The following is a 144,179-nucleotide window of genomic DNA, read 5'->3' as shown; positions in this document are numbered from 1 at the left end:
AACTCTGTTTTGGACGGCCAATAGGGCATTATGAACTGGTCTTGATCAAGTTCTGTTAGATCTACATCGTAATTTTATAGGGTGGTGCCACTTCAGAGCCCATATCTGGATTCTGAATTAGACTCTTTTGTTGAAAGCTGATTTGAACCTAGTTTTATGTACAAATCCCGTTGAAGACACAGCAGTACAAAAAGCTTAGAAAAGATTATTTTTGACATAATTAAAAAAAACCTGTGTTTTTACTATGTGGGCTGCTGCAGGGTTTGGTGCTCTCTCCTCTCCTCTTTAACATCTACATAAGGCTGCTGGGTGAGCTCATCTATCACCATGGGGTGAGGCATCATCAGTATGCTGATGATACCCAGTTATATATCTCTGGTGAATTAAGCGATGCTGTGACCGTCTTATCCTGGTGCCGGGAGGCTGTGAGTGTCTGGATGGGAAACAACAGCCTTCAGCAAGCCCCTGGCAAGACTGAGTGCCTTTGGGTTTTGGGGCCTTCCAGTTCTAGGACTATGCTGGAAGGGATGGCACTGGCCCAGACAGACCCGGTACACAATCTGGGGGTCCTCCTGGACTCATGACTCTGCTCGAAGAGCAGGTGGCAGTCATGACTAGGAGGGCCTTTGCACAGCTTTGTATGCACCAGTTGTGTCCATTCCTAGATCAGGGGGCTTTGCTCTCAGTCACTCATGCCCTAGTCACCTCCAGATTGAACTACTGTAATGCACTCTACATGGGGCTGCCTTTGAAGAGTATCTGGAAACTTCAACTGGTAAAGAATGCAGCAGCGCAGGCAGTTATGTGTGCTTCTAGAACAGCACATGCCACACCTCTGCTCCATGACCTGCATTGGTTGCCAGTTTGTTTCTGGGTCCAATTCAAAGTTCTGGTTTTAACCTTTAAAGCCCTTCATGGCATGGGGCTGGGTTATCTGAGGGACCACCTCTCCCCGATTACATATGCCTGTCCCTTTACATCTGGCAGAGAAGGCATGCTGCAGGTCTCATCTGCCAGGGACTTACACTTGGCAGGTCCCAGGAGGCGGGCCTTCTCTGCCGTGGCACTCACCTTATGAAACATTATGTTCCCCAAAGTGAGATTCGCTCCATTCCTGCTAATGGGAAGTCCCTCAAGACCTGGCTATGTCAGGCCTGGGGGTCCCAGGGGACCAGTGACCTTCTAAGATGGCTCCATCACTGTAGTTAATATTCACTCTCTCCTGTGCCTTTTTTATTTTTAATAATGACAGTTTTATATTTTTAATAATGATGTTTGATATATTTGTTATTTTACTTAATTTATATATATTGTTTTACTTATTTGGTGACTGATGGACCTGGCAGGGTTCTAAAGGGAGCTGGGGACTATAGCCAATGATCTGCTGCACGGTCCAGCAGAGGCCTTGGCTGCTGCCTGGAATAAGGAGGTGGCTGGAGCTTTGGACAGGATTGCGGCTGTGTGACCTCTCTTGTCCCATTGAACCCGACACTCCCCATAGTTTATGGAGGAGCTGAGGGCTCTGAAGAGGGTTAAGAGACGTCTAGAGTGCTGCTGGAGGAAGACAAGGTCCGAACCCAACTGAACACAAGCTAGAGCTGCTATTAAGGCCTACCTTGTGGTGGTAAGAGCAGCAAAATGCCAGTATTTCTTCATTCTTATTGCATCTGCAAAATGCTGCCCAGTGGCCCTGTTTAAGATCACTCAATCCCTTTTGGGAAAGGTGGGCCCCAACTGCAGGGCCATGCAGCAGAGTTTTCCAGGCATCTGGAGGATAGAATCGCTTGGATCTGTTCCAATTGGATTCCAAGCATGTGGCATGGCCTGTGGAGATGCCTGGGGAACGTACTTACCTGGTTATCTGGGAACAGTTTGATCCTCTTGGGTCCGAGGTAGTGGACAGGGTCCTCCAGTCTGTAAATGCCACTGCTTTTCAACTAGATCCATGCCCCTACTGGCTGGTGAAGGCAGCCTGGGAGGTGATGTGTGGTTGGGTCCAGACAATAGTGAATTCATCCTTGAGGGAGGGAGTGTTCCTGGCTGCCTTTAAAGAGGCGCTGGTATACCCCCTCCTCAAGAAACTGTCACTGGACCCAACCATGCTGAACAATTTTCATCCATGGATATTACAAAGCTTTCTTCAGTCTTAGAAAACTCCAGGCTAATGTTGGAGCATCCAGCTGGAATGGGGCTTCAAAAATTCTTGACTAAAGGTTTAGTACCAAATTATTTGTGCCAGAAAAATGTAATAATTCACCACAAAACCCCTCAGTATGCTGCCCATATCCTGCCTGTCTATTATAGCCCTTCCCATTTGAAAACCTACTTAAAGGTTAGCTGATTACACCTATGCATACTTGATCCTCTATCTGCCAGCGAACATGTCAGTTCTCCCAGTTATTAGTCTCAAACAGTAAAATGTTTTATGTTTTAAATATAGTATATCAACTGTTAATGGAATAAATTAACATTGCTGAACCAAGAATATTGGCATGGAATACAATGTGACAAAAACTATTATTTTCTGTAAACATATTGTCTGGTAATAAATTGCTCCTTATTTTTGTATGTGGCAGGATATGATAAAAGTAAATGAGAACCAACATGTCAGAAATTCTTATCGAATTGAAAATGGCAGATGAGAACTAAAGAAAAAAAACACAATAGATTATACTGCCCATTCTGTATTTCTCAGGTCACCCCTTTTTTTGTTCAGTAGGTATGTGTTCTTTGAAAAGCATATCACAAAAGAAGAGAGAAAGAAAGAAGGAAAGAAAGAAAGAAAGAATACTCTGTAGGTAAAAGGTCTCCAGCAATTGCTAACAAGACTGAATAGATGAAATTCATAAAGTTCAGTAGAAAACAGCAAGCAGATATAAGTAAAAGGAAATAAAGTGGACCACCTGCCCATCTTATTTTATGTGATATCAATGATGCTTTCTCAGTATATTTATATCTCTGAAGACTGTGTTTGCTTATATATTTGTTTCTTCGTTTGCCCTGACCTGTGGTCCTTAAATCTTTAAAATGTTCAGCTTCTCATTGTTTAGCTAACATGGTGATAAATTGTGATCAATAGACCAAAAGTATCAGGAAGATTAGATAGGAAAACTTATTTTATGGATAGAAAAATTAGCTGATAGGATATTGGATAAAAGGTTTCAATAACATAAATTATTAATTTGGATTATTTCTGTGCTTGGTGCAGAATATTGTATATTTGGTAGAGAAGTGTCCTATACAATATATATTAGAATACATATATCCTATACAGTATATAATAGAATATGTTTGACTATGTTTTCTAGAAACAATTCTTAATTATCTTAATAAATTCACTAATGCACACATTCAGTTTCATATCTATCAAAAGATTGCCCTGCCTTCAAGCCAGATGCTATTTCTCTAGTATGCTTCATTGTCAAATACATTTTGTTATGTAAAGTTCCTATATACTATGTATATAGTAATTTTAAATAGTTTTCAGTTTTAATAATATCCCATAGTACTTCAGTTTTATTATGGCAGTAGTATTCAGGCTCTTTTTATTGTGAATGATAGGCTATTTTATTAATTTGTTCTACATAACTTTCTTTAATTCAAGATTTTTTTTTATTAGCGTCCTTTTAAAATACGGTTCTAATATAGTTCTAAGAAACTTAAAATTTCAATTGACATATACTTTGTAGATGTCAACTGTCACTACTACTACTGCTACTACTACTACTTGTTTTTTGTTTTGCTGAAAATGTGATCCCTGTTAAGAAATTGGTTCTGAAAATGCTCATAGTTTCATTTATTTGCTGAAGATACCAGTAACGGGTTCGACCGGGATTTAATCAAACTTAACATAATAATGAATACTATGAAACTTGGTGTATATAAAAACTGTTACTAAAATCTGATGTTAGCTACTGTGAATGGACAGTTGTTCTGTGTCCAGCTGTTTTAAGTTGTTTCTTTGCAGTTAATAAATCCTGAGTGTGTCGGTATACTGCATGATCCTCATAGTTGGTAAGACATGAGCAACAGTATGTTGGCTTGCAAAGTAATTCCTCTGTAGACAATTCTAGTTTAATTGGAATATTGTGGGCATGCTTGGAGGAGAACTGGGCTTTGAGTGCACATGTAGCATACTGACCAAATGTGCCAAAATCTTAATAGTTTACAGGGAATGCTGCATTTTGCATGGTATATAGCTGGTAGCTTTTCTTTGCCTTACTAAAACATATTATATGAGTGGTTTGATTGGTTAAAGCCCAGATGGATGGTGGAAATCAATATTCTGGGCCATCTGTTCATGAACATGTCATATGGAAGACTGCAACTTGTAGTGTAAAAGGAGTTGATGCCATGTATAAAGAAAGAAAGAAAAATAGGTATGTTGTGTGTTTGTTAAACTAAAAGAAAAGGTAAGAATATACTAGAACTGTATGAAAATGGTCTGATCTTCTGGAATGGAGTTGATGAAAGCATGTATAGAAATGAGGGTGTTGGTTTAATTATGAATAAAAGGGGTAAAATGCATATATAAAATATGAATGATGTCATCTAGTTTGTTGAATGTGCGTATAAAATGCTTTTTGGAAAAAAATGGTGCAATATTCTGAAAGAATGTGTTTCAGGGGAAAAATTAGTAGGTGACATGAATGGATGGATGAGATGGAGAGTAAACAAAAAGTGATGGGACCATTTGGAGACTCAAGAATGAATGAAAATGACGACGTGACTATCTGCTTCAAAAAAAAAATGAGGACCACTATGAATGAAACATTTTGTGGAAATTAGGTCACCCACAGAGAAAGAATAAGGATTGAATCATAAAAGAAATCTGTGAATGAAGAATGAATAGCTTGAGAAAAAGAGAAAGATTTAGAAGGTTTTGGTTGGATGGAGGTCCTCAAAAAAGAGATGTAGGAAGATGTTTGCTGCTGTTTGCTTGAGGAAATAGACTTATTTTCTTACGTGCTTTTGCTCTGCCTTTTAAAATATGATTTGGTGATCTGACCTAATACTACTAACTCATGGCTATGGTAGCTAAAGAAGGAGAAAATATACCATTTCTTAGGCGACAGATCATCTGAGATCTCCAGAAGGTTTCCAAGTTTTATTTACTTGCCATCATTGTTTGATTTTTAATAGAGAAGCTTTGTTAGTTTAATTAATACATTTGAGTTTTTTTGTATTTCATTTTTGTATTTATTATTAATTTTTCAAGATATAATTAAGACACATAATGCAGAATATAAGACCAATAGAATACAAGTCTAAAAAAGAAACAGGAAAGGCTAAAATGGTGCAGGAATAAACAAAAAATCGTATCAGACCATTGGCTTCTGACCTATTCCAGCACAGCTATTTTTTGTTGTTTATTCGTTCAGTCACTTCCGACTCTTCGTGACTTCATGGACCAGCCCATGCCAGAGCTTCCTGTCGATCGTCAACACCCCCAGCTCCCCCAGGGACGAGTCCATCACCTCTAGAATATCATCCATCCACCTTGCCCTTGGTCGGCCCCTCTTCTTTTTGCCCTCCACTCTCCCTAGCATCAACATCTTCTCCAGGGTGTCCTGTCTTCTCATTATGTGGCCAAAGTATTTCAGTTTTGCCTTTAATATCATTTCCTCAAGTGAGCAGTCTGGCTTAATTTCCTGGAGGATGGACTGGTTTGATCTTCTTGCAGTCCAAGGCACTCTCAGAATTTTCCTCCAACACCACAGTTCCAAAGCATCGATCTTCCTTCTCTCAGCCTTCCTTATGGTCCAGCTCTCGCAGCCATATGTTACTATGGGGAACACCATTGCTTTAACTATGCGGGCCTTTGTTGTCAGTGTGATGTCTCTGCTCTTAACTATTTTATCGAGATTTGTCATTGCTCTTCTCCCAAGGATTACACATCTTCTGATTTCCTGACTGCAGTCAGCATCTGCAGTAATCTTCGCACCTAAAAATACAAAGTCTTTCACTGCTTCTACATTTTCTCCCTCTATTTGCCAGTTCTCAATCAAGCTGGTTGCCATAATCTTGGTTTTTTTGAGGTTTAGCTGCAAGCCAGCTTTTGCACTTTCTTCTTTCACCTTCATCATAAGGCTCCTCAGTTCCTCTTCGCTTTCAGCCATCAAAATGGTATCATCTGCATATCTGAGATTGTTAATGTTTCTTCCAGCGATTTTAACTCCAGCCTTGGATTCCTCAAGCCCAGTATGTCGCATTATGTGTTCTGCATACAAGTTGAATAGGTAGGGTGAGAGTATACAGCCCTGCCGCACTCCTTTCCCAATCTTAAACCAGTCCGTTGTTCCGTGATCTGTTCTTACTGTTGCTGCTTGGTCGTTATACAGATTCTTCAGGAGGCAGACAAGATGACTTGGTATCCCCATACCACTAAGAACTTGCCACAATTTGTTATGGTCCACACAGTCAAAGGCTTTAGAATAGTCAATAAAACAGAAATAGATGTTTTTCTGAAACTCCCTGGCCTTTTCCATTATCCAGCGGATATTGGCAATTTGGTCCCTAGTTCCTCTGCCTTCTCTAAACCCAGCTTGTACATCTGGCAATTCTTGCTCCATGAATTGCTGAAGTTTACCTTGCAGGATCTTGAGCATTACCTTACTGGCATGTGAAATGAGTGCTACTGTTCAATAGTTTGAACATTCTTTAGTGTTTCCCTTTTTTGGTATGGGGATATAAGTTGATTTTTTCCAATCTGATGGCCATTCTTGTGTTTTCCAAATTTGCTGGCATATAGCATGCATTACCCTGACCGAATCATCTCACAAGATTTTGAACAGTTCAGCTGGGATGCCGTTGTCTCCTGCTGCCTTGTTATTAGAAATGCTTCTTAAGGCCCATTCAACCTCACTCTTCAGAATGTCTGGCTCTAGCTCACTGACCATGCCATCAAAGCTATCCCCGATATTGTTATCCTTCCTATACAGGTCTTCTGTATATTCTTGCCACCTTTTCTTGATCTCTTCTTCTTCTGTTAGGTCCTTGCCATCTTTGTTTTTGATCATGAACAGTTTTGCCTGGAATTTACCTCCGATGTTTCTAATTTTCTGGAAGAGGTCTCTTGTCCTTCCTATTCTATTGTCTTCTTCCACTTACGCACATTGCTTGTTTAAAAATAATTCCTTATCTCTTCTAGCTAACCTCTGGAATTTTGCATTAATTGGGCATATCTCCCCCTATCACTGTTGCCTTTTGCTTTCCTTCTTTCTTGGGGTACTTCTAGTGTCTCAGCAGACAGCCATTTTGCCTTCTTGGTTTTCTCTTTCTTTGGGATGTATTTTGTTGCCGCCTCCTGAACAATGCTGCCAACTTCTGTCCAGAGTACTTCCGGGACCCTGTCTACTAAGTCCAGTCCCTTAAATCTATTCTTCACCTCCACTGCATATTCCTTAGGAATATTAGTGAGCTCATATCTAGCTGATCTGTGGGTCTTCCCTAAGCTCTTTAGTCTGATCCTAAATTGTGCAAGAAGAAGTTCGTGATCGGAACTACAGTCAGCTCCAGGTCTTGTTTTTACCGACTGTATAGATGTCCGCCACCTTTGGCTGCAAAGGATGTAGTCAGTCTGGTTTCGGTGTTGTCCATCTGGTGAAGTCCATGTATAAAGCCGTCTCTTAGGTTGCTGGAAGAGAGCGTTTGTTATGCACATTGAGTTGTCTTGGCAAAAGACAACTATCAACCTGTGTCCTGCTTCGGTTTGTTCTCCCAGGCCATGCTTACCTGTAATTCCAGGTGTCATTTGACTGCCCACCTTAGCATTCCCATCTCCCATGATGAAAATAACATCTCTTTTAGGCGTGTCGTCCAGTAGGTGCTGCAGATCCTCATAGAACTGCTCTACTTCAGCTTCTTCAGCATCTGTGGTTGGGACGTATATTTGGATCACTGTGATGTTAGATGGCTTGCCCTGAATTCGAATTGAGATCATTCTATCGTTTTTTTGGATTGTATCCAAGCACTGCTTTAGCCACTTTCCTATTAATTATGAAGGCTACTCCATTTCTTCTGTGGTCCTCTTGTCCACAGTAGTAGATCTGGTGGTCATTTGATGTGAAGTGGTCCATTCCAGTCCATTTCAGTTCATTGACGCCCAAAATGTCTATCTTTAATCTTGACATCTCACCAATAACCACATCCAATTTGCCCTGGCTCATAGATCTTACATTCCAGGTTCCAATGGTGTGTTGATCCTTAGAACATCGGATTCGCCGTTCACCACCAGCACCGTCGGCTGCTAGCCGTCCTTTTGGCTTTGAGCTAGCTGCGTCATCACGTCTGGGGCTAGTTGAACTCCTCCTCTGTTCCCCCCCAGTAGCATTTTGACCATCTTCCGACCTGGGGGTCTCATCTTCCGATGGTATACCGACATATCTCTGGTTGTACTGATCCATTTAGTTTTCACGGCAAGAATACTGGGGTGGGTTGCCATTACCTTCCCCAGGGATCGCATTTAGTCTGACCTCTCTGTCATGACCTTCCCGTCTTGGGTGTCCCTTCACGGTTTAGCTCATGGCATCATTGAGGTGCTCAAGCTCCAGCACCACGACAAGGTAACGATCCTTTGCTGAAGAGCACAGCTATAAAAGTACATAAAAGTTAATCTCTTACTATTAATTAAACATTTAGTAACATTGTATCTCTAAAATCAAACCATTCAATCATCAAAGCCTAAAATCAAGACTTCATTCTTTTGCGTTACAAGCAAATAGTCCAAGAGCGCCTTTCAGATGGAAACGAATCTAGTTACAGTGTTTTCTCTTATCAATGCTGTCAGTTTAGCCATTTGCACTAATTCCACCAACTTAATCATCCATGAGCATATAAGAGTCTTGTTGCTGTTATCATATATAAGAACAGAGTTCCATGTTGCTTCTCAAGCTGTTGGTTCATCAGACCCAAGAGAAACAGCTCTGGTTTCAATTGTAAGTCCACTTTAAGAAGCTTTTGAATAGCACTACATATTTGGTTCCAGAATTTCTTAGCTTTTCCACAAGTCCACCATAAATGATAGAAAGTTCCTTCACCCTGTAAACATTTCCAACAAACATTTGATACCCTATTATACATTTTGGACAGCTTATCAGGAGTTAAACACCAATGGTACATCATTTTATAAAAAATCTCATTCAAATTATAGTTCAAAGTAAATTTGAACTACAGTATACGTGGACCTTTGTTCCACCTATTCTCCCATTGTTCTCCCATAATATTGTACCCAAAATTCTTAGCCCCCTTAATCATACAATCTTTAACATATTCATCTTTTAAGTTCAATTGCAACAACATTCTGTACATTTTCTTAATAAAATGCTCATTGTTTATACAAAGTTCTATTTCAAGTTATGTTTTTTCATGAACAAAATTATGTACTTTCTTTTCCAGACTGAACCATTCTGACAATTGTGCATAATTAAACCAGTGACAGGTATAACCTTCCAATTCTAGTTGTTCCCTTGTTTTAAGTTTAGGTATCCCTTCTTCAAAGTTCAGTAGATCTTCATATCTCAACCAGTGTGGTTTACCTGTCATCTCTCTTCTGAAAAAAGCTTCTTGAGGTGACAACCTCCTAGGGACATTAGGAAACCATATTGGTTTATATTTATTCCAAACCCTCAGTATGGCACACCTAACAAAATGATTTTTAAAGTCTTTATTAGCTTTAACTTTATCATACCACAAGTAGGCATGCCATCCAAAGCGGAGGTTGTGTCCTTCTAATTCCAATAATTTAGTGTCCTTCACGGTCACCCAATCCTTCATCCATAGCAAACAAAAGGCAGCAAAATACAATATCGAATCAGGCAAACCTAGACCTCCTTGTTCTTTGGCGTCTTGTAACACTTTATACTTGATTCTTGGTTTCTTCCCTTGCCAAATGAACTTAGAGACATCTTTCTGCAGTTGTTTAAACCGTAGATCTCTTGTCAAAATCGGTATTGTCTGGAACAAAAACAACATTCTGGGCAAAACATTCATCTTAATCACAGATATCCAATCCATCATTGATAGTTGTACTTTTTCCCACCTTAACAAGTATTTCTTAACTTTGCCCCACAATTTAACATAATTATTCTGCAACAACATATTATTCGTGTTTGTTAATGTCATCCCAAAATATCTTTTTTTTTTCAGTTATAAAACCAGTCTTACCCATCAACATTTCTTGATTGTGTGTAGTCATATTCTTGATCAACATCTTTGTATTTTGTTTGTCTTTAAGGCCAGCTAATGACTCAAATTCCTTTAATTTCTTCATTAAATGTTCAACATTCAAAGGGTCTTGTAATATTAAAACTAAATCATCAGCAAAGGCCCTCAGTTGAAGACCTCTTTCTTTATCTTCAAACCCTTTATTTGATCATCTTGTCTAATGTCCCTATTCAGGACTTCCAAAACTAGGATAAAAAGTAAAGGTGACAAAGGACATCCTTGCCTTGTTTCTTTCTGTATATGACAAAACTCAGTTAAAATGCCATTTACGATAATACGCACTTTTTGAGGCACATAAATTGATTTAATTCCTTGAATAAAATTATCTCCAAAGTCCATATTTTCCTTGAATAAAATTCAAGGAAATTTATGTCTTGACATAATTATTTGTAATTATGTCAAGACATAAATTTCATGTCTTGACATAATTATTTTGTCCATATTTTCCTTGAATAAAATTATCTCCGAAGTCCATATTTTCCAAAACTTTGAACATAAAAGTCCAGTTCAAATTGTCAAAGGCCTTCTCTGCATCCAAAAATAAGACCTGCTTGCTGTTCATTGTGGTGTTGTAAATATTCTATAATGTCCAAAACTATTCTCACATTGTCTCTTAATTGCCTTTTGGGTAGAAACCCACATCTTTTTGCCACTGTTTAAATGGTACATCAGTTGCCAAAACAGGTATTGTCTGAAACAAAATCATCATTCTAGGCAAGACATTCATCTTTATCACAGAAATTGTCCCCAACAATGACAATTGTAGTTTCTCCCATCTGAACATACCTTTTTTAACTTCATTTCATGTCTTGACATAATTATTTTGAAATAACATACAATTCATATTTGTCATGGTGATATCCAAGTATTTTACCTCTCTCTCTCTCTATATATATATGTGTGTGTGTGTGTGTATAAAAAAGAGTTTTACAAAGATAAAAGATAAACATGAAAATATATAATGAAAAGTTATAAAAAAGGAAAAGATAAAAGAAAAAGTGCAATAAATAGAAAACAAAGAAAAAAAGACAATTAAAGAAGTGACTTCTTTGCAGCAGTTACAAAGTTATTATCCCCCCTCCCTCCTTAATATTGTATTACAGAGATCCTTTCTTCCCATATTCAACCCTTTTTTCTGTCAACAAATCCAAAAATCACCATCACAATTCACTTTTTTTCATTTTCAGCAAAAAGTCCATAAAAGGTTTCCAGTCGTTTATAGAAGTACTTATTGTTTTATCCCTGACCAAACAGATCCTGCCATCTTTACAATCCATTCCTCCATTGTGGGTATTTCAGTATTTCTCCATTGTTGTGCATACAAATAATCTTGCTGCAATTACCATATATAAAATCAATCTTCCATAAGTCTTTTCTAATCGATTATACGTAAGTTTCAATTAAAAAGGTTCTGGTCTCATCTTGATACTAATTTTCAAAATTCTTTGCATCCTCAAGCATACAGTATTACTGATACCACACCCCATGCTGCCAAATGACTTCCCCTTTCTGCTTCATGCAGGTATTAAATAGCAAGGATGAAAGTTCTGAGCCCTGTGGTATCCCATAATAGCGTAACTGAGGACTTGACCTCTCTCCACCAACTGGAACTGACTCTGAGGAAGGAAGAGAACCACCGCAAAATGCTGCTCCCCACATGCAGCCAGTTCAGAAGGATGCTGTAACTGATGGTATTGAAGGCTACTGACAGATTAAAAGCAGATTTTATAGCATCCTGTCTTACCAGAGTCCTGGTGAAAGGCATGTCTATGTTCATTCTTACCCTCTTTTGTTCTATAATAGGAAAGATAAAGTAACATCTAACATGCCACTCACATCTTCCTCATGGCCACTTTAATGTACTTTCCTCTAGTTCTTGACCCAACAGAAAACAATGCTGGTGTAATTTGCATTACCCCAGTGGCTGAGTTACAATTTGTCCTCCTAACTGTTCTTGGAGCTTTACTGCAGGACAACTTAAGGGAAGCAATTACTGTATTATCCTAGGTTTGTTTTCCCTGCCATCTTGTGTTACCAGCTGGTGCGAAAAACACTCTCCTTAAACTGGTAAGGATGCTGCTGCTACTGATGTTCCATGTGGCACATCCCACTATCCTGCCTACTCCCTGATCTTTCTAGTTCCTTCCTTCCTTTGTCCCTGCCTCCCTTTCAGCGTCACTGCCACCAGTGTCCCAGAGCAACATATCCTACCAACCTGCCCACCCTGATCTTTTCATCTTTTCAATACCAGAGCTGCCACCACTCATACCTCAACCCTGCCTCCAAGAAAACCCCTCAGCCTTGCATTTTCCTGCTCTTATTCCCTGTGCCATATTTGCAACGGAACAGAACAGAACAGAACAGTCCTGTTCCATTCCATTAATTACCTTCCTGCTTAATTTTTGCTGAGCTCATCTTTGCTTGAACAAGGTTATATAAGTATGATGATTAACTTTGAATCACGAATAAGGAATAACAGTATTTCAACATCCTGCATTTCTGTCTAAAACTTTAATCTTCTGCATGTGATGAGAAAGAGCAGATCTTATCTTCTTACAATTTTCTCAGAGCTAACTCTTATTTGATCAGATTGCAGAGGGTAGAGTCTGTTAGCTCTCTGTTAAAGAGTAATCTTTTTATTGCACTTTTCTTTTTTTTAATCTAATAGTTTTGTGGCTCTTTGTCCTCTAATCCTCTAACATGAAAAGCGTTTGTGCCAAGTAGTGCTTGTTAGAACATTGGAAACGAATAGCTTGATATTCAGACTGGAAGCCTCCTTTCTGCTAGCTAAATCAGTGCACTGCACTTGATGGTTAATCGAGAAGAAAGCAGCTGACATTTCTTCCTGACAGCTAGAAGTGGAAGGACCCAAATTTACAGAGCTTCCTCCCCCAAGAGTTTGTTAGACCATTCCTTTATAATGGCTCATTTGGGCTCTCTGTCATCACCAGGATGCTGCCACTGAATGTGTGTCATGGTTACAGTAGAATGTGCTAACGTAACAGCCATGAAAGCCCAACGGGAAAGGCTGCAAATTCCAGGGCTGACCTTGGAGTAAGTATTGTCTGCCTTTTAATATTTTAATGCTTTCTGCATGGCACTAGCTTATTTAACATGTGTGTATGCTGACAGGCTAAAAGCACTGCAGCTTTAGGTCGCAGGAACATTTTCAAAATGTACTGCAGTTGCTTTAGCTTCAAATGTGTGACTCTAAAGCAGTGATATTGCGGGATGTTTTAAATTATACTGCATATTTCAGTCTGCTGTATCTGAACGCATGAAGCATATGGGCATCATAAATGCATTAAGAGACACCATGCTTCTGTAGGCCATGGTCTTCCTTTTCTGTCTGTCATCCCCCCCCCCCACCTCCCGTTACTATTTGTTTATCCAAGTGCTGCATTTTTTGAAAGGCCTTTTTTCTGGTGAATAATGGAGAGCTCTGCAAGAAATTAGAGCAGAAGAGGAATGCTATTTGTGAAAATTCATTGAATATGATCTGTATTTTACAGAGCAGCAGAATATTCTTGAACTGTATTGTATTGTGACATTTTTGTTTGGTATTAGAGACTTTGAACTAAATATATTTGGCTGGGTGAAGGCTTTGTTTACTATATTCTAGAAATGATGGATTCATGTAAGTGATTCTGGTTTCCAATTATAAAATAATTGCATAAATATATACACATTAGATTATAGAACATGATGGCCATAACTGTCAGAAGTATAAGCATATTTCTACTAATTAAACAGCCAAAGCTGAAATACATTTAATTCTGTGTCTCAAAATTTGCTGCGTGGGTATATAACTAGGTGTATGTGTGCGTATGTACACACATGAAATATTCTCTCAAGATTTCATTTTGGTAGGGATTGAATACCGTACATTTTAAACATCAGTTGTGCTATTGTGCAAAAAGAACAGGTTAATTGTAGATCAAGCTATTTAACCATAGGCTACTGAATGAATTTTATGTATCTAGAGACTATTATGTAAATTATTTGATATGTTCCTGTCATTATACGCAGTATCAATTTCTTTGAGTTATAACTAACAAAAAGTAGTACTGCTTTAAAGAAGAGATTCTGCTGGCTTCTGTATTTCAGATAACTATATTATAAAACATTGATTTTCAATGTTTCAACTAGCTGTAATTTTATCCAGTTTACTGAAGAGTAAGTCTTCAGTACTTCTGTGTATAGATTAATAGGATAGCATTAATTGTAAATAATATTTTGAAAGAACTTTGTAAATGTTCTTGTAAAGCTTTCTTGCAATGTGGGTTATAAGTTGTTAAAATAATAAGAACTACTTTTCTCTGGGCATTTAGAATTTCTTTTAATTCGAGTGCTACAACAGAGCAAGAACTTTTTTTTTTTTAATACAATACCTGGGGCGGGGGGCTTTAAATTGTCTTCTTTCTGACCCTAATATTTAATAGCTGCTGTATATTAAAAAATACCAGCTGCTTTTCATTCTGATTTTTCAAAGATTAAATAATGCCCACTAGGGTATTGCACAGAGAATAAAAGTATCTTTTGGTTATGTTTTATTTTAATTTTAGAGACTCAGTGCTTGGGACAAACTTGAAATTTCTTGGGAGGGGCAGGTGTTTGTTCCTAACTTCATTTTCTGTCCCAAAATTTATAAGAAAACCAGTTTATTAATAGACATTTTTCTAAGCATCTAGTCTCAAATTTCAGTATAGACTTTTACTTAGTAGACTTCAGAATTTTAAACAAAAAATGGACCTCAATCCCCTTGTACATTTTTCATTATTAGCTAATGTTGATCAGTCCTGTAAGAATTGATGTTCTCTTACATACTTCCGTTTCCTGTTACTTTAAGTCTACTTCTGATAATCAACATTGTTCATTCTAGATTTCAATAATATTTTCTTTTTCTATTGGTTGTTAATTTGGTATAATTTCTCTTACCATTGGTATCATGGCTAGCAAAACAAATCTTGGAGAAAATTGTAAAACATTAAGAAAATCCTCACTAAAAAGTATTTTTGCCAAATATAGAAGTTAAATGAAATGATCATAGTTTATAATTTAATAATCAGATATGCTTAAGTTCAGTGATTCTTACCCAAGCAGTAAATGATTGTAGTTGGTAACTTTATAAGACACTTTGAAAAGCAGTTAAAATATTGTCAATAATGCTTTCCTGAAAACCTAAGTATTAAGTATGCATACTAAATTAAATATGCCTGTATAAGTGATGATACTGTGGTTGTTGCTGTTGGACCATATTTTTCACAAATGGCATTCTCAAAAGCTGAAAAGAGCTTTTTTTAAAAAAAATTACTACTTATTTTTAAAATTTTATTTGCAAAGTTTTGGTTATTTGCAATTTCTTATTCAATAGATATAATTATAAATACTTAATTAACAGTTTGTGCAGTGCAGCATGCTACTTAAGGTGATTAAAGCTGAGGCATGATATTTCTAACAGAGAACATCTCTTAGGTTCTCTTAGGTATGAAAATTCAGAATCAGAGCTGCTTGAGTGGAAATTAATACATTTATAAATCATTTTTTTAAAAAAAACCATGTGTTTGAACTTTTTATAATGAAAATATTTGCATGCTTAACACAGTTCTCTGTGCAAAGCATGGGATCATCAGAAATTAGAAATGTTGAAAATACTGTAGACATTGCAATATTTATTTTAGCATGCTTTTTAAAATCAAAAGAAGAGAAAATAGATGCCTATTGTTGATTGCCCTAAGGCCCATACTTCTTTAGCATGCTGCTGCCTCTTTTTTTTATTCAGAGAAGACACCAGGCCTAATTCTCTCAATTCAGCCAAACTAGAGCTTTTAATGGTTTTCTATTACTGGAGATGACATTATTTTAACTTTCAGTCTCACCCCAAGAAGCCTGAGCCCAACCCCAACCAGCCCTTGCAGTCCATGCAGTCCTCTGTTCGCTTTTCATTTTTGGAGGTAAGCTACTATACTTCCATTGTTGCAGTTTTCTTCCTTCGACATTGTAGAGAAGGGGAAAGTAAACAATTGAAATATTTATATTCGCATACATAATCTAGAGTAAACTATTCTAACGAATGCCTAAAGTATAAGGGTAGAATCAGAAATATTAGCAATGTGCCCGGGCCTGGGGCCCTCTATAGCAATAATTTTACTTGGCGACCATATATATTGGTTTTGTATTGCTGTAATTGTTTTTAATTGTTTTATGTTTTTATGATTGTATGCTGCCCAGAGTCACTTGTTGAGATGGGTGGCTATAGAAATCAATAAGTCAATCAATAAGTCAATCAATCAAATAAATAAATGTGCTTCAATTAGGAAAATACAATGCATACAGATTGCCTTCTTAAGAACTGATAATAATCCAGTTTACATATCACAGCAAAGAGCAGTGATCATGTTTATTACTCACTGCAGTAATCTCAATGCCAAAGGTTCATTTTACAGCCAGTACATTTAGAATACCATGAATCACTTTTTGGTCCAGAAAATACGGTTCCAGAAATGAAAATTATGTACACGGTATTTATGGTACCCTGAAATCTTGACATAAGACACAATTCTAGTAATAGCAGCATAGTTGTTTAGGAATTACTTTTCTGGAAATACTTTGTAAGTTGTGCATGATATGTGATGTCATTAGCCATCTTGTACTAGAGCGTAAGAATTGCCTCTGATGCATTATAAAAAGTTTGGGGAAAAGAGCATTTTGATGCAGTATGCAAAATGTATTGTGTATAGGCTCACATCCCCTTGTGGTAAGATGGAATTCTAAATTACTGAAACTAATTTGTATCGGTGTGTCTATCCAGTATTCTGAAGGCCTATGGAGACCCAGCAATCTCTATAAGTGTAGAAAGGGGATCTCTTAAACGAGTTGATGCATCATTGTGCAACTAATTAGGTATGAATGTATGAATGAGATCATGGAAAACCACATAAGATATTATATAAATATTAGAAATACTTATACTTAAAAAAAAGAAAATATTTGGTAATGAAATGTCAAGCTGGCCACTCAACTGATTCACATAACTAACTGTGTGAAAGATATGATGCATTCACTTTGGAAAGAATGTGTAATACTTTTGTAATCAGTTCACTCTGAAGCCTGATTTTGGGGGATAATTAATTTTCCTAAGCAGTTGACCCAGGTTAACCCATTACGTTCTGAATTAAAACTTTTCCTGAAACAGCAAACCCAAATGTGTTTCTCTGTTTCTCTAGTGCTCTGGTACACTGCAGATGAGTATGTGGCAAACCCCCCTGAAAGCTGTGGGGTGGGTGGGAGCTTTTACTTCAGAGCTACACATGCACTTCTATTACAAAGTAGATTAGACAGTCTCTATATGTCCCTAACATCCATAGCCTCTAGATAGCACCAGATTGTTGCAAAAAATTGGAAGTGTCGGTGAAGGGCCGGTTGTGGGGAGGGGAACTACTGTTGACATACAGAATTTCATATGTGGCTGTGTGGGTCTGAGTTGTTGCTGCCATTTACTTATGATTTAAAATTCAGAGCCTTTGATTATAGCTTTAAAAAGGATTCTGCTTAAAATATTTGGTGATACAAAAGCTATTCACCAATTCCAGGAGATCTAAGTGAATACTTTCTCCAATGTCTATAAAGAATCCCACAACAACATAGAGTAATGGATTAAGTGAAATTAATTTTATAATTTATGTCTATGAGTAAAAATACCTGAAGAAAACATTCAGCACTGAGACAAGAAATGCAAGGAAGGCAAATGTTTACTACATAACAAAATAAACTAAGGATACTGAGTGGTTTTTCAGCTCTGTTTTTTGCAAGCAATGATTACTGATACTAGTTTGGAGCAAAATCTTTTAGCTGTATATAAGGTTATCTCATACAGCAGATACTGTATTATCATTGTCCACTTAATTTTTGTATTCCCACTTTTCTGATTTAGGTTGGGTAGCTATCTTTGTTTCATCGGTCTTAATTTAAAAGGACAGCTGTCTCTTTGATTAAGATGCCCACCATGAAGAGGTGTCTTTGCTCTGGAAAGAGGCACCCCCACCCAAAAAAAGACAAGCAAACACTAAAAAAAACACTAAAAAACGCTATTAAGAAGAATCCAATGTATCCAAAATTTGAGGTGAGGGCAAATGCACTTTTTGATCGGGCTTCAGGATTCTGTGCCTTCTTTTCTGGCCAGGCCTCTTTTTTTTTTCTTTTTGGTTCTATAGCAATGTGAAACATGAGCAGTGTGTCCAAAATATGCTCTCAAAGGCTAGAGGACCATGTGGACTGTTTTTAGATGATTTCTAGCTCTTTAAATTATACTAGAAAATGTCCTGGCAACCTGTATTGTTGATGTAGAGTATGTTTTCATAAGCTTACAATTTAGCAAGCAGTTGCATTCTGCATCCGCTGTAGCTCCTGCACAGTATTCAAAGGCAATTCCACTTAAAAACACATTGGATGGATAACCACAAAATCTACTTTCTTCACATATGATTGGAATTGTTGACTTGACAAAAAATATTTTTGCAACTGGTGTCATTTGCACCTCCTTAGGCAGTATTGGAAGACCTGCCTGACCCTCACTTCTGAAGGCAGTATTTATTTATTTGCTGCTGCTGGATACTGAACCTACAAATGACACAAAGCTAGGATTACAAAGGTTACCAATTTTATTGGCTTTTTGTATATTAAATGGTTCATAAACTGGTTAAATGGTTCATATTTCAAATTTGCAAACAAATAGATTTTTTATCTACATATCAAGATCAGTGAATACGAAAGAAGTCTCTGGCAACTTGCCACACTATGCCGAACGAAGGAACCACCAGCACAAATGGTTCTTCCCAGAAGTGCTGGGGTCAAATGAGGCTGAAGCTCAGTAAGGGGATACATTGGTGTGTGGGAGAATGTAGCCCCAGGGCACCAGGAGTTGTTATTGTAGTTGCTTATTTTTTACTTTTTTTGTCTTGTGAGCTGTCCAGGGTTATGGTTCACAATATGGTGGCTATAAAAGACTTTAAAATACATACATACATACATACATACATACATACATACATACAGTGCCCTGACAGGTACTTTATAAAATATTATTTCAGTTTTGGGACTTTTGTGACAAATATCACAAAAGGTTTTTGGAGCGCTTGTGGGCCGCCTGTTTTGTAGGCCTATTTTGGTTTTCTTATTACAGGCTGAAATGTACCAATAGCTCCCATAGGGTGACCCTAAATGTGTTTTGCTTTGGTCTATTTTTTTGGAGGGGGGTGCCTTTGAGTCAGTGTTGACTTCTAGCAACTGCCTGGACCAGTCCCTGCAGTTGGCAAGATTTCAGGAGTGGCTTGCCCTTGCCTTCTTCCTAGGACTCAGAGAGAGTCACTAGCCCAAGGTCACCCAGCTCGCTTTTTACCCAAGGCGGGACTAGAACTCACAGTCCCCCAGTTTGTAGGCTGGTGACTTAACCACTACATCAACCTGGCTCTCCCTCTAATGTTTAGAATGTGGATTATGAATTAAATCTAAGAAATAAATAATCATATTTGTTCATTAAATATTATATAATTTATAAGACGTATTCATTTATTACAGCAGTTTCAGTGCTACCTATTCACTTAACTTCATTGGCTTATTCTTATAAACATGTAAAAATACAATTCTTATAATAGAATCAATAATATCTAATTGATCCTCCATTACTGTTCATTCTACATTTACATTCATTTGCAACCATAGGTTTTAGCAAAATTCATGTGAAAGTACAACAATCCATATCAGTTAAATACATCCCCTCTAGTATTAACAGCACTATTTGTCAACATCTGCTTTCATATCTCCCTTGCGGCCTTTTCAAACAATGCAACTGAATGCAATATGAATTTTGCTAAAACCGTTACTGTTGGCTATTGAGAACCTTCCATTCTAAAGACCTTATGAAAAAGATGTCCTAAATTACAGAAAGATGAACCCACCTGCAGGTGGCAATATATTCTACAGTGACAGGGCTACTACTTTGAAAGACATCCAGTGGTTCCTTTCTTCTTGATTTTTTTGGGGTAGGCACCAGAGTGCCACTTCCCAGATAGTCTGGGTTAGGTGGGCAGATTCCAGTTGGAACAGATGATCAAGTGGTTGTGAGAGCACAAGCTATGTAGAATTAACAACTGAAGTCAGGATGGCCAAGCTTTACAGAGTTAAATAAAGCTGTTCCTAAAATATGGTCATAAATATAGTAACATTTGAAACATGTTTTTTTAACTTGTTTGTTCTTAAGTGAGTTTTATTGTTGATTTTGAGTATTTCACAGAATGTTAGCTATGTTTTTAAAACATTCTGCCATACGTTTTTCCATATTAGCTCATTTTATTAGTTTTTTCCTAATGTTTAGTTTGCATAAATAATACAGGCACTCATAGTTTACCTATTTTTGTGTTTATTTCTTAAAATACTATATTCTTTGTTAATGCACGCATACATACAGATGCAGCTCACTTAATTTGAACCAAAGCAAGTTAGTTTGCCTTCCACTCTAGATGGCAGCCTGAGTACACTATTGTTCGGTTGGTGTGGAACATTAAAAAAAGGGTATGTAGCCTGAAATACCTGGTCACCCGTAGGGAAGTTGCAACTGGCTGCAGTTCTGTTTTCATTGGATACTGTACATTATCTTGTCACATTTTCTTTTGACTATAGGAAATATGGGGATTATTATGTCTGAATTCTTGTATAAAATATTTAGCACAGAAATGTGTGTGTGTGTCTGTATACACACACATGCACACACACACACACACGAAATTAAATAGTACGTTACCTCTATTGCTAAGGTTTGTGATCACAAATTGTTCCTATAATCTGGTTTATTCAAACCAGAATAAATAAATAAAGTTGTTTATAGTATATTGTCTTAGAGGAATGCTTGTCAAAGTTTATATAAAAGCAATAAATTGCAGAATTACTACCATAAACAAATTCTGATTCTTAACATGAAGTACTGTGCTTCATTTCAGTTGTAGAATCTAATCACTTTGAGCAAATATATCAGGATGATTGCATTGTTTTATGCTGATTTCTAAATCAAGAATTGTTTTTGGCATAGTTAAGGAAGTTGGATTGGAAGGAGATGAGAATGGTTTTAAAATTGGAGGAAGAAATATCAATAACCTCCACTACCCAAAAACACAAAGGATCTGAAGCTCTAATAATGAATGTCAAGGAGCACAGTGAAAAAAATGGGACTAAAATTAAATATAAAGAAGATTAAGCTAATCACAACAGGTACAACAATGAGCCTTAGAACTGACAATGAAGATATCAAAGTTGTGGATAGCTTCTGCCTTTTAGGGTCAACTATCAACAGTGGAAGAACAAGCAGTCAAAGAATACACCGCAGCTAGCACTTGTTAGAGCAGCCATGAAGGACTTGGAAAAGATATTCAAATTCTGTGATGTGTCTATACCTACAAAGATCAGAATCGTGCAAGCAATGGTATCCTCTGTGATACTCTACAGAAGCAAAAGTTGGACTTTGAAGAAGCAGGAAAGGAAGAGTACTGATGCATTTGATCTTTGGTGTTGAAGAAAACTCCTGAGAATACCATGGACAGCCAAGAAAACAAACAAATGGATCATCGAACAAATCAACCCAGAGTTCTTAATTGAGGCACAAATGACCAATTTCAAATTGTCTACTTTGAATGTATTATGCAAAGACTTAGCTCTCTGGAAAAGGCTCTAATACTGGTAAAGGTGGAAGGAAAGAGAAGAAGAGGATGACCAGGAACAAGGTGGATGGACTCAGTTACAGAGGTGATGAGTGCACCATTGGAAGACCTGAAAAACCAGGTTAGGGACAGATTGTCACTCAGAGATGACAATAACTTGATGGCACATAATAACTAAGGAATATATTTCATCATTTAAATTATATTTCACTAGTCACTTTTTTTTTTGTTATACTGTATAATCCCCTAAAATGTATTGGCAATATGTAGGGCTATCACTTTATTCGATGCTCTGAAAATTCTTTTTGAGAGACTTTTCTGGAAAGTTAAATATTTAATAAATAATGAAAAATATATATTCCCTTATAAAATTAATGTCTTTGCCAAGAATAAAATATGCAGCATTTATTCAGCTTTAGGGTCTCTGTAAAGTCTCTGCTGAGCTTTTTTCAGAATGTTGGGAATACTGTTTTAGTCTGAGTGGTCATGTTCTTTTAGTAATCTTTTTAAAAAACTTATATACAGTATTGGATATATTGTAAGCTGCATAGACTCTTGGAGTTGGGTAGTCTTAGCAAATCTAAATAACAACAAGCAAACAACAACTGGTTCCAGTGTCAGTGGCCAGGAGCCTTAGGGTTCTACTAAATGATCTTTTTTACCTTCAGCCATTTATAGTGACAGCTGTGACAGTGTGTCATCTTCATTTACTAAACATCTGAATTTGTCAGTTCCTGTCCACTGACACTGCACAGATACTAGTTTTGGCTCTAATGGTCTCTTACCTAGACTACTGCAGCTGTCTGTGAATGGGTCTTCCTTTGTCTTCTTTTTAACCACTGACCTTGGTCCCAAACTTGACTGTACCTATTCTTCTGCACCTACCTTGTTTTTCCTATGTTTCCTCATCACAAATAAGTTCAACCTCTTGATGCTAATATTTAAAGCCCTGCAGTTAGCTGTTCCCTGTTACCTGCCCAGCTCCTCTCCTGGAATGATTGCATTTATATAACAGGATAAGAGCTTCTTTCTATTCCCTTTTTGTATATTACTCTATCTTATTTGTGTGGATTTCAGGATCTGGGTCCTCAGTTATGGAATTCTTTCTCCACCTCCCAGCACCGCAGATCCTTGGATGCACATAAAAAAGATTTGAAAACCTTTTTATTTAATAAAGCAGACTGTTTGGTAGAAGTGTTTGTGAGCAGATGGTGAGAATAGCAGTAAGGCTGTTTTACTGTAAGCCTTGGTAGAGGTTTAACTTTTTATAATTGTACAGCATTATTTTCATTGTAATTGTAAATATATCATTGTACGTATCATTATTTTTGTGTGTGTGGGTGTCATATTGACTTCTTATTTATTATTATTTTACCTTATTTGGACCTCCCTGCCCCAGTTTGTAGGGGTACATCACACAAACCTTTGTTTGTTTTTGTTTTTGCTCCGAAGCGTTTCTACATTGATTGGATTAAAACATGTAAAAGTAAGCAGTTACCTTTGTTCTTTGTAGCTACCTATAGTAGTAGCATTAGTTTGCAAAGCATATCTCCAGTTTTTAGGATTAGATATAGGAATAATTCTTTTGCAGATTTTATAAAATATCTTTATTTCACTATAAGATTTGTGGTGACAGTGTGACCAGGCGTTCTATTTCTTTTTTTAAAAACCACAGAATACTTCTCATAACTCTTCTTTTTAATCTGTCCAATCGTGTCTGATTCTTGGAGACTGCCTGGGCAAGTCCCTGCAGTTTTCTAATAACTAACAACTAAGCATTATTATACTTCAATGTATTTTTTATAACAGTAAGTGTAGTTTACAAACCAAAGTATTTTGTACCCAGCTTAGTTACTCTTTTAATTTGCATGCTTTTTGGTGTCGCACTAGAATTTAAAATGAAATTAGTTTTTACATTAATTTTAATTGTTCATGTTGTGCATTTATTTATTTAAACTATTTTTTCCTGTTCTGGTCCTAGAGATCCTCAGAGTTTTTCAGAATTTTCATTTTTAGATGATGCATAACAGCTGTTTTTTTCTTGCTAAACCCTGTCAAGTTTGCCTGCAGTTCAATGATAAAGAATAAGATCAGCATTCATACAATATGCTACTTTTTGTTTGTTGTTTATTTGTTTAGTCGCTTCCGACTCTTCGTGACTTCATGGACCAGGCCACACCAGAGCTTCCTGTCGGTCGTCAACACCCCCAGCTTCCCCAGGGACGAATCCATCACCTCTAGAATATCATCCATCCACCTTGCCCTTGGTCGGCCCCTCTTCCTTTTGCCTTCCACTCTCCCTAGCATCAGCATCTTCTCCAGGGTGTCCTGTCTTCTCATTATGTGGCCAAAGTATTTCAGTTTTGCCTTTAATATCATTCCCTCAAGTGAGCAGTCTGGCTTAATTTCCTGGAGGATGGACTGGTTTGATCTTCTTGCAGTCCAAGGCACTCTCAGAATTTTCCTCCAACACCACAGTTCCAAAGCATCGATCTTCCTTCTCTTAGCCTTCCTTATGGTCCAGCTCTCACAGCCATACGTTACTACGGGGACCACCATTGCTTTAACTATGCGGGCCTTTGTTGTCAGAGTGATGTCTCTGCTCTTAACTATTTTATCGAGATTTGTCATTGCTCTTCTCCCAAGGATTAAGCGTCTTCTGATTTCCTGACTGCAGTCAGCATCTGCAGTAATCTTCGCACCTAGAAATACAAAGTCTTTCACTGCCTCTACGTTTTCTCCCTCTATTTGCCAGTTCTCAATCAAGCTGGTTGCCATAATCTTGGTTTTTTTGAGGTTCAGCTGCAAGCCAGCTTTTGCACTTTCTTCTTTCACCTTCATCATAAGGCTCCTCAGTTCCTCTTCGCTTTCAGCCATCAAAGTGGTATCATCTGCATATCTGAGATTGTTAATGTTTCCTCCAGCGATTTTAACTCCAGCCTTGGATTCCTCAAGCCCAGCATGTCGCATGATGTGTTCTGCATACAAGTTGAATAGGTAGGATGAGAGTATACAGCCCTGCCGCACTCCTTTCCCAATCTTAAACCAGTCCGTTGTTCCGTGATCTGTTCTTACTGTTGCTACTTGGTCGTTATACAGCTTCTTCAGGAGGCATACAAGATGACTTCCCCATACCACTAAGACCTTGCCTCAATTTGTTATGGTCCACACAGTCAAAAACTTTAGAATAGTCTAATAGATGTTTTTCTGAAACTCCCTGGCTTTTTCCATTATCCAGCGGATATTGGCAATTTGGTCCCTAGTTCCTCTGCCTTTTCTAAACCCAGCTTGTACATCTGGCAATTCTCGCTCCATGAATTACTGAAGTCTACCTTGCAGGATCTTGAGCATTACCTTACTGGCATGTGAAATGAGTGCCACTGTTCGATAGTTTGAACATTCTTTGGGGATATAAATTGATTTTTTCCAATCTGATGGCCATTCTTGTGTTTTCCAAATTTGCTGGCATATAGCATGCATTACCTTGACAGCATCATCTTGCATGATTTTGAACAGTTCAGCTGGGATGCCGTCATCTCCTGCTGCCTTGTTATTAGCAATGCTTCTTAAGGCCCATTCAACCTCACTCTTCAGGATGTCTGGCTCTAGCTCACTGACCACACTGTCAAAGCTATCCCCGATATGCTACTAGCCTTCCATTAATATAGCTTTTCTCAACCTTTTGACCCTGGAGGAACCCTTGAAATATTTTTCAGGCCTCAGGGAACCCCTGAACATTCTGGCTCAAATATAGGCCAGAAGTTACAAAATTATTATATTCATTTCATGTGTAGGCCTGTATATATGCATTAACAGTGTTCTTAAACTAAAAATAAAGAATGAAAGTTACCTCCTTAATGTGAAGTTGCCTGAATTTGAAATAATTTTTTAAATAGATCATGGTCTCCCACTAGGGAACCCCTAGTGACCTCTTATGGAACCTTAGGGTTCCATGGAACCCTGGTTAAAAAACCCAGGGTTTCTTCTTAATGTATATTGTATATTTAACCTACCAGGTGAGAAGAGAAAGTGTAAGTTATTTCAAAAATTATTCCTTATTTTGATAATAAGCTTTTTAAACTATTAAACCACAAAAAGAGTAGAGGACAGCAAGTTGCAGGAATTTAAAGGACCCCTAGAGATACTTTTATACCAGTGGATTTTGGGCCCATGTAGGATATAATTTTTAATACTTAACCCTTACCTTGCTTCCAAAAAAAATAATACTAAATATAATCTAAGTATAATACTAATACTAATAAATGAAAGTTGAATACTTTATCTTAGAAAACCATTCTGAAAATAGGGTCAAATGAGAAAGATCAGTTACTGCAATCAGGGTAAAAGCAAAAAAAGATTATTCATGAATTTAATTGATTATATTTAGTCTTTTATAGTGGGATTGACTTGAGTGATATATTCTGAATTATGGTTCCCTATTTTCATAACACGCTTTTAAATTAATTGAGTGACAGCAAGTTCCCTGGGTACTAATGAACTCAGAATTATTGTTAGTCAACGTATTTTGGATCTGAATATTGCAAATTCTGTCCTAGTTACATAGGCAATGATGAACTTCTAAAATAAATATATATACAAACAGTAAAAGTTGTAATGATTTTTTTTAAAAAAAATGCTTATTCCTCACATGCTTCAGATTTTTGGATTAGGTTTCTGTTTTCAACAATTCTGGGAGTAGTTTAGAGTAAGTGAATAAGCCAATCCCATGAAAATTTCTCAGTTTAGCATTTATTTTTATGTGGTTCATCCTAGCTTCTTCACTAATATTATCTTTCAAAATTTAATCCAAAAGCCAATACAAATTGTACAGTGCCAGTGAACAATCACTGAGATACCAGCTGTGCAGAGAACTTGATTCAAAGGTGAAGAATATTAAGAGCATGCAGAGGTGTTCTTGTGCTCCTATCTGAAACTCCTTAAAGCATTTGATTTAAGGAGATGCCAATGGGTGTAACACAAATGCCTATTCATACCCTGAATCAACATTTCTCCCTCAAATCTGAGTCTCCACACAGCTCTAGTTATTATCTTATTTCTGATCTCTGTGATTCAAAATTGTGTCGCTACCCCAAAATTAGTTTCCTATTCCATCTTCAATTTACATTCGCAACTGTTCAGCTCAGTGTTTCTCAACCTCAGCAACTTTAAGCTGAGGTGGACTTCAACTCAACACAACTCAACTAAGACTTGGTTCTGCCGTCTCGCCTGGGGCAGGAAAGTGAATAACCATTCTTGGGGTTGGCTCACACCCTAGAGTCCCTCCCAGCAGCTTGGATTTTATACCTTCTTGGGTTTTATATTTATTTATTGTATTTTATAATAATTGTGATGTTGCTGCTTTTATGAGATTTTAATGTTTATGTTTGGAGCTTGATTTTATTGTAAACTGCCCAGAGTCCCTCTTTTGAGGAGATGGGTGGTAATTAAATTTGAATAATAAATAAATAAAAACTCCCAGAATTCCCCAGCCAGCATTCTGGCTGGGGAATTCTGGATGTTGAAGTCCACACAGCTTAAAGTTGCTGACGTTGAGAAACACGGGTCTAGCTGTTCAAAGCTGGGGTCTGAGCTATTACCAGCTTTTCTATATGATTTGGTTAAAACATTTAGGAATTTGCTGTATCAGTGAGGGCACTGCTGATTTTTAAATTTGGCGGAATAGTTTTTAGTTCAGTTTGTAAGGTCACCAGGACATGAACTCAACTCAGAGGAGTGTATGCCTTTGTGAAAGGGCATGGGGAAGGGAGCAGTGAATGTGTGATATATTAGCCCTGTAGAGTAAAACACAACAGAAGTTTTTAAGGTAATATTTTATATGTTTATTTGCACATGCTGCTAAGATGTGCTTACAACTGCCCAATTATGATCTAATAATAGTAGATCAAAGTAAATAATAAAGGCTCAAGGGCAAAACACTGTTGTTGTCTTATCAGTATAAGCATACATGTGCATGTTTGTGTTTCAACAAGCAGAGTGTTTGAATGAACGGGTTATCTTTACTATAGAGATAATTTAGACCTTTACTATAGGTCACAGGTTCCAGACAACACAAACATAAAAACGCAATATAACGTATGTGGTAAAAAGGTCTGTGATCGTGCTTAGTCTACTTGCTGTAAAGAAGATTTCTACAGGCTACTTAACTGTTGCAAACTTAGCAATGGCAAGAGCTATTTTAAGAACTTTATTTGCCCAAAGAAGTTGACATAAATTCTTCTGTCCATCCAGGAAATGGACGAAAAATGGTGTTAGTAGTTTATTACAAATAGTTTGATAAAAATCAAACTATTCTGATTTTGTGATTCATTGATACTATATTCAGAAGCGGATTTTCTGGAATTTCAGTTCAGGGGATTTTCTGGAATTTACCCTACAGCTCTGCTGACAGCAATATACTGAACTGCAGTAATGTGAATGCCCCAATGTATTGTTTGTAAGTTGGTCAAAATACACTGCTGGTTTAAAGTAAAATTTAAAATTTACTGTGATCCAAATGTAGCCTGGGTGACATAAAAACTTAGGTTAACTGATATGTAGTTCAGGTCATCAGAACTAACAAAACTGCACTATGTTCAACAATGTTGGATGCTTGTTTAATTTTAATTCAGCATTATATAATTAAAAATTACTTTTGTGATGGGTAAATTATAGATGGTAATTAAGTATTGTTTGGCTCTTTCAGAACAGGTTACTTGTCTTGGCGGCATTATAGTTTGTGAGAAAGTTGGCAGCCAATAGTGACAGTTTGGTGGGCATTTAGAGTAGATTCTTCTGGTACCAGCTTTTTCTCATTATATTTCTCCTCACTTCATCATTGCTTGGTTATGAAATCTAAGTCAAACGTGTTGAAACTGATCACAAAATGTGTGTGTGTGGGGAATTCAGTTGTGCTCCAGAAAGTCTTTATCACAGGGTTATCGTAGAAATATATTTATAGTAAATTTGGCTTTGCACATTAGAAACTGACCCTTTCACAAAATGTTCATTTAGTGAATTCTTTTTAATATATTTTACCCTCAATCACAGAAGTTGGGAAACATAAGACAAACTTTCAGAGTAATATTTGAAGCTGCCCTTAAATGTAAACAGATACAAATGCTTTCTATATTAATGCAAAAGTTGCTGTTCATAGTTGTTGAACAGCAACACTTTTTTGCAAGGATGTTCATTTGTATTGGATTTAAAGTATTTCAGGGCATAGGGAGAGATGTTGGTGTTCTAAGACCTGATGTCAACTGCAGATCAGTATAATTAACATTAGTAAAATCATAAAGTGAACTTAATGTTTTGAAAACAAAAAGTGAACCAAGGACTAGGGATTTATTTATTTGACTTATATAGCTGCCCAAATTATGAACCATAACCTGGGGCAGCTCACAAAACAGTAAAAACATAACCCCCCCAACAATTAGACAAACACAATAAAAACTGCCAGCACCCCAGGGCAGCACTCTCCCACACTTCAGCACTGCATGTTGCTGGGTTGTGCAGAGATCTGGTTTCAGAATAGAAAGGTGATTTGGAGCATAACTGGTGTGCACATTGCATTTCTTAGCATTCTTAAACATGTTCCTTTTCCAGGAAACACAGCTTACTTCTTTAAGGAGCTGCTGACAGGTGTGACATGCACATTCACAAATAATCTGTTTTGCCTTTCCCCCCTTAAATTTAGATTTCTGCACAGCCTTGTTGAGTTTACTGAATTCAAACATGGTACAGTAGTAAAATAGATGGACTAGAAAACCGGAATACTGTATTTTTAATCACACTAGTGAGTGAGTAATGTATGAAGGTGCTTCAAAGTGAAATAAACTCTGGGGTGTGTACTTTTAGTCATTAAATAGTTTCTCCTACCCCACCCAAAATTCTGGATTGTTTGTGAGAATATAGGACAGTAAGAGAGAGAGGGATTATGCTCATCTTGGAGTGGGTGGTTAAGTCCAGGTTGTGGAAAGTTTGACAGGAAACTACTGAGGCAGTTTCCTTCTAATACTCTGTTTACACCATCTGTAAAATGTTTTAGTTTTTCCAGTTCCAGTTTTAGTCTTGGCAGTGAGAATAAGATCAGATACATTAAATTAAAATTTACAAATGCAAGAATATGAACATAACATTCCCTGTTGTACCTTTCCTTAGTTTTTAAAAAATTATTTATTTTTTGGCTTTCATATAGTACTAAGCACCCTTCCTAAATTGCCTGTAATTTGATAAGTAGTTTCATAAAAATAATATTTTTGAGCGAGTAAATAATGAAAAGTGTTTTGCTTTGAATATAGGTGATTATCACAGGATGAATAGACTTCAGTGAACCATCTTTCATCTGGAGAAAAATATTAATATTTATAAGTTCCTCTGATTTGGATGAAATGGTTTATTTAAGCTTCCTTATGTACCTCTTACTAAATCCTCTCTTTTAATAAATGACTCCTAGAATGCTGTAGGAATATCTGCAGTGGGCAGTTTAAAGGAGGAAGACCTTCCTCCTTTCCATAGTAAAATACTGTTTTCATTTTCAATATTTTATTAATCAGAAATACAAGTTCAGTGATGATAGATTGAAATACTGGAAAAATCCCGGAGAGAGAAGTTCATTTCTAAAAATTGCTTGGGGGATTACTTGTGTGGTCTTTAGCTTTGCTGGTATTAAAGAAGGCTGAAGAATAAACGTTTTGTTTATGGATCGAGATTTTTTAAAGCAGAATTGTTTGTTAAACCTACAATAACCAGAAAATTCTAAAAAGAAACAAAAACTATAGCTCCCCCTCTTGCTGGCTCAGAATGGTATCTTCCAAACAGATGACAGAGTACCTTGGCTGAATCACACGTACAGGAACAGAGTTTCAGCAGAACTGGAGTCTAAAAACTATTGAAATGCTTAGGAACACAGAAGTGTAGAGAGAAAAGGAAAGACTTCTTTGAATCTGTGAGAAGAGGATTTTTAAGATTATTATTATCATTATTATTATAGAAGCCTAGAGAGCCCAGCTGTTTTGTTCTACATTAATATTGTTCTGAGTGGACTTAATGTTTACATTTTCAGTGGTGAGAGGGAATCACACTGGGATTATTTTCTTTTTTACCTCTTCTTTCCATTCTCCCCTTTTTTAAATAATTAATGTGTTAGAAGAGTATAAGGATATGTCTGATCCGGCAGTTTGGACTGTCCTCTCAAACTTTACATTGCCTCATTTGAGAAGTGGAAACAGGCTCCGTCGAACACAAAGGTAAAAACAGAGTCCAAAAAGCTCTTGTACTGACTTGTCTACTACCTATGTTATAAAGTTTTTAAAATATGTACACAATTCTTGATGAAATATCATTGCCAAATAGGTTGTAATGCAGGTAAATACTACTTCAGTACTTCCTGCTTCTTTGTTTGAAGTTTCATGCTACTTTTAACACTTGGTATGTTATAATTAGCTTTTGGACTTTGGGCTGCTTTAAATGTAGGTAATGGGATGAAAGCTTCTGTATTTGATTTCAATAACCACTATAAATTTTATTGTTTCAAGTAGTCTGAAAAAATATTTTTTGTTAAGGAAGTTGAAGCATAAATTCAAGTTTGATCAAATTCATATCTTTAGAAAATAAAACCTGATGAGCTGCTGCTTTATTCATACTACAATTATTTTTTCTTAGAAGTTAATGTGTGGAGACAGTTAAAAATAGTTACAGAATACCTATTTAGAAGTGTGATTAGAGCTACCTAAATCTAACTTAACGACAGTCTGGCACTGTTGCTTATTTAGGAATGTGATAATAGGATCTGCTGAATAATATTGATACTATTAAGGACATATTATTAATAATTATTTCAATGTTATATTCTAATTTGTATGCATTTGTATATACAGTAAGATATTTTTCAAATTACTTTCCTCATTTCTGTTGGAAGCAATATAGTAGCAGATGCAACAAAGTAGTAACAAAGCAGAAGGAAATATATAACTTTAAAATAGTAGTAAAAAAGAATTGTTTCAAGAACAAAATACTGTTCTGAAATGAGCATGTATTTTATCATATTAGTATTTGGTTCAAGTAATATGTTTTTATTCGTATTTTTGGGTACAGTTTGCATCCACTTACCCTTGAACAAACACATTGAAAAAATTGAGATGCACGAGGAAGGCACAGGACTGCCTGTACTGCATTGTAATTTAATATTGCTCACTGATGTCTCTGTGAACTGGGATAGAAGTTCTAAGAAAACTATTCAATTGTTCCTTGTTTCAGACATCGTGCTTTTTGGGGAGCAGTTAAGGAAACATAAGAAAATTATTAGATATTTTAGGTAAAACTAAGAACTCTTCATCAAGACCACTTAGAAGCCTTATGCTAGTAGTTAGGAGTGTGATCACTGAAATCACTTGGCTTCTTTTTCTGTTCATTGTCTCTATAAATGTGATGTTTATGTAATCAATAGTCTAGCTTTCAATTTATATGTTATTTAAGATTTTAAGTTTCAGGTTTATGTAGAGAGTTTGTAGATAAGACATTGTTTGCTAAATCATGAAGTGATACTAAAACTCCTGATAAGACAAGTTTGTATTACTATGGTTGGCTTGTGATCTCTAAAGATAATGTTCAGCTATACAGGCCTGAAGAATGTTCCAAGCAGCTTGTTGTTCTCTTTCTTTTAATATGTATTTTATGATGAAATAAGGAGGCTTACAAGCACCCCCCCCCCTTATCATCAGTATGTCTACCTTCACGTTCCTATACTGATACAAGGCAGTTTGAGTAGCATATGCAGCACTCTAGAATGAAATGGTAGATAGCAAGTGTAGGTCTACAAATATAACACAGAAGATATGTGTCGGAATAAGAAGATAGGTCTAGTGCTGATGTCATATTCCAAGTCTTCAAAATGTGAGGCTTTTTATGTATAAAAAAATGCCATCCTAGGCTTTAAGTCTATTTTTTGATAAGCAGTAGCTGTGATTAAAAATTAATCAGAATAGCCTGCTTTGAAAATGAATTTTAACTTACAGCTTTAAAGCAAACAACCAAAGTTTAGTAGATGTATAAACTATGGTGAAAATGGGCAATGAAAGAGAAGAAATTTATTCATGACAAGCTAAACAGAGAATAATCAAACCAGGTGGCATGTTCCAGAATCTGGTACTTCACTATAGAATTAGAAGATACCGAAGATAGTTAGCATTTAAAAGTTGGAGTGGACTTTAAGTAACTACTTATAGAATGGTGTGAAGTTCAGAGAAAGAGCTGTAGCTGAGTGCTAAATTGTTGCATATGGGTTTATTCTTTGGCTTCTGGTATCAAGAGAGGCTCTAGACATAGAAGGCCAGTTGAGATTGAAATAGACCAGTGGTCTGACTCAGTATGACTGAGTTTCCCAAGCTATACCAGTTCTTTTAGTGATTAACAGCTATCAGTGAGACATAAATTAAAATAAGAACAAATGGTAATGTTCTGAACATTCTGCTGGCATCAAATGCCTTTCTCTAATTGGTTGGAAAGATTAGTTTTATTCCTCTTGGGTTAGTCTCATCAATTCTATCCCTTTTTGATTATTATTTTTAAGTTAGGAGTCAGAAGAAATGATATTAGTAAACTTTCTCTTTAGAAATACCCTGTAATCAAATCAGATCTTTACTACGGTCATAGACCAGCATAAACCCTGTAAGTTTTTAGTCCATATAAAAATTTAAATAAAAGTGCAAGCATTAAAGTAAATATTTATTTATATTTATTTATTGTCACCACCCATCTCCTCCCACCAGAGGGACTCTTTATAGAGATATCTAATCTTAACTCTTAATCTTTATAGAGCTAACTAATCTTAACATGAGAATCCTTATCTCATTTGCTTTAGATCTGCCTTTCCCAAATTATAGACCCTCTCTCTCTATAAACTTCAGGGATTCTGAAGAATAACCAGTTGGGTGGGAATTCTGGAAACTGCAGTCCACATATGACAAGGTCACGCAAATTAGGGATGGCTGCTATACACCAATAGAACTGTGGTATTATTTCTAAGTAATGGTTGGATTGTATTTATGAGATACATATTAGAAAAGATTCTCCCTTTCCTCTTCCCTTTAGCATCAGTGAAATTACAGAATGCAAGTCTGGATATAACCGAATGGATATGATTGTAATACGTACAGAAAACATGCAGATTGCTGCCTATGTTTGAGGCCTTATCAAATATCACTTTATAGCAATAGATAGCGTGTTGAAAGAATTCTGTAATTCCCCCTTCCTATTGGTCTGCATAAGATACATGGTATAAATAACACTTTTAGCATTCAATTCAGCAAATAGTACTGACCAATGGTATTTTGTTTATTTCCTTTTTCCTGATAACAGGAAATGTCAACTCTCTGATTTTTGTATCTTCCTTAATATGAACAACCAGTTTTATTTCTCATAGTCTGGAAAAAATAGAATTTTGTGGCTGATTATACCAAAACTTTATTTTGTAATTGAATGCTTTAGATATAGCAATTTTGAATATGCATTAGACCAAATTACAAATGATTTTGTATTAAATAGTAGATCAAGAGCACCTTCTTGGAGAAATACTTAGTGCACCATCTTGGTGACTACAGTGTATGCCCTCTACATGTATACTGAAAGCCTGTTTTCTTATGCTAGACAAACATTTGACTGTTTGTTCAGAATAGGACTAACTGTACTGCTTGGAAACACAAAGTTAGAACTGTTAAATGGTAACTATGCAAGCTATTAATAACTTGTTTTAATGTCATATCAGACCTCGAATAATGCTGTCAGCAAAGAATTTTTTTTCTTTTGTGTTCCCTAATGCAGTATTATTTGCCTTAGTGTATGGGATATGGTTGCCCATTTTCTATGTTAGTAGTCTGTGCTTTTCTCTCTTGGACAACTCTGTGCTCTCATCTTCTGCTAAACTATGAACTTTTAAATTTAGTGCAATAACAGTTTGTCCTTTGAGGGTACAAGCAAAAAGGAAGTCTGCCCTTTGGATCTACTTCTGGATCTGATTACATCCCTATCAGTTTTTGACATCAGAAGAGACAGCATCATATTCAGTTTCTATGGCATAGCCTGTATTATTGATGGAATAGTCCCTTCTGACCATTAACAGATTTTAGTATTAAAGGAAGTGTGTGAACTGTGTGCATTGATTCTCTCAGCTATGGATAGGGTGAGACTTTCTCCATGTCTGCGTTCATTTAGCAGGGCTGAATGAATACTATGTTAAAAGTTCAACAGTATTAATTCTGTTCTGGATTACTATGTTCATTTCTTGCCTATAGCTTAGCCAAAATACAAAGGATTCTTGAGCTCCTTTGTTTCCTAGATGAGTTGCAACATAAGGTTATTATGCATTTCAGGGACGTGCTCCAGTTGGCCTATGTCTTGACTTGAACAGTAATGTAAAGGGAGAACTCTGACCTCTTTGTTCGTTTAGGATTTGGGAGGATATAAAGAGTAACACTTATAGGAGAAAAATTGGGATTGTAAATGAAATGGAAGAGGGAGTTGGGGTTTGGAGTGAAATTGAGCCCCTGGAACATCAGCCACACAAAACTGGTGACTATGCTCAGATGAAGGAACTTCTTTTCTTAACATTTTTAGATAAAATGTTAATGAAAGAGTAATTGCTCCATGGGGAATTCATGTGTTCATTACAAAGTAAATCAACATAGCACCATGTTCATATGTAACAATCTCAAAGTGGTAAGTCTGAATGTTAATAAACAGTCAGATGTTTTTTATTTGTATAGTGTGATTCATAAACCACAGTTTGCCTGTTTGGTTGTAAAGGAAATATACACTACAATATTGGTGCAGAAGCCTTTTACTGGACAAGGGAAGTAGAAGAAATAGCCTGAGACAATTGCATCTTAATTGGACGTAAGCTCTTTTAGTCTCCAGAAGAATAATTTTGCTAATTTCATTTTCATGAGCTGCTTTTTAACCTCAACACAATATGAAAAGCAAGTCTTCTCACTTACCTTCCATGTTTCTGGGCAGATTCTTAGGACTGGAAAATGCCATATCTGCAAATATTTTATGAACTAGTTGCTAGCTATATGGAAATTGATTTTGTATGTCAACATAATCCTCAAGTTTTAAACATATCTTGGGCTATTTGAACATAGACACATATACCTTCCATGTGGCAGTGTATCTCCTTTGTTTGGAATATGATTGGTTCTCTTTTCTTCCAATCCTTTTCTCCAGTTTTGCTGTTAAATTTAGCTGTTTATCCTAAATGTATGGTGTGTGATCAAAACAAGAAGTTTTGATTTACTGTAGCATACAAGGGCCTTTCAATATTTCTTCCAGTACCAGTGCATGTGCTCTATAAGCTTGGGGACCTTCCCCAAATGGTATTCATGACACTGAAGTGGCTGCCGTTGAGAGGAGAAATTGGCAGCTTTCCCATGTGCTTGTCTCTCTGGTGGGAAAGCTGCTTTGCTCACAAGCATAATACTTATGTATATTTTTATTTATTAAATATTTCTAGCCCTCCAGTGTCAGCATATCTCATGGTGGATTAATTCAGTAAAAATAGGAAAAGCAATCAAGAACAGTAGAGTGCTAAAAGTGATTTTGTAACAGATGGCCCTCTAACAAGGCTGACTTCCAGAGATCTCTCTTAGATCAAAATGTGGGCACAATTCATCTGTATCCATCCCTTATGTTTCTCATAAGGAAGTCTATAAGGGCCAGTTAAACGAATCCCTAGCAAACCCAAGCTTCCTTGCATTAAACAATGAGGAAAGAATTTACTAGAGGCTTTCATTTTTTAAATCTTCTTGGTAGTTGTGTAGTTGTGTGGAAGAAAAGTTTTGCAGGTAGTTGTGTGGAAGAAAAGTTTTAAGCCCACTCTAGGATATTTTCAAACATTTCACTCTAGTGACATCTTTAAAGACTTGGAAAGGAATTCAGTGCTTTCAGACTTAAAAATGCTGAAGGTAATCACACATCGTGCATGAGTTTTAATTTTATTTTGGATGTGCTCAATCCTTACACAGTTTGTTTAAAACTATCAAGTCCTATGCTTTTCTGTAAGCATAATGTCCATCCATGCTTTCTTTGCTGTTGTCTGTTTCTAATAAACGATATATTATTTTAAATAGATATTTTCATCACCAATTTGTACTGGCCTGTAATCTGGTAACATTGACTACCATTGACTACTGATTTTAACTGATTTAAGCTGCCCTGATATTTCCCAGGTAACTGAAAGGGGAAGGTAATTTGGCCTTGCTTGTATAACCATGGTTGAGGGGAGGAAAAAAAAAAGACGGTGACAGTGAATACCAGTTAAAGGCAATAACTGCTGCATCACCCTGGATTATCCTGGTCGGTGGAGACAGGGAGATAGTAAGAAAGATCCTTATGAACCAATTTGTAGCTTTTTTATTTTTGTGCATATTTTCTGTCAAAGTGCAAGATATACAGTATATGTCTTCTGAAGAATGCTGAGCAAATGGTGTTAATGTAGGGCCAATTCAAGCTTTATCCCAAAACTTAAGAATTGTCCAAATACCGCCATAATATTGTTCTAAACAAGTTCTCCCAAGTTATTTTTAATCCAACTATGAGGTAGTGAGTCTTTTTTTTTTTTTTGTAATCAGTCCAAGCCATATAAATGTTTATTTTACACTTTTTAGAGTTTTGTTCTGTTTTGATTTTAAAGATTGTTTTATCATTCAAAAGTTGGTATTTTTTACCTAAGAAATGTCTGAAAATCCCTTTTTGCTCTACAGGGTACAATGAAATTGAGGTCAGGTGTTTGTATGTGTTATTGGCAATGACTCTTGTTAACAGCTTGAATGTTGTAGGCAGACAAGTGATTAGATGAAAGTTGCTGGGTGTTGTTTCTTTTTTTTTTCACATGTTCAGAAGTATTTTGCCTGTAGTGAGCCAGTCATTTATTAATATTCCTGCAGCATTTGATTGAAATTATTTGCAAGATGAGAATATAAAATGGGTTGCCAAAATCCACAAAGCGTATCTTTTTTTAGTATGCTCTAATTTTCCACCTTCTTAGCCTGTTGCTTTACAATTTCAGCTTGCTACTATATTTTCATTTTGTTCATGTTTTGCTTGTTTTCTATGGCAGCTATGGTAGCTATCTGGTCATTTCACTGTGTTTTATTTGGTTATACTACATGTTTTTCCAAAATTCCAAAATGTCACCAACCTCAAAGGCAGACTAATATTATGTAGCCTAGTTAATTAGCCCTAGCATGACTATTCATCTCTACCAGCAAAGAAAGCAGTGGAAATAAAGAGTTAATGCTCTTTTAGAATAACAGATAATTACAGTTCTGGAAAGAACCTTTTCATTGCAGAATTTCTACAAAACGTTCTGTTCTTTCATATTTCTTTAAAGTATATCATATCCTAATAGAAAAGGAGACATATTTGATTCAGTAGCTCATCCCTCACTGCTGTTATCATGAAGCATATTATTTAACCTTCTGTTGTATAAAATATATTGTTTACTACTACAGGGTTGTAAATGCTAATTTAATAATTCATACTCCCACTTGGAATAGACATCCAATAATAACATGCCATTGTTGCCTAATCAAAGTTTTAGATATTCAAGGTTGCAGACTGAATGGGCTGAATGTCAGAAAATCAGGAATACCAGAGGCCTTTTAAAAATACACAAGATCTATATTTCATATACATAAAATATTTAGTAAATATTTTCTGAATGGATTTTGGTAATAATTGGTTTATTTAACATAAGCATAGAATCCAGTGTTAATCAGAAACTTCACAGCAACACTTTTGTCTACCCTTGTATGCCTTCAGAGCAGATTTTGTGTTTGCATGTGTGTTGTGGGAGGGAGGAACTTGTACTGTCTTCTGTCAATAGAATTAGACTTTTGGAATATCCAGAGATCTTAAATTCTATAATTCAGGAGCCAGCAGCTTCTTTCAGGCAAGAAGGAGGATGAAATTTTTTGTTCCCTTTTTTGTTGCTTTCTGGTGGTGGTGGTGCTAATGCTGGGAGCTAATGCTGAAAAATTGAAGTACTAACCATTGTGATTTTACAAAACAAATTAAAATGCAGTGGAAGACCATACTGTATTAAAAGCACATTGAAGGACAGCCTAAGCACATGGAAAGCAAAATTAGGAAGAAAACAATTTCACTTCCATAGGAGGAAGTCTCACAACTGAGATAATTGTTACTAAAAAGGCCCTATCTTCTTTTACTTATAACGTGGTCTGTGATAATGACAATAAATTACAGGCAGGTGCATGTAAGTCCTGTAGATGATCTGACCTCAAATCATTTAGGATGTTGTTCAGGAAATAAAACTGGAAGCTGATGAAGCTGTTTCAGGACTGGTATAAGGTGATGTGTGAAACAGACTCAGGCAAAAGTAGTTTTTGAATAACCTGCAGTCCCCAAGCACTTTTTAATGACATCCGTTCCCATGCTTGGTACATTACAGTAATATAAACGGAAAGTTTGAATCACAGTGTCCACACCTTCTTCCAAAAGATAGGATGCAGTTAGGACACCAAGTGAAGCAAGTCCTGGTAATGGGATTACTGCCATCATTTCCACTTGATCTTTCAGAACAGTGTGGTATAAAAGTATCCAGAACTGTATTGTTCCTTCTTTGGAAGTATTGGTACCACATCAAAAATAGTTAGGTTTGGTTGTCTAATAATCAACAGAGTGACTCTTTAGACAGAAGTGAGTATCATTTTGTGTACCCCAATGAATAACAAGAATGGGGTTAAAGAAGTTGGAGAACAAATATATCTATTTAGATTATAAAAAATAAGCTGTTCTCTGTTCATAACTTCTGAAAAATTTACTCATTAACTTTTATTGCTGGTTTGAAGTCAGAGATGGAAAAGTGTATTGTTGAAAAATCTCCTGCCAGCTGTAACAATGTACTATGATTATATAGCTAACTAGCTACATCTGGATACAAATTGGTTATCCTTGCTTTACACAATATAGGAGAAATCTGGAATTCAGTGATCCAGCAGAATCATAAATTTGATCATACACACGTTATCTAATTATTTCAAAATAGTATAATATTTTTATGCAATATACTTTTTTTGAAGTTCTGATTTACTTTGTTTAATTGCATACATAGTATAAAGTTATCTTAGGGGACATGTGTTTTAGACTCTTCGAGGAACTTTTTCAACTAAAGTAATTGTATAACCTATAAATACAGTGTAAGATAAACTTTTCCGTGTGCAAAAGGCATAGTGTATTGCCAGATGGACCCATAATGTGAGATGCAATATTTTTTATGTCACTAGGAGCTTTCATAAACTTATTCTGACTGAAACAGAAGGAAAAGCAGTTAAACGAGTTTTGTGGCTGTCTGGTTTTCTTTTTATTTAGATGGCATACGTGAAATCATATGACTAATGCTGTGCCACCCAAAGATTATTAACAAATAGGTCATGCCTTACTTTACCTGGAATGCAAGAAGAGACATGTAGAAAGCCAGAGACAGTTTTTTAAGCTTCATTCTCACCTTAGGTATGATGACTCTTCTCTTCCACTTCCTTATACTAAAAGGAACCTTAGATGATATAATGCTTTTCTCATAAATCTGTAAAGTAATTTCAGATCTGAGCAAAGAAATATTTGTATCTACACAGGCTTCTATTTCCTTCTTGAACAGTCAGCAGAGGACTTACGAGACTTCACCATTTGAATGAGATGTCTGCAGCAGAATAGAAAACAGGAAGTGATTTGCATTACAATATACCTGCTTACCATTATTTCCCCCCCACCCCCCACCCCCGACAAAGATTCCTGCATGACAAGCACAAATCTCAGATGTGAGGCTTCTCGTGTAGTTGAACAGTCTCATCATTCATCAGGAGGGCTATTAAAAAGGTGTATCTACACTAAAGCAGTTGAACGCTTACCTGCCTCCATAGAAAAAGTAGCAAGTCTTCATTTGGGGTATATTACAAGCTCAGTGTGCTAAACCAAGGATTTCCAAACTTTTAGGCTGTGGAACCTGTTAGTTTAAAAGAAATCCCAGAACTCCTGATCTTGAGGCAAACCTCTAGTGATAGAAAATTGGCTATGTACGAGTGAGCCTTCTCTCTCTCTCTCTCAAATGCTCACAGAATCCCATCAAGGGTTCTACAGAATATAGTTTGAAAAACACTGTGAACACTGATGAGAATGCATTTGTGCATTGATGCTTCCTGTTATAAGTGATGGAGAACTTAAGATATTTAATTTATTTACAACATTTATATATTGGAACTGTTACCCATGTCCTTATTATCTCACATCTAGATAATTGCAATTCATTCTATGTTAGCCATTCGAGGTAGTCCAGACAAGAAGCACAACCAAGCACACTCAATCTTTATTATAAGGCTACATTAACAGAATCTTGCAAGACTGAAAGTATCCCTTCCTCTCCTTCTACTCTCTGGGAAACTTCCAGAGAGGGTCCCTTCTGAAACACTTCCCATGCTCCCCCCCACCTTCTGTGGTCTGAGATATCTTTTACATGACAGTTGTCCAGTCTGTGGCTCTTCCTCCTGTCTCCCAAGGTCATTCCCACATACCATTACACTCTACATGGGGTTGGCCTTAAAAGATCATCTGGAAGCTACAGCTGATACTAAGTGCAGTTGCTTCTATGCTGACCAGTCAGACTGGAATAGCAGATAACAGTGATGTGGGAGCTGTAATGGCTGCAAGTTTACTTCTGAGTCTAATTTAAGGTTTTGTTTATTACTTATAAAGTCCTGTACACCTCACATCCTTGTTACTTCCTGGACCATCTGATCCAGGGAGAATCTGCCCATCCACTACATCCTGGTTGAGAGGATAGGATGACAGCCCTACCAGCCTGTATGGTGAACAGGGAGGGGCCCAGAAGCAAGGCTTCTCAAGTGCAGCTTTCCAACTCTGAAATAGCCTGACCCTAGAGTTAGAATGACCCATTCCCACCTCAGTTCCTCATGCTAGAATGAGTTATGTAACGTTACGCCATTTGCACATTTTCCATTGTACGGGAAAAGAAGAAGTATTCTTCTGGGAGACATACAGTCAGGGTTTAAATTGATCTGTGTTTCCATGAAAGTAATTAATATTTAGAAGATATAATATTACCAGCAGAACCTTCCCCAACTAAGTATGTCACATTATTTGTGTAAAAGGAAGATCAACCAGTTAAATTGCATTTTTATGTGATGGGATATTTGTGATGATTACAACATCAAAAGACTGCATCTCAATCTATTTATAGTTTTTGAACTATTATTTGACCTACAATTGTATTCTTGGCATGGAGGTTTCTCATTCACAGACTATGTCGCATATGACTTTTAGTAAAGTCAGGAGTAGGTGATGGCCTGGGGTGGTGCTGCAGAATGAACAGAGCTACATCTTCTGCACGGATGACCTTGTGATTTTTATTTCCCTTTACGCATGGGATTTGGGATGGAGTTAGTGTTATTTTATGATTTATACAATAGTTTCATATGCTTCCTGTCTCCAAATGATGGAAAACTCTGTTGTTAGTTTTTTGCAGTTGCACTCCAAAATGCCTGATTTTGTGAAATTTGTGAATTTTGGACTCAAGTGTGCAAAATGTCCACTGCTATTTTAAATGGTGCATTAAATAAATGCAATTAAGGTTTTAGGTGAAATATTCTAGATTGTAAAGAGAAAATATTTTAAAATTTTGTTTAAGTATTATGAAACAGTTAACATGAAATGAATTGTTTATCAAATTTTCCAGGGTTAATAATCCATAAATTAATTATTCTGTTCTTTCAGAGCTTGGAATTAGTCTGGAAAGAAATCTTGGCAAGAATAAGAAACTTTAACTCTTTTTTTTTTTTTTTGAGACATAAGGTATGAGAAGAAAACAAAAAGTTTATTCTTTGAATGTCAATACTTTGCATATATGAATTCTGTACCTGCATAATCACTTGGTTGGTATATGTTAGATCTATGCTTTTGGCTGGGAATCATCTTCAGAGTTTGTGCTTTTAAAGATCATTGTTGTTGTTTATTCGTTTAGTCGCTTCCGACTCTTCGTGACTTCATGGACCAGCCCACGCCAGAGCTTCCTGTTGGTCGTCAACACCCCCAGCTCCCCCAGGGACGAGTCCGTCACCTCTAGAATATCATCCATCCATCTTGCCCTTGGTCGGCCCCTCTTCCTTTTGCCCTCCACTCTCCCTAGCATCAGCATCTTCTCCAGGGTGTCCTGTCTTCTCATTATGTGGCCAAAGTATTTCAGTTATGCCTTTAATATCATTCCCTCAAGTGAGCAGTCTGGCTTTATTTCCTGGAGGATGGACTGGTTTGATCTTCTTGCAGTCCAAGGCACTCTCAGAATTTTCCTCCAACACCACAGTTCAAAAGCATCGATCTTCCTTCACTCAGCCTTCCTTATGGTCCAGCTCTCGCAGCCATATGTCACTACAGGGAACACCATTGCTTTAACTATGCGGGCCTTTGTTGTCAGTGTGATGTCTCTGCTCTTAACTATTTTATCGAGATTTGTCATTGCTCTTCTTCCAAGGATTAAGCGTCTTCTGATTTCCTGACTGCAGTCAGCATCTGCAGTAATCTTTGCACCTAGGAATACAAAGTCTTTCACTGCTTCTACATTTTCTCCCTCTATTTGCCAGTTATCAATCAAGCTGGTTGCCATAATCTTGGTTTTTTTGAGGTTTAGCTGCAAACCAGCTTTTGCACTTTCTTCTTTCACCTTCATCATAAGGCTCCTCAGTTCCTCTTCGCTTTCAGCCATCAAAGTGGTATCATCTGCATATCTGAGATTGTTAATGTTTCTTCCAGCGATTTTAACTCCAGCCTTGGATTCCTCAAGGCCAGCTTGTCGCATGATGTGTTCTGCATACAAGTTGAATAGGTAGGGTGAGAGTATACAGCCCTGCCGCACTCCTTTCCCAATCTTAAACCAGTCTGTTGTTCCGTGGTCTGTTCTTACTGTTGCTACTTGGTCGTTATACAGATTCTTCAGGAGGCATACAAGATGACTTGGTATCCCCATACCACTAAGAACTTGCCACAATTTGTTATGGTCCACACAGTCAAAGGCTTTAGAATAGTCTAATAGATGTTTTTCTGAAACTCCCTGGCTTTTTCCATTATCCAGTGGATATTGGCAATTTGGTCCCTAGTTCCTCTGCCTTTTCTAAACCCAGCTTGTACATCTGGCAATTCTCGCTCCATGAACTGCTGAAGTCTACCTTGCAGGATCTTGAGCATTACCTTACTGGCATGTGAAATGAGTGCCACTGTTCGATAGTTTGAACATTCTTTAGTGTTTCCCTTTTTTGGTATGGGGATATAAGTTGATTTTTTCCAGTCTGATGGCCATTCTTGTGTTTTCCAAATTTGCTGGCATATAGCATGCATTACCTTGACAGCATCATCTTGCAAGATTTTGAACAGTTCAGCTGGGATGCCGTCATCTCCTGTTGCCTTGTTATTAGCAATGCTTCTTAAGGCCCACTCAACCTCACTCTTCAGGATGTCTGGCTCTAGCTCACTGACCACACTGTCAAAGCTATCCCCGATATTGTTATCCTTCCTATACAGGTCTTCTGTATATTCTTGCCACCTTTTCTTGATCTCTTCTTCTTCTGTTAGGTCCTTGCCATCTTTGTTTTTGATCATACCCATTTTGGCCTGGAATTTACCTCCGATGTTTCCAATTTTCTGGAAGAGGTCTCTTGTCCTTCCTATTCTATTGTCTTCTTCCACTTCCGCACATTGCTTGTTTAAAAATAATTCCTTATCTCTTCTGGCTAACCTCTGGAATTTTGCATTTAATTGGGCATATCTCCCCCTATCACTGTTGCTTTTTGCTTTCCTTCTTTCTTGGGCTACTTCTAGTGTCTCAGCAGACAGCCATTTTGCCTTCTTGGTTTTCTCTTTCTTTGGGATGTATTTTGTTGCTGCCTCCTGAACAATGCTGCCAACTTCTGTCCAGAGTTCTTCCGGGACCCTATCTACTAAGTCCAGTCCCTTAAATCTATTCTTCACCTCCACTGCATATTCCTTAGGAATATTAGTGAGCTCATATCTAGCTGATCTGTGGGTCTTCCCTAATCTCTTTAGTCTGATCCTAAATTGTGCAAGAAGAAGTTCGTGATCTGAACTACAGTCAGCTCCAGGCCTTGTTTTTACCGACTGTACAGATGTCCGCCACCTTTGGCTGCAAAGGATGTAATCAATCTGATTTCGGTGTTGTCCATCTGGTGAAGTCCATGTATAAAGCCGTCTCTTAGGTTGTTGGAAGAGAGTGTTTGTTATGCAGAGTGAATTGTCTTGGCAAAATTCTATCAGCCTATGTCCTGCTTCATTTTGTTCTCCCAGGCCATACTTACCTGTAATTCGAGGTGTCATTTGACTGCCCACCTTAGCATTCCAGTCTCCTGTGATGAAAATAACATCTCTTTTAGGCGTGTTGTCCAGTAGGTGCTGCAGATCCTCATAGAACTGCTCTACTTCAGCTTCTTCAGCATTTGTGGTTGGGGCGTATATTTGGATCACTGTGATGTTAGATGGCTTGCCCTGAATTCAAATTGAGATCATTCTGTCGTTTTTTGGGTTGTATCCAAGCACTGCTTTAGCCACTTTCCTATTAATTATGAAGGCTACTCCATTTCTTCTGTGGTCCTCTTGTCCACAGTAGTAGATCTGGTGGTCATTTGATGTGAAGTGGCCCATTCCAGTCCATTTCAGTTCACTGACGCCCAGAATGTCTATCTTTAATCTTGACATCTCACCAATAACCACATCCAATTTGCCCTGGCTCATAGATCTTACATTCCAGGTTCCAATGGTGTGTTGATCCTTAGAACATCGGATTCGCCGTTCACCACCAGCACCGTCGGCCGCTAGCCGTCCTTTCGGCTTTGAGCTAGCTGCGTCATCACGTCTGGGGCTAGTTGAGCTCATCCTCTGTTCCTCCCCAGTAGCATTTTGACCATCTTCCGACCTGGGGGTCTCACCTTCCGATGGTATACCGACATATCTCTGGTTGTACTGATCCATTTAGTTTTCACGGCAAGAATACTGGGGTGGGTTGCCATTACCTTCCCCAGTGATCGCATTTAGTCTGACCTCTCTGTCATGACCTTCCCGTCTTGGGTGGCCCTTCACGGTTTAGCTCATGGCATCATTGAGGTGCTCAAGCTCCAGCACCACGACAAGGTAACGATCCTTTGCTGAAGAATATAAGGTTTATTGTGTTTAATTAGTTTTAATTATGGTTATTATGGATATGTTGTAAATTGCTGGGACTCCTTGTGAATTGGCTTTATGAAACATTGAAATAAAAAAATAAATTAACCTAGTAACTGGCCAGGTGCAGAAATATTCTCATTGTCTGCATCAACTTATTGGTGCATTTGATATAGAAGAATACTTGGACCATTTAGAATTCTGTGAAATACGATGCATTTGTGTTGTTTAATATTTGTAAGAAGTGTTTACTGTCAAGTTCCGTTTGTTTTCTATAGATAATCAGGCTCCAAGTGCATAATTTTATTTTTTGATTATCCCAACTGTTAGTCTGAAACATGGCCAAACAAAAGAAGCACTTAGTCCTTATGGATATGAGCATGTAGAAGTTTGAGTGATCAAAACAAGAACTTCTAAATATGCTAGTGTTCTTCGTTAAACTTTGTTTCTTACATTCTGCTTCCATTGCTGTTATTTATATTAGTCAATTAAATATTTGTAGATTTTAATTGAATAAGAAGCTTAAAATAAGGTTTGAAATCAAGGTTTATCTTCTGTCAGACCCCTATTATGAAGGGTTCTCTATAGGATACTATTTATGAAATGGGCTTAGGCTACTTTTGGGGGAAATTGTGTCCTGAATGAAACCAATTGTAGAGCTCTCTTAAATAAAGGCAAAACCCCTGAACCTATTTAGTGACTGGTTTTGTACAGGTAGTTCTTGACTTACAACCAAAATCGGGACCAGAACTTCAGTCGCTAAGTGATGCGGTTGTTAAGTGAAGCACCATGTGACCATGCCCAATTTTATTACCTTTTTTGCCATGGCCATTAAGCAAATCATGTGGTCGTTAAAGTGAATCTGGCTTCCCCCATTAATTTTGCTGGTCGGAAGCTGGCTGGGAAGGTTGCAAATGGCAATCACATGACCCTGGGATGCTGCAACCGTCATAAATAGATGCTGGTTGCCAGGTGCCTGAATTTTGATCATGTGACTACGGGGACACTGTGATGGTCGTAAGTGCAAGGACCAGTCGCAAGTCATTTTTTTCAGTGCTGCCATAACTTCGAATGGTTGCTAAACAAATGGTTGTAAGTCAAGGACTACCTGTAATCTTTTGGAAAACTCTAAATGGTTCTCCTCATTTTCCCAGTTTTAATTATTAGGGAAATAAACCAAGATTTGTGCAATATTTATTTTTAACATGGTTTGAGGTTGGGAGTAGAGTACAGTTTGGCTGGCATGTGTATTACTATGTTGCTGAAGGTTTGTGGTACTGGATTGGAGGTGGATTGTTGTTGTTTTATGTGTGGGGTCCCTGAGTATTTCCCAGTTTTTTTTCCCCCCCTAAATGCGAGGCTGGAGGTTTGCATTTCAATTGAGCCAGTGGGATATGGACCTCTTGTCGGGTCTTCTGGTGATTTGGAGCTGGGGTCTACTGGTGGTTGCCCTCCACCAGCTTGGAAGTGATGCAGGAGCCTCCAGAGAGTTGGAACGAAGGAAGGAGCTGGGTTGCTGCAGCCAGCATACTGATCAGCTGTTTGGTAGCCAGTGATGCTCCTTTCCCCATGCCAACTGTGGAGAGTTGGCATGGGGAAAGGAGATGAGTTGCTGCATCTGGCACGCCAACCAGCTGTTTGGCAGCTGGTGGTGTGACACAACAGTGAAGCTGTCCTAGAGGCCCTGGGTGATCTGTTTCTACTGGTTGGAAGTGGCTGCAGAGGAACAGGCTGCAGCGACAAATCTCCTTGGGACCTTGTTATGTGACAGGGTGGACTGCCTGCAGCAGAAGTAGAAGCAAGACTGTGCTGACAGCAAAGTAGAGGGGTCAGACTGGACCCTGTAGCTATTATACAGCTCCCAGTAACGGTTTGATGGCCATCTGACCCTGCCATGTGGTTGTCAGATACAAGAAGATGAGATTTCAATCTTAGCTGTGCTAGACTGTGTGCTCAGTTGTGGGGAATTGCCTGCTGACAATTGGAGGACTGTGGGATGACCTGGTGTATATTATCAAGACCTGGAGGAGCAAGGAGGGAGAGGTCGCAGATGTGCCACCTGGGTTTTGGATGTGGCATCAGTTGAGACCCCAGGGTAGGGGTCGGGTAGCTCTGGTCATCAGGTGGCTTTCAGAGGGCAACCCCATAGATAACTGGATGTGAGATCCTTTTTGTTAAGTTGAGCTCTAGGAGGCAGTTGAAATTGTTGCTACCATACCAGTCTCCCTGCTGTATAGTGTCTTCTCTGCCTGAGCACCTTGACCCATGTAACTACTTGTTCCATCCAAATTCTACTCAGAAAACAGAATACAAGCATTTAAGATGAATCCACAGAAGTATCCTTTAGTATCATTTAAGATGAAGCCACAAAAGTATCCTTCCCTCCTTAAGCTGGTGTGATCCTATTGCCAAAAAAATGTTTTCAGTGGTTGAAAGCAGCACTTTTGTTTTCTCATCATGAAGTCTGGATCCAAGCCAATTTTTTAGAGTTGTTGAGAGTCAGGCGGCAGACAAGTTTAACAAATAACAGCAACAACCATCAAACATTAACTATGGGTTGTTATAGAGGATGAATGTCCAAGTTTGAAGATAATATAAAGGGGTGGCGTTTGAGTTTTTCAAGGAGCATAGAAGTTTATGACAAGAGTGGAATATTCTGTTAAGATTATACCTGTGATACTGTTTTCTTTCTCTCAGTAAAGTAATACTAAGTAACCAGCTGTTCTTGGTTATGGAGGGTTGAGTACTGTATTTTGTTCACAGATAAATGGTGCTACTATGTGTAAACATTAAAGAGAACAGTTAAGAGATAACCATATTTTAAAATATAGCTACTACCTATATGGTGGTATATGCATGTAAATAGCTTGCAGTTTACCACAAGTTAAAGAGTAAAGGATATTCTGAATTAAATATATTATATATAATTTACTAACAGAGTTAATCACAGGTCTGATTTACACATAACACTGATCTATAACAAGATTTGTTTAATTTTGGCATAGTATGATGTACAAACTCATCCCAAGAAAAAGTCCAGTTGATAGGTTCAGCCATCATGGTAAGATTGGAATAACCATGTTATGATTTACTGTTACAGTATATGGTCAAAATATTTTTTTAAAAATTTAAACTATAAAGTTATAAGTATAATAGCCATCCTTTTGAGCCAGACCTGTAACTGAAGCCTTTTCTTTTCCAGTGGATAAAAATGACAGATTTTTGTCCAACATTATTGATAGTATCCCAAGTATTCCTTTTAATTTTGATCAGTGTTTTATATTACAATGGATGGTAGCACCTTGCTCCTGGAATACATAATTATGATTGGTCTTTCAGGTGCAAATTGATTATATAGAAGTGTGTGCAGGCTGATATGCTAATATATCTTATATAACTATTTGATGCAGATACTTCTGCATAATGCATAAAGTATGCATAATGAATCTATAGAAAGCACATTGTTTGTTTCTTCAAAATTTCTGTGCAAAGAGAAAGTCAAGAAATTTTAAATTGTTTTGTAGATATAAATCTGAGTCATTTCTGCCTTATTTTTTTTCAGGAATGTTCCTGCAGTTGAATTAGGTTATCATCTGCCTGTAGATCACATTGCTTTATCTTTGGGTGACAAATGGAACTTTAAGATTTAGTGGGTGATATTAGCTCTTGTTTCTTGCATTGAAAGTGCATACCACAGATGTTTCTATGCATAGTTCGGCAAATCCTTATTTCCTATGATAAGGTACTAGTTCAGCAATTGTGATAATCAAACAGTGTCAGCATCTTGTGCATTTTGTAGTTTAGAATTTCCTCACTTTTGCTTATCTACAGTAACTCACTTTGAAATACTACATTATAACAAACATCAAAATAATAGTATACCTTCAACAGACTTGAAACCATGAGCTCATAGAATAGAAGTGTCATAAAATCATAACAAATCATTTGAGAAAAGCAATGCAGAACACATACATACAAATGATTAGAGAGAAAACTGCAACTCTTGATGACTATTTAGGCTCATTGCTCCAAGCCCAAGATTGGTTTGGAAGAATAATGTAAAGTATGGATGTAGGGCCACTGACTTCCAAATACATCATTTCTCCCCTTTCAAAGGATGATTAGAAATTGGAATTGGACTTATTAGCAAACAACTTCCATACCAGTGCCAAGAAAATTTTATGTCTTCCACTTTCATTATATATTGGCTTTTGGAGAGAAAATATTATTCATGACCGTAGGCATATGTTGGTACTAACTGAGGTATGTGGTACAACTTCCAGCAGAAATAAGACTAGGGATGGAGCGTTGATGTAGAGCGAGGCAGAGATAATGTTGATGAAGGAATGCAAGAGCTGTTAACTGATAAAAGAGACTATAGATGAAATCTTAGCCCTGGGAAAGTAAGAAAAAGACTCAAAATAGCCCTGCCTTGATTCTGCATGGTATAAGAGAAGACAGAGGGAAACTCTGGCAGTCTTCCAAGATTCTATTATTATACCCTACAACAAGAGGGTTCCAGTAGTCCTTGTGGAGTCTGCTTCCTGATACGGTCTGTTTTGAAGGGCTGACCATTTACAGTACCTTCTATACATGCTATGGTCTTGATGAAGATAACCTCAGTGCCTGTTACTACTATGATGATGCTGGTGATGATTAAATTGATATCCTTGGAAATGACATGTGTCATGTCATGTGTATTTGGACCCTTTACATAATTGAAATGAAACCTACATTTGACTTTTTGATAATACATGCCTACTAATATCTACATACATACATACTCATAACACTATTTCCTTTCAGGTAAAAAGTGTTATGCAAAGTGTAGAGAAAGATTAAAAAGTAGGAAGCAAAGAATTTAAAGGCAAGGGATCAGAAAAAGTAATATAGTTAAATGTAATTTACACCAATATTCATTAAACCCCTCTGTACCTTTGTGTCTTGAAGTTCATCCTTGCATTTATTTATTTATTTATTTATTTGATTGATTGATTGATTTCTATAGCCGCCCATCTCAGCAAGTGACTCTGGGCGGCTTACAACAATGTAAGGAATTTACTTGTACATACACTGCTTCATACATTGCCTTTGGTTCCTTAAACTTCTTATATCTTTTTTGGAGGATCTCAAAAACTCCATCCTCAACCACTTTCCCTTCCTCTCAACTCATTCACCCTCTGCACTATGTTAAAGCATTTGCAAAGCATTTGCTTTATTTTCAAAAATGCTTTACTGTCCATCATCTGGTGGTCCTATGAATACATATGGCATTGTTCACACTTATGGATGACCTGTGGCGAGAGTGGGATGGATTCATGTAGATGTTAAAAAGGAGAGGAGAGAGTACCAAACCCTGCGGCACCCCACAAAGTAGGGGCTGAGGGCCGATTTCTTCTCTTCGTCCTGGCTCTTCTTGATCTCTCAGTGCCTTTCGATACCATCGACCGTGGTATCCTTTTGGGTCAGCTCAGGGAGTTGGGGGTGGGCAACGTGGTTTTGACTGGTTCATCTCCTTCCTCCAGGGCCAGTCCCAGTCGGTGTTAATAGCAGAGAAGAAATCGGCCCTCGGCCCCTACTTTGTGGGGTGCCGCAGGATTTGGTACTTTCTCCTCTCCTTTTTAACATCTACATTAAACCCCTGGGTAAGATCATCCATCTCCACAGGATGAGGTATCATCAATATGCTGATGATACTCAGCTATACATCTCCATCCGGGGGGAAGTAAGTGATGGTGTGACTGCCCTTTCTAGGTGCTGGGGGCTATGGGGGCCTAGATGGGGAACAACAGGCTTTGACTGAACCCTAGTAAGATGGAGTGGCTGTGGATTAATGGCACCTCGGGTTCTGGGAAATTGTCATCTTTACCTCTGGATGGGGTTGCACTGCCCCAGACAGATGCATTGTGTAACTTGGGGGTCCTCCTGGACTCACGACTCCTGCTCGAGGAGCAGGTAGCAGTCGCGCAACTTTGTGTTGTGCACCAGTTAGGCCCTTTTGTGGACCAAGAGGCCCTTCGAACGGTCACTCATGCCCTGGTCATCTCCCATATAGACTACTGTAACACATTCTACATGGGGCTACCCTTGAAGAATATCTGGAAGCTACACCTGGTCCAGAATGCAGCTGCTCGGGCAATCTTGGGTGCTCCAAGGTTTGCACATGTAACACCTTTGTTGCATGAGCTACATTGGGTTCCAGTCTGCTTCCGGGTCCAATTCAAGGTGTTGGCTATCACCTTTAAAGCCCTACCTGGCATGGGACCAGGATATCTGAGGCACCATCTCATCCCCATGACATCAACGCATCCCACCCAGTCATGCAGGGATGGCATGTTACAGACCCCATCCGTAAAAGAGCTCCATCTAGTGGGGTCTTGGAAGTGTGCCTTCTCTGCGGTAGCGCCCACCCTTTGGAATATCCTTCCCCCAGAGGTGAGGCAGGCCCCCTTGCTCCTGGACTTTCGAAAAAGACTAAAGACCTGGTTTTGCCAGCAGTCTGGGAACGGGAGGGGGAATAGCCACACCTGGGGATGGCTAGTGCCCTCAAGTGATTCTCGATGGCCCTGTGACGCTCACGGACTGATAATGAACTCTCAGCCATCTAGATTTCATCACATTTCTATTTTTATTGTATTTAATGTATTTATAATTGTTCTGAATTTTAATTTTGTTTTTATTGTAAACCACCCAGAGTCCCTCCTTGGGGGGAGATGGGCAGTGATAAAGTTTGATAAATAAATAAAATAAATCATATAGCACTTTTAGCCCATTTAGCAACTAACCTTCAATTCTATATTGCCTCATTCTTGGGTCTTTGCCTGACTCAGGCATTTTTTCTGTAGTTTGTTTTCATTCTCACTCATCTATTTATGTCACCTAACAGAGTAACATTTTCTCCTGGATCTCATTCATTCAGAATGTTGCAGGATTTCCCCCCAAAACTCATCCTTGGTTTATTTGTTATATACATTAGAATGTAACAAGCAACTGTAACCAATTTGTGAATTCCTACTTTCATACACATCCAGTGTTTTCATTCACATTTAAACCTATACCTTCAGTTCCCTGCATATACTCAACTCTGCTCTTCAAGATTAGAGCACCTTCATTCAGACATATTACAACCTTCACCTTTCTCTTTTCAGCAATATTCAACTTATCTATGGTCTTTTTACATCTCAAATTGCTATCTTCCATATGCCATAGTCATCATCTGGTGGCCCTATGAATACAGGCTTCCATTGTCCATCATGGCATTAGCCAAATGAAGATTTTACATAATGCTTTTTAGTAAGTTACCAAAAGGGTCAATTAGCCTTAGTCACCCATGCAACATTCTTTGCTGATAGTAAGGTACAATATCAGAGAGTTTGGACACGTTTTGTCCAGTATACCACAAGTGCTGCTGAAGCCGTTTTATTCAGGCATGCTTACACTATTCTATGCAATCTAAGTTGCATGTGTACAGACTACATTGCAAGCCGACATCCTGTTACCTGCATTGTAAACTAGGAGTTACATTCAGTTACATTCAGGATAATTTACTAATATCTGAAAATTGAAACCAGTTTGAAATCTTTGCCTGAATTTTTTAAGCATTTCTGAGTGTACAGTGGACATTTGAAACTATTGATAGATTCATAGTAGTTGGCAGAAGAATCCATGGGGTGGGTCAAGTGAAAGCAGCATTGTAATGCAAGCTCCAGCCCCTTTATATGTGCATGATGTTGCATGGAAGTATGAAAGTTAAAGAGAACCTGCTTATGCATAGGAAAAATCACCTAATTTTTCCAAGATGACCAAAAATAAACTTTTAAAGGGGAAATATCTGTTTTTAAAGTTCCTGTAGTATTAGCAGAAGGTTCAGAAGTGATGAGGGCAGTTAATATATTCAAGATATAGATAAGGAATATCTGGGAGGATATCCCCTTGAGATTTTGCAACAACCAAGAAAGGTTGAAGCAAAATATGAAACTTGACATGCATTTCCTATTTATGGATAGGCAAGATTCATTCCACCCTGAGTGGTGAAGGCACCAGCCTAGAACCCAGGAGACTTGAGAGTTCTAGTCCCGCCTTAGGCATGAAAGCCGGCTGGATGACCTTGGGCCAGTCACACACACTCAGCCCAAGAGCCAATCAGGTGTGGTATGAGAGTTCTAGTCCCACCTTAGGTGTGAAAGCCAGCTGGGTGACCTTGGGCCAGTCAGTCTCTCTCAGCCCAACTCACCTCACAGGGTTGTTGAGGGGAAAATAGGAGCAGGAAGGAGTATTAGGTATGTTCGCTGCCTTGAGTTATTTATAAAAATAATAAAGGCGGAATAAAAAAAATCCAAAAGTAAATGATAGACATTCTCTGTAATGGAAATAATAGGAGTATAATATTGTTTTGTCCATAGCAGAAACTGCATTGTATTTCTAAGTAAGGCAAGAAACAATCTTCTCCCTTCTTTGGAAGCAATAGTAGAGTGAGAGGGGCTTTCACTGTCAGGCTTGCTGTGACACATTTTAATAAGGAGAAATTATGTTGGAACTAGGCCAATAACTAACATCTGTCTAATAGCAACATTAATTGCAAGTGCTTTCAAGATTGTTTTATTGATAAAAGCCTTCTTATCCAGTATTAATAGTGTTGCTGCAATAAAATAGTTTTTTTTTAAGTCCAAACATATTGGGTTTGACTTTTTAAAATGAAAGCTTTTTTCAACCATTCTTAGTTGTGCCATTCTTAGTTATTTGCATTACTTTTTTTTTAATCTGTTCAGTTGTGTCCGATTCTTGGAGACTGCCTGGACTGCCTGGACACTTCTGAAAAACCTGCCAAGAAAACTGCATTAATTTAGTCACTTGTATAATCTACTAGGTAAATTCTGCTATCCAGATCCTAAAAAGTCTAACTAGGCATTCCTAGTTAGCCCCTTGTACCTGAACTTGCAAAGACAGCAAATAATTGAAATTACAGGTTAGCATGTTTCATAAAAAAATGCCATATATATAAAGTAGAAATGAAGTACCCTATTTCTTCTCAAGTGATGTTCGGCTATAGATTTTATTACAGAGAGAGAAAGTGGGGGAGAGAATGAATGTGCCCATATCTTTTTTTCTTTCACTTACTGAATTAAGTTCTATCACAAAGTTGTTCCCCACGGTTTTCCTGGCCAACTGGATCATTTTATTTTGCAGGAGCTTTTCAAATACACCCAGATGGCAACTAAATTATGGGCTACATTGCAGGAGAGTGCAGTAGTCAGCACATGCTGTTAAAGGTGCTGCCATAATATTTTACAGCTTGTATCCATCTTCATTACAAGTGCAAATATTAATAATTAAGGATGTTAAAATGAAATCATTATAAATTATTAAAACAGATGCCAGATTTCATGTGAAAAGCATGATAAGGAGTAATTGCTGTCAGCACATTCTTCCATTCATGCTCCTTTTAGCAATTAACCTTTATTGCTAGTAATTTACCCCTGTATTCAGAGTAAACCAGTGCTCTCTGAAGAAAGAACCTTAATGGATCATACTATTGGGGTATCATTATTGGTGCTGGTGATTGCTTATCATGAAAACTGCAGCTAGGAGCACCACTTTGAAATGTGCTTGTATGTTAATGTTGATTTACGTGTCGTGTATATATTCAATTTGCTCTCTGTGAACATTTGAATAATATGAGGAATGTGCCAAAAGGTTCCTGCCCATCTATTGATGATGGGATCTGTGATGGCCTTTTGTTTAACATCCTGCAAAAACAATAGATACACATCTGTCCTATTAAAAATGCATGGTCCGTAAACTGAGTGTAGACCTGTAGTTAAAGAGTTATAGTTAAGTCTGATGGTCTCTTTCCATTTCAGGTGCGAGTGTTTTCATCCACATTAAGTTTGTTTTTTTAAAAAATTGACATAAACAAACGAACAAGAGATTTAGTTCTTAAATAAATAAGGAGTTACCATACTTAACATACCTTACCAGAAAATAAGTATGGCTATTATAAACTGGCAAATTTTTCTGAATGCATGTAGTAATTTTAAATCAAAACAGTAATCTAGGCAGTTGGATCTTGAGCAGATATTTAGTATTCTAATCCTTCTCCTGCTATAGTTAAAACAATGTCCTGCAGAAGAAAAGCAGTTTTGCCAGAAGAATTCAGAATTATAAATTTTTTAATTAGGATTCTTTGTATTTAGCACTACAGGTTTATGCACCAAGAAGTTAAAAATCTATAGTAATTATTTTAATTGCTAGGATTTAAAAATACTGAAGTAACAGAAGCTGGAAGTCTATTAGATGCTCAGTACAAAAAAAGTGCCAATTGCAGATTCAAATTCATTGTTTAGCTAAAGGTACTAGAGCGAAACTGCAGGAAGGAAAAAAAAAGGCAGAACAACTGTATTTGGCAGATTGGTAGTCTTTTTTCTCTGGCCTTCTTTTCAACCTAGAATAAACCTAAGGAGCCAGAGAAAAGAAAGCTGGAATGTGACTGATTTGATTGATTGATTTCTATTTTTTTATTTGATCAAAAATCAAATAATAGAAACATTTGAAGCCAAACTAGCTTATGTGATACGGTGGAGAGCATGTGTTGGAACCTGGCTGAGACCTGTGAGACAAACGTACTCTCATCTAAGAGGCACCAGCATTTATATGCCAGGATATTTGTGGATAGTGAATCGTATAATACTGAAAACTGGGAATAATAGTGATCTAATTCAATAGAACTGTAAGCAAGATTCATGATTTTAGGTCAGTATCAACATGTAAAATTATCTTCGGATATAAAAGGAGTTAAGAGTGCAGTTAAGATGGATATGTGTTCAGGAGTCTTGAATAAACAGTAACTCCTTAATGATCATGTCAAACTACACCTCATAATTTAAAGAGGTAAATCCTTGCTTAAAGATTCTCAGTTCTGGTATAAAATTCTCGGCACTGGTATGCTACGGCATGAGTGTGGGTGGGTGCTGTGGCATGAGTGCGGGTGGGCGGGGGTATGGGGGCTGTGTGCAGTGTGAGTGTGGGCTGGAGGAGGTGTGGGTACTGTGATGTGGTGCAAGTGCGGCTGGGGCTTACACTTGCTTTGCAACCTGGGGGCTTCTCCAGAGAAGAAGCAGCAGGAACAACTTAACAAAGTGACTTCAACCTCCTGCTGGCTTCCCCATTGACTTTGCTTGTGGGAAGCCGGCAGGGAAGGTCGCAAATGGCGATCACGTGACCACTGGATGCTGCAACTGCCATATGTGCAATCTGGTTGCCATGCGCCCGAATCGCTATCATGTGACCATGAGAACACTGCAATGGCTGCAACTTTGCAGACCTGTGGTAAGTCCCCTTTGTTCAGGGCCATCATAACTTTGAACGGTCGCTGAACAAGTGGTTGTAACTTGAGGACTATCTATATAGCCTTTGCCAGACTCAGCTTCTGATATTTCCAGTTGGAAAAGGTCAGATGATGAACTCTTAATGAGAATATGAAGAACTACTTAGTGTTGAATTAGAAAGCCTTTAGGCAGTTCATCCTAAATATAAGTTGTAAAAATTCACAACTTTACATTTTTGCTGTCTATTGTATTGCAAACTATACATAATTTCATAGCCTCAATGAAATAATGTGCATATGTGATTTCAAGATGAGAAACTATATTCATACACACACACACACACACACACAGTATATATATATAATGGACTATAGTTTCAAGACTTATAGATACTGCTAAAAATCTGCAAAGAATCCTCTCTGTTATGAACTATAACCATAATATTCATGTCATCTCTAATTGAGAAAAATAGTAATTGGCGGTATTTGAGATGCAAAACATATGAGCAAAGGAACACATTTATCTTTGTAGTATATGCCACATCTATTTACAACAAGCACAGATGTGAAATTTGCTTCAGTAATTAGATTTTTAATTGGTATATCATAAAATAGATAAATTATTCCTCTGTTTGACATCAGGAAATCCATGTAAACACAAATCCACTGTTAATCATTTTTTTCCGGCCTTTTTCCTAATATTTATGTACCATAAATAAGGTCTTTGCTCTGTATCAGGTAAACTATCATTTATAACCTTGAGGGGTAAATTGGAGGATGAATTTGTTTGCTGGATAATACTTGTATTAAATGTGGCTTAATTAATCTTACTACATTTTCCCTGATACATGGGATATACCCTACTTTGCCATTCAATACATAGGGTAATTCTAGGATTCATTCCTTCTATTTCAGAATGTAACAAGTCTATAACTTAGTGTTGAAATAGATGATTGAGATGCTATGTGTTTTGAGTTCTTTAATATTAACCAATGAATGGTACATATCATTTTATAACTTTAAGTACTCTCTTCTTATAGTTGCCGGACAAGTAATCGAAAAAGTTTGATATGTAATGGACAGTCTTCAGCTATGCCTCGGCCTCATTCACCACTTTCTGCTCACTCTGGTAATACCATTGTTCTTTTTAAATATATTTTAGTATTTTCAAAAAGTTCCTGTTTGAAATTGTGTATAAATTCATGTGATTTTTTTTAATGTAGAATTTAATAGTATGAAATACAGGTTTGGTATTTATTGCAATAAATTTGACTGAACTGTTTGAATAATTCTTGCTTGTAACCACAGTAAAAGTCATTGATAAGTCAAATGAGAACGGGAGTGAAAAAAATAGTACTGACATTGGTTACTCTTTTTAAAATTAAATTGGTTACTATCTAGATCAAAGAGCATATAAGATAAAAACATCTGCACAACTGAGATAAAATAGATTTGGAACTATAACTCAAGGCAAAGGAAGAGTAGTTGACATTAACTGCAATAGATGGTACAGGTTTATATATTGTATGGGGCTTTACATTCATTCTTGCTAGGTACCAATCAACTGAAAGAAAGAATGGATAAAAATTTTTTGAACCAACTGGAATTCTAATTAAAAGAAGCTAATAATAACTTTACAGAGGTTTTCTAGAAAAGAAGAAAGGTAAAAGTGCTACTGTGTCAGTGTCCTACAACCCCTGTGAGCTTGTATGTTTCAAGAATAGAATCTCAGAGTGTCTTTCTAACAATAAGGCAGAGGAGGGAGCATTAAAATAAGCCATTCTAAAAGTCCTCTTCTGACTTGAGTAAAACCCTAAATAATAATTAATTATAACAACGTATTAAATGTTTATGCCACATGACTCCCAACAATTCTGGGCAGTTTACTAATTGTTAAAAACATTTAAAAACAAAGAGACAACACAAAATGACACAAAACAAAAGAAATAAAAATGGCAGAGAAAAACCCAGATGGGAACAAAGGAAATGGAGGAAAGGGGTATCAGTCATCCTTGCCAAAGGCCTGGGCGAAGAGCTACATCTTCAGGGCCCTTCAAAATACTAGTTTGGGTGAGGCCGTTCAAATCTCAGGGAGGATGCTAATGAGTAATGATTATGTGGCACCTTACTCCAATCTTTTAAATAATCAGTATCCATTATCCTTTCTCTCGTTAGTGCTGAATTAGATTTACAGAACTCCATGAATTCATGAAGCTGACTATTGTTTTAATATAATAATAATATCTTGAAGAACTAAGGTAGCTTAACTGAATGGAAAGAAGACTAATTAAGTAATTAAAAGGAAATAAAACTAATTAAACTAAATGGAAATAAAACCAGTAATGGAAAATATGCATCCAAGCCTGTGCCTTAATTGATTCCCTTCCTCCAAATGCACAGGCAGACATTTTGTGGCATGCTTTGGTGTAATAATAGAATTGCCCTCTTTCTAGGACCAGCATCTTCAGAGACCATATCTGCATCTCAAACAGAAGCTGGGTCACAGCTTTTGCACCAAGTATTTTAATTGCGATTGAAATAAACTGTTTGCCTATTCAGTTAAAAAAAAACAAAACTCAGAATAACATTAAAGCTCCTCTGTGTTTTCCCTACCACATGTTGGAATGGCATCTCCAAGAATTAGAAGCATGAAACTCAACAACAAAGCTGGATCATTGTTACAACTCACAATGCCAAACTGGTTGTGAAATTTACCACCCAAGCTACCCTGTTCCTGAGGTTCCTTTGACTGTCTGTTGCCTGCTTGCTGGCCACGTTTGCTGGCACTCCTGTGTCACCTTCATGACTTCTGTTGCTCTGCCTGCTGCCCACTGACTTGCTATTCTTTCCTTGGTACTCACCTCAGCTTGAGGGGGAGACAGCAGGGTGGGTGAGGTAAGACCAGAATTGCTCAGAGCCTCTCTGTATTCTGCACCCCTTAGTAATGAAGGGCTTGGGAAAGGGTGACAGAAATGGGAAGCTGTGGCAGTGGCATCTCTCAGCAAACCTGGCAAACTTGACCAGGCACAGAGTGTACCTTGCAATGCAAAGCAGGATGGAATGCCATCCTTGCCCAAGCAGCAAGAACAAGGTTGCACTCCTGGTATGGCCTCTGCCACCCATGGTTATGGTTGTGCTTCAGAAACAAAATGAGGCTGCAGTGTTCTCTCTCCAGGGCACTTTGTTGCCTGCTATCCTCATACAGCACTGGCACTAAATTCCCCATTTGGCATTCCCAAGATCTGTTTCCATGTTCTGTTTGGCAGATCTGTTTTAATTTTTTCCTTAGCTTGGGCCTGTTGAAAGGGACTAGAAAGGCCTGCAGCAACTATCGGCATGCCCACCATTCTTACTGTCCAGGGCCAGAGACAGAGTCCCTGTAAGAGAGAACTAAGAATTCTGGGAATTGAAGTCCACACACCTCAAAGGTTGGTCAGGTTGGTGACCTAAAAGAAGATAGGTAAATATAACTCTCAAGTAGTAAAGGTAAAGGTTTCCCTTGACATTAAGTCCAGTCGTGTCTGACTCTAGGGGGTGGTGCTCATCTCCGTTTCAAAGCCGAAGAGCCGGCGTTTGTCTGTAGACACTTCCGTGGTCATGTGGCTGGCATGACTAAATGGAATGCCATTACCTGCCTGCCGAAGCGGTACCTATTAATCTACTCACATTTGCATGTTTTCGAACTGCTAGGTTGGCAGGAGCTGGGACTAGCAACGGGAGCTCACCCCATCACGCGGATTTGAATTGCCGACCTTCCGATTGGCAAGCTCAGCAGCTCAGCGGTTTAACCCGCAGCACAACTCTGTTTAACCCGTCCCTACAACTCTCAAGTAGACAGGCTCAAATATGAGATTCAGGTTCCATCTTTCTTTTTCAACTGCCCACCACTGAGAGCCAAAACAGGAAAATATTCTTCAGCAGGCCTCCTTTCAGTCACTTCTTTTTTCATTAACACTTCAGTTTTTCTGATTGAGTAAGTTACAAAGAAATGCTGAAGAATTTCTGTCTCCAGAGAATCTGATTATCATCCGGTTTATTTATTTATTACATTTCTTCACCGCCCATCTCAACAAACGACTCTGGGTGGTTGATTGATTGAAACACCTGGCTCTAATTTCCCCTTCAAATGAACTGATAATCCTAGAGGATCAGATACTTCGGCCACATATAAATATGTAACTTTGGATCCTTTTCCTCAAATCAATGAACAAGCATCATGTTTTTGATTCATTTGTTTAATCTCTTTATCTAGTTTTAGGACTTGGGTGGAGAACAGATCACATTTTAGGTCATATTTATGGAGAAATATTGAAAATTCAAAAGGGTTCACAGACTTTTAAGCACCACTGTACATATTTCATTAAGAATCTCTGCAGTTTTATATATGAGAGCTCTTCTGGGAGAAGACCAGATATCTCTTGATAGATTTATCTCCTATGAACTTATTCAGTACCCCTTTAAAGCCTTCCAGATAAGTGCCATCATATTATCTTAAGTTGATGGCACTAATCAACTTAAGTACAGGTTAATTATATGCTGTGGTAAGAGATAAGTGATAAGAACAACAAAGAAAATGCCAATTACTAACTTTCTGAACTTTTCTTCAATATATATTTTTGTTCAGGAAATAAATTCTGCTGCTGTAACTTTTAGAAAAATGTTTACATAATACATGTGTAGTTTACAGTGTAGTCTATTTTCAGTGAACTCACTGAATATCATAAAATCAGACTGATTTCTTTGCAGTGGTTAGAGCAAGAGCAGGTCCATTATCCCCTTTCCTTCCATTCCTTCCATTTCCCATGTTGAAATTGTGGCCCTGCTGGTCAGCACTCCAGTTGCTCAAATAACTGTAGTCAAACAAGTGAGAGACAATTACTCCAATAAAAAGTGCTCAAATGCACTTTATTTTTATCTTACTATTATTCCTTTTTTACTTCTAAAAGAAAAAAAAAAGAATTAGCATCTGAAACTCAGGAATGGGGCATTGCTGTTAAGCTCATCTCCAAATATGCATGGATACAAATAGGGCTGTGTTGTGCATTAATTTCCCCTGACAATTCCCAGTCTCTTCCCTGCCCGAATGGTTTGCTTATATAATTCATGTTGTAAAACAGTTTCAGTGCTTCCCCATGTGTTTTGGTTTAGATTAGAATTTCTCAAGAACAGTTTTTTTTCTTTCTTTTTTTTAAAACAAACCTCAGCAGCATAATAGATTCCCTTAATAACATATGAACTGCAATAGAGGTAATCAAGACTATTGGTTCATTTCAGGAAAAAACAAAGCTTTGGTAAGGAATTTAAAAAGTTCAATTTTATATTTTAGAGTTTTTATTATATTTGCTTTAAATTCTTTGTCGTTTTCAAGATGGGTGGTGTAAAAATACAATAAATAAATAAACAAATAAAATTAGTTAAAGAGTTGAGAGCCAAGTAGAGAGCCATGAGGGTAAACTCTTTTAAATGACAGAAAATATTTTCTTTTTTTTTAAAAAAAGGAATATTTAAGCAGCCAAAAGACAAAAGACGGTAAAAATACAAAATGAGTCCAAAAATATTTTGAAGATCTGACTGCTTGCATATAAAATGGCTCTGCAACCAGAATGTGAGTCAAGAAACAGCGAATTTCAGCATCCCCATTCAGCATTTCTTTTGTATCTTTAAAACTGACTTGCATTAGGCAGCTTTTTAAATAAGAGACCACATTCTGTGATGTAAATCATGTAGCTATACTATATAAAATGGGGAAACTTAATAGTTAGAACTGAAACTCTGTGAGTCTTTTCAGAATCATAAATATCCAGTCCTTCATTTGATCAGATTTATATTCTAGATTAGAAGAAGCAGTTTAAATATGTAAATTGGAAATATTTTAATTTGGCCAGTCATGCTAAGAAAGTTATCTTCCCTTATAGCAAGGTAAAAATTCCCTTATAGCAAGGTAACTTATTATATACACCGTCCATCATTCTCATTTGTAAGAGATTGCGTGTTATATAACATAATCATAATTAAATTGGTACCACTTTTTATGATAGGTAATTAATCAAAGAGGATCTGGAATGTCTTCATATTTTAGATGATACACTGGGTTAATAATTCACCACCCTTTAAAAAAACAAAGATTGAAATAAAGATTGAAGAATACAAGTCTTATATGCAGTAACTTAACTGTATTCATGAAAATAACATAATATATTTTTGTATAGCACAGTACAGGCTTATCAAAGTATTTCTATAAAGAATACTAATTTATTTTCTGGCAGGTATCGCTGCTTATAAAAAGTTCAGTTTTGCTTGCGTCACCTTTATATCGTGCCTCTAGAAAATTCACATGTTCCAGTTATACATGCTGAGAGGCAGAGGAAGAGTTCGGTATCAACAACTGTCTGCTAAGTATTCCCAGTGGTTAGCAGCAAGTTGAATGGTTTTATGTGAGAATAGTAACAAAGCCCCAGGGGACATGCCCTCTTCACAATGAGGAATCGCATCTTTTTATCATTCCAAATCACCTCTACATGCCCTGTTCTTTCCAGGCTTGGGAGTAACATTCCATCTAATTTTAATGATGTGTTTATTGCTGTATATAGAAAGGTTTCTTTATTAAAAAAAATAGGATATGAAACAGAATAAATGTGTAATAGCCTAAAGAACAGAATACATGAAGTCCATATATTACTTTACATATAAATTTGCATTAATTTATATCATTGCATAAGGTTGTCATTATGAAAATAACATGAAGTACCACAGATCATATCATTTGGGTTGTTTGCTTAATGATTTAATCACACAAATGGCACGAATTGGCATACATGAAATAGTTTGTGTCTTTGGTTTAAAAAGAGAAGAAGCCTCTTGAATCCATATTTGCTGACACTTTTTGTGACTTAAACTCCTCTTCTCCAAAAGTTCATTGTCCACATTAATTCTGCTTGTTAACTTTTCATCAAGACAGAAAGAAAAGAATCTCCACTGACCTGTGTTATTGCAATATTTCTACCTACTCTCTGCTGCCCCTAGGTGGAGAGAGAGCTAAAGCTGAAATCTGCCTGAGTCTTGTGTTTACCAATATTTATTAGAAAGAAGTTTAAGGTTCTTAATCAAAGTTCTAAATCATTTGTTCTTTGGATTAACTGTTTAAGTGTTTTTGGGTTGTTGCAACAGAAGTCTTGACAAATGACCTCTGCAGGAGGAGGCACACACTTGTCTCTTTCAAGATAGTAGGTACCACCCCTTAGGGAGGCATTAACTACTTCCCCAACCAGCCACATATAGCCCCCAGCTACATGAATCCACCAGGTAGAGCATGGACCAAGCCTATAGGTGACAAAGCATGTCATGGAGGACCCTGTTCACATCCTTAAATTCAGAACTTCAAAATCATCTCTTATACTTTCATTGGACGTTGCTAGTTCTTGTCCAAGTGAAGTGCAGTCCTTGTACGTGTGAGTGATATTATTTGTGAATAAATTTACAAACAGGTCATAGTTGTCTGCAGGATGACCTTCTCCCTGCCGGTCTTCCCTAAAATTGGGGAAGTAAACCTGAACAGGACTGTTGGACGCACACCCGCGATACAGTAAGAGCAGAGAAGTTAGATACTTTTCTGCTTTTATTACCATAGTCAACCCTGAACATTGGTATGAGATTGGTCATTATCTCTTTGTTTTTCTCACTGTTGCTCTAGACATCTCTTCACTTGCTTCATCTTCTGCAACTCTGCAGTTAACCAAGGAGCTCAGAGGCATCTGAGGAGGGCAAAAGACCACTGGGAGCCAATCTGTCTGTATTCTGGAGATTGGCAAGGCACACATCAGAGCTGTCTTTAGGACTGCTAGGAAATTTCTCAAGTGCCCTCAGAAAATCCCAAGGGGCCTTTAAGTGCCTGGGGTGGACCATTATAACTAGTCTGTCCACTTTTTGAGGCCAAGCAAGCCGATAGTATGTATATTAACCAGAAAGTGTGTAGCAGAGGACAGATTATTTTATCCTCCAAATTCAGATCATTTTATAAGTACTGTTTCAAGATTAAGACCATGTCCAGGGTGTAGTTGCCTGTATGTGTTGGGCCTTTTGGATAGGTCACCATAGAAGTAATAAACCCAAGTCCATTCAGATCCTATCCCCAGAGCATGGATATTCAAAACTCATTAAGACTAATATATATGGGGACTCTACCACTAATCCATCAACATGATCTGCGAGGTTGTTGCCAGGAAATGTGTTGATCAGTAGACCAAAAGCAGCCTCATCTTCTGCCTTAAGACTCAACATAACATGCATGCCCAGGCACCTCTAGGGCATTGCTTCTGGTCATTACTAAAGTCTCACAAGCAGTAATTGTTGTGCCCTCTTCCAAATATCTTCCAAAAATCAAGGGTGCCAAAGCACACAGAGACTTAGTAAGTAAATCTTGGAAAGAGCTGTATCCTTGACCTCACTTATCAGGTCTCTGTGATGCAAACCAGATACATGTTGCATCCTCTGTGTTGAGGACGAATGAGGTCTTATTATGCATGGATCTGATTCATTATAGCAGCCTGTTATCCCCACTCTCCCTCTACTACTATTCTGCTTGGAACAACTTTCTCAACATACCCAACTCCATTACTGTGGGGTAGGAGTCTGGCTACCCACTCCCGTTGCACACACTTACATAACCATGCTTTTGCATGCCCACCTTTTTCAACTTTCTCAAGCCTGCTCAGACAACCATTCTACCCCACAAGCCATTTTTCCAGGAGGGTGACATTTCCTCTACCTCTTGTTCCAAACTCACAGGGTAAAACACCTCACTCAGTCCTGTCCTGCATGTGGAGACCAGCCAATAGGCTCTTCCTAAGACTCTCTCCTAGTGCCTCAGCACACTTTTCCTTTGCACAAAGGTAGGAGAATGTGTTTCACATGTTTATAACATGAGAATTATTAGCAGAAAAGTACACCAGTCTACCAGACAGCCTGGGACAATGGCAGAATCACTAGGACATAGTCCCAGCAAATGGCCTTCCAAGGCTTTGGGCCAGCCAGTTCTGACACATCTCCATTGCTGCTGACACTCTTTACCAATCCTCCCCTTCCCTTCCTGGTGCCTTGAAAGTGTTTGTCAATAACTTTCCAAATTAACTCTTTCCAGTCAATAAATATCTCTTACCTTCCAGCTACAAAAATCACATGCACACTCTCCTTCTGTAGCTATCTAAATCTTCCTTGTGACAATAAATTAAACCCAAACACCCGCCCTCACTTTGATGGCGATGGCTAATTAATTTTAATTAATTAAGTTTCCCCCTCCTTTTCTTTAAAAAAAAAAAGTCCACTAAAATGAGGTTTTACTATATTTCTGCAACTGGGTGAAATTTTTAATGTTTTTATACTGATTTTTTATTTACTGTAATTTGTTGTATTTTAATTATATACTTTGGTTCAAGACTTTTCTCTCACAGGAAGGCATTATAAAAATGTATAAATAAATAATATGTGGAGGTACTGTAATCTGGAGAACTGTTGTTTAATAGGTAGAAAACAAGATTTTTACCTTAGGTTCATAAATGCTTGTGGATTTGATGAAACTATATTTTTCTGCTAAGCAAGAAAGGGTATTTGAAAGGAAAAGAAGGCATCCATCCATCCATTTTAGGTTTGGCTCCATTAACTTGTTGCTTCAGTCTACCAGCCATATGGCTCCCTGAAGAAATAAGGTTCCTGATTTAAAAAAAAACCTGGTTATTCATCTCAAACTTACTGCCTTTTGCATTTATATATTATCAGTCCATATAGAGGGAAACAATATATTTATCTGGATGAAAAGTCGTAGATTTCACAACCAATTATTACTAATCACACCTGTTGATTAGTAAGAATTGTTACCCCACCTCTCAGCTTCCTTGCCAGATATCTTAATTATACCACGGCTCAATTTCATGTAAGTGTATATAGCATGGAACATGTGGCAATAAGGGGCATCTGAATAAGAAATAATAATTGGAATTTATTACAGATTCTTGTTGAAGCTTATGATTTATGGAACTTTTTGTTGAGAGATTTTATATTTATCTTGTCTACAACAGGCAGCAGTCCTCAAGACAGCCCTAGAAATTTTTCTCCTAGTGCCTCAGCCCACTTTTCTTTTGCACGAAGGTAGGAGAATGTATTTCATATGCTTATAACATCAGAATTATTAGCAGAAAATTATTTTGGGTGGAATATATGCAACGATAAACAACAATGTGAGATTTGATGCTAAAATGATTAATATGTTTGCTTTGTATGCAGTCGATAACTTCCCTTCCCCGTTTTAATGGTGTTCTCTGCTGAAATCTTTAAAAACCAACATAATTCACCAACATAATTCAGGGGCAACTGATGTTTATCTGTTGCCAGAACTCAGTTGGTTCGATCGTATTTCCTTGTTTCTACCCACATTGTTCTTCTGAAGTTTTCTGGGAACATTGCAGCATAACAAGATGTGTCCCATCCTCTTTTTCATGACAGAACATTAGGACTAAATCACCTCCATAGCATTATCAAAAACTTCACTCTCGTGTATAAATTTGTATAAATACTGAAGAGGTAGTAGGGTCTTGCCATAAGATGTTAAATAAGATGACTTCGAACAAGCAGAGCAGAATTAGAAATTTGTATCATTCACCTAAGTATCTCTTTGCACATCAAAAATTGTAACATTGGGCTAAACTGACAGCATTGATAAGAGAAAATACTGTAACTGGATTTGTTTCTATTTGGAAGCTGCTTTTGGACTATTTGCTTGTAATGGAAAAAAATGTAGTTCTGATTTTGGGTTTTGACGATTAAATGTTTTTAGAGAAATAATGTTACTAAATGTTTGATTAATAGCAAGAGATTAACTTTTATGTGCTTTTATACCTGTGTTGGGGAAGGTCAGAAGTCACCTGTCTTTTATGTTTTTCTGTCTATTCTTGCATTGTTTTAGTTTCTCTTGTTTCTTTTTTACATCTGCATTCTATCTGTTCTATATTCTGTATTTTGTGCTTTAATTATATCTTGAAAATTAATAAAGCTTTATAAAAAAAATTGTAACATTGGTAGTCAGATTCTCTTTGTTAATTGTAGAAATTAACCCCACTTATTTAAATTATTTAAAGATTCTGTGTAACTTGTTAATAACCTATCTTTAAAAAGTTGTCCTTTTGTGTTTCTTTCTAAACATATTTGGTACAATAACACTTCAGTCATGGGCATCGAAATGAGAGGTAACTATCTCTTGCCTGTACAAGCTGTGATCATTGTTGCAGCCATGCCTGTGCAAGGCTGATTATGTCATCACAGCAAGTCCAGATACAACCTGCAGCTATTCTATTTTCTGCCTGCTTCATTTGCCTCACAGACAGCAAACAAGGAGTGCTAGTTTTGTTGTGTCTCTGCGTTTCTTGTGCATGTATATGTGTTTAGATTGTTCAGTCTGGTCTGATTGGGTACATATCTCTGTGGTAGATAAAGTATTACATTCACATGTGAGGCTGAATATAGCTTTGTTTCTGCATGCTGTATTCTGACCAATGGTGAGGAGACATTCCTTACATGGTACTTAATTATATCACATCATTCATATTATGCATGTAACTTACTCTACAATCTATAACTTGGTTGAGTTACCTGCTTTGCATATTGTTCATGTTTGTCTGGGACATAAAGTGAGAATAGTATTGCTTAGTAGTAGTGAAATTTAAAGCATAGGTAATAGCTATGTTTTACTTACGTTATAGTTCGGTAAGTATTTAGGCTATGGCTTGGTATGAAACTAGGTTGGCAGTTCTATGTCTCAAGTTTCATTACAATACTAAAGATTAAAAATTGTCCCACGCTATCAGTGTTTTACTAAAAATATAATGATATCTGTTTCATATTGCAAGCAAAACAATTACAGTTCTGGATTCACTTTAACTGTCAGTCTACATGTGTTGCATTTAGTAGATTGCCATCATTATCCTTGTTTTCTCTATTCTCTACCTAGTCAGCATTTTGAATTGGCTAATTAGTATTATAAAATCTTCCATTCAGTACCAAACTTCTGCACATGCTTTTAAAGAAATGCATTGAATAAGTATTGCTTATAGTGTTGTATTTTCCTTTTGGTCATATAAACTCTCTTTGAATATTTTTGGCATAGTAAAATAGCTGTTGTCTTTTGTGACTAAACTCAAATACTCAATAGGAGTGATGGACGACGTTGGTCACTGGCGTCTCTCCCTTCTTCTGGCTATGGCACAAATACTCCCAGCTCAACAGTTTCAGTAAGTGATTTCATACTGCCGTCATCTGTAACACATTCTCAGATTCAGCTCTTTTAGAAAACTGTGAATTTTGGTAGTATTTACAGATAAAGAATAAACTATCACTATCAGTCAATATATGTGTGAAAATAGTGAAGTTTAGATTTAATAACCCATTGAGAAGTTTGGTTGTAGATACAGGGACTGGTTGTGTCATATTTTCTACTAGATTGATAGAAACTGAGCGGTGATGTTAGAACATCCAGTAACTGAGCCTATGAATTTGTATATTAGAATACTAGAAATATGCAGTAGATTTCAAGTTCAAACTATTTTAACCTAACATTTTCAATAAAATCAAAATAACATTGGAACAGATGTTTTCAAACTCAGAGCAGGGCAATTTTAGTATCTAAACAATTTGAACTTAAAATATTTTGTACGTTTCTACAACCTCCACAAAAATAGACAGAATCTTTATTCTTTATTTTCTTTTATAAGAATTCTAGCAAACATTACTGAATAAAATGTAATTTGTTTGGTTTAAATTGAATACTCATTGTGGCTTGAATACTGAATAACCCAATCACCTAGAATGGCTTCTTTTCTTTCTATCCATTAGAATTGGAAGTGCTGAAGAAGTCTCTGATTTCTGTGTTGATTGCCTAGGTTAGCTGCTGTCCTCAACCAATCTAGCCAAACTGAACAAAATGAACCTGAAAACTTCTAATATAGTAAATAAATAAATATCATGATACAGGAAGGAGTATGTATTCTTATACACTCGCAATATGCCTGTGGTAGTGAGATTCAGTGACCTTAAATAAAATTTGTGAATGCTTTGGTAAATAGATGGAGTTATTTAAGTGACCTAAATATACAGCTGATAGATTTGTCTATCCAAGTAAAAGACTTCGAATAATTTACTCTAAAAAGTCTTGTGCTTGAATTATGTAAGGTAAGGTCTGTCTGGAAGTGCTAAGAACCGAATGATATTTTATCTAAACTTTTTTTTATTATTTATGTAAGACTTAATCCACATTAGCCATTATGTAATCATTTTTGCATAGACAAATTTGAATCCTACTTCCCCTGAAATAAACCCATGTTTTAATACAGTCTGTCACATTCATTGGAGAATATGCTTGATTGCCTAAACAATATGGATTACCATCTTAATAGATAAAACTTGGCTTTATTAATATTTATTTTTATGATGAATGGTATTTGAAAGAAACAGAAGGGATTATGGTAATGACATTCCATCCATTGTTAGGTTATTTATTTTGACAATTTCTGCTATTGTTTTAAAACTTTTTGATTTTAAAACTAGTGTATTTTATTCTGTGTATTTTATGGTTATTGTTTTTAATCAATTGTTGTAAACTGCCCAGAGTCCCCCAACGGGAGGAGATGGGCAGAGACAAATTAGATAAATAAATAAAATATCTTGTAAGCCATTTCCAGAGAGATTTTGCATCATGTGTCATTGAAAGGATGACTCTCCCTTAAATACTCATCAATTTGAAACTGTGAGCAAAGCTCATTTCACTAGAATACTGTATGTGTAAGATACTATAGTACACATAAAATAACAGAAAACCTGTCTTTCATCAAGAGCTTTTTTCACAGTTGATTTTTTTAATGTTATTTTTTAAACAAAGTCATAAAGTAATTTTTCAGGAAGCAAATGTTCTAATTTGTGAATTTGAATTCCAAATCCTTTGATTTAGCACATGTTATGGTTGGTATGGAAAATTCACCTTGTTAATTTATAAATGCAAGATTGTACATTTGCATGTAAAAAGAACCATGTGTGTATAATCTTATTGTTGCTAAGGAGTGAGAAGACCAGATTTTTATTTTGAAACTTTGAAAATGTTGGTACAAATTAATATTTCACATGTTTATTGTAGTCATCCTGTTCTTCCCAAGAAAAGTTACACCAGTTACCATATCAGCCAACGCCAGATGAACTTCATTTTTTATCTAAACATTTCTGTGCTACTGAAAGTATTGCTAGTGATAATAGATGTAGGACCACTCAAATGAGGCCACGATCCAGAAGCCTCAGGTAGGTAAACTTGTGTTAGAAGTATGAACTGTATCTTAGTATAGGAACTTGTGAAAAATGATGCAAACATACACACACAAACAATATTAATATGCTTGTACTAATATTTGAGATGCAAAAAAAAGTTTATTATGTCTTATATTGTTTGAAATGCATACTAGATTCCAAAAGGTACTTTCTAGTGTATAATTTTGTAGTATTTGTATAAAGTCTATTGTTAAGTTCATAATTTTCACTGGTGAATTTCTAGTTCAAAATTCTTTAGAAAAATGATTATCAATAGACATTAAAATTTGATGAAGTATATCTTTATCTTTAAAATACATTGAATGGCAGTATAACTCATTTAGAATTTCCAAATTAAAAAAAAAACATTTGGATATATACTTTGTTATTTAATACTCATAAGTTATTAAAACTTATGAGTACTTTATAAGTTTTAATAAAATGCTGTGTTCATGATTAGTGGAATATGATGTATGGAATAGAGTATTTTCAGGAGAAAACTGTTCTTTTCTTACCATGTTCATGGTTCACTACTTTGTTTTTATTGAATAGCAGCACAATGTAATAGAACGGGATTGTAATTTGTGTGTCAGTATAACCAAGTCAACCTAATGTAAGCATGCAGTGAATCCTGATCAGATCTCTCTAGTATCATCTATTACTTTAATCAAAATTTAATGCAAGTATATAGATTTTGGATGAATAGAGAAGAGAAATATTGTTTGACAGGACTAGGCTAGATTGATACAGGGAAGCTGATGTGTCACAATCAGGTCTTGCCATACTACATTCTATTTCATGGAGAAGAATTTTAATCTGTTGAGTGAGAAGAGGTAAACACTGGTGATCTTATTTTTTGCAATGGATACTTGTTATTTGATAGATTTATAAGTTACTCATTAATTAAATACTTTGATTAATATCTTGAATTTGAAATAAATAAAAGTCCACCTCCTGCTATTAAGTGTATATATGCCAACAGTTCCTTTTACTAGAATAATTTTCCTGATGAAAATACAGTATACCTACAAAATTCTTACAGCCTTGGCCTCCAGGCACAACCAAATAGTGGAGAAATCACAAAAAATGTAATTGATTTAGTGATGTATTTGTTTGCCCTATTCATTAAACTCTATCTATACAAATTTGGAACTCACATACATTAATTCATTTTATCAAATGTTTAATGGTAACCATCTGCAAAAAAAGAACACTTATGATTACTTGTACTCTTCTTTTCATCATACTTTGAATAAATCCATAGACAATAAAGAATGTTGTAGCACTTTATAGTTCAGAAACGATATTAGCCTTTAAGGGGTCATAAGAGAGTTTCACCTTGTATATTAAGGGGTAGCTCACTCCCAGCAGAAGTTTTTCTCTTAAAAAAGTTACTTTGAACTTGCAAAGGATAAATTAGAAGTCTTGTCAAGAATTTTACTGCAGCATTTCTCCTTTCTTGCTTAGTACAGCATTTATTAGTGCTGATCTCTAATATGGGAAGTTACATATCAGATATCAGACCTGACTTCAGCATACCTGTCTGTCCTACCAGCTCCTAAATGAGTCATTGTTTAATATGTTTATCAATATATAAACTTTCCAAATGTGGTTAGATGCCTAATAATATGAATATTGAAAGGATGGTGAAGTAATTGCTTAATAATAGACTAATTTTTTTCAATGTATTGAAATACAGTTAGAAGATATTCGGTTTTATATGTTGTGTAGACAAATTGTCACCATTAACAGAAAATTAAAACATATTAGCAGGTTTGAGAGAACTGCAAAATTTGAGGAACAAAGCAAATTTTAAAGGGGACAGCAAATTTTTAAAAAGATGCAAAATGCTGAAGGTTAATTGAGTATGTGCAGTAGGTACGGAATGCTCATAAAATATTGTAGATAAAAAAATGGGCAGATAGAAGCCAAATAAAATAGGATATTGCTGGCAGGCCGGAACAGTAAACAGGAACTATTTCCATTATTTGGGGATATTATGACTTGTAGTAAACTGACTGTGGAAAATATGAAATATAAATTTTAAGTTAATTTAAAATGAGATTCAAGAGTTAATTTCTTTGCTTACAGTCCTGGACGTCCTCCTGCCTGCTGTGATCATGAAATTATTATGATGAACCATGTATATAAAGAAAGGTTTCCTAAGGTAATAAAGAATATAAATTGTATCTTGTATTAATTTCATAAGAAAACCATATGGGAAAACAGTGTTTTCTATTGTACTTCAAATTAAAATAAGCCAAAAATAAAGAAATATGATGAAACTTCTTTAAGTTTCAGAAAGCTTAAAGCAGTAAGATTCAGGAACAATCATACTGACACATGTTTTAGAAAGCGTTCTGTGTTGTCTTCAGTTATCTGGGTTTAAAAAGGGATATTCATACCGTTATTTACTTGCCCATCTGGGGATAAGCTGACCCACATTTTTAACCAAAATACCAAGAAAAATGTGCCACCTGTGGGTAAGCTGACCCACATTTTTCATGGTATTTTGGTTAAAGATTTCAGGGTCTGCTGATCTGCAGATGGTCTTATCTCCAAGTACTGTATAAATGAGAAATGCGGATACTTTAAAAATATATATTACTGTATATACTCACAGATAAGACCATCTACAGATAAGCTGAACCCAATTTTTTGGGTGCATTTTGGCACCCAAAATTCTCAGCTTATCTGTAAGTATATACGGTAGTTAGATTTTCCTAGTTTCTACTTCTGAATAGAATTCCTTATCTTGCAGTGGAAGTAGTGTCAAGGAGTATATGAGGCTGTAATACAAAAGAAAAGCCTAAGAAGTTAGTATGGACATGGACATAAGATGCACCTGTGAAAATTCCATATTAACTTTGTGGGACTCACCTGATATATGCTATTGCATCTTAACACTCCTGGTGTATTATAGCTCTTGGAATAAGTATTTGCTTTTGTGCAGATTTTGATTTAGAAGCTTAAGTTCATTAATACCTTGATTAAGTCTATAAAACATATATTATGTAGGCTACTGCTCAGATGGAAGAAAGGCTTCAGGAGATTATCACCAACCATTCTCCTGAGAACATCCTTCCCTTGGCAGATGGAGTCCTCAGCTTCACCCACCATCAGATCATTGAACTGGGTCGTGATTGCTTGGATAAATCTCATCAGGGTCTTATCACCTCACGATATTTCTTTGAATTACAGCACAAGTTGGATAAGCTCCTACAAGAGGTATGACCAACTAAAGTTTCATAAATTGCTAAGCAATGTTTGTTTGTTTATTTTGTACCTTCGAGTCAGTGTTGACTCCTGGTGACTGCCTGGACAAGTCCCTGCAGTTTTCTTGGCAAGATTTCAGAAGTGGTTTGCCATTGCCTGCTTCCTAGGGCTGAGAGAGAGGGACTGGGCCAAGGTCATCCAGCTGGCTTCATGCCTAAGGTGGGACTAGAACTCAGAGTCTTCTGGTTGCTAGACTGATGCCTTAACCACTACACCGAAAAGGCTCTTAGGTAATTAGAATTTATAGTAGAGATGAGCATGAAGAAGTCATGAGAGCTGAGATGCCTCTTCTGTAGCTGCTATAAAATGCCTTGTGTCCTGCGATATGGAACACTCCAAACCTTCCTGCCTTTTGTAAACAGTTGGAGACTTGGCTGTTCTGCAAAGCATTTAGGGCCAAACCAGAAGTGGTTTGCCACTACCTGCTTCCTAGGGCTGAGAAAAAGTGGCCAAGGTCACCCAGGTGGTTTTGTGCTTAAGGCAGGACTAGAATTCATGGTCTCCCAGTTTCTAGCCTGGTGCCTTAACCACACACCAAACTGGCTCCCAGTTGTGAAAATACTTATGGCCCTTCTACCGTTTTATAAAATAATGGGTCTGTTCAGTTTAGTGATCTTGGCAGCTGCTCCAGGGACCTCCGAGTTAGGAAATAATTGTTTTATAAAGGATCTAAACTTATATAACGTATGTATTCATTGTGTGCTTCACCTAAAATGGAGTATCTCTTGTTTAATTGAATTTATTCTATTAAACAATAAAATCTGTAAGAGCAGTGCATGACGTAGGCTATAGATTGAGTCATGGCAACTGGATTTCTTTCTTTTTGGTAGAAACGTTTCGCTGCTTGTCCAAGCAGCTTCTTCAGTCTGGGCAAAGGTTGGTGAGGGGACCCCATATATGTCTTCCAGCTGCATTGTCCCTACACTTGAATGGCTTGTTAATTGTGCCATGCAGGTGTGGATTGTCTTTGGGATGTCTTACTCCTAAACCCTGTTGCCATGACTCAACCTACAGACAACTCCACCTGGATGACTGAGAATCTTCATCGACATGAAAGAGACTATGTTATGATTGCTAATTTCCCAAAATTGCATACAACTGCTTAATTTTCCGTCAAATTAGATGAGAGGAAGAAATGGGCAAGAACAAAGGATTTGTGATAATATGGTAAAAGCACCCTAAATTTCAATTCACTTTATGTTATTTCTAAAATTCTGATAGAATTCTGATTCCAAAAGTACAAGAAGCACTTGAAACTGTCAAAAATACTGATCTTTAATTAAAGAAGAAAGATTTGTTTCAGCCCCAGTTTTTGAAGCATTCTGTGGAATATACGTAGTATACATATCAGAATGTGGCAGTAACAATTTCTAGTCCAGTTAGTGTATTGCAAAAATGGTCAGTAAGTTTTCTCCTTAAAACCATATTATGGGCATTTGGGGCAGCAGATATTTCTAGGCAGAAAGATTTTTCAAGGCCTTTCTTTGTCATGGAGTTACTGTCAATTACTCTGCCAGTTAATATTCTTTAGATGTTTAAAATTTATGAGTAGAATGCATGGAGATTTCATAATTTTGGAAGTACTTTGCATGTCAATGTATTTGACTGATTGGAATATCTGTTTCTGTAGACAAATGTGTCCCTGTCATCCATTCCAGTACAATGTAAACAAGTATTTCTGAAAAAAAAAACTGGTTTTATGTGGTAAATCAGTAAGGAGAATCAGATATTTAAGTAATGCTGCAGTTTTTTAACTAACACTGTAATTGATTTTTAAAGAAAAAGACTTTAATTCAGAGGATGATTTTGATATTCTTAAACTATGGATAGGATTACCACTGATTCCAAAGCACATTTATAAACAGTATCTTTAGAATCAAAAGGCACTTTTATGGCTTTCATTTATGTATCCTCTATTTCCTTTCTGATTTACTGTGTTTCTCAACCATGTAGTCTTGTAGGAAGGCCTGCTGTTTGTTGGAACTAGATTGTGGGAATACAGTTTAGGATTTTGGTGAAGCATTTCAGTCAGTACCCAGCTGTGACATTCAGTAGATGGCTGTGTCCCCTGCTGCTTGGCACATTGTGATAGCAGTGCATGGCCTCAGGAAGTCACAAGGCATCTGAGCAGTTTTGTTTAGCTGACATTTCAGTAGTTCTCAGGTCAAGGTTAACTGAGTTCTTTTGGCATTTTTCTTTCACTTCATGAAAGCTTTCTTTACAAGCTCACCTAGTGTTTCAGATTTAAGCCTTTGATACCAATAGTAATACATTCAGTATGTGTCATTTAGTAGACAGATATCTCTGAAACATAAACAGTTAAAATAATGTATCCATTTCTCCTATCTTTTCAGAAGCATTTAAATACACAATGATTCATTAATGCTTGGGAAAACAGAATTGAATATTATCCAGACCTTATTAATTTTTTTTAATTATGAATAAGTATTTATGAATTTTTTTATGCATGAACAGTAAAAAGAAAGTTTTAAAACCAAATGTGTAGGAGTGCACTTGGAACCTGTTAAATTCAATTCCACGCACAAAGAACCATCCATCATTGCAGAGAGTAAGTAGTGGATGGGATCTGAACTTTATCCTTCAACTCCTTTTAGTGAAGCAAAGAAGTGTCTTCTTGAGATAAGAACAAAGGCATATCAGAATCTTTCAGCCAGGAAAACAACATATGGCTTTTTTTTGCATTTATTAGATCTTTGGAAGCCTTCTCTTACAAGACAGATTTGGGATGCAGTACAAAATTTCTTGCAAATTCTTTCCTGGTCTTTTCGAAAAAAAGTTTTGTTTTTTTTTTGGGTTGTAAATTCTGGCATATTATTATGTCCAATTCTTTTGTGATTATATAGAATTTATTTCCCTATTTATCTCACTTAGATCATTCATTTATTGTTTCTTCCCTAAGTTTAAAGGTGCTCTAGGGGCCACATCCAAGCTTTCTGGGGTCACACATTCTGGTAAAACTGCCCTAAATGATCAAATCTGTGGGGTTCCTTTCACACTATGTCTGCTTCTATAATTTCTTCTCCAGCTTTCACTGTTAATTTGAACTAAGATGTTTGTTCCCCTAGGCAGTAATTTCCTATACCATAGAAATCTAGTTAACAAATGATAGATGGTAAATATCAGTTAATAATTTATGCTAAATGGTAATAGTTCACTTACAAATGTATTGGGTTTCTTGAATGTTACAAGATTGTTGAGATGATTATGTTGAAATAATACATCGTTCATTTAATTAATTATGTTTAGTCTATCATATTTATGTTCCTTTGTGTCCATGTTTAACATCAAGAATATTTTAATGCCTCTTTAACAGGCTCAGGAACGATCAGAAAGTGGAGAACTGGCATTTATTAAGCAGCTTGTCCGAAAAATACTTATTGTCATTGCACGTCCTGCTCGTTTACTTGAATGTTTGGTAAGATTATGTTTGCTTTAAACAATTTGGATAGCCACTGAAGGACAATGGAAGGGCTCCAGAAAATGAATGTTGTAGGTTAGTTTTGTACTGTTGTTTTCAGTGCATTTTTAGTTTGTTAAATATTATCTGACAAATTCTAGTCTTAAGATATGGGTGCTAAGTACACATTAAATAGTAAGGGAATAATTGTTCCTTTGCCTTTATTTTTCTGTGTCTGAAAGTTGGGAAAACAGAGTGCAAATGTTTCAACTTTGTGGCCTCTGGCCTAAATGCATGAGTTCGGTTCCATCAGTATTGTTTTTTTTTAATAGTACACATTGTTTTGCTTGCTGTGTGGTTTTGTACAGAATTTTATGCTTATGTGTGTTCAGAGTTAAGATTTTATATTAACATTTCTGTTTATTATTTCTCAAATGCTCTTACAATTCAAATGAAGTATTATATGTCTATATGAAAATGCTCTAAATTTCAGTGAAATGAGTTGGTCCTATAGGAAAAAAAATGCAATCACTCTTGCAATTTTCAAAACTCCAGTTTCCTAAGGGGAAGACGTCAGGATATAAATAATAAAAACAAATATTTATGTATTGATTGAACTTCTATAGTACTGAATATATATCTGTCCAGTAAAGTGAGCAATTTCCTGTATTGATAATGATAAGGGGACACTCCTCAGATCTCACTGAAAATGGAACCTGATTTACATCTGATTTAATAGATATCTAAAAATGTTCAAAATGAATGCTGGATTGGCAGGTTATCTAGGGTCTGCTAATTGTCTGCTAATATCAGTGGGGAAATGATGAGTCTCCTGGAGTTTTCCTGATACACTGCTTAAAAACAATGCAATGCCTTGCAGAACATTTGGGCCTTTAATTAAGGCACAGATACTGTCAGAAGCAGATATCTGGCTAATATTAGAGAGAAGCTATATTACCCATGTTCTTTAATGCATCAGGATATAACTGTGTACATGCTTATGATAGCATCCAGGCCTACAATTCTTTCAATTCCCCCTAGAAGATTAAATGTTTTAGACACATTGGTGAAAAGGGATCATGATCAGGGATTTCAGACGAGAGTTTATTTATAATTCCAACTTCTACCACCACTCGCTCTTCCATGACAAAGTTTAAAAACATTACAATTAAAACAAAATAAAAATAGCTATATGAGGCACCCATGGCATCCTAACCCAGAGCTCTCATGAAAGTAGGCAGGGTCAGGGCTGTATCGATCTCGGGGGGAATGTTGTTCCAAGGGGCAGGTACAGTAACAGAGAAGACATGCCTTCTGGATCTTCACAAGGCCTGTTTTGGATTCTGGAAAGTTGTACTACTCAGATTCTAAAGTGATTCAGGAAGAACATCCAAGAGAAGAAAGTATTTCAGTCCCAACTTTCAAGCTGCTGATGAATATTAATAGGTGTCAGAATGCAATCAACTCATTGAGATGGCTCCAGGCTTAGTGTACAATAACAGTTCTTTACTGAGTTTTCCATGCTGCATCTCTGGGACTTTTCTGCCAAGTTCAGCCAGCCAAGTGGAATGCCCAACGGAATGATTATTTCTATTTATTATCCAATGTGATGGCTCTAAGACTTTTAAATCAAGATGAAACATATTGTGTACAGGTCATTCGCAGAAACAGACATTCAGCAAGCAACTTTACTACTTTATTCTAAATAAATGTGACGATGAACCAATAGACAATATGGCATTTCTTTTCAGACTTATTGCTAAATTAGTCTATTACACATAAAATTTCAACTAAGAAATATGTTAAAAATTGGGCAAGGAAAAAACCACCATAACCTTAGGGAATGAATTTGCAATTCTGCTTGACTTGAAATTGCCCATCTATTTTTTAAAAAATGATTGATTGGATTGAATAAGGAGCAAATAAATTTAATCATCAGGTGATCTGATAAATGCTAAAATGACACAATCAAATTCCTTACAATTTACAGTTATTTCTCATATTTTAGAGTTTACTTCAGCCTTAGGCAGTAGCAAGAGGCAGTTTTGGTGAAACATACTGATAAAAATGTTGAACAGTGAGTCAGTTTAAAGAGGTCAGTGCCAACAAAAAAAGATTGTATAGTTGCATATGAAAGAGAAAGTGTTTATTCTACCAATATTTGCATCACTGTATGTAATACAGATGTTAGTTTAAATACATTATAGAGCTATGTGTTTCAGCATAATCAGTGAAACTGTGGTTATGTATTCTCTGAACTATCTTCTACTTGGTGCATAGATAAATTTAACTGCTTCCAGATGTAAGAGCACCAAACTACAGTACTAATTTGTTTCTAACATAAACCATAATAATATTACATACTGTGATTAATTTCATAATTTCATGTTCCTTAAAGAAACCAAGTTTGTCTCATTAGGTGGATTTATGGAAATAACGGTTTTAAAATTTCATTCCAGCTATGGTATGAATAAGTGTTTCTTGAGGGCTAGGTACATAAACCAAGAATCTGAACTAACAAGGAGATTGCAGTTAGCTAAAGTAAAATTCAAAAGAATAAAACTAATATGAATTTTGCACTTACTAACACTTAACTCAGAGATAAAAAATGTGGCATTTGATATACTCAACAAACACTCAAGAATTATCTTCCCTCAAATCGTAGAAGACCCATGTTAGTCTATGCTTGCTAAAAATCAGGAGTCTCGTAGCACCTTTTCCAACTAACATTTTTTAGAAGAAAAAGCATAAGTTTTCATGCGCTGAAGCTTACTTCATGAAAGTTTATGTTTAGGTTCATCCCCTTCAATGTTTAACAAATCTTTATAATTTAGCCAGCTTGTTTTCCCAACATTTTCTCTTCTGACAAATGCTTCTTGAGGTGATAGCCACAATGGTACCTTAGGAAACAAGTTAATTATTCTGTAAAGATTGTATTAGTTTTAAACATTTTGCTATAGTTTGCTTTATATTTACTCCAAATCCTCAATATGGCACTCTTAACAAAATGGTTTTTAAAATCTTTATTAACTTTAACTTTATCATACCACAAATAGGAAAGTTTATGAGTTGTAATTTTTTTAAAAAATGGAAAAGGTACTATAGATTGCTCGTGATTTTTGGCTTCTCTTCAACTAAAATTATTTTTAAAATAATTGCTGAGATCTCCAAGAAAACATTAGAATTTCTATTTAAAAAAAAATGTTGTGAGATTTTTGCCAAAATGTCAAAAATTAGTGCCTGAAGCAATGCAAGAATGAGCGTGATGCCATCTGGAACCCAGCAAAGGTTGCTTTAGATTTTGCAGTTCTTATCTCTTCTCCTTACCTATTTTATTACATTGTATCTCATTATTACAGCATAGATATTGGTCTTGATTCAGTGAAAGTTGCTGGTTCTGCTCTTTGGGAGAGAAGGCGAGTTACTTAATTAGGTGCCATCAATCTGAGTCCGGTACCTGCCACTGTGTTATGAGATGCTGCACTGTCAACCCTGTCTCCTAGTGATTGTATCAGAAAGCGTACTTGGAAAGAACAATTCAGTTAATCCTTTGTTTTCTGATACAGTTACGAGAGGTTCCCAGTGTTAATTTAATCGATAGATTTAATTTATTCAATGACAAAATCATACTCAATCCCGGCAAGTTAATTAGGAGAATAATTTGATCAACAAAGTATAATTATACAGTATGTGCTTTGTGATTACTTGTAAAATGTGTTGATTTTTAAAAAAATGTATTTTAATTGAACAAGTTAATCTGTAAAGATTGTATTAGTTTTAAACATTTTGTTATAGTATTTTAGAAAGTATAAAGTAAAGTATAATGGCTAGCCACTTTGAATATTAACACAAGGCTGCATAAACACAGAATGCACAGGATAGATTCACTTACTGGGCTACTTTTCCATCTTGTCTGCAGCATGGTATTCTCCATCTTCCTTTGAGCTATTCCAGTCTTCCTTTCAATTTTATGCAGTAGACTTTTCATGCTGACATGCTTGGAGCCCTGCCCTTTTATGCTGAGCTTTTAGAAGTTCCTTGTGGGAAGAAATTACGTGTAATTTCCATTTCTCTTCCTTGCTCTCTGCTGCAGAACAAATACAAGATAGCTATAGTAATGGTCATGTTTATAACATGTGGAGCTGCTATACTTAAAATTGTTTTTATAAGGAATTAAAAATAGCAACCGTAAAAAAAGAAATGCTTCTTTTCCTACAGAAAGAAGTAAATTAAAGTATACTGGGGGTAAGGGTGAAATCTCCAATTAATGTTTTTCTTCCTTTCTCTTAAGGAGTTTGATCCTGAAGAATTTTACTATCTTTTGGAAGCTGCAGAAGGACATGCAAAAGAAGGGCAAGGCATTAAAACTGACATTCCTAGATATATTATAAGTCAACTGGGGTTGAATAAGGATCCTTTGGAAGGTATGAAAATACAAGGATTTAATAATCAGTTCTAAAATCATGTTTGAATTTTTATTTTGCCTATTTTTGGTGTTACCATTTTTTATTAATTTTGTATATTTCAATATATGTGTCTAATACATCATGTGATTTTAGTTCCAAAGTGCTACAAAATAATGATCTTTGATAGACAAAACGAGGTAAAGGATTAAGCTCATTCACTGTTCATCTCAGAAGGTAATTGATAAATTAGTACCCACCATCAACTTTTTCAAAGAAAGCAAATTGGGGCAAGATGTTTGACAGTGTTGTCAAAAGCTGGAGTGAATGAATATGAGGTCAGAATGTAGGCCATGATAATGAAGAATTATGTAAACCCGATATAATAGTAGAACACATCAAAACATTAATAGAAATTAATTAATTATGGAATTTTTAATAATCTTCCCCTAAAGACCTGAAGTAGAAGTACAGATTAAAAACAAACAAAAACATCTGCCTCATAAAAATAAACTGGTTTCATAATAAAGTTGTGATTGCAAATGCAGCGCAAATGTATTTTAATCTCCGCATAACCTCTTGACTCAGAATCATGAATATTTGTCAGATTGAATGTTCCCATTTTGACTTGTGCTTTGCATTATTTGTCATAATGGAAATAGGCCTCTGTGATAATACAGCTATGTTTGTCCATAATGTTAAATTAATATTATTAATAGTTTTTTGAACAAGCAATAGTGGCTTGATGTTTTTTGTGTTGTTTGTTCATTTAGTCGCTTCCGACTCTTCGTGACTTCATGGACCAGCCCACGCCAGAACTTCCTGTCGGTCATCAACACCCCCAGCTCCCCCAGGGACGGGTCCGTCACCTCTAGAATATCATCCATCCATCTTGCCCTTGGTCGGCCCCTCTTCCTTTTGCCTTCCACTTTCCCTAGCATCAACATCTTCTCCAAGGTGTCCTGTCTTCTCATTATGTGGCCAAAGTATTTCAGTTTTGCCTTTAATATCATTCCCTCAAGTGAGCAGTCAGGCTTTATTTCCTGGAGGATGGACTGGTTTGATTTGGCAGTCCAGGGCGCACTCAGAATTTTCCTCCAACACCACAGTTCAAAAGCATCAATCTTCCTTCTCTCAGCCTTCCTTATGGTCCAGCTCTCACAGCCATATGTTACTACGGGGAACACCATTGCTTTAACTATGCGGACCTTTGTTGTCAGTGTGATGTCTCTGCTCTTAACTATTTTATCGAGATTGGTCATTGCTCTTCTCCCAAGAATTAAGCGTCTTCTGATTTCCTGACTGCAGTCAGCATCCGCAGTAATCTTCACACCTAGAAATACAAAGTCTTTCACTGCTTCTACGTTTTCTCCCTCTATTTGCCAGTTATCAATCAAGCTGGTTGCCATAATCTTGGTTTTTTTGAGGTTTAGCTGCAAGCCAGCTTTTGCACTTTCTTCTTTCACCTTCATCATAAGGCTCCTCAGTTCCTCTTCTCTTTCAGCCATCAAAGTGGTATCATCTGCATATCTGAGATTGTTAATGTTTCTTCCAGCGATTTTAACTCCAGCCTTGGATTCCTCAAGCCCAGCTTGTCGCATGATGTGTTCTGCGTACAAGTTGAATAGGTAGGGTAAGAGTATACAACCCTGCCGTACTCCTTTCCCAGTATTAAACCAGTCCGTTGTTCCGTGGTCTGTTCTTACCGTTGCTACTTGGTCGTTATACAGATTCTTCAGGAGGGAGACAAGATGACTTGGTATCCCCATACCGCTAAGAACTTGCCACAATTTGTTATGGTCCACACAGTCAAAGGCTTTAGAATAGTCAATAAAACAGAAATAGATGTTTTTCTGAAACTCCCTGGCTTTTTCCATTATCCAGCGGATATTGGCAATTTGGTCCCTAGTTCCTCTGCCTTTTCTAAACCCAGCTTGTCCATCTGGCAATTCTTGCTCCATGAATTGCTGAAGTCTACCTTGCAGGATCTTGAGCATTACCTTACTGGCATGTGAAATGAGTGCCACTGTTCGATAGTTTGAACATTCTTTAGTGTTTCCCTTTTTTGGTATGGGGATATAAGTTGATTTTTTCCAATCAGATGGCCATTCTTATGTTTTCCAAATTTGCTGGCATATAGCCTGCATTACCTTGACAGCATCATCTTGCAAGATTTTGAACAGTTCAGCTGGGATGCCGTTGTCTCCTGCTGCCTTGTTATTAGCAATGCTTCTTAAGGCCCACTCAACCTCACTCTTCAAGATGTCTGGGTCTAGCTCACTGACCACACCGTCAAAGCTATCCCCGATATTGTTATCCTTCCTATACAGGTCTTCTGTATATTCTTGCCACCTTTTCTTGATCTCTTCTTCTTCTGTTAGGTCCTTTCATCTTTGTTTTTGATCATACCCATTTTGGCCTGGAATTTACCTCCGATGTTTCTAATTTTCTGGAAGAGGTCTCTTGACCTTCCTATTCTATTGTCTTCTTCCACTTCCGTGCATTGCTTGTTTAAAAATAATTCCTTATCTCTTCTGGCTATCCTCTGGAATTTTGCATTTAATTGGGCATATCTATCACTGTTGCCTTTTGCTTTCCTTCTTTCTTGGGCTACTTCTAGTGTCTCAGCAGACAGCCATTTTGCCTTCTTGGTTTTCTCTTTCTTTGGGATGTATTTTGTTGCCACCTCCTGAACAACGTTGCAAACTTCTGTCCAGAATTCTTCCGGAACCCTATCTACTAAGTCCAGTCCCTTAAATCTATTCTTCACCTCCACTGCATATTCCTTAGGAATATTAGTGAGCTCATATCTAGCTGATCTGTGGGTCTTCCCTAATCTCTTGAGTCTGATCCTAAATTGTGCAAGAAGAAGTTCGTGATCGGAACTACAGTCAGCTCCAGGTCTTGTTTTTACCGACTGTATAGATGTCTGCCACCTTTGGCTGCAAAGGATGTAGTCAATCTGCTTTCGGTGTTGTCCATCTGGGGAAGTCCATGTATAAAGCCGTCTCTTAGGTTGCTGGAAGAGAGTGTTTGTTATGCAGAGTGAGTTGTCTTGGCAAAATTCTATCAGCCTATGTCCTGCTTCGTTTTGTTCTCCCAGGCCATACTTACCTGTAATTCCAGGCTTGATGTATGGGTTCATAAACTGTGCTAGGGCAAAACAAATTATCTAGGTTCATTCTCTAGGTTCATTCATTATGCTTGAAGCATAATACCTTTATTTTCTCTCTTCTTCCATGTAAGGATATAGTGTTTCAAATCAATCACAGCTTCATGCTGTTTCCAAATTAGAAGATGTGTGATTTGTTCCAACTGTTTTTATAAAACCAGAATTTCAAACCACAGTGTCTTAGAAGAAAATGCATTGTGCAAGCCTGAATGTAATGCAGTCTATTTATCCCACAACATAGTAGTATATTCTAACAAAGTATCTAAATTAATATTATGTGATATAATACATGTATTTCTGATAAATGTGATATTCTACATGTTAAGAATAAACAGATTTCTGCACTGAATGAGATTTATTCCCAAATTAGCATATTGATTATTTCAGCCTCCATGTTCAAGAAGGTATTGTTGCTCAATTATTCTTTACATGTGCTTAGAATGATCCAAACATAAATATATCTCTAAGCAAATACAATTTTGCAGAGCAAAATGTGTATAGATTTTACTGAATTATGGTCCTTTGTGTAAATTGGCTATACACAAATATGATAATTGATACAACAATTAAATAGTAATCAGGGAGTATTCAGTTTTTCTCTAGGATCAATATAAATTTTAGTACTGCTTTATTTGTTGAGTTGTATTGTAGGAGCATTATAGTAGCCAAGCCTACTTCTGCTGATTTACATTATGAAAGCACATTTTAAAGAAGGACGTTTTTTTCGGTTACAGTACATTTCTTTACATCTAATGGAATTTTCCAGTAATAGTGCTTAAAATTGCAGCCTTTACTTTTTCCTCTGTTTGTTACAGTTTCCACTGTATATTTTCTTCAAATAAAATGTTGCAAGCAGTTGTTGAAGATAATGCTAGATAGAGCTATTCTGTACACAAAGCAATAGCACAGCAGCTTCATCATTTATTGGAGCCTGGCCACTGTATTTCAGAAATGCTCCCCAGGGTGAAATTTTTTCCCTGTGGCTTTTAGATTACCGTCTTTACCTTTTTGAATCATGACTCTTTAGAAATGGTTTAAGTCAATAAAATAAAAAAGCAGATGTTTAATGGTATTTAGATGAGTTTAAAAAATGTCTTCAGGCATTGCAAAATAGTACCTTAGCTTCCTGCTTCAAAAGCTGACTTTTGGTTTTATTCTATTACTACCTACTGTTTACAAATAATGTGTATTTCTCAGATAATGGTTATTTTTATCAAAAGTATACATAACTGAACCACTTTAATTTTCCATTTATGAATATAAATTTGGGATTGACAGGACTATCAAAGTACATTCCAGTGGCTTGGTTTTTACAAAAAGAAAAACAAACCAAAAGCTGTTTTATCTCAGCAGTTCTGTAATAAAATTTCACATTTATATATTGGCAGTAAAGCTAATCTGAAGTTTTATGTTTTTGTTCTAGGTGTCCTTCACTTAAATGAAAACATGCTGGGTTTGATTTAAAAGAAAACCCTGCAGGCATGTTTGACTTAGGTTTTGATTTATTATATAGTAAATTTGTAAGGAACTACATTTTGGATTATGAACTTTATGTTTGTTCTTATAAGATGGTTCTCTTTGTGCTTTCAGTTTCAAAGTTGAATGGTAGTATGTGTGTGTTTGTATTGGGACCAGAATTTCTGTCGCTAAGCCATGCAGTTGTAAAACGTGATGTCACTTGACCTCATCGCTTAGTGACAGCAATCCTGGCACTCTCCATTCCCGTTGCTAAGCAAGGATTGTGGGTTATTAAGCGAGTCCCAGGCGGCTTGCAAACAGACCAGCTGACAGGTAAGGTGTGCACAGTACAAGCACGGGAGGGCCAGGAGTGGTTGCTGTCGGGTGGAGGAGGGTGTGCAAGTGGCCTGGAAGGTGCAATGGGGCAGGGGTGGCTGCTGCCCGGCAGGGGAGGGTGTGAGTGACTTACTGCAGTGACTTGTGACCTTCCCTGCCAGCTTCCCCATTAAATTTGCTTGTGGGAAGCTGGCAGGGAAGGTTGCAAATGACAATCACGTGACTATGGGACACTGCAACCATTGTAAGTGCAAGCTGGTTGCCAAGCACCCAGATCGTGATCACATGACCGCAGGGGTGCTGTGGCAGCTGGGACTTCAAGGACTGGTCATAAGTTTCCTTTTTCAGCACCGTCATAACTTTGAAAGGTTGCTGAACAAATGGATGTAAGCTGAGGACTACCTGAACACACACTCACAAAATAAACATCTATTTTTATTTATTTTTTAAGTTGCTGCTTCTACATTTATGTCAGTGACTAAAATATTCATTATAAGGAAATCTATAATGCAGAAGCAAAGTTTGAATCACAAATATAATATCCATGCAGGTTTTCATATAAATAAGTGTCTAGTCTGATGCTAGGGACAGTGGAGGGCAAAAGGAAGAGGGGCCGACCAAGGGCAAGGTGGATGGATGATATTCTAGAGGTGACGGACTCGTCCCTGGGGGAGCTGGGGGTGTTGACGACCGACAGGAAGTTCTGGCGTGGGTTGGTCCATGAAGTCACGAAGAGTCAGAAGCGACTAAACGAATAAACAACAACAAGTGTCTAGTCATGTGAATTATTGCATTACATGATAAATGTAGTAATTAATTGTATAATCCTAACTGAGAAGTGCACTGACTTCTCAGAGGGGATTAGAATGAGGCACAAATCACTTCTGCTGGTAGACAACTTCTGCTGATCCCAAGGTCTGCTGATAGAGATCTGGCAACAGAACTGCCTTCCTGTTCAAAATACACTGTAGAGGAGATGATAAAGGGATAGAATTTGTGTAGGAAAAAAGGGGCTATTTTAACATCCAGGAACACCCTTGCATTGCTGGCAGTGAGGTCAGCCCTTGCTAATTCATAACACATTGGCTGATAAGAAGTCCAAAAACCAATGTCTTAATTTCCGTTTTGAGCTGCACCCATTCTAAAATAATTCATGTTTTAGTTATAGATAGGTTTTCCCTAATCATTCCTCCACTGTCCCTTCACCCTTCTGCTAACATGCCATGATTGCAATATTGTACCAGCATCTAGTCTGGCTGCACAGGATTTTGGATAGATACTTCTGTGTTGAACGGACACAGGAGAAAATTAGAGAAGTTAACAAATCTTTAGAATGACAGTAATTCTGTTAATTACCGTCTATCATAAATAAAAGAAAAAATAGTTCACATATATGATTATATATAATACTGTTTGCCTGCCCACAGAACAGAAACTACTGGTGGAAAGATATCCTGAGGCTACAAAGGGAAGTATGGGGAAGGGAAACAAGGGTAACTCTTATGTGATTATAATCTTGGAATATTTCAGACTAAGTTTCTGGATTGGACAAGGATGAAACTCAGATTACTCAAATCCCTCTCATCACACACAATAAGTTGCTAAATAGAATAATAAATGCATCTATAGCCAGAAATGCATGTTTTTATCTGTTACTTTATTAAAAAGCAATGTAAATATTTAGAAACTGTCATGAGTGCCGTTGAGCTAAAGTCATCAGCGCAATGGCACTCATGACAATGACAAGGAAATAAGTGAAGGGGCACAAGTTAAGTAGCCATCAACCCACAACGACTAACGGCTAACAAACAATAGCTAAACGAATCACGGAGCCACCCAAGCCATCAGCGACAATACAACGGGGATCGCCCAGCTGAAAGCAATCAGCAGAAGAATGGAAACCTGAGGATGGGCGATCCTGGAAACCCTCAACCAATGGCAGGGCAACGCATGGGACAAAGGGGGGTGACGTGACCGTGAGCGAGGGGGCGCTGACCGGCGCGGGGTATTTAAACCCCGCACCGGCGCGCTCCTGTCACTCTCAGCTTTTTTCTACCAACGTTGTACCTAACCTGAAATAAACCAGAACCTGCTTTGCAAACCAGCGTCTGAATGTTATTCAGAGGTAGGCAGCGCATGACATAAAGCTGAGAGTCATAAACTCAGCCTCGCCGAGCCCCACCGGACGACAACGAGCCGAGGGAGGAGTAGACGGCGAGAAGACCAGCAAGATGAGGCCGGAACGGCGCGGGCAAGGAGGGCGAGCCGCGCGGCAAGAGACAGAGGAGGACCGACCGAGGCCAGAGGCACCGCGGACTCCCGGAGCCATGGACGCCCACCCCACCCGACCCGAGCCTCAGCTCCAACCCCAAGGGGAGATGGCGACGGAGGCAACCCGACCGCGGGAGGGAGCAGCACGACTTCCGAAACCAGCGGAGGACCCCGCGCCCCACATCGCACCCCAGCAACGGGCGTGGAGCGACAGCCCCACGGTGCTCAACACGGAGGAGGACGACGGAGACACCCATCAGACGGAGGAGGAAGCGGACCCGCGGCGGAGGGACGATGAACCCCACCGGCAACCCACCCCCGAGGACGCGCCAACGGAACCGGCCCCAGCGGCGGCGCGGGCTGTGGACGAGGAGGCACGAGCTGAACTCGCGGCCATGCGGGCTCAGCTGACAGAACTCCGGACCATGCTCCAGGCGCTTATGCCCCCCACGCCACCCAACGACGTCCCCGCACAAGCCCACACCCCGAGCGAAGCACCGAACCCACACGGGCCAGCGGAGAGCCAGCAGACGGCACAGGCGGCCGACACCACACCCCAGGAAGCGAGAGGCGGGGCCGCACAAAACGCCCGGGCCCCAAAGGACTTCCCCATCTTCTTCGATGGGACCCCCTCAAAACTCTCGTTTTTCATCACCAACGCTAGGGAGTTCATGGGGAGGCACGGACACTCCTATGACTCCGAGGCCGACAAGATCGCCGCCGTGGCGATCAAACTCCAAGACAGGGCGGCGGACTGGTACGTCCAACTGTACGAGTCCAGCTCCCCCGCCCTCGCCACCTTCCCTGCTTTCATCAAAGAGATGAAAAACTACTTCGAAGACCCCCTAGCTAAAGTACGGGCGAAAAGCGCACTCCAGAGACTTAAACAGGGCACACGCACGGTCCCTGACTACGCCCTGGAGTTCAAAGCCCTCGCGGGAAAGGTCTGCGACTGGTCTGAGACCACCCTGCTGGAAATCTTCAAAAGGGGGCTCAACCGCGACGTTCTCCAATGGGCCCTCTACCGCGACGACCCAGAAACGTTACACGGGTGGATCCACCTCGCGGGGAGAGCCGAACACGCGCACCGCACCTTCCTTATGACAACCACGGAAGACACAAACTATGTCGGGAGAAAGGTACCCGCACCACACGGGGGGATGGCCGGCCCCATATACCCAAAAAAGAGGTTCAACCGGGAGCCCTGCGGGAGGTGTGGCAAATTAGGGCACAAGACGGCGGATTGCTTCGCCAACCGACCGCCGACCAGCGCGCCCAAGCCCGCCCCGAAAATTAGCCCCAAACCACCCAACCCGGGGCCGCCCCCTCACCGCCGAATGACCGTGGCCACAGCGACACCGGAAGAGGGCTGGGACGCGTACTGGGGGGAAGAGGACAATACCGACCCCGACCAGCCGGCGGGAAATGCTCCCCGCCTGCTCTGAGACGCGTGGCAAGGCAGGCGGTGGGACAGCAACGCGGACCACCTCAACGAAACGACAAAAGCTCCGTAATATTGGCAGCAATCCAACTCTCTGCCGGCAACGGAGCCACCACGGCCGCGGCACTAGTGGACTCGGGGTGCTCAAAAAACCTCATCCACCCCGACCTAGTTGCCAAACTCGACCTCCGCTGCTTCCCCCTCCCCACGCCGCTGGCATTCCACCAGCTGGACGGCTCTACAGCGGGAGGGAAACCAGCCACGCTACAAACCGAGCCGGTCACCCTGCAAATGGGCACTCACACCGAGCGCACATCGTTCGTAGTCACGCCCATCGGACGGCCCATTGCAGTCCTGGGGATGCCATGGCTCGCGAAAAACAACCCGCGGATCAACTGGGCGACCCGCACCTTCACATTCGGCGACGGCGAGTATCGAGCACCAGCACCAGCTGGCAAAAGCAACCCCACGGTAGGACGAGCGGAGGCGACCACACAAGACAACGCCGCTACCACAGCAGACCTACCAGAACAATACGCCGACTTCTCCGAGGTCTTCGGAGAGGCAGAGGCAGACCAACTACCCCCCCACCGCAAGACGGATTGCCGGATCGACCTACTGCCCGACGTCCCCCTACCTAGACCAAAGATCTATTCGATGACCCCGAAGGAGATGGCAACCCTCCGGGAGTTCATCGATAAAAACCTAGACAGGGGATTCATAGAGCCAGCATGCTCACCGGTCGGAGCCCCCGTCTTATTCCGGGAGAAGAAAGACGGGACCCTACGGCTCTGCACCGACTACCGGGGCCTAAACGCGGCTTCCCTGTCCAACAAATACCCCTTACCCCTGGTAAAGGACATGCTCGCCCACCTCTCCACGGGCAAAGTCTTTTCCAAATTGGACCTTCGCGAAGCGTACTATCGCATCCGAATCAGGGAGGGGGACGAATGGAAGACGGCGTTTAACTGCCCCCTGGGCGCCTTCCAGTACAAGGTACTGCCCTTCGGACTCGCGGGGGCCCCTGGGGTGTTCATGCAGCTCATCAATGAGGTACTGCATGAACATCTGTTTAAAGGGGTCCTGGTCTACATCAACGACGTCCTCATTTACACAAAAACACACGAGGAACACGTAACCTTAGTCAGGCAAGTCCTCGACAAGCTCAGAAGGGCGCAGCTCTACGCAAAGCCTACAAAGTGCGAGTTTCACAAAGAGCGCCTAGACTATTTGGGGTATCGAATCTCCGGGGACGGCATCGAAATGGACCCCGCAAAAGTCGAAGCGGTGCTAAACTGGGAGCGGCCCCGCAACAGACGGCAACTACAGAGCTTCCTGGGATTCGCGAATTTCTACAGGTCCTTCGCCCGGGGGTTCGCTGAGATAGCCCTCCCCTTAACGGACCTCCTCAAAACCAAAGGGGTGGGGGACACCCGACGCGCCAAGAACCCAGGCACAGTGCTGAATTGGACTCCCGCGTGCCAGACCGCATTCGACAAGCTGAAAGCGCTGTTCACGACGGAGCCAATCCTCGCACACCCGGACCCAGAACGGCCGTTCGTGGTCCAAGCCGACGCCTCAGACTTCTCCCTGGGAGCCATCCTGCTACAAAAAGACTCCACGGGGCTCCTGAAACCATGCGCCTACCTGTCAAGGAAGTTCTCCGAGACAGAGAGGCGATGGCACGTCTGGGAGAAAGAAGCCTTCGCGGTGAAATCGGCACTAGAGACATGGCGTCACCTACTCGAGGGAGCCACTCAACCATTCGAGGTCTGGACGGACCACCGGAACCTCGAGGCCCTACGAACGCCTAGACGCCTTAGCCCAAAACAGGTCCGATGGGCCCAATTCTTCAGCCGCTTTGATTTCCAGCTGAAGTTCATGCCGGGCAAGAAGAACTTCCTGGCCGACGCCCTCTCCCGGCTGCCCCAAGACGAAGAGCCCGCCCCAGACACCATTGGGACGGTCCTATCCGCCTCGCAACTGGGAATGGCCGTGACCACCCGAAGCGGCGCACGGAGGCAGCTCGACGCTACGGCGCAGCCGACGGCGGGACAACCGGCGACGGAAAGAAGCCAACCGCAACTACCAGGGGGAATGCGCACGGACCTCGCCGCCGCCCTCAAAACCGACCCCTGGTTCCTGGCAAACCCCGACAAGGTAACGATGGCGCAAGACCTGGCATGGGGGGAAGGCAGAATTTACGTCCCGGACTCGCAACGCCAGGCGATCTTGCATAGGTCACACGACGCCAAGCAAGCGGGACACTTTGGGTTCCTCAAGACCCTACACCTAACACGGCGCCAATTCTGGTGGCCCGCGCTCAGGCGAGACGTAAAAACCTACGTGGCGTCCTGCCCAACGTGCGCTAGGGCCAAACGGGCACCAGGCAAACCCGCGGGGCTATTGCAACGAGTGGCAGAACCCTCCCGCCCATGGGAGGAAATCTCTATGGATTTTATAGTGGACCTCCCACCCAGCCAGAAGAAAACGGCCATTTGGGTGGTGAAGGACTACTTCTCAAAGCAGGCCCACTTCATCCCCTGCACGTCGGTCCCATCCTCACAACAACTAGCCAAACTCTTCCTCATCCACGTGTACAGGCTACACGGATGTCCCGCACGTGTGGTGACCGACAGGGGCACACAGTTCACCTCCAAATTCTGGCGGGCCTTCCTGAAGCTGACGGGGACCCAACAGGCCCTATCTACGGCTTGGCATCCGCAGACGGACGGAGCCACTGAGGTTCTTAATGCCACCTTAGAGCAATTTATACGATCATATACGAACTACCACCAAGACGACTGGGCTGAACTGCTCCCGTTCGCCGAAGTCGCATACAACAACGCCGTCCACACGAGCACGGGAAAAACCCCGTTCGAAGTAGTCTCGGGGCGCGACTTCGTCCCCATACCGGAGCTACCTCAACCCCCGGAACCCCAGGTGGACGCCAGCGACTGGGGACGGAAGATCGCGGAAGCATGGCCAGTAATCACGGCGGCGTTAAAGGAGGCACAGGCTGCTTACAAAGAGCAGGCCGACAAGCACCGGCGCCAACAACCGCTGTTCCAGGCGGGAGATATGGCCTATCTCTCCACCAAGTTCCTAAAGTCAACCCAACCCTCGAAAAAACTGGGGCCTAAGTACATCGGGCCGTTCCGAGTCACGCAAATAGTGAACCCGGTAGCAATACGCCTGGACCTGCCACACAACCTCCGGAGACTCCACCCGGTGTTCCATACCAGCCTCCTAAAACCGGCAACCACCTCCCGATGGCACCCAAGCACGCCACAGCCCGCACCGCTAATGATCGACGGGCAACACCACTTCGAGATCAGGGACATCCTCGACTCCCGCAAGCAACGAGGAACTCTACACTATCTGGTCAGGTGGAAACACTTCCCCCACCCGGAATGGGTGGCGGCGCACAACGTTAACGCGCCTGACCTGACCAGAGCATTTCACCGGGCATACCCCGACAAACCGCAACCAAGGTCAGCAAATCCAACCCCCCCCCGCAGGCCCCCCCCGCCTCCCGTGCCCCAAGGGAAAGGGCCCCCCCCAAGCCCGCGACTTGGGTGGACCTTCCCCCCCCCGGGACTCACTCCCCCCGCCCCGGGCCCACGGGGTGGTGACAAACGATCGCCAGCACCCTCCCCCCGCCCCCCGGCCGCGGGGGAGTGGCAAGCAAGTCAACAGGGCAACCTGGGGGCAACGCCCAGGAGACACAACAAAGGCGACGCACTCTAAATAAGAAAAGAAGGGCCCTACCTGGAGCTGAGCAGCACCCGACCAGCCACGCCTCTCGCCTCGCCGAACTGAGCCAAACAAACAGGGTGTGGTTGGAGCATGCGCACGCCAGGTCAGAACCCGAGCATGCGCACCATGGACACACCCTGGGAAGGCACGTGGTAGAGGGAGGAGCAAAGGGAGGGGCGACAACTACTCCGGCGGGAACTTTGAAAAAAAAAAAAAAAAAAAAAAATGTGGCGTTTTGACAGCTCCACGGGGAAAACCAAGAAAACCGGGGGAGAACACTATTCGAAAAGGGGGCAGTATGTCATGAGTGCCGTTGAGCTAAAGTCATCAGCGCAATGGCACTCATGACAATGACAAGGAAATAAGTGAAGGGGCACAAGTTAAGTAGCCATCAACCCACAACGACTAATGGCTAACAAACAATAGCTAAACGAATCACGGAGCCACCCAAGCCATCAGCGACAATACAACGGGGATCGCCCAGCTGAAAGCAATCAGCAGAAGAATGGAAACCTGAGGATGGGCGATCCTGGAAACCCTCAACCAATGGCAGGGCAACGCATGGGACAAAGGGGGGTGACGTGACCGTGAGCGAGGGGGCGCTGACCGGCGCGGGGTATTTAAACCCCGCACCGGCGCGCTCCTGTCACTCTCAGCTTTTTTCTACCAACGTTGTACCTAACCTGAAATAAACCAGAACCTGCTTTGCAAACCAGCGTCTGAATGTTATTCAGAGGTAGGCAGCGCATGACAGAAACCAGCTCAGGTTTTTAAAATATTTCATTGATTACATGTTTGATGTAAGAGAATTCATGGAAGTGTTCAGAAGGTGGCAAAGATATAGAGTAGCCATATACTCTGCTAAGTTTCCTGTTAACCTCTATAATTCATTTATGTATACCTTTCTAAATATTGGAGATGGGATCCTTGTAAACCAGCTAGTTGTTCTTAACACTAGACTTTAAAAATCTGATGATTAAATTTCACATTGTTACTTTTTTTTAGTAAAACAATATCAGTAATTTATGGAGCATCCTATAAATTTGTATATTGTTTTAGGATGCCAGTGCATCAGAACTCAAGAACCATCACTGAGCAGAAATTGACTGGATGACCTATAACCATAAATAATAGGGTTTTTTGGTTCTCAGTGATATAACAGTTCATTCAAAGCCTAATTTATTTGTTATATTGGTGCATTTGAGCATTATAGAAGCTATAAATAGATGCTTAACATTGATGTTAATTTAGAGGACCTTGGTGTAAGAAGTTGGCATACCACTTAAGAAGATCCTGAATGTTTATGTCTCCCTGTAACTCAGTTAAAACTTTTCTTTCCAGCTTAGAGTCCAGGATATATTGCGTAACCTAACGTAAAACACAGCAAAGCAAAATTAATATAACTTAGCATATGCAAAATGTATTCTAAAAATAGTATCCTTTTTTCTGATAGAAATAGCTCAGCTAACTAACTATGACAGTGGAGCAGCAGCAACTCCAGAAACTGATGAACCGGTCAGTGTAAATCTTTTGATCTCTTGTACTTTTGCTATTAAATAAATGGCTGAATTCACTCATAATGCAAATGATTTTTTTAAATTATAGAAACAACCATAATGAGCTTGCTCACCTTTAATGATAAGCAACTATAGGTGCATACATGTCATGCTAAGCCCAAAACAAGCAAACTATATTTTAGCTTAGTGTTATGTGGGAACCAGCTGATTTTTTTCATTCAGTTGTCTTACAAAAGTAACACAGGGTAGAATCTGGATCTGTTTGTTCCTTAAACAACTGAAGAGTTCTTGTCATCATATCCATGCTATCAGTTTGGTATGCAAAGCATAGTGAAAACACAGACAAGAAAATTCTAATGTTGTAAGACAGAAAATAAGAAGCTTAGAGTAAAAGTAAACATTAGGTTTTAGATTTTAATGTTGGTACTGCATTTCTCATGTAAGACTGATTTTTAATTATTTTATTATGGTTACTCTTGATGGTGTTAAATGCTTTGGAAATAATATTTAAAACACAGTATTTAAATAATTAAAATATAATGGATATGTAATTGATAAAATAATGCCTCCTTAGTGTATCTATTGCTGGCTGATACCGAAAATACAATATTTATTTGATGAATGATGCTATGTCTGAAAGTCTGCTAACTATAATGGATTGGTTAACTGTATAGCACTACCTCTCACTTTCTTGCATTATTTGTTACAGTTGTGTGGTGCTTTGGATCAAAAAGGGAAAAAATGCTTTAGAGTACATGGGGTGCTCCCATAGCCCTGCCAGCAGCTTCTTATGGAAGCTGAGATTCTTCCCCAAGATCATGCCTTCATCAGTTACAGTGTGTTCCTAGGAAAAGGCACCCTTTGATTAAGGAGTTGCCAACAGGCGTTCATGTGCATCTATGTGTGCTCTGAAGTGCATCTGAAACTCTGTACAACCCTAGTATTTGTGTCTGGTGTGACTAATTTTTCTTTATCTATTTGGAAGAATTCTAATGCATCACTGAAACTTCAGAGGAAGCCTCGTGAAAATGATTTTGAAACAATTAAACTGATTAGCAATGGAGCATATGGGTGAGTATAAGTAAATAAAGTTCTCTAGTTTTTTCATGATTTTCTCTATCTTGGTATATTTTTCTTAATACATTTCCCAGTTTTGTTTATCTTGACAAAAATTATATTCCTTTTGGAGGAATGCTGAAAATATTATTGTGGAAAGATGTCAGAAGAAATGTACTGAAGCCTATATGCTGTTTAAAATAAAATGTGTTTGTCATTTCTTTCTCATGAAAACAGATGACTTGAGGGAGAGAGAAAGAGAGAGGGAATAGATGGCCACAGTGGCTTTATAGCATTCTTCACTGATCCTGAAGAGAAGATCCCAGTTTGACAGAATGAAATAATTTAGAAGTAAGCTATTGGCCACGTGAAGCACAGAACAGAGATTAGAGACAGTGTGTGGCTGGCATAGTCATAAATCTAGAGGGGTACCCTGCTTCATACTTCAGCTGTCATGGAAGTTTCATAGGAAATATGAGAAAGAAGCTCAGTGAAATAGAAAATGGGGGAAGAAAGGGATTTGCTGGTAGAACTCAGGAGACTAGGAATTGAGGGAAGTCAGCAGAGACATGGTTTTAAGGGATTGTGTGCTCAGCTATGAGGAAAGACAACATCATTTCTGGAATAAGAACTGACAGCAAAAAAGTCAGAGATGTTTGATTGTGGTGGCATAGAAATATGTTTTATGTGTTTAATCAATAAGTAAAAATAAGTACATCCTGAGAGCTCCTGATTGAGCTAGATTCTTCCCATGCTCTTCTATCAGGTCCTAGGGCATATAGAAGAATTAAAAACCAAAAATCAAGTTAGTGTCCAGGACGTAACACTTGCAGAATAACTCTTCCATAACTTCCAGCAGAAGTCAAAATTTGCTCAGAAAATTTGGGCCCCTAGGAATCACTTTGATTATGACATTTAATCCTCTGCTTTATAGCTTTCAGTTGCCAGCAACTGCAATTCTTTGCTCAGTCACATAGAAACACTTTCTGATACTCCTCTGTATGATTAGATCCTCTCCCTGTAACATTGGTATGTGTTTGGAACTTCCTATTTCTTCAGCTTGACAAACTGATCTTTTTTCTCTAGCTTTGACCTACTTTTTGCTTTAAAAATGTTTGATTAACCTTGGCTCCTAAATGGTTTATTGCTGCTCCTGGCTGTAAATAGAACTCCAGGTTCAAACCAAGTAAGCAAAAGAGTGTGAAAATGAATGGCCAGGATTCTGCAGTTGTGACTTGCAGTGTTTTTGTCATGTTTGTATTCCTGCATGAAAACAACCTGGCATACCTTTGCTGCAAATGAACTGTCTTTAGCATTGTTGACAGAAAAGTTAACTGATTGGAGCAACTAGTGGCCACACTTCCTCCTATGACAGAGAATGGCAGTTTATCAGATCAAACAAAGGAGATTTTACAATCAGAACTGACACAGCAAGCAACTGTTTGTAAGGAAGGGAATCAAACAAAAGGACAAGCAGTTAGAGAGTTGCAATTTGAAACAAGTTATATAGAAACTATTCTGTCCTACTAGAACTCAGAAAAAGCTTTCAGGACCACATAGAAGAATCAAGCTGGGTGTTTTCAGAGAGGAGAATAAAGACACAGCAGAACAGAAGAAAGGATGTTGGATCCCTGAAGGGCAGAGAAGATGCAGCTGTATCCTAACAGAAGATGAGGAAAGTCATGGTGGTTGATGACAATACAAGGAATGAAAATAAATGTATGTCAACTTGACTGTTGGCTCATGAGGTGTGCTGTCTGCCCAAAGCATGGATTAGGGCTGTGACGAACAACCTTTAAGTCATATTAAATCCATTGAAGTTATTCCTGCCTTCTAATCCACATGGGGACAAAATAATACTGCAAAGGACAGATATGGTTGCATCATCACAGACAGAATATTTATGAAGGAAACACAAAACTCTGGGGACTTAGGTGATGGTATCATCCATCCTCCTATTCGTTGGAAGAGAAATGTTGAATGGTGTCACCCTACTCTGCTTTAGTCAGAACTCACTTAGAATACTGTGTCCAATGTTGGAAATCACCATCTAAAGAGGACATTGAAAAACTAAAATGGATTCAGAGACAGGCTACCAAGATGGTGAAGAGACTTGAAAAAGAGTCCTGTGATCTACAGTGAAAGGAACTGAGTATGCCTGGCTTGCAGTAGAGAAAACTGAGAAAATATATGTTAGCAATTTTCAGATTTTTTAAAGGGTTATTATATAAAGAAGGGAGTAGATTAGTTCTCTGTTGCCCTGGAGGTCAGGACTAGAACCAAAGGACTGAAACTAAAGATTCAGGTTAGATATTAGGTGTTTCCTGATAGTAAGAGAAATCATCTGTGAAATAGGTTGCCTCATGAAGTGGTATATTCTCCATTTGAAGTCTCCAAATAGAGTCTGTGTAGCTATTTATCCAAAATCCTTTGGTAGATTCTGCATTGAGCCAAGGTTGGATCAAATGATCCATGTGGTCCTTGTGATTTCTATGATCTTATGAAACAAGATACAATTTGAATTCTTAATGCAATAATTCAAATATAATTTGATTGATATAATGGAGATCAATGGGACTTGATCCCTTCACTGAAGTATATGATGTAATTTGATTAAAAAGACTAAAAGCACTAGAAAGACCACTTAGTACTGTGTATTAAATATATATACATTTGCTCAGAAATCCAAATGAATGAACCTGGTAATACTATACAGTATCTAGGTTAAAGTAGATGGAAAAACAAATAAAACCAGTATAATTGCTTTTATTGCATGACCAACTAAGAAGAAAATACAGATAATGCTTTCTAAAAGTAAACTGGAGATTTTTCAAAGAGGCATGAAGTAGTAATGATGAAGAACTTGAATTACCCCAACATCTTTTGGGAGACAAACTCTGTCAGTCGTCATTGTTCCAGGAAATTCCTATCTTGTCTTTCAGGGGGGTAGAGGAAAGCACAGTAGCATCAGATATTCTTGACAGAATACTAACTGATAGGGAAAGTTAATTAAGGAAGTGGAAGTAGCAGAAACGGGGGGAAGTGACAATGTAACTGCTAGATTGAATATAGTCAAATGTCTGTCTTGTTTTTCAGTAACATGGATTTTAATAAACTCAGAGCAATGTTAAATCTGATTGCCTGGTAGGAAAGCCCTAATGGAAGAAAGGATTTGAAATGTATGGTTGTTTCCCCCAAAAAGAATGGTATTGAGTGGTATGGCATACTGTAAGATACAGTCCTGGCCCATTTATTTGTCAATATTTTTTTAATTAATGGGTTAGACGAATAAGAAGAGAATTTTTTTTAATCAGATTTGCAGATGACACAGAATTGGGTGGGATAGCTAATATCCTAGAAGACTGAAATACAATTCAAAATTTAACAGCTCAGTGCAGTCTTTCACTTTGGAAACAAAAAGCACGTTTATAGGTATGGAATAAAGGATACCTGTGAAAAAGTTGTTGGAATAGTAGTTGATTGCTGGGGGCTTCCAAGAGTTGTGGTATATAAGATGGACAGCCATATACCGTAAGTTTCCTAAATAAAAAAATGAATATGAGTCAGCAGCATGATGTGGTTGCAAAAAATGTATTTTCAATTTTATGCTATATCAACAGAAATATAGTTCCCAGAATGTGGGGTGTAAACATACCAGAAGCATTCCCTCTAAACAGCCAATAGCATAGGGGCAGACTGAATTCCTGGTGAGAGGCTGTTCTAAAGTATAGGTACACTAATAGAACAGGAGTGCCTTTAGGCTTCCATCCCATTAACTCCACAGAAGTAGGGGATTAAGAGCAGATTCTTCCAGGACACTTCCAGGTTGGATCTAAAAAAGATGGTCTTGCACGTACTGCAGTGCTAAGCCATATAGGCTTTAAAGGTTACAACCAACACTTTGAATTGCAGTCAGATGCTAACAGACAGCAAGCATAGTACCCAACTTTTGAACATTTTGAACATTATCTGTATCAGCCTTTCCATAAAAATTAATGTGTGCAACATTCTGTAATGGGCAGTAGGAATAACCTTGAAGAACAGGAGGAAGAGCCACAACCAAGGCAATGGTTAGATAAATGAAATCTTGAGTCCAGAGCAGATATGTAATTTGAGAAAGTGACTCAGACATGACTCTCCTTGGTTTTCATGATGAGGGAGGGAGGGAGGGAGGAAGTATATTCAGAGTTGCAAGATTCTGTTACTGTAACCTTATAATAAAGTAGTATTAGCATTCATAACTCTAGCATCCTAGTCGGTCTTGAAAGGCAAACTGATGATTCACATGCATCAGTTTGTTCCACTATTCTGTGGTGAAGAATTCCAGAAAAAGATAAAGACAAATAACAGTGGTTTTTCTCTTATTGAGCTAGTACTACTAACTCTTTAGAGGAAAGGCTTCTGATTATTTGTTTTTTTATATTTCTAGTGCTTAATGTATTTGGAATGTTTACTGAAGTTGCTTCAGAAAAAAATTGTATCTTGAAACATAGGCTATAAATACTTACACAAAGATCAAATTTTAAAGAGGTAAAAGAACTGCAGTTACAATGTTGGCTCATATGGCTTTAATGCAGTGAGGACATGGTGTTCTCTGAAATATATTCTAGGAAATACAGAAAGTGGGATGTGATTTGAATTTTTGATTAAGATAGTGTGATTGTAATTTTAATTACTGTAATAATATTGGCTTGCCAACACTGAATTATGTTCATAGCTTACCAGACTGAGAGAAATTAAAAAGTCTGTCTCAACAAATTAGCCTAGCCTAAGAAGATCAAGATAAAATAATCTTTGTACATACAAAATCTTTGCCTGTTCAAAAGATTATATATCCAGATCAATTCAAAATGGAGATTGTGAACATCCTGATGAAAAGGCATGTCATCTTCAGTTTTTGAGTTTCCTCTTGTTTGTTTGCTTTTCTTTCCATATACTTTCTCTAGTCTGAAAATTAAGAAATTAAAGTAACATGTAGCTGTTTAGTTGAAATGCTTTCAAGTGTATTAATTATGCTAGTACATATAGTGTGGGTAGGGAGGAATCAGTTTTTCTAACTTCTTATGCTAAATCCTGATACAATAACAGCCCTACCTATGAAATTTATGCCATTTGCAGCCTAGTTGACAATCAATTTGTTGTTAATCTTGATTGTTAATCAATCTGTTAATGCAGAGCTGGCACAGTGGTGGTATTGAGTATTACTGTCAGATTTGATTACCTCAGATATTAATTCTATGATTTATTTTTGATGTTTTTATATGCTTTTATATTGTTTTTACTGTTGCATTGTTTGGTTGTTTTATATTGTTTTAGCTGTTTGTAAGGCACCCAGAGCATATATATGAGATAGGCAGCTATATAAATTGGAATGATAAATAAAAATAAATAAATAAATAATTGTATCCTTTAAGGGATTAATCTTACGGGTAACTCTAGACTGAATCAGCCACTGTTCATATTTCTCAGTCAAAAATTATCTTCGTTGGTCATAATGATAGTTAGTATGCTTCTTTCACAATTGTCAATGAAAAGCTGACTCATCAAGAAATTCCCATCCTCTTTCCCTTATTTTTCATACAAAATACCATCCTGGGAAGTAAGAGATACAGGCTGAGTAATATACAGGTGTACCCAAAGTCATGCTTCATAGACAGTTTATTATATAAATTACATTAAATGTTTGAATTGGTTGCCATTTTCTTTTAACCACTTCCTTACTCATTTGAAAATCTTTTAACATTCCTTTGAAACTTTGAAAATTCCTAAGTACAATAACATTTTACCTGGGATGGATGGAGAGATGGAGGGAGATTGGCCAATGGGGCCTGACTTTGGGTACACCCAGTATATAGCACATATTAGTAGAATACACAATCTAATTGGGTATTGCAATATTGTGCCATATCTGTTTTTTTTTAATGAAAACTTTAATGAAACCTTTAAGGACAATTATCAAAACATTATGGATACTTCTTTTCTATAGTTGAATTGTAAATGATAAGTTGGGATAGTAAGCTGGATAAAAAAATAAATTCTATTACATCTGAAATCTTAAACTTGTCCTACCAGAATGTACACCTATTTAGTATTACAGATTTTTAAATGGTAATTGATTTAATAATCCTCCATTCCTTTTCTTTTCTTTGCAAGCGCTGTTTATCTGGTGCGTCATAAAGAAACAAGACAGAGATTTGCAATGAAAAAGATTAACAAACAGAATCTCATTCTTCGAAACCAGATTCAGCAGGCATTTGTTGAGCGTGATATCCTGACATTTGCAGAAAATCCATTTGTAGTCAGCATGTATTGTTCCTTTGAAACTAAACGCCATTTATGCATGGCCATGGAATATGTAGAAGGTACCGGTTTCGTTCTACATCATATATCAAGCACAGTGTATTGTAATACTGAGAAATTATAAGCATCTGTACAATTCAGAGTAGCTGTCCCCAATGTTTACAGTGCATATTAAACATTAGAAATGTCAAATGTTCTTAATTTCTTGACTCAAAAGATGACTCTCCTCCATATGCTGTAGTGTTCTCATAATGATTATAGGGCTGACATGCATCAGATCTCCATATGACCATGAGATTTTCTAATATGATCTTGGCCAGTCACTATCCCAGTTTAATTTACCTCATAGGTTATTGAGAGGATAAAATGAGAGTGGGAAGGCAAGACTCCAACCAAAACAGTCCTGGTTGCTACAAAATTACCCCCAACTCATAGTGCACGTTTGTACAGGTAGTTGTCACTTAACAACCACAGTTGGGACCAGAATTTCAGTTCCTAAGCAAAGCAGTCATTAAGCAAATCAGACCCAATTTCATGACCTTTGTTTCTGTGGCAGTCATTAAGTGAATCACCACAGGCATTTAGTGAATCACATGGTCATTAAGCGAATCATGTGGTTCTCCATTGATTTTGCTTGCCAGAAGCTGGCCAGGAAGATCAAAAATGGTGATCACGTACCGTGTCATGCTGCAACAGACATAAATGCAAACCAGTTGCCAAGTGCCCAAATTGTGATCACGCGACCTTGGGGATGCTGCGACGGCCGTAAAGTGTGAGGACTGATTGCAAGTTTGTTTTTCCAGCACCGTCTTAAGTCCAAACCATCACTAAACGAATAATCTTTAAGTGAGGACTACTTGTAGAGCAGAATGCTTTCTTCCATACATGATAACTAGCGAATTAGTGTTCAATATTTTCAAATTATCCCGTTCAGTTTTTAATCTGAATTGGAAAAAAGAATTTCCATGTTCGCACACTGAAGTTTATTCTATTTTTCATTTGCTAACAAGGAAAGTGTTTTTTTTTTCCAATACTCCCATCTGTTTTGCTAGTATGAATATTGTGCTTGATCTTTCTGTGTGGAATGAAATATAGTATATACATTATGTTTTAGGTGGAGACTGTGCTACTTTGATGAAAAATATGGGCCCTTTGCCTGTAGATATGGCCAGGATGTATTTTGCTGAGACTGTTTTAGCACTGGAATATCTCCACAACTACGGAATAGTACACAGAGATTTGAAACCAGATAAGTATGTATGTAGCATGTAATTAGCAGAAAATACTTACAGAAAAACTAGGAATGTATAAGATGAAGCAAGAAGAGGAAATTTTTATTCTTGTTGCATAAATTCAGAATTCACAATGTGATTGTATTATTATTTTTTGACTACTTTATTTCTATAATGATGGATAATTTATAAATTATATCCATAATTATAGTGAATATTAGATAGTATGACTAGATATCCAATATATATTTATGTTCATAACTTGTTCATTGTTTAACATTTCATAACTTCCATTTTTAAAATTTGAATTGAAAACACCAATGCATTATAAATTTGGTGTTATGATGTTTAATTTTTAATTGTGAATAATTTAAATTAACTTTTTAAAAAATCTGACTTTACATACACAGTTTTCAGATTTATAACTTTAATTTTTTAAGGTGTCTGGTGCCCTCACAATATCCCTTAGTGAATATAGACTGTCTATCTTGTGATTTGATGGGCATCACTAAGCTAGTAGCAGTTTTTGTTTTGAAAATTAATTACTCCATGAAAAACTATATTTCAAGTGTCATAGTCATTCCATCATGCTTGCAGATGGGATGTGATCATAATAAAGACTTAAAATTAAGTGTTGAATTGAAAACATTGTTCTGTTACAACAGTAAAACAGTTGGTAATAGTTATTTATTGTTGTTCTCTTTTCCAGTTTACTGGTAACATCCATGGGACATATAAAATTAACAGATTTTGGGCTATCTAAGGTTGGCCTCATGAGTATGACCACCAATCTTTATGAGGGTCACATTGAGAAGGATGCTAGAGAATTTCTGGATAAACAGGTAAGCAATGTTTCTTTTCCTTCTGAAAGTTTAACAAATTATTTTTAATTTCTATAATAGTATTGAAATTTTCTATATAAGAGTTACCTTTATTTTTGCACTGCAGATGGTTTCAGACTTAGTTTTTTACCATTATGGTCTATTAGTAAGATGAATGATCTAACTGAAAGCAAGTGAGGTTGTGAAAGAGACAAATTGAATGTTGTTTTTGTAAAGAATTCAGAGTCTCAGCAGAGTACTTGTGGAACTCATGATGCATTGTACAATCAAGGATGCTAAAAATCCTAGCTATGGCCCATTTCCCTTTAAGCATGCCTCATTACCATTTACCCACAATCTGTTCACTCTAAGACTTACTTAATGTAAAACTATTTAAGTTTTCAACTTAAAATAAGAAAAATCCAAACGTAATCAATATAAATATATATATAATATATTTTGATTTCAAGTTGGCAAACAACCTCTGTGAAATATTCTTTTATTTGCACAAGTTAAATTGGAAACTCTCATTAGAAAAATGTGAAAAATCTAACATATTTTTCTTAACAGTTAAAAAGAGCAAAAGAAAATTTGAAATTATTTAACATGATTGTTTTAATATAATGATAGAAATTATTATATTAAACTTTAAACTTTTCTTTGTTACTGTTTTCTTATTTAGGTTTGTGGTACACCAGAATATATTGCTCCAGAAGTGATTCTAAGACAAGGTTATGGCAAGCCAGTGGATTGGTGGTCCATGGGAATTATCCTGTATGAGTTTCTTGTTGGGTGTGTTCCATTTTTTGGAGATACACCAGAGGAGCTATTTGGACAAGTCATCAGTGGTAAATATTACAAGAGTGAAGGGATTTCCCTTATATCATTACATACCTTCCTTTAGGGATAGCTACCTGACCAGTTTTAATTCCTCAATCAAGGCTTTGTTGCTTGTGAAAATCTATAATACTATATTAGTTATATTTCACAAAAAAGATAATTGTCAATCTCACCCACCAAGCAAGAATTATAAGGCTGCAGATTTAAACTTAAGAAAAGAATGGAATAAATGCAGTAAGAAATATTATGATATATTATTCTAGAGTGCTTAATGTGCAGCATTGTTTTTATAATTTGAATCACTTCTATGCTTCCTCATTCCATAAAGAGATATATTCATAACTAGTTTTCATTGCTAGGAGAACCTTTTCTTTTGACACACATTGCAGCTCTAAAGTCATCTGAGTAAATGTCTTTGCTTTTCAGTAATTACAATAATAGTAATCACAATTACATTAATAAATAATAGTAAAGCTGTGACTATTAAATACAAATTTAGAACAATTTCTGTCTGTGTGTTCTCAGTGTAGAGCAATTCAGATATAAGAACCAGGGAAAGGGATGGAATGGGAAAAATAATTTGCAACAGTGCTGCCAGAAAAGAATAAGATCATAAAGAAATTAAAAGTTAAGATATCACTAATCATATATAGAGCAATTATATTATAGAAATGAATGACTACATATATTTTGAAAGGAAAGAAGAAAGCAATAAAATAAATGACAAATGCTTTAAACAGAAATGAACTATATTTATATTAACACTTCAAACTAGCACAGTCTAGTCAGCCCTTAAATATCTATATTTTTAAAAAGTTCGTACTGACTTAATTTGCATAAAATGGAAAATGCCCAATAGCATCATGCAATAAATTAGAAGAAATGTAATAAAAACCTAAAACAATTGTTTCCCGAATAATAAATAATGGGGGAAAAGAAGAATTCAAATGCAGTTCACAGATTGTTAATGATTTCACTGGTGGCTGTTACAGTATCATGTTATTTCTGTAGCAGCTGTTCTTCTTTCATTTAAAATTCCATAACCTTTTAGATTGTAACCTGCAGGCTGAACTGAAGTATTCTTATGCAGCTTGTGGCAAAACTAAATGCTAATTAAACAACATCTATCACTATTCTAGTTGGTGTTCTTTCATGTTTCCAGATGCATAGAAATAGATACCTGTTGTTTATGCCAAAGATGTCTATGTTTACTGGTTCTTTCCCAATCCATTTTACAAAGTATGTTGATAAGGTCTACTAATAGAAGGAGGTGATAGTGGTGAAAGGGGGAAAAAAAGCTGCAATTGTGTTTTGTTTATAAGATTTTTTTTAAAAAATAATCTGGCATGTTTTTAATAGTGCAAAGTAAATACATGGTATGCCTACAGTTAATGAACTTTTTATACAGTGAAGTAGTAGTTTATTGTAGTAGTTACTGTTCATAGTAACAAATAATAAATGTACTGTTTCTGATGTGGTGCAAGGCTATATTGAATGTTTAATTAGTACATGTAGCAAATGTTGATTTTAGGTTTGATCCCTTAGGGTAGCAGTGCATATTCATATTTTTCAAATCAAATTTAAATGGCATTAACAACTGATTACTGGCAAACTTCAAAATAAGCTTTTATTTGTTTGTGTGCTTGAACTCCTTGGTGCATACCTATTATATTATATAATACAATAATAGTATAATAAACTAATAACATTAGGCAATACAAAGGTGTTTCAAACTTGCGTTTGGGGCTCAAAATCTACCCATAGTGATTAAAAAAAGGTTTCAGACTAAAAAGAGTTAGCATGCAAAACATCTCTATGTCCCTATTATAAATTTGTTTTACCTCATTCAATGATATGTGCGGGATTAGCTCTATAAGACATCACATTATCAGTTATTTTCACTCATTACCATTATTCAGCATACCCTCTCTCCTCTATATAAGAATTCGAAAAGGTAGCATCTCCCACAAGTCAGCTTGACTCCTAATGACTTATTTATTTATTTATTAATCAAATTTATCACCACCCATCTCCTAAAAGGGACTCTGGGCGGTTTACAATAAAACACAGATAAAAATATAAAACTATAAAACCCTATAATACAAATACAATAAATATAATATTTATTGTATTTGTATTATACAATAAACTTCAGGGGTACTTAATATTTAAGGTATTGTTTAAGTTTGAAAAACAAAATAGACACATCAATACAAATCCACCCACCCACACACACATAGACACACACTGATCTAGAAAGATATTCCTTAGAAATAAAAAAAGGTATCATTTAGAATAAAGAACAGCCAAAGGAAAAAATCAAAACAAAGCAGGTGTGCATAAACATGCATGTAGAGACAACTAGGAATAACTTCCAGAGCAGCAACATGAGCAAGGTCAGAATGGCCCTCACCTTATTAACAGTTGCTCTTCTGTGGGCCTTTGGTGAGGAGAACCCCAATTAGGTGGAAAGCAGTTACAGGGTGCAAATTTACATTCTTTTGATTGGTTATTTGTTGCTATGATTTTGTAACTGAAATAGCCTAGGGTTTGAGAGTACAGGTAGTCCTCGCTTAACAACCACTCATTTAGTGACAATTCAGACAACGGTGCTGGAAAAACCAACTTATGACTAGTCCTCACACTTATAACTGTTGCAGTGTCCCAATGATCATGTGATCATGATTTGGGCGCTTGGCAACCAGTTCACATTTATGACCATCGCAGTGTCACGTGGTCACGTGATTGCCATTTTCAACCTTCCCAGCCAGCTTCTGGCAAGCAAAATAAATGGGAACTGCATAATTTGCTTAACAACTACATGCTTCTCTTAATGCCCGTGGTGATTTGCTTAATGACTGCCACAAAAAAGTTTGTAAAATCAGGTTGGATTTGCTTAATGACCGCTTCGTTTAATAACCAAAATTCTGGTCCCAATTCTGGTTGTTAACCAATGACTACCTGTAGATAGCATACAAGTTATTGAATAAATAAATAAAACTTACCAACAACTTTGAATATTAGTTTATTGTATGTAAAAGGTGTTACAGTTACTGTCTTTGGCCTTTACATTTAGATCTGGTCTTGCACCCCAACTATAGAAAGTATCTTGCTTGACTGTAGATCTTTTACTATGCCCATGTTTCTGGAAAACTGATATTTTTGAATGGCAATAGTATTATCTGTGTCAAAAAGATAAGCGTAGGCAAGGCATGGCGGTGTCAAGATTCAGGTCAGAATTTCAGATAAAAATAGAAAGTTACTATATTTGCACTGTACTAAATATTTTCTATCCTTATTGCAAGCTTTAATGAAGTTTCTGTTTTTATGCATGTGGTCTACCTTAATTGTGCAGTAGAATGAACCATACTGATTCCTGATGCCTTATGGCTCCCATCTAACCCATATAAGTGCTGCTCTGGAAGGGGGGAGAATTGAGGGAAAAGTCCAGCTGACTGCACACAATGAGTATTGCCCCTTGCAATTTACTCTCTAAACAACTCTGTAAGGAAAAATAAGCCAAAACTTTTATCTGTGTGATGTCACCCTCTGAAATTAATAAGTCTCTGTTGTTCATGTTTAAATTTAACATTCCACTTATAAGTTGCAAAGGACAGTACTTCTGCATAAATAAAGCACAGTGGATTTCCTATCAGTTTGACAGAAAAATATGAGTAAAGGAATAACAACCCTGAACTGAAAATTAAACTGGCTGGAACACACAAGTCGTATGCAACAACGTTTTAAAAACTGCACAGATTTACCAGTGGTATTTCTTTCTCCTAGATGAGATCAACTGGCCTGAAAAGGATGAAGCACCACCTCCAGACGCCCAAGATTTGATTACTTTGCTTCTGAGACAAAACCCCTTGGAAAGATTAGGAACAGGTTAGAAGACTTCGCTTTTATTTTACTGCATGCCGGAAATGGTATCTCTTCAGCTGCTTTTTGGTCTGTGTTCTATCTTTTTGTTTCTAACTAAGAAATACCTGTCTCTGGCTATACTTTAAAAATATATTTCAGTGTAGTGTTTTCTGGTTCTCTTTGTTTTGCTAACTTAAACAATCCCTTAACTAGGCTGGCATTGAATCAAACAGCACCTTGTATGTTCTTCTCATTTTCTAATCTACTCTTACTATAGGTCAATAAATGCTGGTACAAGCTAAACAATTTGCTTTCATGGTCACCATTGAGGAGGATGCTACGGGCAGGATTTATAAAATGCCTGAGAGCCTTGCAGAGACTCCAGAATGGCTTATCTAGAGAACAGTATTTCACAGCTGCACCTTTCACACATTTCCACCTATCATGCTTGTCAGGATGGTTGGAACCCGACCTTTTGATGGGATCTCCAGGCTCTTCTATTTACACAAGTATATATATGTGAGAATGTCAACATCAGCTCCTACTAAATGAACTGGACGAGTGCTGTGATGTTGAAATGGATACATATCCATCCCATAGGGATTTACTTAGGATTTGTCCTTCTGGAATTGAGAAATATATGATTTGCTGAAATAAGAAAATTCTTAATCAGCAGTGAATTTTGGAACACAGGGTCTGATGCTGAACTGTTCAATCAGAAAATCAGTCACACGTTTTTTGAAGCAGTATATAATTCCACCCCCAAACACTTAAAATTTCACTACAGTTGAGCTCCCAGTAAAAACATAAAGCTATCCTTGAACCCAACCTACATTTTCTAAGCTCTACCAAGTTTAAAGAATTTCTGCATAGGGATTAATATTCCCCCTCTTCCCCAAACCCCTTGGCAGTGTATTGTATGATAATTACATGTCATCAGAGTTCTCCATTTGGCTCTGCCTCTGTCTCTAGTTAGCAATTTACTGGCTACTTGAGCTCTAAATGTCACATATATGTCAGTTAATATAGGACTATTTATGTACCTGATAAAATTCACTACTGACAGAAGGTCAAATAGCAAAACCTTTTTCTTTTTTGTGCTACTTTAACATGGGATTGTATTATATTGCACTTTATTATATTAATTTGAAATAATAAAACAACAAAAAAGAAGACCATATAGGCAAAAAAAAGATGACAATACAAATTAATATGCATTAATTTAACAAAGTTACTGTATCACAAATTAACTTGTTTTTAGAGTAAAAGGTGAATAGTTTAGAGTAAAAGAGCCTAAAGACAGAGTTGGAATTTTTAAGCAAAGATTGAATTGTACTGGAAGAAAAATCTATCTCTGTATGATTGGAATGAAATCAGAAACTTGAAGGGCTTTCTAATAGGCAGTCAGTGGAAACCATGGCACTAATGTATGTATGTGTATTTTATCCGTTCAATTGTGTCCAATTCTTGGAGACTGCCCGGAAAGTCCTTGCAATTTTCTTGGCAGGTTTTTCAGAAGTCGTTTACCATTGCCTCTTTACTAGGGCTGAGAGAGTGTGACTGGCCCAAGGTCACCCAGGTGGCTTTGTGCTTAAGGAGGGACCAGAACTCACGGTCTCCCAGTTTTTAGCCTGCTACCTTAACCACTACACCAACCTGGCTCTCTAAAATATATTTTAGTTAAATCCTCTATACATTAGTCTCTTATAATAGGTTTGGCTGGGGATTATTTCAGATTTTTAAAATATAAAGGAGTATTCATGTTGGTGCTGAAATATTAATAACTGAGAACCTTTTACCTTTTCTATATTTTACCTTTTCTATATTTTTTCCTATACTTTTTAAAATCTATTGCTATTCCATGCAAAAAAAAAAAAAGGAGTCTTAATTCCATGCCCATTCATCAGTTAGTAAGCAGGGACTTTTTCTCAACAATGTCGCAATCATGACCTCTTTAGATAATTTTCAAAACAATTAAAAGCTGTAGCAAGAATATTTTGTATATTAATATATAGTGGACTTGTATATCACTAAAAGAAATCTGTCTTGACATAAACACAAGAACTTCTAACCCTAAGAAAAAAATAGCTTGAGCAATTCTACTATTTGTTGGAGTAATCAAGTTTGCAGATTTTTCTTTTCTTTTTTTCTTTTAAAATTGGTAATGTCAGTTCAGTCTTACATTCATGCTTTCCAAGCCAAGTTACACTGTTGCTATGGGAAAATCAGCTGAAAATTTCAATAGTACATCATCCATAACAAGCAAGTATACTGCAGTAAATTTAATTAATGACTGAACTACATATGATTTCCAAAAGCGAAACACATTTTCATGCCTTTTCAGTAGGGAAGATTTCTTTTATATGAGGGATTGAAAATCTATATCTCTTTGTTTAGCTACAACAACAGGCACCACTCACTATTGACAATGCTGCTTTGGAGTTCTTGGAATTGTAGTTTGCTGCATCTGGATGTCATGGAAGAGGAGGGCAGGTTATCATTTGTTTTCAGTGGAAGATGGGATTTCTTATACTTTGCAGTTCTGCTTCATTAACCATGACTGTAGAATTGCTTGCAAGTGATAATATGTTAACGAAAAGATACTTCAGCTTCTATAAATGTTTACACTACTCTGGGTAATTACATTGAAAATCACTAAATAAATAAATTAGTAAATAAAACGAATATTGGATCTGATCCAAAAGTGCACTTCCAAATGTCTTACACACTGACCAAGATTGTTACCTATCAAATCTGAGTATTGTAGGAAAATGAAATTTAGTCCAAAAGTACTTGTTCTACTTTCAGTGCAAGTAGGACCTTGAGAAATGTTTTTTCTTAAAAAAAAAAACCCTATAAAGACCCCAATGTTTTAATAACTATTTGCTTTCTATTGATTTTGGAGATTATAGATTATCCATTATAAATAAGCTTTATTCTTTTTCAAATTATGTCTGAGTTTTGGGTCTAAAATAAAACTTTTGTATATTGTTTAATAATTTAAAAATGCATTAATAGTTAATGGACATACTGTACTTTCTTTGATGTACTTTTTCCAAAGGTAAAGTGCACAAACATACATATTTCTTAGTTCTTGTGAAAATTAGTGGCATGATAAACCTGCAACTCTTCTAATCATCACGTGTAAATCTGGCAGGTAATTCACTTTTAAAAAGTACAAACAATTGATCTGTATATATAACCTGCAACAGTTTCTCCTGCTCCCCCAGGTGGTACTTACGAAGTGAAACAACATCAGTTCTTTCAAAACTTAGACTGGAATAGTTTGCTGAGACAGAAAGCAGAATTCATTCCTCAGCTGGAATCTGAAGATGACACAAGCTACTTTGACAGTATGTCTACTTTGATAGAAATATAACAGATACCTATATATTAGGTTTTACTGCAGTAGTAGTTGATTTTGAAATGCATTTTTGTTGACCTCTAAACATTTTTTGAATAAAATAAAACTTGTTCAATTAATTTCTGAGTCATGGTAATTTCACAAAATATATATACATGTCATTTTACAGCTCGGTCTGAGAAGTATCACCATATGGAAACTGAAGAAGAAGAAGAAGATACAAATGATGAAGACTTTAATTTGGAGATAAGGCAGTTTTCTTCATGTTCACATCGATTTTCAAAAGTCAGTATTTAAATATTTTGCATGCATATGTACATAAGATGAAAATGTAATTATAAATGATTGCAAACCAATTTTGCATATACATTTAAGGGTTCAGTACTTTAACATGGGTTAGTAACTCATGGCTCACAGGCCATATGTCATCCTCAGTAGCCACCTGTGCAGATCCTCACCAGGACAATAGAATTCTGTTCCCAGCAGCTCAAGGAATCAGTAGGATGCTAAGATGATTACTATGAAGTGGTTGGTTTCCATAAGTTGATGCTCTGAGATTTTTTACTGGGAAGCAATATAAAGATGTTTAAAATTTAACTTAAATTAAATTATAAAATTAAACAATAAATAAAATAAAGTACTAAAAATAAAACAATGCAATACAAAAACCACTTTCATAACTTAGAAGCATGAATCTTTACAAGCAAAAAGCATTCAGATCTTTTTCCTGATTAGTTCTGTGCACTTGCAGAATAACATACTATAAAAATAGACAAGTAGTTAAATAGCATATGTAAGTTCCAGCAGAGGTGTTCTGGGGTGGGGGACACATGGGAAAAGACATTGACATTGTCTAAGGTAGTGTTCCTCAACCTTTAGAACTGTAAGATGTGTGAACTTCAACTCCCAGAATTCCCCAGCCAGCATGGCTTCTTAAAGCATGGCATCTTAAAGTTCCCCACGGTTGAGGAACACTTGTCTAAGGACTAGGGAGTCCTTAGGAACTCTAGGAATCTGCTTGAATTCAAGGAGGTTGCAGCTAGAGGGAACAAAGGGAAAGGGACGCCCTGGGAAGATCAGCAGGCAAGCTGGTACACAGGCATGCAAGGGGGAGAGGGAGGATGAAGGAGCACTAGCTTTGCACTACTCACCCTAAGACTGTTCTGGATTTTTTTCTTTGCCAAAACTGGAAACAACCAAAATAATCTGGATTTCACTTTGACTGGACTGGGAGCTACCCAGAATGATCTGCCCAAACCCCATGATACACTTGTTCCTTGTATGAAACTGGACATAGATTGTACACACCTCCATTTAAAAGTATTTGAAGCATATTATATTTTGCATGATACGTACTTTTCTGTTAGATACATTATTTTGTCCTTGTCCCCTACCCCTGCATATAGGTTTTTAGTAGTATAGATCGAGTCGCTATTCAAACTGAAGAAAAGGAGAATACAGTAGAGGAAACAACAAATGTGGCACTGACATCTTCAGAATCTTCATGCTGGAGCTCCGAATATTCTGAAATGTAAGTAACATTATTGCACTGATTATAGTACGTAGAGTATTGGATTACTATGCAACATCTATGAACTTTTGTATATTTTAACTTCAATGTATGTTGACAGTATGTATATCATTTTATATGTAGGCAACAGATATCTACATCAGTTTCTTCTGATACTGAAAGTGTTAAGCAACGCCACAGTTCAGGGTTACTTCCAAAATTAGCTATATCAGCTGAAGGAGATTCAAAAGAATCACCCTGTTCTGCTGGATCTCGTAAAGTTCAAGAAAAGACTATGTTTGTTAATGAAGAAATTGTTCAAGATGAAGTGGAGGTAACAACTCCAGCAAGCACAATTAGTAACTCCACACTCTCAGGTATGATGCATATAGACGTGGCTTTTCTGAGGTCTCTCTATTGAGAAGGCCATAATAACAATTACGAATCTGAATTTTAGGTCTAAACTTCTCAGTGGTATGAAAAGTATAATTCAGATTAGCACAGTGGATCATTTTCTTTAGATCACAACATATGGGGAATGAACCTGATTTCTTCTATCTCCTGCTCCCTTTGCTGTCAAAAAATTACATCTTGTTTTAGTTACAAGAAGAAAGTTCCATCAGTACTGATGACAACTTTTTAAAAGGATGATTATAACAGTAGAAAAACCTATTAAAACAAAACTGAACTAATGTATTTCTTTCTTCTGTTGCTCATTGTACTCTTTACCCTTTCATCAACATCTATTTTTAATGAGGAATAAAAAAATCTAATGTGATTCATAGTGAATCACATTAGATTTTTTTATTTTTTATATCCTCAGATATAAAGATTTATCCCGTGAATGACACTGTTGTGAGCATTAAAGGATTGAGATACAATCCTTTGACACTCCACTCCATATGTATCTACAATTTAATGAGGCACTATCTGAGCAAGTCAGCTATATATCTACTTACCCAGCCCTTATTTATCTAGCTTGCAGATTACTAAATATCATGGAGGGTACTAGCTCAAATGCTTTGCTGAAATCAAGATATATTATATCTGTACCATTCCTACAATTTGTTAACGAAGTTATCTAATGAATAAAGTTATATAAGATCTCTAGTAAGAGTGTTCTTGAGAAATCCATGGTGACTTTTTTCAAGTCCAAGGTATGTGTTTGACTATACTCAACTTCAGTTTCATTTAAAGTCAGGAACTCCAGCATTAGGTGATCACTTTTCTCCAATGTTTCTACTACTTCTGCTTCCTCACCTTAGTCTTCTATATTGTTTAATATCAAGTGACTGATACTCTTTGTTTAAAATTGTATTTAATGAACATACAGAAATAATCAGATTTAGTCTGTGTAATCTTCCCTTTTTTGTGTGAACTCTTTAACTTTTTCTCTTTGGTTTGATGTTGTATTTCAACTATTGTAGCTAATATCAAGCTAATCCAGCAACTTTAAGCAGGGTTGTAAAGATTAAGTATATTATTAAAACAAAGAAGATATGAGGGATTTAGTGCAAGAAAGGGTAAAGAAACTAATATTAATGCTTGGTCCTCATCCTAAAATAATGATTAATAATTATGCAAATGCTTGTTACAGAATTCTATTGCATGAGGTTTGTACCGGAAAAACGAATCCTCACCTTGTTTGATTTCCTCCCAACTCTTGATTTAATGTGTTGATTCTTTTATTTTGTGCAGCTGGTAGTTTTTCAGAGCACTTGGATCAGATAAATGGAAAAAGTGAAAGTGTGGACATCACAGATAATTTCTCAAAGCCTTCCAGTGAACGAGCATCTCATGTGACTCATCAGCAATTAGAAAGTACAGAGAAAAAAAAAATATCTGGAAAGGTCACAAAGTCTCTCTCGGCCAGCGCTCTGTCCCTTATGATTCCAGGAGGTAGATATTGTTTATAACTATGAAAGTGATGCATATGTGATTATTCTTTTCTTTAAGCGATGCAGCCTCAATAGAACCTTTCTTGTGTCAAAATGAGTCACAGATTTTAAAGTTTTGCATGGTATATACACTGAATCTTTACTAATAATTAAGACACTCTGTACAACTTACCAGTTCTACCTGTCTCCTAACTTCTTTCAAAGAAGTTCCATTATCTGGTGAATATTTGCTATCATGGGAGAAACCAGCAAAAGAAATTTTGGTTTAAACAGTGGGCTGGATCTGACCCAGAAGAGAGAGGCAGCTGGACAGTGGCTTGGAATGCTGCTGATTGCTCCATTCTAAGCCACCTAGCCTTTTATCTTCTGGACATGTAACCCAGAGCAGCGAGTCTGCTGTCTTCCCTGTGTTTCCCAGTGTGTACATGCACGCACACACAGATACACACCCACAAGTGCAACACAAGAGGAAAGCAAAAAGACACACACACCATGTTACATTGTTACACAGAGTGGCAGGATGGACTGTACTAAAATTGTAGGCACCCTTTAAGTGCTTTCCTTCCCCTTTAAGCCTAACACACCTCATCGTAAGGAGTGCTGAGAGATGGTTAAAAGCCCTTGGTCTGGAACAGCTGGGTGTGGGTGTGTAAGAGAAGCAGAAGATAGAGAGGGTGAGAGCAGCAGTCAAGGCTTGTAGCAAAGGTAGAGAAGGAGCAAGTGAGACTGTCCACTTAAAGGAGAACTGGGTTCTGAAGATAGTAGTAGAATTGTTAGTAGTGTTAGTAATAGAAATAGTATAGCAATAGAAATATAGGTTAGTTGGGAAGAGTTGTATTAGTTGGTCACCTGGGTAAAACAAAAGCACTTTTATACTGTAACTAGTGATTTTTTAAGTAAAAGAACCCCACCCCCAACATACAAGGGGTGAAATAAGGTTTATGTGTGCAGTGTCTCATTGAGAACGTATTGGTGAGGCTGAGTAAACGACCCTTGGGTATCAAACAAACCTGTGACAAAGTGGTGATAGAGGTGGGATATCCAAACTGGGTTCCCAATCCAGGTTTAAAGGGGAGCTTGTTCAGACTCACAGGATTCCTGAAACACTGTACATGAAAAGGAAGACTTTGGTTGCTAAAGACCACAAACTTTGCAAGCCTTAGCTAGTATACTGGCTGCAGAGAACAGACCCCTTACTAGAGCCTTTAGAAAACAAACCATGATGGGAAAGGCAGAAGGGGCTGGAATTCCTACACCCACAGAGGAGGCTACCACCACAGACACAAGGGTTCAGGATAAGCCAGTGGTTAAACCCAAGGAAAAAATGGAAAGGCCAGAAGAGGGGCTAGGACCAGAAACCTAGGCAAACCTGGTTGCAGAGATGTTGAGGCAGCAACAGGAAGAAAGGCTCTTGAGAGAGGAGGAGAGAAGAGATAGGCTAGAGTGGGAGAAAAATGAAAGAGGGAGGAGTTTAAGGGGCTGCTAGACCTGTTCAAAGGTATACAGTCACCAGGTGGGGCACATGGACTTCATGGGTCTCCTGTATGGATGGAAAGGGAGAGTGGTTCCAAGGATATTAAGAGCCCTAAATTGCCTGATGATGAAGATATTGAAGCCTACGTACAATGTTTGAGAGAGTTGCAACTACCTGTAAATGGCCAGAAGATGAGTGGGTAGCCAGGTTGTCTCCTAGCCAGGTTGTCTCTTAGTTTCCCTCAAAGGGAAAGCTTTGAGAGCATATAGTGGTCTCCCTGCTAAAGATATATTGGATTATCAATATGTTAAGGAAGTAATTCTGTATAGATATGGTGCGACCCTGTATACATGTAGACAAAGGTTTAGGGGTTATGTATTTAATTCCCAGGAGGGTGTCTGTGAGTTATGGGCTGCCTGGAAGATTTAGGGAGGAAATGGCTGGGCCAGAGGAAAAATGGAATTGGTGGAGGAGTCATTCTTGAACAATTTCACCAGGTACTCCCTCCCAAAGTAGATTGTTTTTCTTACAAATGAAGTAAGATGGCAAATACTATTGGATGACCAATCCAAGGTCCGCAACAAACCTGTGACACATAGAAAGAAGAACAGACTGTATTTCTATAGACTGCACTGGTCCTATAGACAGTGCTGGTAAAGGGGTTGGAATGAATTCCAGAAACTATACTCCCAGGTATTCCCTACCTTGTTTTAACCCTAAAATAATCTACTGCAAAACATGGGTATATTATATAGTTTGTGAAAGGTGGAAGTTTCACATATCCTACATTTGGATCTTAACCATAAACGAATATATTTGTAAATGGCTCCATTTTGGACACTTGTGATTAAGCATGCTGTATAAATGCATTTATAAAAGTTAATTATCAGGGGTAACACTGTATAAAGAACATAAATCTGTAGGTTGGTAATTTTTCCCACCAGATAAAAGAGAAATATTTTTGAAATGTTTTGAATAGTGGTAGATACTTTCTTAAGCAGCAGTGATGTTACTACGATAATATAATGCAGTGTTTCTCAACCTTGGCATCTTGAAGAGGTGTGGACTTCAACTCCCAAAATTCCCCAGCCAGCTTTGCTGGCTGGGGAATTATGGGAGTTGAAGTCCATACCTCTTCAAGTTGTCAAGGTTGAGAAACACTGATGTAATGTATTAAGGTATGTATAAAATTTAATATGCTCCTAAACAGAGGACCATTTTTTCCAGATATATTTGGGGTGTCTCCTTTGGGAAGTCCAATGTCGCCCCATTCAGTATCTTCAGATCCTTCATCCTCCAGAGATTCTTCTCCAAGCCGTGACTCATCAACTGCTCCTGCAAGTCCTCACCAGCCTGTCATAATTCATACTTCAGGCAAAAAGTATGGATTCACTATCCGAGCAATCAGAGTATATGTGGGTGATAGCGACATCTACACAGTCCATCATATTATTTGGGTAAAATTTATAATCACTTGTACTTGATAAATTTATATTTAGGTTATACTTAAATGAGACACATAATGTAGTGTAGTTTAGTAAACGGAATAATGTATTATGACTTAGTATATGTCTAGTCCAGTGGTTCTGAAACATTTTGGTCTCGGGACCCCTTTACATTCTTAAAAATGATTGCGGACCCCAAAGAGCTTTGGTTTATGTGGGTTATATCTATCAATATTTTCTGTATTAGAAATTAAAACTGAGAAACTTTAAAATACTTATTTGACTTTGCCGATTGCCGACCCCCTGAAAGGGTCTTGGGGACCCCAGGGGTCCCCAGACCACACTTTGAGAACCACTGGTCTTGTCTGTATTGGAAATATAGTCAGTGTGCCTGCAAAACAAAGTAACCCTAACCCTTTAAAGTAGGATTTGAACTTAAAAGAGGAAAAAATGTATACAGATCCTGAGGACTAATCTTGTTTAGGCTTACTGAAATGAATAGTAGTTTCAGAATAACATATCTTAATGCATAGAACCTGGCAAGTGTTAATTCTTTACTAATCTGTGGGCTGATCATATTTGTTATTAAGGTGCCATCATTTTTATGGCCCAATTTCAACTGTGGGTTCCCTAATCCTTCAGTCAATGTCGCCTTTCCATCTTGTCTGTTCACCAACATAAAATTCAAAAGAAAGATATTCAGGAACAAAGTTTAGTTCTCTAGTAACTCCACTTATCAATTCAGCCAAAAATGTAAATGGCATTAAAAATAGGTTTTGTTTTAGGAAAAAATACTGTCTTGCAATTGCTTGCTATGGCACTATTTAATTAGCAAAGGAAGTTGAATCATTCCCCTTATCTGAATTATTTTTAAACTTGATTTCCACCCAGTATTTGTATTAATGGGGGGAGGGAATCTGAGGTCCAGGATCCTGGATCCCCTTTTTCTGGACCAGTTCAGCTGTCACTTTCTTGCTCTCCCTCTTCCTCTCAACCATCCACTTTTTCTTCACATACAGGTTCAGTTCTATTCAATCTTCAATCATTTTTTCTATATGAGTAAACCACCTCAGCATTCTTCTTTAATGCGGTTAGTCCTTGTTTAGTGACTGCCTCATTTAGCAACCGTTTGCAGTTACAACAATGATGAAAAAGTAACTTTATGACCGATGCTCACATTTACAACTGTCACAGGTCTGTAAAGCAAAGGAAAGCTGAACTGAGATCATAAGCACAGTTGTGGTTTCACTTAGTGATCGCTTTACTTAATGACCAAGCTGCCAGTCCCAATTGTGGTTGCTAAATGAGGAGTGTCTGCAATGTCCCAACCCACAATTTAGCAAATTGTGGTTGCTAAATGAGGACTGTCACTCACTTTTATATTCAATCCATATTAATTCCTCACCTATTCATTCTTGACCAGATCTCTTCTTGTTTTATCCCACACATTTCTTTATAAACCCATTCTCCTTGCATTCAAGATTTATGTTTTTTCTGGCATATCCAACTTTCACTTCTGTATAACAAAGGCAGAAGCATGCAGTTACGCATAGCCAGTTTTGTTTCCTTTGGTAAACACTCCTCGTAACAGACCACACACTGCTCTATCAGAATTTGTGTCTCATAAAATTTCTTCATCCATTTTTCCATCTTTAGTAACTATTCTATCGAAGTACACAAATTCATCTATTTGCTATAGATTTTCATCATTTATGTATAATTTGCAGTTGTTCACTCCATTTTCCCTACCAAACACAACTACCTGGGTCTTTGATACATTAATTTTTAGATGCATACTCTGTTGCATCATGCAGTGTATCTAACATTTGCTGCAAATCTTTCAGGTTCTCAGCCAACAACATGGCATCATCTCCATCAAAAGGTACTCATGCATATCTCTCCAACCAACATGCCTCTGATTTCTGCACAAGCATTCCTTATTCCTTTATCTGTAAATACATTAAACAACCAAGCTATAATGAGACATCATTGTCTTGAAAAATGCAACAGTAGACTTAAATGAAGAACAGCAACTCCCCACCACCAACAGGAAATCTTGGCTTTGCACAGACATGTAAAATGACCCTGTCCACTTTACAGAATTATCTTATTCAGTTGCAGCCATCACCAACCCAGAATGTTTATGCTGCCCTTGTCCTCAAAATTGTCCTCACGTGATAGATTAGAACTGTGATGATTTGAAATGTGGAAATTTTAAAAGGAAAACTGTGGCATATAACAGGTAGAAAATGTAACATTAAAAATTAACTTTCTGTGTTCAGCAATACTAAAGAGCAGAACTGTTTACATTATGGTGATGGAATATGTTTTTGTGATTGACTCTATGCCATTTGCATGTGGAAGAACAACGAGGAAATCATTTTTTTTTTTTATAAATCCACAAAGCTGCTGTAATATACTTCAACAAAATAAGTACATATATATTTGAATTTATGCACTGTTTTTCACTTCCTAGAACATTGAAGAGGGAAGTCCAGCCTACCATGCTGGGTTGAAGGCTGGTGACCTCATTACACACATTAATGGAGAACCAGTGCATGGCCTTGTTCATACTGAAGTCATAGAACTGTTATTAAAGGTACAGTAATTTGAAAAAAAAAAATCTGTCCCTCATGCTGTATCGTTTATTCATTCTATTTTTCCAATCAATGATTTCATTACAGATTACGCATTTTGTTATCCGAACATATAGTTCATTCTCCCTGCACTAACCGTCTTGACAGCAATAAGCTATATTAGTCTACAAACTCAGTGGACAACTTATTTCCACTGGGATATTTACAAATCTCTTATTCATACTGTGCAGTAGGATTTTATAGCTGGCAATTAATGTGTTGAATACAATTGTAAATTAACCCATGTTCAAGTATTCTTATATCACGTTTCATTGCAAATAATTTATTAACTTGGAGTATGCAATGGCAACAGCACTGAGTATGGACCCACAAAATATCAGCAAGATATAAAGGGGCTTGGAATGTGATAACAAATATAAATAATTAAAGGGTTGTTTTTTTTAATGTTTTGCTCAATTGGCATCAAAGTCTGCCCATCTAGTAAGTCCTGACAAAGTAGACATGCTTCAGGTCCCGCTTTAAAGCAGGGTCATCTGATTGGACCCAGGCGGCATGCCTTCTCTTTCATAGCACCTGGTCTCTGGATTAATATCCCTGCGTACCCCCCTTTCTGCCTCCAAGTTTGAGTTGCTATGACCCTGCCATCCTTTAAACAAGTCCTGAAGACCAGGTTCTTTCCCCAGGTGCCGCATTAGGAAGTATGTGCCTTTTGGGGAATTTTGTTTATGTGATAGATTTATTAGTCCCCAGGTTATTTCCTTCTTTCTACTTCTGTTGTATTGGATCTGTTACTCAATTGTACACTACCCAGAGTTGTTACGAGTTGGGTGCCTATAAGTTAGATTCATATGTAAATAAATAATGCAGGAGTGATTGACTGATGCAGAGTAAATGGGGCAGGGCAGACACACGCTGAACATCAGATATTCTAAGAAAGTACCCAGTGATGTGTCTTCCCAAATCCCCAAAATTCTGTAATTTGTTTCATCCTTTCCTCATTCTGGATGATAGATATAATGAAAAGTCCAAGCCCTGAAATATCTTACAGTATATTATCGCAATCTCTTTTCCCATTAACTGTGCTAGGAATCCAGAGGGGTCATTTACAACAGTTCCTCTTTCCTTGCTTTCCATTCTTCTCTTCTTATAGAGGGACTTGGATGGTGAGCTTGTGAAGAAGCATATAAGCTTTTTGTAGATGCACTTACTGGGATCACACAACATGGCTTACCAAATCACCTTCTTCCCTGATTATTTGCTTCAGCTCCATGCACCAACTAATGTCTCAAGCAGTCATTTAGCAACCATGTTTATAGTCCTCCCAGTTGCCACCATAACGTTGAGAGGCTGTCACTCCTGACATATTTATTCAAATGTTTGTCACTGGAGTGAAAAAATAATTGGTGGGGCAAGGGGGCTCAGCACTACAAGAAACAGGGTCAGGGGTTATATCCAGGAAGGCATTTCTGTCCCTTTTCACTCCTCCCCCATGTAATGGTATGTGGGAATGACCTTGGGAGACAGGGAGAAGAGACACAGCCAAGGGATCTGTCAGATAAAAGGCAACTTAGCCTGCAGCAGGAATGTGAACGGGTTAAGTGGCTCAGAAGGGACCCTCCCTAGTTTCTTGGGCTGTGAAGAGGATCGAGGGGAGAAATGTACTTTCAGACTTGCAAGATTCTGTTAATGTAATCACACAATAAAGAAGAATTAGCTCATCTAGCCATGCTTTCTGTCTGGTCTACCCCACAAGCTTGACCTGCATTCTGCCTTTGGAGAGGATGAAAACTGAGATGGCCACATAGATGAAATGCCCAAATAAAATTTAACCAAAGAGAGGGAAGAGTGTATAGCTTCCAGTCAGCCATTCAAATGACATGGCTGATTTGGGACAGTATCTCAAACAATACTAGGTCTCATATGACCCAATGTTCCTGTTCATATAACACACTATACCTCCATGATCCAATTAGTTAAGCAAGTCATGTGAACCTGGCTACTGTGCTTCTGTGTCCCTCCAAATTTTGATTTGGTAAGCTTTGGAAGGGCTATAGGGACTATGATTTGCTTCAGAGAAGCCCTGCTTTGATTGAAGGGACCTAACTGGCCCCTTCACCTAATTCAATTCAGTTCAGTTTGGTTGTATCCTTTATTATAAAATATGTGGAATTATTTGATCTTTGTTTTAAATAAAATAAAAATATACCAGAAAGCTGCACTACATTTTTGTTTAAATTGGGTTTGTTTTTGTTTTTTAGGAGGTCTATAAATAATTAAAAGTCTTCCTTTATTTGTCTAGGACACCCTGTGGTGATTCTGAACCGTATACATTTGGTTAATCAAGTGGAAAATTGTTAATAAAACCATTTACACATAGTAAAAACAGAGACCTTGAATGTTCCTCTCAGAGCTAGGATTGGGAGCCACCCTGGCAGGATGGGTGGAGAAGCACTCCCAAGTTAATGAGGAATAAAATGGCACAAGTATAATGATATAAAATAAAGCACTCCTTGCAATTATCTATCTTCTGAACTGTGTAATTATATTTCATCCTCCTTCAGTTTTTCTGGTAACACCTGACAAGTAGCAATACTACATTAAAGGAGGCATCCAACAGTTGGTCTTTTCAAGTGCACTCAGGTCCCTTTCATGTTACTTTCAAGCATACACTGGGCATAATGTTGCTTTTGTCCTTTAGAGAGACTTAGTCATATTATATAGCAAAATAAAGCCTTTTTTATTTAAAAAATGATTAGCTTTGTATGAAAAACTGTCCTCTACAATTCTGTCACCGTGAATAATTTTGCCAGCCTCAATCCAGCCAGTGGTGGAATAAAATGGACCTTCATATGTATCTGAGTATATCATTAAGAGCATGTTTTTTCTCATGAGGATGAAATACAACTTTTAATTGTTTTTCTCAAATAGATGAAAATTTCTTATCTTGTTATTACTGTATATTCTGTATTACCAAAAATACACTTTTTGAATTCAAATGAATTGTGAGTGCATATATACAACTGGACAATTTTGCTAATGCACTACAGTCATATTTATACATATATAGAATGTATGGTATTAATCTGTTACCCTGCATAAGCCCTGTATATGTTCTGACATTAACCATCCAATGACAGATCACACGGCTTACTTCAGTCTTCCTCAACCTGGATGCCCCTGTTTGTGTGAACATAAATTTCCAGAATTTTCAGTAATGCCATTTGGGCTGCACAATTCTTGTGGTTCTGATCCATACTTTTGGGGAATGCCCAGATTAGTATTATCTAAGTTTATTTTATTTATTTATTTTTCAAATTATGCTACCGCCCATCTCCCCCAAAAGAGGGACTCTGGGTGGTTTACAACAAAATTAAGACTACAAATAATAAATAGCCAAGATCTTATAAAAGCAATTTACAAATATAAAATATAATAAAAATAAGTATAAAATCCAAGAGTTTAAAAATTCTGATCAGGTGGGAGGGGGTCTAAGGCACGAGCCAACCCCATGAATGGTTGCCCACCTTCCTGCCCCACGCGAGATGGCAGAACTAGGTTTTCAGAGCCCTCCTGAAGGTTGGAAGTGAAGGCACCTGCCTCACCTCTGGGGGCAAGATGTTCCAAAGGGCGGGGGCAACTGCAGAGAAGGCCCACTTCCTGGACCCTGCCAGATGGAATTCTCTTATCGACGGGGTCCGTAACATGCCGTCTCTGCCTGACCGGGTGGGGCGGGTCAATGTTGTGGGGAAGAGACGGTCCCTCAGGTAGCCTGGCCCCATGCCATGTACGGCTTTAAAGGTCATAACCAACACCTTGAATTGGACCTGGAAGCAAACTGGCACCCAGTGCAGCTCACGCAGTAAAGGTGTTATATGTGCCCTTCTAGGGGCACCAAAATAACCTGCATGGCTGCATTCTGGACCAGCCGAAGCTTCTGGATACTTTTCAAGGGTAGCCCCATGTAGAGTGCATTGCAGTAATCAATATGGGAGATGACGAGGACATAAATGACTTCGGAGGGCCTCTCAGTCCAGGAACGGGCATAACTGGCGCACAACCTGAAGATGAACAAAGGCCCTCCTAGCCACGACTGCCACCTGCTCTGCGAGCAGGAGTCATCAGTCCAGAAGAATCCCCAGATTACGCACCGGGTCTGTCTGGGGCAGTGCTATTCCTATATTTACCCCAAATTGGCTCAATGTTTGCACACCGCAAGACTCTGGTCAATGTCCTGAGGCCGAAAATACAGTTTGCAGCAAGCAGCTCAGTCTTACAGTTCTATAGAATATGTGTTTTGAAAAAAAAACTAGTGGAATTCTGCAATCTATAACCAGATAGCAAAAGATATTTAGATAGGCTTAGACAAGGACCTAACAGAAGAAGAAGAGATCAAGAAAAGGTGGCAAGAATATACGGAAGACCTGTATAGGAAGGATAACAATATCGAGGATAGCTTTGATGGTGTGGTCAGTGAGCTAGAGCCAGACATCCTGAAGAGTGAGGTTGAATGGGCCTTAGAAGCATTGCTAATAACAAGGCAGCAGGAGACAACGGCATCCCAGCTGAACTGTTCAAAATCTTGCAAGATGATGCTGTCAAGGTAATGTAGGCTATATGCCAGCAAATTTGGAAAACACAAGAATGGCCATCAGACTGGAAAAAATCAACTTATATCCCCATACCAAAAAAAGGAAACACTAAAGAATGTTCAAACTATCGAACAGTGGCACTCATTTCACATGGCAGTAAGGTAATGCTCAAGATCCTGCAAGGTAGACTTCAGCAATTCATGGAGTGAGAATTGCCAGATGTACAAGCTGGGTTTAGAGAAGGCAGAGGAACTAGGGACCAAATTGCCAATATCCGCTGGATAATGGAAAAAGCCAGGGAGTTTCAGAAAAACATCTATTTCTGTGTTATTGACTATTCTAAAGCCTTTGACTGTGTGGACTATAACAAATTGTGGCAAGTTCTTAGTGGTATGGGGATACCAAGTCATCTTGTGTGCCTCCTGAAGAATCTGTATAATGACCAAGTAGCAACGGTAAGAACAGACCACAGAACAATGGACTGGTTTAAGAGTGGGAAAGGAGTACGGCAGGGATGTATACTCTCACCCTACCTATTCAACTTGTACGCAGAACACATCATGTGACATGCTGGCTTGAGGAATCCAAGGCTGGAGTTAAAATCGCTGGAAGAAACATTAACAATCTCAGATATGCAGATGATACCACTTTGATGGCTGAAAGAGAAGAGGAACTGAGGAGCCTTATGATCAAGGTGAAAGAAGAAAGTGCAAAAGCTGGCTTGCAGCTAAACCTCAAAAAAACCAAGATTATGGCAACCAGCTTGATTGAGAACTGGCAAATAGAGGGAGAAAATGTAGAAGCCATGAAAGACTATGTATTTCTAGGTGTGAAGATTACTGCAGATGCTGACTGCAGTCAGGAAATCAGAAGACGCTTAATCCTTGGGAGAAGAGCAATGACAAATCTCAATAAAATAGTTAAGAGCAGAGACATCACCCTGACAACAAAGGTCCGCATAGTTAAAGCAATGGTGTTCCCCATAGTAACATATGGCTGCGAGAGCTGGACCATAAGGAAGGCTGAGCGAAGGAAGATCGATGCTTTTGAACTGTGGTGTTGGAGGAAAATTCTGAGAGTGCCTTGGACTGCAAGAAGATCAAACCAGTCCATCCTCCAGGAAATTAAGCCAGACTGCTCACTTGAGTGAACGATATTAAAGGCAAAACTGAAATCCTTTGGCCACATCATGAGAAGACAGGACATCCTGGAGAAGATGCTGATGCTAGGGAGAGTGGAGGGCAAAAGGAAGAGGGGCCGACCAAGGGCAAGATGGATGGATGGTATTCTAGAGGTGACGGACTCGTCCCTGGGGGAGCTGGGGGTGTTGACCGACAGGAAGCTCCGGCGTGGGCTGGTCCATGAAGTCACGAAGAGTCGGAAGCGACTAAACGAATAAACAACAAAAATAGACATATCTATTAAAAATGGCAGATTTTTATTTTATTTTTGTTTTGAATAGCAGATTAATGCCCAATAACAATTTGTATCTGAAAGTGTGAGCCGGTTGCCAAGGTCCTGAATCACAATCAAGTGACTACAGGGGCACTGTAATGGCAGGACCCTCGAGGACTCGTCCTAAGTAGCACTTGTTTAGTGCTGTCGCAGCTTTGAACAGTCACTGAACAAATAGTCAGTAAGAGAGGACTACTTGTATAGCAAGTGGAACTGGTGCACATGTCCAAGGCTGCTTTGGTAGTTGGCACTATTTGTAGAGATATTTGGATGCTCTACTATGGTACTCGTTTCAGCTTCACTGATATTTTCTTAAGCGTTTTAAATTAACGTCACTTTAATATGAAATATAAAGGAATACTAAAAGTAGGAAAAATATTGCTCATAGTAAAAATCTTATATATAATGCTTAGCTTAACAAAAACTAAGATTTGCTAGTGAGAGTGATATAGAAAATAGGGTTTCTCAAGCTTTTTCGGGCTGCAGAACCTGTAAATAAATAATTTTTTAAAATCCAGGAATCCCTGATCAAGAGGCAAAACTGTAGTGATAAAAAAATTAGCCAAGTTCTAGTGAACCTTTTTCTCCTCTTAGTGGCTGGCTGGCTGGGGAATCCTGGGAGCTGAAGTCAACACGTCTTAAAGTTGCTGAGGTCGAGAAACGCTGCCCTAGAACCTCTAGGGTTCCATGGAAGACACTTTGAAACACCCCCACATAGTGCTTTCCTTTTTCTTCGTGTTCACATATTAGGCCTAAAACAATCAGTATAGTGATATCCTATTGTCTGATCCTGTATCCTTATTTGACAGAGTGGCAATAAAGTGTCGATTACTACCACCCCATTTGAAAATACCTCAATAAAAACAGGACCGGCTAGAAAAAATAGCTATAGAGGCCGAATGGTTAGACGGAGTAAGAAAACCAAAAAGAAGGAGAGTTTGGAAAGGTGAGTTGTGATTCCTTAATGAAGAATAAATTTGTAACATTTGTGGGATATATATTTCTTTATTTTACATGTATCTTTATAAATAGTATTTTCACTCCTTTCGAGATTTCCAGTTTCTTTTAATCTTGTTAGCATTAAATATTGTCTCAAGCCAAGGCTATTGATCCATTACTCTAGTTTTACAAGATCTCCTAAAATCCCCAAAGGTTACATAATATGTAGGCATCTCATTAGAATAATGTAAGATTGTGTATTTTATCAATCTGCTAGATAGTTGCTGGGGTGGCGAGCCTTACTTTGTATATTTAGATGTAGATAATATGAGAGGTACTGCTTTTTTCCTTTTTTGTTTTATAGCAGATCTTTCTTTCAAGAGTTTTTCAGAAATTAAGATTTTGGTTAGTTTCGATTTCTTAAAAAAGTGTTTAGCATACACAGTGAAGGTTATTCTCCATATTGTAGCCCTTTTTTATTTTTTTAAAAAATAAAATAGTTTTTTTAAGTTTTTTTATTGTAGCCATATTGTAGCCCTGTTTTTTTTACCTATTAGCTGGTCCTGAGGTTGAGTCCCTGATTGTCCATAGGTTCTCCCAGAAACTTCTAACCCAATTTTTCTCAACGTTGGCAACTTTAAGATGTTTGGACTTAAACTCCCAAAATTCCCCAGCCAGAATGGGAATTCCACACATCTTCAAGTTGCCAAGGTTGAGAAATACTGTTCTAACCAATTCACATTTAACTAGCATGCTGCTAATTCTCTAACGAACAGGGAGAGCTTTAAGGATGATTTCTCCCCTCTCTCTTCAGATCCAATAAGAAAATTAGAATCATCTGAAAAGACAAGAATATATTTCCCTACTTGCATTCAGAATCAATAACCATACAGTTATAGAGACAGTATTACAATGGTGCACAGGTTACTTGGTAACCTAAGCAGTATTAAGCTATTGAACTCAATAGTAACAATGTCCTCTGCCTTTAGAGGGCTTGTTCAGTGATAGCAGTCTCCAGCAGTTCCTACTGGATTCAATGAGGATGAATTCTGATGTCCTGGAAGGTTTGCTCACAAATAGCAGTCTCTCTCTCTCTCTCTCTCTCTCTCTCAGGAGTATTTCTTTATTGTATTTATATCTCACCATAATCTGAAGACTTGGCAGCTTACATGATACGAAAAGGTTAATTAAAACATCTACAGTACATCTAACAGAAGATGTCATAAAATCATAAAACGAACTATATCAACAACAGTAAAAAAAAATGGAAATAAATACAATGAATGCACAAGTCACAAACTTTGCTGGCATGATCCATGAAAGACCTCAGTTTTTAATATCCTTCTGAAAGCCATCAGGGAAGGGGCTAGTCAGGAGACAATTTTAATACCTCAATGCACTGGGATAAGATGTTGACAGTGTATAATCTATGGAATAGATAATTGGATATCATCAGCATACTGATAATGTACGCCAAAATGTTGGATGACTTCTCCCCATGATTTCATATAGATGTTCAAAAGCAGGCGAGAGGACTGAATCCCATGGCACCTTCTAAGTCAAGGACCACCAGACTATCCACTCATCTCTCACCAGTATAGACTGAACCCACCCTTTGAGGAAGGAGCAGAACCACTGTAAAACAGTACATCCAATCTCCAACCCCTGCAGGCCATTAGGCAACATTTGATGGTCTAAAAGAATCAGGAGAGGTCATAGTACAGATCATCCTGGAGAGCAACCAGTGTTGTCTCATCCAATAGCCAAGCCTGAATTGTGACTGAAAAGAGTCCAGATAATCCACTTCTTCTAGGGTACTGCATAGCTGGTCCAGTATTACCATCTCAACAACCTTCCCCCAAAAGGTTGGATTCTAGCTAATAGTTATCTAAGATTACTGGACCCAGGGATGGGATCTTCAGAAGGGTGTGCATCACAAGCCTCCTTCAAAACTGCAGACAATTCCCCTTTCACTGACAGTCTCTGGGATCTAGGTGGTCACATTTCTGACACCTCTGCACAATATCCAGAACAGGCAGTGATCAAAGCTACAAGTGACTAGCTACAAGAGGACAATCTAGACAGTACCCTATCCATTTCCTTGAAGTTAATCAGAAGCAGTCCCAGATAATACCACAAGACAGTGCCGTAGTCACCAGAAAGAGTCAAGACTTTGGTGAATATGAATGACTTTAATCAGCAAAATGCAATGCAAATTGGTCACAGCAACCAGATCATGGTACTGACTCCTCCCTAAAAGGTAGTTTGTAACCCTAAACATGGCTGCTGGATGATAGTCTACCAACACAATAAGGGAGGAGAAGTCTAAGCAATCAGATCACCCTTTCCCAAATACTTTCCTCTCAGCTACTTGGGACAACCTCCACATCTCTTCCTGAGGTCCTCAATTCTGATTTCCTTGCAGGCTCCACACTGCCTCCTTATCTCTTCTTGTGATGCCCTACCACCATTCCCTTATTTGTCTTAGCTTTTCTGATTATTCTTTTTGGTCTACTTCTGATTCCACCTGGTTACAGACCTGTGCGCCCGGATTCCTAGTACTTGTTAATTTTCTGTCAATTTGCATCAGATTTATTTCCCAATTCTACTGCAACTTTCCAGATTCCATATTAAAATCAAAAGATAAAAATCAGAGCATTATCCTAGACTTCCAAAATCAGAACATCAGAATTGACTCTCATAGAGTTTATAGATTTGTATGAATACTTCTGATTTACACACTTATGAGTCTAAACATCTGGCTGCAATGTCAAGTAAAACATTGGTAAGTTTTTAACTATTGAGGGAAGTGTTATAACTGTTGGAATATTGCTTTAGTTGTTAGGATTACATTTTCTACTGAAAAATTCTTGCCTTCACATTAGGAGGAGATCTCTGTTCAAAAAATTAGCTAAGCAACCATCACCTCTTCTTCATACAAGTCGGAGTTTCTCCTGCCTGAACCGATCACTATCATCAGGAGAGAGCTTACCTGGTTCTCCAACTCATAGCTTGTCTCCCCGGTCACCAACACCAAGCCTTCGTTCCACCCCTGATTTCCCCTCAGGTAAGGAATTGGTGATTAAAGGTTATCATTGGGGGAAAAAAATGTTCCTTAGGCACTGGGTCAGGGTCAGGGTCAGGGTCAGGGTTAGGGTTAAGATGAGGGTGGGACCATTTTCATGAGGTCTCTTGTATGGCTATGTGAGTGGCCCTGGGTGTGATGTGCTTTTAGTTGTTCTTTCAGTGATAGTCTTGCTGCTTGTTAGCCACTCAGAGCTGCATGGATGGTAGGTGTGATGGAATGTATCCCTGAGGAGGGGGGTTGATGTGATGGATCTCGGAGCTGAAGGAGGAAAGAGCGCATTCCAGGGAGATAAGCGTTCTCACAGCATTGAGAGCACTGGCAGGCCGACAGAGTTAGGCAGGCCCTGCCCTAGAGTCCCAGGAGTACTTTTCCCTTTAGACCAGCTAGGATACCTTTAGTCTGGCAAGATTCTGTATATAATAGAACAAAAAAGAAACTAGAGTTGCAACTCTGGCTCAGCACGGTTCTTCACGTTTCTCTGACAGTAGGTTGCCATAAAAATTGAATAAGTAAATGTTACTAAATTGCTACTTGTGATTATTTGTGGTTGTACTCATATACTGTAGTATCGTAAGTTTCTTCAGTAGAGGGAACACTTTTAAATTCAGAGCTTAGCTTGAAAGAGAAGAAAAAAACAAATGTGGGATAGTATACAAAAAAGTTAAGATTTAAATCTTGACTTTCGTCCATGAGCAAAAAGCAATGCAATTTTCATTGTATTAGCTACTTTGTTTTGCTTCATTGTATGGAGAATTAGTTAAAAAGATCTTTGAGATGAACATAGCTCAAAATCCCATGTTGCATTAATTCAAAACCCAAGCCAATCATGCTATTAAAGCTTTTGAAACAGATACTTCTATTTAACCATATACATAGACATTCATGTTAACCTTACATCAGTTAGAGATGCTCATCATTATGCCAGAATTCCTGGTGGAAAATTCAGAAAATTAGTCAAGTTTGTTTGTTTAAAACTTTAGTGGGGAGTGGAGCCAACAGTGAAGGTTCTAAAGGTAGAGAAATATGATCTTTGAAAACTAATGATACTCAGTCTGTATTAGACTTGACAAAAAAAAAATTTCATACTCTGTAAATTATATGAAAACAATGTGTTCTATAATATTTTCAAAATACTGAAATGAAGAGCTTGGTAATGTTTTTTGTTTTTGTTTTTTCTAGGAACAAATTCATCCCAAAGTAGTTCTCCAAGTTCAAGTGCACCCAATTCTCCAGCTGGCTCGGGACATATTAGACCCAGCACACTCCATGGTTTGGGTCCCAAGCTTGGAGGATCAAGATACAGATCAGGAAGGCGCAAATCTGCTGGCAGTATTCCCCTCTCACCATTGGCAAGGACTCCTTCTCCAACACCTCAGCCAACATCTCCTCAGCGATCTCCATCACCCTTATTGGGGCATTCAATAGGAAATGCAAAAATAGCTCAGGCTTTCCCTGCTAAAATGCATTCTCCTCCCACTATTGTTAGACATATTGTCAGACCTAAGAGTGCAGAGCCACCAAGATCCCCATTGCTCAAAAGGGTTCAGTCAGAAGAAAAGCTCGCTCCTTCTTATGGCACTGATAAGAAACATTTATGCTCGCGCAAACAGAGCCTGGAAGTAACTCAAGAAGAGGTTAATAGAGAAGTATCCCAGCGGGATACAACCCTTCAGAGTCTGGAGGAGAATGTATTGGAATCTCCTTCAGTCACACGAGTGAGGCCTGCAGAACAAGGGTGTTTAAAACGCCCCCTTTCCAGGAAACTGGGCAGGCAAGAACCTGTTGATGAACTGGATAGAGAAAAATTAAAGTTCAAGATAGTTGTGAAAAAGCAAGATCTGGCAGAGAAACAAGAATATTTGCAGAAAACAAGCACTGTACATGAACTTTGCAGTGAATCAGAAGACTCTATCATCTCATGCCTGGAAGACAAGGATAGCAAAAAAGTGTTTCAAAAAGCTTTGGAAAGATCAAATAACTCTGAAGTTAAAATTACAGCTTGGGAAACACAGTCAGTAGGTGGCATACTGAAAGATACCCTTCAAAAGAATGCAAACCTGAAGTCCAATGAGTACGGTGCTTCAGAGGCATGTACATCATGTTATAACCCTGCACTTAATGAACTCAGTCATTTGTCTTATGATTTAAAAAGACTTTCCCCTCCATGCACATTGCTAGATGTTCTGCCTCACTCATCTGAGAAGTTGGCTAATGGAAAAGGAGGAAATGTAGATAAAAATGCATCAACAAAAGAATTTGTCAAATTTGAAAGATCAGATAGTAAACTTGCAAATATAGATTATTTTCGGAAGAAAATGTCTTCTGAAGAAAATGATGACAATTCCAGTCCAGTGCTAAAGCCCAAGTTGACAGCAAGTATGCATGAGTGCCAACAGCTCAACACAACTAAACCTATAAGTATAATGCCAAATTCCAATTCACCTGCTGAAAGTCAATCATTTCTTAGCAGTGCTCATGCTGCTCAGATTAGCTCTGTTCCTTTTGTTCCCCTCAAAGCCTTGAATAGCCGAGCAGAACCTGGCATGGAGAAATCAACCCTGATTTCCACAGAATCTTTGGCCTGGAAGAGTTCTTCAGATTACAAGCTAGAAGGAAGATCTGTTTCTTGCCTGAAACCAATAGAAGGTACCTTAGATATTGCTCTACTTTCAGGGCCACAGGCTTCAAAGTCAGAAGTGTCTTCATGTGCATTCCAAGGTGGCCAGAATATTAAAAATGACGAACTCCCCCAACGTGACAACAGCCTGAAGGTTGAGCCATCACCTCAGAAGGTGCTACCAGCTATCCAACAATCCAGACCGTACAAATCTGATCTTCTGGACTTGCAAAGCTCAAAGCCTAATAAAACTATTCAGCATTCAACTGCAGCATCTGTGATGATTGAACAGCAGTCAAGAAAATCACTATCTAGTCTCAGTGCTAATGATAACTCCTCTGTAAGGGAGACCTGTCAAAAGGAAGAGGCCATCCAGGTTTGTACAAACAACATGAAATCTAATGGCTTTCAAAATCAGAATTCTGCCTTGATAACCTGCAGATCTCCTCAAGGACAGGGAAATCCTGAAAAAGGCAAACGAAAAGAGAAGAAACCCATTAAAGTAGTGCTGGAGAACCACATGAAGACTGAACAGAATGATGATGAGAGAACTGAAGATCCCTCAGTGAAGAGCTCCATTACAGATACAGCTTCAAATCAAGACTCTAAACACAGTCAAAGGTATACCTTGGATTCAACTGCTCATTTACAAGCATGTGGAACAGCAAAAGTACAGGCATCAAATTCCAAAATGAAGTCCAAAGATGTCAAAGATATGCTTAAACAGTCTGCAAAAGAGGATGATAACATCACTGGAGAATTTGCAGGAAATGAGTTTGGCATGCATAAATTGAAACCTACTGCTTTGCTTTCCCCAAAGTGTTTCAGTTCAGTTAAAATCGAAAAAACAATGGTCGCTGCAACTGTGCAAAAGGATAAGCCTCGAGAACTGGGATCAAAAGAGCAGAGGCAGTCCAAAAACACACAGCCTCTGACTGCTGATAAGGAGCCTAATTTTGCTTCTAGGCAGCAAAGTAGCAATTCTGATGTTCCTGCAGTAAAAGAACCATTCAACAGACCATCTGCAGCAGATGATCCTGTGTGCTACAGCAATCAAGAAACTCTTTGGCCTGCTATGGAAAATAGCACTGTTAAACCAAAGCAGGTTCTTGACGCTTGTTCCTCTAAATTAAAACATTCTGAAAAATTTGCACATAAGTCATTAGCTACACACGTAAAAGAAAAAGAAAACGGTGTACTGGGAATGGCTGGTTCTCGAAAGGAGGGGAAAAACATCTGTAAGACCACTTTGGATTCTTTTTCGTATTCCGCAGGCTCTCAGAAAAAGCTAAATAATGGACATGTACTGATAGAACAGAATCTGGTTACAGAATGTGGGTCAGAACCGCCAGTCCAACTCAGTAGAACCATGGCTGAAAATCAGCTCAAATCCTTCATTAAAAGCCAGGGAACAGCAGCACCTTCAGAGAATACCAAGCTTTGTCAGAAGGAAGAGACAGAAAGCTTAGGTGATCCCATTGATCAAAAGCCATTCCATCTACGGAACAAGCCAAAGGTATCCACTGCAAAAGAGTCTCCCTTGCTGAACAGAGAGGGCAATAAGGGCTCCGGTAAGCCCATCGTCTCTCCAGAAAAACAACCTGAAGGAAGGAAATGCACTGATGCACTTTATTTTCAAAATGACAGCAGGAAATTGGATTCCAGCCCCTCCATTTCTGCTTGTGATGCCAGAGGAAAAGCTGTGGAAAAGGCAGCCACGGGTAACAAGAACTTTCAGGACTGTAAAGGAAAAGGACACGCAAATCCAAAACAACTGGCAGAAGGGAGTAAATCGCACCCAGCAAAACATTCCTCCTCGGCTACTTTGCAGAATCCGTGTCGCACAGCTGGAAACACTACAAAGCAGCTGGATGGCCCATTCAGCTGCCCAGAACCTAGACAGAAAGCCCCTGTTTTGCCTCCCTCAAAGGCTAAAGTGCTACTGGCAGTGCCGCTTGAAGTGAGCTGCAAGGAGGTCAAAAAACAAAGCAGCTTTTCCTCGTCAGCAGACAGCAGAGCAGAAACTGTTTCGCTGTTGGGCTTCCGCTGTATTCCACCCGCCAAAGAAGAGCAAATTCTTACTTCAGATTTGGGGGGAAAGCCCAGAGGTCAGGAGAGGTCTGTCTCTGCCAGCACTATGGACATAAAGGGAAGAGACCCCGGTCTGCCTCAAACTTCTGCTGTAAGAAAACAGAATGTAGGCAAAGATTTGCCAAAGTCAGGGACTACAAATGACTCTCTCAATGCACTTTCATTGGACAAAGATTCTTCCCGGCAGAAACGAGGAAAAGACCCCTCAAGACACAGCCCTCACAAAAAGAGCTCCTCGTAGCTACTTGCAAGTAGGATGTCTCAGATGAAAATCTAGTTCCTTGTCTTTCCTTTTTTTCAAAAATCAGCACTGGGTAGTATTTTCTTTTGGAAAAAGGTGTGCCACTGAAGCAGGGTCTGTAAAGAAAGGACTCGAGATTGGATCCCCTTTCATAAATGTCTTCCCAAATGTTACCGGTTAAACTGTTTGCATATGGTATTTGTATAAAAATAGTTTTACAAGTCGAGAGACTTATAAGATGGGGCTGGGGGTACAGCTGGCCACAGCAAGTTCACTGTAAATACTTAGTGTGTCTCTTTGGATTGGCAAGATCCACCTGGCTGCTGATTATATTATTTACTCTTACCTTTTTAAGGGTCATGGCTTTGCCACCGATTTGCCATAACTGAAGAAGAAACAGAATTGCTAAAGCTTAGGCCTAAACTGAACCCACAAATATATTGGTCTGATGAGAGGATGGAAGTAGCTCATTTTTTTCTTGTTCAGAATTGTATGCCAACCATAAAACCTAAGAACACCTAAATCTAGTGCTTTCTAATGAGTTTAGCTGCATATTTTAAGACCTACAGATGCATACTTTTGTAGGTGAGCTAGACTTAGTAATTTAAACCCGTGTTTCTTAAACTTGGCAACTTAAAGATGTGTGGACTTCAACTCCCAGAGTTCCTCAACCAGCCATGCTGGCTGGGGAATTCTGGGAGTTGAAGTCCACACATCTTTAAGTTGCCAAGTTTGAGAAATACTGATTTAAAAGAATGAACAAACTGCAGGTCTTTAATGCACAGTGATTGTCTTTATTCTCTGTTGGCATTAGGAAACAGAAGGAACTTGCGTTATCTTCTCACATTAAACTTGCTTTTTAGAGGACAGTTTTTGGGTAAAAGGAAATCTCCATGTGTTCCCTTTTCTTTATGGCATGCTAAGCATACTTGTCTTTATTCAATCATGTTAACTATGGTTGGTTTGGCCTTAATGGCATGATACTTACGTAGAAGCATATTCCATAAGACCGCATTTCATCTTTGCTATCATGATAGGTAAATTTGAGCATTTAGTGATTCAGTTTTCTTTGCTATTTTATGACAAAAGTGGTAAAGGGATGCATTTTCCATCATTGTATCTAGATAATATATTCAGTACCTGATAACATTTATATACTTAGCTGGGGCCTTACGTTGTAGATTAAGCTTGCTGTTCTTTGCAAGTGATGCTAGGATTCACATTCTGGTTGAAGTATATTAAGTAGCTGTAAACATTTCATAGTATAATATTTATTTGTATAGAAAAGAAGTAAACTTAATTTTTTTAAATAAAACATTTTTAGATTAAAGGGGAGAACATGTTGGAGCTATTTGGGGCTAGAATGTGAGCATTTTTTTTTTTAGTTTTCCTAAGCCTTACTTTAATTGCATGATTCATGAAATAAGTGTAAATTGATGAATTTGAAGAAAAAGCATTTGATTTGGTTAGAAACTTAGAAGCATCAAAGATTATGATAGACAAGAATGCTAAACTGAGAAGAGAATTCATTAAATTTTCTTACTTTTTATATAACCTTACAGAAGTTCATTTAATGTTGAGCCTCCTCCAGGGCATTTTCCTGTTTCCTAACTACAGTCAACCAAGCATAACCTAATTATTAACTGTTTATAAGATCTTTACAAGTGTGCTAAATGCATTTCCCCGGGGAAGAGATAAGCCAGGTGGGATTTGTTCATATTTATAAGCCTCAGAAAATAAAATCAGCAGCAATCTCTAAATGTCCATGAAGTGGTAGTATGTTCATTTCCCACTCATGAATTATTTAAAACAAGCAGAGAGGGAAAAATACTCTTCAAATATTCTACCATTTATAGTCTGAATCTGTGCTTTGGGAATAAAACTGAACGCAGATGCACCCCCAAATCAAAATGTTTCTTTCTGGGAGGTATTTCATAGTTTACAGCTACTTATATTGAGGGAAAAACCCTTTCACTTTTTTTCTTTAAAGCACATCTAGCTATCTTGTTTACAAATGTATCTTTTTAATGTATATTTTGTATATAGTGTGTTATCACTTTTGCCAAATATTTCCCCTCATTTTGAAAATACGGTAGCACCTCAGCTTGCATTCATATAATTCCTTGTTTGTTAATGTTTACCTTAAAGTGAACTGTTAGAGGTCCTCTGAATTGTGTATTACTTGTCAGTCTTTGTGTGGCTGTATATTATAATGTCCATTTGTAGTATCTCCTACTGTTAGTTATCAAATTATATAAAAATGGTTAGGATTTCTGCAATAATGTGTTTGCAGTCTTTTTTTCTTTAAGAGATCCAACAGTTGTTACAAAAATTGCCTATTAAATGCAAATATTTATACTTGGACAGTTGGAGGACATTGAAATAAAAAAGGGCATGAAAGAAAACTGGGTTTGTTTCTTGAACTGGCTTTCTTGAATTCTAAATATTTAAATATTGAATTTAAATATCCAAGATTTAATAGAATGAAGAATTGCAGCAAATGTTTTTTGTTACATTGATAAATGCAGTGGGCACCAGAGCTCCATGTGACTTATGTGGAATGGGCTATAAGGAATGGAAAGAGTTTGATAACATTCTGTGGCTTCAAAACAAACAATACGGTTTGTTCTTCAGTGAAATATGAAAGAGTGGCAGAAGAAAGGAAATTGATCATGCACTGAGTGGGTTGTAAATTGAGAAGAATAAAAATGAAAAGGGTAAATCCATTTGGCAAGATAGAAGAAAGAGGAAGGAACAGCAACATTTCCAATAAACTTGAAATCACATATGTGAGAACTTCGTCAACCAAAATATAATGTTTTTCAGCATACGAAGAATTTAATTACTTGATTTACAACCATATAAGTTATATGCTCACTTTTGTCCAATGAGCTGTGTAAAGATGTAGAAGTTTCAGTACATCCATTCTGACTCATGAGATTCTCTGGAACTGAGATAGTGTTACAGGTACGTGAAGAAAAGTGAGAATTTTTTTATTTCATGATTTGTGACCATGGAATAGATAATAATAAAGTACAAGATTCTTGGAAAGAATAGCAGGCATTACCCAAGTGGAAGCTATCTGGTTTTCAAATAATTCAGTTCCCTGGCTTATGGATTCTTAGCACATTGTAGACATTAGAACATAAAGTAGGTTTCCATGAGAAATGTGTTACATATCGCAGAGGAAAAGAAAGGTGTATTCCACTGGCATCTAATTATTCAGAAAAATCTTGGAAGAAACTATTTCCAAGTAACTGGACACTAAGTCTGCAAGTATTAATAGCATTTTATGGGAGATTATTTTAGGTCTCTATATTAGTGGGCCACAAACTTGTTTTCCATCACTGAGCTCTCCATCACTGAGGAAAGATTAGAGCAATTAATGCACCAATAAGGTATCATGATCATTCTGATCCAGGGTTTCTCAACCAGGGTTCCACGATAGGTCATAGGGGTTCCCTGGGAGATCACGATTTATTAAAAAAATTATTCAAAATTCAGGCAACTTCACATTAAACAGGTAGGTTTCACTATTTTTAGTTTAAGAACACTGGTAATGCATATATACAGGCCTACACATGAAACAAATACAATAATTTTGTAACTTTTGACCTATATTTGATCCTGAATGTGCAGGGGTTCCCCGAGGCCTTAAAAATATTTCAAGGGTTCCTCCAGGGTCGAAAGGTTGAGAAAGGCTGCTCTGAACAAATGATCATGTAGTAAAATATATGAGTGGATGGAAAGATGGAATGATATGATTGCATGTTCACCATATCTCAAGATGTATGGGTAAAATGAACATTGACAAAGTGTGGCCGAGTCAGTAGGCCCATCAAATGTACCAGCAATTGATGTATCTAAAGAAAAATGACTTCACTTGAACATGCTGATAAATTGTGCTCATCACAAAGTATTTGTGATTTATTAAAAACAACTCTGTTTTATTTCCCCATATAATACTCCAAATAGTACAGTTTACCACTTTAAAATGTTTCCATTAAAGATTGGTCAGTTAATAACAATGTTTCTGTAATTAACACAGTGCCTGCATTTTTTTCTTTAAAGCCAAGAAGTATTATTTTGAATTAGAACATTTTGATGAAAATGCCACACAGTTTACAATATATGGAATTTCATATTTTAATATTACTAGATTATATTGCCTTATAAATTAATCAACAGTAGGCTGTGCTTTTCTTTGTTGTATGGAATATTTGGGTTTGTGTGCTTAGCAAATGTAGCAATTCTATATAAATTAATAAATATTCTTGGTTCTTCGTTACATATCAGTAAGGATTTTTGTCATTTTCCAGTAAGGCATTTCCCATGAAATCTACATTAGCTTTTAAAGATACAATTGATGTGCAGTGTGTCAATTCAGATTTGAATTGCAGAAATATGCATAGAAACAAAACCCCCAATCTTTCCCCACTACTTTATAATTTTCCAGTCAAAAATTAATCAGTTCTGGCTTGGCCTATATAATAGCCTATGTGATAAATTTAGGTTAATTTATAAACATAAGTGATAATGGTTATATCTTTCTCTCACCCACACAGTGTACCACAGCACAAAAAAAGCGATCAATAAGGTAAAGTCTCCCTCAAACTACAGAAAGCCTATATATGCAAGTATTGACTCACATGGGATTTTTCTTACAAATATCCATGCCTAATGCAGAGAAAATGAATGGATACATGGTTGAGAATACACGTAAACTTGGAGGACAGTATAGTATGGTGTGCCCACAACCATAATCTCCCTCTAAAGGGAGATCATATAAAAATTATCCAACAGAAAATAGACATTTAAAAATGTACATACAGCTAGAAGATTTACGTTAAAACATTTTGCTTTTTTCCCCTTGAATCATTTCTAAGATACTGATTTCTGCTCTTAAACCTTGGGGAAAACGCAAGTGTGCATCTGTTATTTTGTAAGTATGCAAAGCTAGTAGGCTTGGCTATATTGGTAAAACATATTTGAGCTATGTCTATGAATTTCAACAATTCAGCATATGCTGTCTGGGGAATTCTGGGAGTTGAAGTCCACACATCTTAAAGTTGCCAAGCTTGAGGAACACTGACCTACAGAAATGAGCCAAGACCAAGCAACCTGACTATGCTTCTCTAATATTTAAGTTCACACAGAATAATAAATCATAATCAACTAAAAAAAATACAATGGCCAATATCATTTTGGTTATAGGATGTGGAAAGGAAGGACAGAGCTGTAGGCTTAGTCACTGAACGCTGTATGCTTTAGAATTACAGATAGAATATGTTTACATTTTGTGAAGTGTAATAGAAAGTATAAGGTGTGCTTAGTATTCTTTTAAAAGGAAAAACAACCATAAAGCCACCACTGTAGGGTTTTTTTTGTTGGGACGCGGTGGCGCTGCGGGTTAAACCGCTGAGCTGTCGATCGGAAGGTCGGCGGTTCGAAACCGCGCGGCGGGGTGAGCTCCCGTTGCTCGTCCCAGCTTCTGCACACCAAGCAGTTCGAAAACATGCAAATGTGAGTAGATTAATTGGTACCGCTTCGGCGGGAAGGTAACGGCGTTTCGTGAGTCATGCTGGCCACATGACCCGGAAGTGTCCTATGGACAACGCCGGCTCCAAGGCTTTGAAACGGAGATGAGCACCGCCCCCTAGAGTCGGACACGACTGGACTTTACGTCAAGGGAAACCTTTACCTTTACTATGTTTATTCTGGTATGTTAAATATTGGTATTAAACCATACTGTACAAAGCGTTTTTGGGAAATGACTAATTCATATTAATTGTAATATTTAAAATAGGCTTCTTTTCCTTCAGAGGAAAAGTGAGGACTGTGAGGGTACGCAATCTTCATATTTTGACCTCATTAA

General features: G+C 38.0%; 2 protein-coding genes across 2 annotated transcripts in view; one reads left to right on the top strand and one right to left on the bottom strand.

Moving 5' to 3' along the window:
- Positions 1 to 31,089: 31,089 nt before the first annotated feature.
- On the top strand, positions 31,090 to 138,958 carry MAST4 (microtubule associated serine/threonine kinase family member 4). The gene is made up of 26 exons (XM_063295584.1): positions 31,090 to 31,177; positions 58,539 to 58,627; positions 67,569 to 67,638; positions 69,695 to 69,773; positions 71,669 to 71,826; positions 73,924 to 73,999; positions 74,851 to 75,060; positions 78,443 to 78,544; positions 82,818 to 82,950; positions 96,820 to 96,881; positions 97,869 to 97,954; positions 104,093 to 104,301; positions 105,354 to 105,492; positions 106,181 to 106,313; positions 106,975 to 107,140; positions 110,919 to 111,020; positions 114,227 to 114,349; positions 114,530 to 114,645; positions 115,767 to 115,891; positions 116,015 to 116,247; positions 117,569 to 117,769; positions 120,470 to 120,699; positions 123,164 to 123,286; positions 130,138 to 130,274; positions 133,153 to 133,334; positions 134,535 to 138,958. The coding sequence occupies exons 1-26, from the start codon at positions 31,092 to 31,094 to the stop codon at positions 138,302 to 138,304; spliced, it is 7,140 nt and encodes a 2,379-aa protein (XP_063151654.1). The 5' UTR covers positions 31,090 to 31,091; the 3' UTR covers positions 138,305 to 138,958.
- A 5,048-nt stretch (positions 138,959 to 144,006) lies between these two features.
- CD180 (CD180 molecule) overlaps positions 144,007 to 144,179 on the bottom strand; it is an 11,025-nt gene continuing 10,852 nt past the window's right edge. Inside the window, exon 3 of the mRNA XM_063296744.1 lies at positions 144,007 to 144,179. This exon is cut by the window's right edge and continues 2,066 nt beyond it. The gene's annotated coding sequence lies outside the window, so the exon portion shown is untranslated.

Source organism: Candoia aspera, chromosome 2 (assembly GCF_035149785.1).
Source record: "Candoia aspera isolate rCanAsp1 chromosome 2, rCanAsp1.hap2, whole genome shotgun sequence".
NCBI lineage: Eukaryota > Metazoa > Chordata > Lepidosauria > Squamata > Boidae > Candoia > Candoia aspera.
Note: the sequence above shows the minus strand (reverse complement) of the source record. Positions and strands in the feature narration are given on the sequence as shown.

What these genes read in the sequence shown, in the direction of transcription:
- MAST4 (XM_063295584.1), top strand. Translation starts at nt 31,092, where the DNA reads ATGTCTGATCCGGCAGTTTGGACTGTCCTCTCAAACTTTACATTGCCT. An exon ending in GAGAATTTCTGGATAAACAG is followed by an intron (nt 106,314 to 106,974) that starts GTAAGCAATGTT and finishes TTTCTTATTTAG; the next exon opens with GTTTGTGGTACACCAGAATA. An exon ending in CACCCCTGATTTCCCCTCAG is followed by an intron (nt 133,335 to 134,534) that starts GTAAGGAATTGG and finishes TGTTTTTTCTAG; the next exon opens with GAACAAATTCATCCCAAAGT.